Source organism: Puntigrus tetrazona, chromosome 6 (assembly GCF_018831695.1).
Source record: "Puntigrus tetrazona isolate hp1 chromosome 6, ASM1883169v1, whole genome shotgun sequence".
Classification (NCBI taxonomy): Eukaryota; Metazoa; Chordata; class Actinopteri; order Cypriniformes; family Cyprinidae; genus Puntigrus; species Puntigrus tetrazona.
Genome location: NC_056704.1, coordinates 22,315,343 through 22,459,521, shown reverse-complemented (window position 1 = coordinate 22,459,521; position 144,179 = coordinate 22,315,343). Strand labels below are relative to the sequence as shown.

General features: G+C 36.3%; 1 protein-coding gene across 10 annotated transcripts; it reads right to left on the bottom strand.

The window, feature by feature from the left end:
• Positions 1-48,069: 48,069 nt before the first annotated feature.
• On the bottom strand, positions 48,070-124,414 carry chl1b (cell adhesion molecule L1-like b). Of its 10 annotated transcripts, XM_043242518.1 has the most exons (32): positions 89,292-89,541; positions 78,476-78,670; positions 77,241-77,258; positions 76,301-76,409; positions 74,910-75,100; positions 74,265-74,387; positions 72,941-73,111; positions 72,590-72,634; positions 72,100-72,211; positions 71,587-71,771; positions 70,911-71,042; positions 70,456-70,599; positions 69,491-69,602; positions 68,493-68,659; positions 68,213-68,372; positions 68,005-68,132; positions 67,486-67,587; positions 66,536-66,733; positions 66,248-66,318; positions 64,682-64,904; positions 62,971-63,086; positions 62,593-62,797; positions 61,234-61,356; positions 57,442-57,618; positions 56,124-56,153; positions 55,571-55,645; positions 52,991-53,098; positions 52,494-52,655; positions 52,023-52,154; positions 51,053-51,125; positions 50,890-50,946; positions 49,176-49,309 (listed from the first exon to the last, which is right to left on the bottom strand). In XM_043242518.1, the coding sequence occupies exons 2-31, from the start codon at positions 78,567-78,569 to the stop codon at positions 50,904-50,906; spliced, it is 3,729 nt and encodes a 1,242-aa protein (XP_043098453.1). In that variant the 5' UTR covers positions 78,570-78,670; positions 89,292-89,541; the 3' UTR covers positions 49,176-49,309; positions 50,890-50,903. The 10 variants fall into 10 exon arrangements, with proteins under 10 accessions (XP_043098447.1, XP_043098448.1, XP_043098446.1 ...); XM_043242512.1 differs by lacking the exons at positions 50,890-50,946; positions 89,292-89,541 and adding an exon at positions 124,189-124,414 and having other exon boundaries at positions 48,070-49,309; XM_043242513.1 differs by lacking the exons at positions 50,890-50,946; positions 89,292-89,541 and adding an exon at positions 103,032-103,170 and having other exon boundaries at positions 48,070-49,309.
• Positions 124,415-144,179: the final 19,765 nt, after the last annotated feature.

Genomic DNA, 144,179 nt, shown 5'->3' with positions numbered 1-144,179 from the left:
TTTTTTTTTTTGGTTTTCAACAAAGGCACTCAAGGTATAAAAGCGCATTAAAGTAATATTAACATAACAGATTATAACCTGAAGGGACATGTATGCAAAGAACTGTCCTCTGGAGGGTATCACTTGAGCTCTGACTGTTCGCATATCAATACTCCAAGTTCCCTAGCGAAAAACCACCAACGGAAATAGAAAGGATATGGCAAGGATACCACAAAGCTCGATTTCATTATCTACAGGGAAAGACGAAGAGAAAGAGAGAGAGTGTCAAGAGTTCCAGGAATATAAACTACACCCAGGACAAATATACAGCTATCAGACACGTTCATACAATTAAGATATTCGTTTCATGTAATTACCACAAAATCCGGTGGGACGCCGAGCGTTACAGAATGAACTTCCTGATACTGCTGAAGCCTGCAGATGAGTGACTGAATGGCTCAGGAGTGTTATATGATTCTGAAGGTTGACGGTGAAAGTGACTTTTACACAGACTGCGTTGATTCGGCACATTATTTCATTTCGTTTTGATGTTTACGCCAATCTGGACTTTTCTGAAAACGACTTCTAATGCGGTGTGCTGGAGGCGGGTGGAGATAAATAGGCTTCGGTTACCGATGTTCTACATTTTAATAACCAACCGGGACTCGTTTTACCGTTCGACAGATTTACGGCCACGTACAAAGCGCTTTATGAGTGACAGTGCCTTTTATTTTAAATAGTCAACTCGTAAACGTCTCAAAAGTGATGGAGTGAAACAGATGCATTTTTGTACAAGATACAAATAAACAAACCAGATTTTTAAGGAGTTCGTATTTTGTTAAGAAGGGTACGTTAAGATAATTAAAAGTGACAGGAAAGAAAGACAACTGCGATATCGCACACACACACACAAATCAAATAAAAGTTATTTTACAAAACTTTCTCTTCATCAAAGAGTCATGAAAAAGTATAATGTTTTCGCAGAAACATTAAGCAGCCCAACAGCTTTGCTAATTATATTATTAATTATATTATAAAACGGCTAATTATATAATGTTTCTTGAGGAGGAAATTATATTGGAATGATTTCTGAAGGATCATGTGTCACTGAAGTTTCATGATGATGAAAAATCAGCTTTGCCATCGCATAAATACATTTCATTTTTATAATATATTAAAATAGAATTTTCTCTCTCTATCGTACAGTCGGAACTTTACATTTCAGTCTGTTGTGACTAAAGCTATTGTAGAGCTTTAGAAGACTAGAAGAGTAAATAATTTTTATTTTTATGTGACCTATTCTTTTTTTTTCCCCCACAGGAAGCCACCGTCATGTTTCTTGAATTGCGTTATATGAGGTAATGCTTGGCACACTGAAAAACACTCTGGTTTCTAACGTTTTCTTCATCGTCCGGTCCAGTGTAATGCGGTTAGCTTTTAAAGCGTGCGGCGATCATTATTGCATTGTCCCTCTCTACTCCAATTAGTGCATGAACTTTCAGTGTGCGGCATTACCTTCCCTGTGTGCTCCTGCAGCTCATTTACACTCAGTGCAGCACAGACACATGTGTTCTGTCATCAAATCCCCAATGTGTTGCTTGGCAAACAGATTCTGACACATTCATTCTCTGCTGAGAACAAGGGCCTCAGTTAAAAAGTTTAAAAAAGACTGACCTTTTCTTTGCCTAATGTGACAAGATACATCCTTATATAAATGTCACTGTAAATCATACACCTTCAGATACGACTTTGAACCAGCTTCATACAGATACTTCTTATAAAACCACTATGGCTTAAACCGGACGCTCTCAAACTTTTTTAACTTTAGCGGTAAGACCTAGTGAAATCCGTGATTTTCGTGTTTTTTTTTTTTTTACATGGATCAAACAAAAAATGTTATGAGCAACGTGCTATATTTTGACATATTTAGAAATTCCCTTTTTCCACCTTAATTTGCGGTATGCTATTTTGCCCAAATTTGCATAATTGCCTAATTTTGCCTATTTTTGAGCTGTAAGCCCTATTAAACTTCTCTCATATTTTTAGAAGCAACTGAAACTCGTCTGTCAAGCTGGGTAATTTATCATGATGCTCAAAGCTGCATTCAGCTTTTGAGTCAATAACAGGCCTCTCTAAAAACCTGAAATGAAATTTGGGCATGTATATGCTTAAATACTTTGTGGGTAAACTGACACCGACACTATCAGATGCTTTTGTATGAAATTCTGAAAGAAGCCATTAATGCTCATTAAGTCTGCATTTATTTAATCAAAACATAGTAAATAAAGTAACAATATGAACTATGACAATAACAAAAAATAAGATAAATTTCAGTTTTACTATATATTACATGTAATGTATTCCTGTGATGGCAAAGCTGAATTTTCCGCATCATTAATCCAGTGTCACATGATCTTTCAAAAATCATACTATATGCCAATTTTGCTGCTCAAGAAACATTTATTATTATCAGTATTGAAAATAGTTGTCCTGTCTAATACTGTGGGAAATGATAAACTTTCTTTTCTTGTACTATTAGAAATGTCCTCACAGTCACTTTTGATTACTTTCATGCATACTTAATGCACACTGAATAAAATATTACTTTCATAGATGTTTACTTTGAACGTAAATTAAAAAATGTCAATCACTTTTGTTTTTCTCTGCCGGTTTTTATGAGCATGGGGAAAAAAAAGAACGCATTTTATGCATTAAAGTCTAAGACACGCTAAGTGGTTGTATATAGAGAAAATTGTACATAGATCAGAAATGCATAATAAAATATATTGTAATTTCCCACGTGCCATGTCCAGATTGAGAACCGCTGGCCTTCAGTAACCTGCCATCACATATAAAGTCTGAGCATGGTTAGGATTCACTACTAGAGACACGGCTTTCATCTTACCTGCTGTCAGGGAGATATTGCAAGAGATGCACTGGACTGTGTGGATACCATACAACAATTCACATTCTGAGTTTCTGCCTGTCTTTGTGTTTGAGTGCATGAGCGTATGTGTCTTCCCAGATGAAACAGCCCGAAAGCTTACTGTCTCTGGATCTTTCTTTGATATCATTTGAAAAGGTGAATGCATAGTGAAAGGAATATTCACTTGTCCTGGTCTAAAGAGAACTGAGCATTTTTACAGTCAAAACAATACAATAACAAATATACCGTATAGTGTTGTAGCAAATTCAAACAAACAAATTCAACTTAAAATATAATAATAATGAAAAGTAAAACATTAGAGGACAAACTTTACTTTCCAGTAAATTCATTTGTCATTCCACTTTAAAGTGCAGCTTTCTGTTTCTGTCCAATTCAATTCAAATTCCAAAACATTTATTCTAATATTTCTCAGAAAGATGAATCCTGCCAGCGAATGTTCTTACATTAGGACAATACGGAGTAATTGCACTGTGAAGGAATGAATGCTTCTTAAATAGCACCACAGGATCCCTAGTTAGACATGCTGAAAAAGGACAGATGGGAATCGTTGCATTCAGAGCAATGTCTCTGAACTGTAAAAAAAAAAAAAATATATATATATATAAATAAATAAAAAAATATGGCAAACAACCTTTAGCGTTTCACATCTGGACTTTTCAATCAGAGACTGACCCGTCGCTAATAAGTGACATCCCTGGCGCGCTCAGTAATTGATGAGCTACCACTGCAAATTGCTTCACAGGGGAACACAGCAGTGCCGTTTGGACAAAGTAAATGCCTGCGAGACGGACCCCTGACACATCAAACCAGCTCTATATATGCCACCTCACACAGGAGAGAAGACAGGTTTTTTCCTTTTTCCTAAGGAGCTTAGAGAAGCTCCATTTGCAACGCTACGTGTGAATTGGAAAAAAAAAAAATAGGCATTACTACACTTTTCCCAAATGATCAGTCTCAGTACACCAAAATTCTTGTTTTGTATTTCTAACAGTTTCGGAAATGTTATGTCAAAATATGCTATTTTTGGTCAATCAAATATGCACTAATTTGCATACTTTTCCAGAACAGAATCGTGAATGTGAAAATCAAGCCAGGTCCAAAATTCTTTGTATTTTAAATATAAATGAAAGATACAGTATGTATTGTAATGCACTGAAATCCACAAATGCAAGGTAATAAACACTTCATGTTTTCTTTCCATTAGTCTGAAAAAACAACATACTATGCCAACATCCCAAAATTGACCAGTGCTTCAAAAAATGTTTTGGCAGTATTCGTTTTGTAGCAAACTTTGCCCTGAAGTTGATGTGAGGGCCAACTGTGCTTGTTAAAGGGACTTTGTGTGGGAACTCTAAAGTGTACGGTACTGTGTATGAGCTAGACGAGAAGAAAAACCCTAAACATTAAAGCTGGTCATTTTAAACTTTGAGTCACATACAAAGCTGCATACGTCCTAACTAACAGCACTTCTTACCCGTGGTAAAATTGCTGTATAATGGCTGTTTATAATGGGCAGGGTGCAGAAACTTCAGCTTAAATGGCTAGTAGTTCAGTCTTTCTATACAGAGTTACTCCTAATTGCTTCTACAGGGAGAAGATTCTCAAGTGAGGAGAAATAACTCATGACCCAGTTTTGGACCTGACCAAGAGAGAACCTTCTGTGACCTGACCCAACCTTTTTAGCTATAATTCCCAGCCCTTGGAAAGACTCGCTGTCCAAAATCCGGTCAAAGCATCACTGTGATGTGCAGGCCCAATTACAACGCTTTTCGAACAACTGTATTTCAGACATTTGGGATCTCTACAGTTCTTCACAGGTCACCTGTTTTAAAACTAACATTTTTTTTCCGAAAGAAATCACGAGAAAGCGATCCGTTAACGTTCTTATAAATGATTTTGCTGCTGCAAGCCTTGGGTGAATGTAACGTTTTTGGTACAAAATGTCATGCGACTGGGCTTTGACAAAGCAGCACAACAAGGGAAAAAAAGCTAATTAGGCGTCTACTTATTTACAGCTCAATACTTCCAATGTATGTTTTCATTTTTAATCAATTAAAACATAAATAAAATGCATTTGATCTAAATAGCGGTTTAACTAAGACTTTTCTCCCTCCCTCTTTGTGTCTGTTGTCTGTTTCTTCAAATCAATTCAAAGGAGGTGAGAAATGTTCCTGTTGACTCAGGAGCGAGAACATCAAGGTGTAAATATTCTCCTCAAACAATGTGTTTTCCGCCCAAATGCAACAGGATATGTTCAGCACTGTTGATAGCAACTTAAGTGTTAAAAAAGGGTGACCTAATTTGTAGGAATCTAATGGATGGGTTCCATCTACTAGATGCACAAATGCACTTTAATTAGCATTATTACAATATACAGTGCTTTATTTTATTATTATATGGCGCCTTGCAAAAATTCTTTTGCAGAGTTGCACTGCTGTGTAGCTGATGCAAACAATTATTCATAAAGCACGCGCTTTAAATCAGAAGTCTGTGTGACTTTTAACAAACAAACTAAATCAATAACTTCAAGGTCCACTAAGTAATTACATATTCATGGTTCGCTGCAAGGAGGTCTGGAATACCTGGAGAAAGCTATATGTTAGTGTTCCCATTCATCACAATAGCAGTTGTTCCGCCGATGCACACAGGCACAGAAGTACAGACCATTTTAAACCTACTTCGTTCCCAATCTCTAATATATGAACATGAATGAGGACATTTGTGAGATTTGGTCAATTGGTTTCCTCGAACTTCAGTGGTTTTGAGGTTAATTACTTTAATTTGGTATCTCTGGAAAAGTCATCTGTGGAATTAGATCGAATATCACTTTTTTTTGTTTTTTTGCTCTGCTTGCTAATGATGGATTTGTAAACACATTAACATTTTAGATTTAGATTTAAGTGAAAAAAAGTGAAAGTAGATCTCCCCTATAACTGGAACGATAGGCCCTAAGTGCATGCTGGTGCTATCATTATTATTTTTAAATGTAATAATTATTGTAACTGATGGGTTATCATTTAATATTTCATAATGTAGCTGTAGATGCTTTTCATTAAAATGTATAGGCTAACAGTCAAATGTTTAAGTTTTGCTGTTATGACAAAACAGTTCATTTAGTATTTTATATTAATCACACTTTGTACTTATATATATTAATAGGAATTATTAAGAAAATTAATCAGTTAGGGGAACATATTATCGCAATACTTTTACATTTTGTGCTATATACTAATTTAGTCAATGTTATTATTCTATAACAACACATTGGCTGATGTATAATCATCCTGCACATGTTAAATATTGAAATATGCACAACATATTCCCCCATTTTACCCTAAATGATTTACATGTTTGATTCGCATTTTACTTATTAAACGTATCTGTGCCTATAAAAAGATAAACATACAGTAAATGAAAATGCATCAAGCACGTCAAAGAAAAAGCAAGGTTTGAATCCTCACAACAACAATAAGAAAAAAGCACGAGACTCACACTGCGGCGGCTAGTGGCAGCTCAAATGAGTCTCATTATTTTCGTTCCACTCTGCATACATGAAATAGAAAGAAATTGCCCTGAGTGTCAGTAGGACAACTACAGGATCTCTCCTTAATGTAGGGAACATGTCAAGGTTGCCCTACTTTTTAAAAAGCAAATGAATGATGCGCCACATTCTGGCGAAAACTTTTGTTTTTTTTTTTCACTCATGCAACTGACGCTAACGGTAGATGGATGCGTGTGTGCTATATCCAGCGTAGAGGTTTGCCCTATGAGTGTCGTATCTATCTGTGCATCTCACTTACTCAAGGTTGCAGTGAGATGATAAACTCTACTTCCAGGCCCATTATGATTTTCATTCCCCTGCTGGTAATGGGGCTTGAAAAGAGAATCTGGCTGTAAGTAATTAAGAGGGCTGTGCAGTGCCCCTAATCTGAATATGAAAAGAATGTTCCTGAATTTCAAACATGAACATGATTTGCTCCACTTTCGTTCATCGTTTAATGATTTTCTAAGCCGTTTTGTGCTTTGTGGTTGTTTCTTTGTCGCCATGGGCTGAAATAAATGTTATTAAGTGTACCTTCTGCTTTTATTGACATGCACTATCAGCAGTTGCAACTCTCTGAACTGAAGCCGCTTTCTCGGAGGATTGAGAAGACTCTCAACTGGATGGTGATGAAGATAAAAAGCACAGCAGATATTACAAAATACCACAGAAGATGTGTGTTTTCCGGTAATGTTTCTAAAGCAACACATGTCCTCTATCATTATGGAGAGCAGTAAACTGGGCCACTCAGCACCCCGGGACCACCCCACTCTTCATCCGGCTGCCCACTGCGCAAACATGTTCAATGATAAATGTTCAAGATCTTCCGGAATATCAGATCATTTCCTCAAGAGAAAATACTATTCATTAAAATGTCCAATGCAGTGGGATGAGATGACTTTTTTTTTTTTTTTTACTTTTAATGCCAAGGACCTGCAAACATAATGATCCCCTTGCAACATCCCCCTTCTTAAATATAAACGAAGCTACTGCATAGGATTTCATGTACAAAGACCCATTCGTATTTATCAAATTCATAGAAAGTCTAAAGCAAAAATGATGGGATTTATGTAATTGATGACTGTGATGGCAAAGCTGAATCCTCAGTGTCACATGATGGTACAGAAATCCTTCTGATATGCTGATTTTCTGCTCAAGAAATATTTTCATCAACTTTATCATAGTGTTAAAAACAACAGTTCTGCTTAATATTGTGGTGAAAACCATGGTGTGTGTGTATATATATATATATATATATATATATATATATATATATATATATTATCACTGTAATTTGATGCATCATTGTTGAACAATATATGAATATGAATTTATTAAACTTAATGGATAAGAGATTTTTGTTCAACTAATGTGTTCTTCTAAAGTCTAGAGGAAAACCCAGTTAAGTATCTCTTTACAATTTCCTTTGTCCCTGTCAGATGTCTCGAGTGAGTTGACAAGAGTGATAACTTGCTAATGGAAGTTAAAAGTGGTCGTACAGCAATCAGGGATATCTTCCTTGAGCAAGTAATGTGACATGATTTTCTTGAGGTGCGAATCATAAATTATCCTGTCAGAGAAGCTGGTATATTCCACTCAAATGTTTGTACTCCTTCTTACAGGTTTTGATCTGTCTTGCAACACAGACGAGGCAGGCAAATGAACAGAGATGCGCACATTTAATGAGTCAAACCAAAAACACTGTTTAAACCGAATATTATGAGACCGAGAGACGGTGGTTATAAAATCTCCACCTTCATTTTGAACGCAAGGCTGGTGTAGCTCAGCATTACTTGTTGCAGCCATGTGGCACCTCTAGGTTCAAAGTAATTATATCCAAGCCAATTTCCCATCCTTTACTGCCTTTTATGTCTTTTTAAAAGTACAGACCTCGTTCAAAGCATTTCACTACCTTATGGCACGGTCCAATATGGCAGCCGCCTTGATGATGGGACCCATTGACCAGAAAGAAATTGCTCTGGGTAACAGGCATGTCAGGTGGCCATATAATCAATCTTTCAGCACCACGGACAGCAGCGATGTGTAAAAAATTTAGCGCCGCCATTGTGGAAAACCATTGACTTCGTGCTGCCAGGAACAAGCTGCTCACAGACGGATGGTTGAACATGCAGCGAAACGTACCTGAAGATCTCACGTGCGACCAACAGATACAAAAGAGACCTTTCTTAAATCCCACTGGCAAGTCAGTGGGCGACAGTTTCCACAGCCTTTGATCTTCTTATCTGCAAAATACAAGCACTTCATACTCATTCAGGCTGCCAGAATTTGTCAGAGGAAAGACTGTTAGAGAAAGCTGAAAGCTTCAACAACATCACATGCACACTTATGAGAACTACTTTACATGCATTCCAAAACAATTCCAGTCTAACATGTAATAAGTTAACAGCAGTTTTGTTTTGTTTTTGTAGTTGAAAATTATTTGAAAGATCTTTATTATATATATATATATATATATATATATATATATATATATATATATATATATATATATATATATATATATATCACAAAATTGTTATAAGTATTAAAAATTATATTCATTAAGAAATATGGTGGTTACAAAATCTTCATATTTATTTTATATATTTGTAATTTGGTATTTATGCACTCTGTTAGAGATTTTATTATTAGATAAATAAAAAAGTAAAAAATATAAATGAATAAGACATTGTTATTAGTACTAGTAGTTGTGATAGAATAAAATATAATTAAGATAATATACCATACAAAAATATTAAAGAACCTTGATAGATAGTTGACGAACAGATAGATAGATAGATAGATAGATAGCTTGACAGATTTTCACAGCAACAGCCCTTAAAGTCAAAATCTGCTTTACATACAAGACAGCTTTCATTTTTTAACAATTGCTTATGTTAGCCACAACCTAAAAAAGGAACTGTCGCACATGTTATCACTTCAAAATGCCACTGCTAAATCTAGCCGTGTTTATAACTAATTATCAAGCACGTCACCAGAGACAAGCAGACAGATGGTGATATATCAAGCAAAGTTGATGGAAAACTGCTGATCATTGTCATATAGGTGTTTAACAGAAAGAGGAGGACCACCTATTTTTTTGTTTGTTTTTGCAGGATAAGTGATAAAATGTTTTATAGTTTCACGTTTATTGAAATATTAGTTTCGGAGTTTTTAACTAATTCGTTTTTTCTTCTTATTGTGGTAAACAAACAACACACATATAATTAATAATAATTAATAAATGACAAAGTAATTATAAATTAATAATAATTACACAAAATACAGTTTTAAAAAATTATAATTTTTAAATTATTTTTTAATTAAATTAATACTTTTAATTTAGCAAGGACACATTACATTGATCTAAAGTTAAACACTTTTAAACAGTAGTGTTACAAAGATTTTGTTTTTAAATTTAAAAAAATATATTTTTTAAATTTTTTTAACTCAATTTTAAGCAGCACAACTGTATTTAACATACATAATCACAAAAATATATTCTTGAGCACCAAAGCAGAGAATCAGGATTTCTGTAAGATTATATGACACTGGATTGCCTGTGGATATCTAATTTACTATTTGAATTATTCATATGTGCCTCCAACAAAACTCTGAATATCTTAAAAAATATAATAATAATAAAAAATAGGTCCAACTAACCTGACAAATCTGGTAATTAGGTTTCCCTAAAAATAGCACGTTACATCAGTAACTTGTTTCTGTGGTCAAAAAAACCCAAAAAGAAATAATAAGCCAATAATAAGAAAAAGAATAAGAATAAAAAATTTGAATAAGAATCAGAAATTAGAACTGTCAATTTCAGTCTGCGCTTGCCGTTTTTAAGAGTAATATTCATCAGTCGGTCACAGAACGGGCTGTTAGTGTGCTGTCTGATGTGGAGATTACTGAAATATTGATGTTAGCATTTATAAAAGCACCTTTAAATGAGAACTAACTATTTGCATTGCATTGCTGCCAGTCTCTGACTGCCTCGTTTGATTCCATATCCTGGAGGCACAATTGGGTTAGCGTGTCAACTGCACAGCGAAAACGCATCCGAGAGACTGAGGCCGTTCACTTCGGGGGGCTCGACTCCTACTTTCTCTCTCTGATCCTGTGATGAAACATGGAGAGAGAGCGAGACACACATTACGCACACACGCTGCCAGCAATCTCAGCATGAGCGCAGGGGGAAGACGTGAGCTCATTAGGAGTGTTATCCTGGAATGAGCTCAGCAGTGAGGCATGGGATTATTGCAGCTAGCTCTGGTACCCCGAGCTCAGTTCTACATAATGAGGTATCCTCTGTAGACCACCAGTGGTTGCGCTGTCTCATATCTGAACCTTGTGAGCAGGCGACGCGTGAGTGTATTTGATTATCTGAGCGCATATGCAAAACTGCTGATTTAACCTGTTGCAATAAAGATGACGCATCTAATTAGTACACAGTTCATTCAGAATTACAGTACACTACAGGAGCTTGAGCTCGTATGGTGCTCTACTTTCCAACCACATGAATTATTGCTCTGCTCTTCCTGTGGTCACAAGGTTGACTTTGTGAGCTCAGTGGGTTTTGAACCTTTTCTGACCCAGAGATCTCCCGCTCGCAATCTCAGCAAAACCACGGAGTCTTGACTGTAAAATGCTTGCTTTTCTTAATTAACAACATGAGCGTCATTGTGCATTGTGGTAAATTAATGTTGACTTTTTCATTGACTGTACTGTCCTTTGTCATGTAGCGTAATCATCCAATCGTGGTTAACGAAAGATTGTTTAATAGCGGATTTATGTTCTGAAGCAACACATTAACTGATCGTTTCTTTCTAGAAGCTGTAGAAAAATTTATCACATTAACATTTTAACATTAAACCATAATATACAAACCCTTACTGCATATATATATATATATATATATATATATATATATATATATATATATATATATTAGGATGCACCGATATTCTGCGACCGAAAAGACCATTTAAATTATACTGAACAATGACATAGTGCGATTAAATACAGACGCACACACTAATGTCACAAATACGTCAGCAGTGTATAAGCATTTAAAAGTGTCAGAGAAAGATTCTACAATTATTTCAAGCACCGACAGCGAGAGACCGTTTAGCACTGCATCTCATGTCTCCAATGATTACAGGAAGGGTGGCTGTTGCTGGTTGGTGATTGAATTCACGAAATGAAATGAACTGTGGTTCTAAGTATATTTAAAAAATAATAATTTCTAGTATACATATTATATTTGTTATATACGGTATTTATATGTAATTATATAAAAAGAAGTTAGCAATTAAAAATTACAAAAATTATGTTAATTTATGTTAAAAATTAAATGTTATATAAAACTAAATATAGAAATATATAATTAGCCATTTAAAATGCATTAGAATGTAAAACAATAACAATTAACACATTTTAAAAATAATATATATATATTTATTTATTTTTTTAACCAAAAAAGTTTCAGCGGCCTATGCTTGTCTTTAATAGAAACAGAAACTTATACTACTTTTCATGTTCCTTTTGATTAAAAACAAAACTTCAATTTTGTGGTAGTTGTGATAGTCCAAGTCATCTTAATCTTCTCTGAGAAACAGGTGAAAAGAGAGATAATCAAAAACAGGTCCAACCTTTTCCTGAAATGACAATCCTTTCCAAGAAAAAAATGGGCTGAAATGAAATATTGATGCACTGCAGAAAATAGACCATGCCGGGCCACGGTGAGAGACGAGGAACTGACTGTGAGACAAGTGCGAACACAAGTTAGGCCAACCTAATATACCCCAATCAATTACTCCCATGCTATCAGCACTGGGCCATGCAATTAAGCAGACGAGCCGCTGCGCTTGTTTAGGGATATATCCGTGGTAAAACTATGCTGGAGTGACACAGTGATTGATGGCCCAGGTTTTTCGCTCTCTGTTTACTCCTCACAGTCCCAAAAGAGATTCCTCTATGCCAGCACCGTCTCAGATTGGGGAAAATAAAGTGGAGAACATTGATTACAGATCAGTGGATGAGAACGCTTGTCTTCTGAAATTACCTGGCAAGATAAACCCAACCAGGCTTGTAGAAAATGTATATAAGATAAACAGACACAGTCCGACGTGAGGTCATGATGCACTTCGAGGTGTAACGCGGCGAGACGACTAAGCTGAATGTATTCGATGAGGACTCATGTGTAATGTCCGCAAACTTTGACTAGATGCAATAAACAAAAGCCGAACATGTCTCTGTCGGATTTGTGATCACTATCACAGAGTAATGCAAGAATTCTCCAAACAATACTGAACAAGACAACACCAAAGCAGCCTAGCATGGCATCAGCTAATGATGCAGATGCTCCGATAGCTGGAATCAGTGAAGGGGTTATCAACAACATAACGCTTCCCCTGCACCAGAAATAGATGCAATTGATACGTCTGTCAACGTTTTATGCAAAAAGATCTCCTCAACCGAGAAAAAGCTAGATGAAACCAAAAAAACTATCCTGGATAAAACCATCTCTCTAGCACAACTGGGTGACCGATTAGCCTGAACATAAAGGAGCCTCGAGAGATATTCAGCAAACAAGCTAGACTGAACCCAGAGTTTCTTATTCCAAAGCTTTTATAAGGTTTGTCCCTGTCTATAACATATGCGACCCTTGAGTATTGTAGTACACTATGAAAAATTAATTTGAGTGCAATTTACAATTTTAATTTAAATTATCAAATGGATGCCCGCACAGTACCTACCCTAACACTCAGATAATTTATTTTCATTTATAAATAATCATTTATATTTTTGGGATTATTTAAATTAAATATATGTCTAAATATTATATCAGCTATGACAATAAATAAAAATGCAACACATGAAAGTTTTTTTATTTAATTTTCTTTAAGTTACTTAAGCTTCATTTAGTTACTAATATAGTCATATTGATTGGAAGACATATTCTGGCACAGTTCTGTTAACCAAAAAGGCTGAGAAACCAACATTTTGAGACCTGTACACCCACTTTTCTGCACCAGGATATGAGGGAAAAACAGTCTAATATAATTTATTTTTATCCCATTGCTTACAGTCAAAGTACAACAATTGCATTATCCAGACTCACGTAAAATAAAACACGAAATCAATTTTATAAACTTAAGGAACACGTCTGTATGCACATATTGCATTTGATAAACGGGCACCCTGCCCAGCTAGGTGATCGGAAGCAATCCGCCGCACAGAAACAACCAATCAAAGCAGTAACAGCAGGTGTTTGCATTCTAAACATCCTCCGGTGTCGTCCCACTGCTTATTTACACTGTAAGCACAGCTCATTCATTTTTGAACACACCCTACAGGTCTCGGTGACAGACACAGCCGACACACATAACAGAAAAAAACACAGCTGTTATTTCTCCCCACCTTTGCAATATCAAACGGGATAATGGCTCGCAGGGAAGTGCAGCGTGATAAATAATTGATGGCACGGATAGTAACACATATGATGAAACAATCAGAGGTCAGTGCATTGTCTTGCCTGTTGCTGCCCATAGTTCAGGAGTTAAAGAACATTCGCAAGGGTAATTTATACAATGTTTTGAGAACCAACACTTGTTGCATCTCACCAATGCTGCACCTATTTAATTCAGTTCTGAAAAGCACACAACTATGGAGATGTTTCTGTTGCAGTATTCCATATTGAACAAATGTAAAGAGATTTATACAACTGCATATTTACATATTTACAAACAAATCTGTTCCAAAAATAAATCTTAGAGTTTCACAAGCATGAAAGCAAAAAATATATCAAATTAATTAAAAAAAATTGTTTTTTTCTTCATTTATTTGCGAATCCATTTGTGGATCTGTGGATCTAATTCTGTGGATCTAATTCTATATATTCATGAACGTTTTATTTTTGTTAACTTCTTAACATTTATTTGTGGATCCTAAGAAAACGATATCTGCTGTTTAAATATGTGTAACATACATATAATACACACAGCAACCCACCACTGCCCTACTCACAATATACAGTGAATACCTGCATCATCATATCATATAATACACAAATATGATATATTCATACACAACCCTGGCTTTAACAACGCAAATCTTATTTAAAATAAATAAATGTTCTCCTACAGTTGGTCAATAGTCTATGTATTTTTTTCCCTGTGATGACATGATATGGGTTGTTGACGTATGTATGACATAAAAAAATATTTTGAAAATAATTGTTTGAATTCCTGTGGAATTTTCTTTAACAGTCTAAAAAAATCTGAAAAAAAACTATATATTTAAAAAAAATCTTATTGACTCCCAAAATCTAAACAATAGTGTATATGAATTAAGTATTACAAAAATATTTCCATACAGGTAGTTTCCACACAGGTCTGGAATGAAATGAAGGTGAGTAAATGAACAGAACTGTTCCTTTTCCATGAACTAACCCTCGGGTTTCTGGAGTTATGCACTCCGCATTAAACACTCTTTTTATTCTCAAACAGCTTTTGTGCCATTTCCAAGTCAATTTACAACTAATCTGATCTTTCTGTGGTTCTTCCTGGGGAAACAAGCCACACGGCAGGCTGTGCTTGATATTAACCGCTAGAATGGACGCAGAATATGGTCAGAATGATCCTACAGGACTTCAGGCCACTCTAGTTCTCATGCCGACCGTATGGCACGGGCCCTCAGAGAACCCCAGACAGCTGCGACCAATAGTCTGCCCTGTCACACTCCCAACATACTGCCAGCAGAGAGAGAGAGAAAAAGAGTCTAGCAGATCATCAAATGAGCACAGACACCCGCTGCGAACATACCTCTATGGATTTATCACATATGTGCATAGCCTGCTTTGTTTCCATCTCTGGCTTGGCTATGCATTCCTAAACCGGAGTACCTGGTGATCTTGCTCTTCAGGCCAGCGAGATACGGCTCTGTAATCTCATTACCCATGCATGTCCCATTAATTTTCTTTCATGGTCAAGCAAGTCGTCACTTCTGCCGCGGCTTTCTGGTTCCAGCACCACCCACACCCCCTCTTTTTTCGCTTTCACTGAGCAGATGAAGAGAAGCTAATGATAGCCCATTAAAAGACTGATCTCTCTGCAGAATCCGCAATGAGGCCTGACTGTGGGGGAGGGCAGAAGAGGGAGACACTCCAGCGTAAGTCACCGGAAGTGATTGAGTTGGCTGATTACCTGAGTTGGTCAATATCAGCAATAATTAACCTCTTGAAAGTTTGATTTTATATATATATATATATATATATATATATATATATATATATATATATATATATATATATAAAGAAACTATCATTCTGATGCAACTGTGAAAGATGCACAAAGAAATAACAATTGGGAGAAAAAAGAAGAACTTTCAGTCTCCATAACTTTGGTTCAGTTGGATCAATTTGAATCCACCCACTGCTGGTATCTTTCATCATTGTATTTTTGGGGCTTGCATCATCAGTAGAAGATGCCAGTTTCACTGTTATTGAAGTATTTGTCCCTTTGGATTTAGCACCAAAACTTTAAACACACTCGCTTTTGTTGGGTGCATTGCAAGAGATGCAAAGAATATGAGCTGCTCTCTGAGGACATTTGATTTAGGGACAAGCAGCAGTGAGAAATGTATCATATTACTGTGTAATAATTATACTGTATAATCAATACTGGTGCATTCCTACAAGTTAGGACGGATTGCTTTCATAATTACCAACTGTTTCCAGATTTTGGATTATCAGTCTTTCACTAACCAAACAAACTTAAAAGGTTAGTTCACCCTAAAATAAAAATGAAACCCGTTTCAAACCCATAAGACCTTTGTTCATCTTCAGAATACAAAATAACATGAAATCTGATCTGATCCAATACATTTGAGGTCTAGAAACCTTCATAAAAGGACATAAAAGTAAGAACATTGTTAAAATAGTCCATGTGATATCAGGGGATCAAGAATCCCGCAGGCTAAGGTTTGTAACAAAAAATCTAGTGCAAAAAAGTTCCTTATTGCTCAAGAAACTTTCTTTTTATAATCAATATTGAAAACGGTTTGTGGCTTAATAAACTATATAAGTATTCGCTCACCCATCCAAATAATCAGAATCAGGTGTTTCAATCACTTCCATGGCCACAGGTGTATAAAATCCAGCGTGGAACTGTGATAGGTTGCCACCTGTGCAACAAGTCCAGTCGTGAAATTTCCTCGCTTTTAAATAACTGTCAGCTTTATCTAAAAACGTGGAAGTGTTCGGAATGACAGCAACTCAGCCACAAAGTTGTAGGTCACGTAAACTGACGTATAAACAGCGAATGCTGACGCACATAGTGCAAAGAGGTCGGGCAACTTTCTGCAGAGTCAATCACTGCAGACCTCCAAACTTCATGTGGCCTTCAGATTAGCTCAAGAACAGCGCACAGAGAGCTTCATGGAATGGGTTTCCATGGCGGAGCAGCTGCATCCAAGCCATGCAAAGCGTCGGATGCAATGGTGTAAAGCATGCCATCACTGGACTCTAGAGCAGTGGAGACGCATTCTCTACAGTTCTCTAGATGTAATCTGATGGACGAGTCTGGGTTTGGCGGTTTCCAGGAGAATGCTGTTTGACTACATTGTGCCAAGTGTAAAGTTTGGTGGAGGATTACGGTGTGGGGTTGTTTTTCAGGAGCTGGGCTTGGCCCCTTAGTTCCAATGAAAGGAACTTTGAATACTTCAGCATACCAAGACATTTTAGACAATTCCATGCTCCCAACTTTGTGGGAACAGTTTGAGCTGGCCCCTTCCTCTTCTAACATGACTGTGCACCGGTGCACAAAGCAAAGTCCATAAAGACATGGATGACAGAGTCTGGCTGACTCACCTGCACAGAGTCCTGACCTCAACCTGATAAAACACCTTTGTGATGAATTAGAGCGGAGACTGAGAGCCAGGCTTTCTCGTCCAACATCAGTGTGTGGCACAAATGCGCTTCTGGAAGAATGGTCAAAAATTCTCATAAACACACTCCTAAACCTTGTGGACAGCCTTCCCAGAAGAGTTGAAGGTGTTATAGCCGCAAAAGGTGGACCGATGTCCTGTTGAACCCTATGGATTAGGAATGGGATATCACTTAAGTTGTAGTGTATGCGAGTCATACTTTTGGCAATATAGTGTATTTTGATGCTAATAGTTTCCGCCGTTAGAGGTCACATGTTCAAAACAATAGCAAAGACGAAGCCTGATGACCTTGTTAAGAGGGCGGAACCATAAGAGACATCGATTTCACTTTTTTCCCAGTACTTTAATAATTAATTTAAAATTTTATTGTTTTTACATAATATTATTTCCAACTATGTCTGCCCATGTTAATGCTTATTTTGTATGTAAACGTGTTCAGTAGTATGGAATAGTATGGAAATCACAAACGGTGTTCACCAATGAGGTAATGAACTGCCTTGCACAGTAATTCAAAAAGTGAATAAATTGTACAGAGAGAATGAGCTAAGAACATTTAACATGTTCTTATAAAAAAAGAAAAGGGAAAAAAAACCCTAATCAGTAAAGCTGGCTATACACTGTTTGAAGAGAATCACTTACTTTTATATATATATTTATATATATTATATCTGCACTTGTTTATAATATAATTCGCGAGCTGAATTCAGTGAGTCTGTCAGCACGTGCACGCACTCAACAACAATGCTGCACTCTTTTGATAACTCATCTGAACGCCTCTTATTGGCCATTGCGTTCATAAGCTCAACAGACTCGTGTTTGATTGGTTACAATGTGCAATACCATAAAAGCGCGGAGAAGGAGCCGTGATGTCAATTTTAGTCATAATGGATGTGCTTTAACCGTGCAGCGGCATTTTTGTCCACGATAGCGCAGACATTACGTCATTGATAGCCAACCGTGACCACGGAGAAACAGGGACAACAGTTTATAAAAGTAGAATTTAAAACTCCTTAACAGGAACTTTTGGAATAACTTAAGTACACAACTGCATGAAGTATATAACACAGCGCAAGCTTTGGATATTTTATTGCAAAAATCTTACATTTTGCGCCTTTAACAGAAAGTTCAAAATAGCAACATTTATTTAAATGATACATTTTTGCTAACTATGTAAAAGTCTTTACCTCTGAGTTTCATAACTTTCATCTTGAGAAACATCAGTGACTGTTGTATTTGTCATACTTGGTCATCTTGCAAATTATAGCCTTGCATATAAATGCTTTTTATTCATTTACATTATAACCCAGGTGCTGATATGTTCCTTGATGGCTTTTAGCATGTGGACTATATAAGATGCCCTTGCCTCAGGCTTGAGCATAAAAAAACTGCATACTCTTTACTTTATTGTTTGGGAGGTGCTTGTTTATCTTTAATTATTCTATTTTTTAACACCTAATGACTTCAAAAGAATTATGAGGCTGTCATATACAAAGTAATAAATTAGCAATTTTGTTATACAACGCATATAAATTTAGTCATTAACCTCGAACCTACCATAGCAAATAGTCTTTAAGTTGAATTCTTGGGATGTTCCAGTTAAACAAAAGCCATATGACTTATTTTGCATTTTCAGGAAATCATTTCCATTTACAAAATGTCTTAACGGACATAGTTCATACAAAATCCACCACTTTTCAGAAAAGTACAAGTGAAGATGTCAAGGTAAAAAATCCATTAAGATTGAAATGATTGGAAACCAGCTGAAAGAAGACCAAAACTTTATTTTATTTTAAACCGGGCTTGCGGTAACAATCATGTATTGCTTTTTCAAGGTTGTATTTGATTTGAGTCAAATCAGAGGTTGTCAAATGCAGATCAAGTGTCACCAAGGGACATTAATGCATTACATATTGGTTTTGACCTCAAACCTTAGCTGAAAAATGATGGACCGCGGCTGACCCCCGTAACCTATAAAATATTGCCATTGTGAGTTTATTTAGAAACAACCTCAGGTCAAATAATACAGCAATACAACATAAAAAGCTATAACCCACCAGTTATACGCTTAAAATCATATATTGCTTAAAGGAAATATGCAGATGCCAGACGTTTGTGTCTGGTATTATCTGACTTACTCTAATGCAGTCAACACTGATATTTGAGTGTTCAAGTGTACTCCAGACTGGGGCGCCCTGAGGTGGGGAAGGTTAGAACGATTCCAAGGGCCCGGGAGGCAAGAGAGAGTGGAACCAGATCACGATTTTTACAGAGGGGGAAGGCAGTCGCAGCGGGACCCTGAGTCAATGTGATGTTCAGGGGTCGCCGCTGACTCTAGAGTCTTTAGCTATTGAAACTAAAATAATGAATGGAAGCTAATTCGAGTTTGGTATTATTCATACACAAAGTCTTTTTTTTTCTTTTACAATTATTGTTTGTTATCTCTCCTGACTCCTAACTGTTGATAAAGTTAATCAATATGATTGTTAACAGTCCTTCATTATCAGAAACTCAAGGGTATGTTATGGTTTTGTTTATTAGCGTCCCTTATTTTTCACATTAAAAAAGCAATTCAGTTCATTTCTCACCTGAGTGATTTAATGATTAAGCAGTGCCACCAATATCTACGTACTCAAGCACAGAAGTTTTTAGTATTATAAGATGTAAACAGTTTAATTTAGGCACGGCTGCCTCGGAAGCTCTCATGCAGTCTGGGGGCTCATACAAATTTTCTTTTGTGAATGAGCTCTCACACGCTTCAGGATATTGAAATGAAACCCGGTGGGTGTCACAGACCTCATGCACTAAGGGCATAAAGCAGGCTTGGCGGCAGCGCCATCTAAAGGCAGATGAATCTGAATAAACATTGTTGTTTACTATTTTTAATCGTTTTTGAAATTAGTCCCTTATGACACCAAGGCTGCATTTAATCGAGACAAATTTTTTGATCAAAAATAAAAACAGTAATAATAATAAAAATGTGTTATCTTTGATTAAAATGTATATATACATATTTAACAATGTTAATATTTTTTTTTATTCTATCTGTTTAAAGATAAAATATGATCAGGTATGGGAGGAGCATATAGACAAAGACAGTCAAAACAGTTGTTTACGCGCAATATTTTTCTAGACTATTTAATACTCTATTTTCTAAAAATGGCAGACAGCATTCACTGAACCCTTGCTAATCTTTGCTTAATATTTCAGATGTGGTTATTCCTAGAACTCCGAAGGCCCAAGAATACAGAATATTTGATGAACTACTGGTTTAAAGGCCTAATTTGCATTATAATATTTAATTCATTCCCTGATGCTCGTGGGATCATTTGTGTGTGTGTGCGTGCAATAAAAGATCTATCTCTAGACACTTCTTCAGTCACTCACCATGCATTGCCTTAAACCACAAATGCACTCTAAGTGAACTTCAAAATGCCATTTGAAAGTCTTGTTGATAAATTCAAAACGCTCAATTTCATAGCTCGCCTCATTTCAACTAGATGTTGAAAAAACCTTTTGCTCTTGAAGTGTATGTCTGTTTGGTTAGGGCGGTTTATTAAGTTAAACTTAACATATTTTGATAGCCCTTCGTATAAAGACGTTGTCTCTGTTCACAATGGAATACTAGTGTGCTGCATTCTGTACATTCTGAACAGCCAAAATAAATACATAGACAAAATGTATATATTTTTTAATATATCTAATCAAATAATTCGACAAACCACATTCAATTTCATACAAAGTACATGCAGTACGATAATATGCAACTTATGATGCCCCCTCCTTAGTACACTTATGTCACCTAGATTTAAGTTTTTGATTCAGAATCTGTAGCTTTAGATAAACAAGTTCTTTTTCTTCTCAAAGTTACAAAGTTAGAGAAAGAGTGGGAAATTACAATCATACAAGAAGAGCGTAATTAAGAGGCAATTATAAACAACAAACAAGCTAACATTATAACTATCAAGGCTGTCACTGATTTGATTGGAAGACAATGTTCCCAGTAATGAAACACTACAAAGTAAGCAATTAAGTTACAACAATAAAGGTACAGTGAGGAGAATCGCTACCAGCCCAAATCATGGGCTATAATTTTCATACTTTAAAAAAGAATGCATACATACATATCTTGCTATGAAAAAACAGTATTTTTTGGATCATGTTTGTTAATTGTCATAACCACAAAATTGGATAATTGGGTAAAACAGAAATGTAAAATAATAAAAAAAGTAATGTCTTTATTGTATCTATAGTGAGTCAAACAGTATTTAACTTAAATAGGTCTGAATTACATATTTATTTAGCTTAATTGTTATTTCTTTTCTTCTTTCTTATGCAAAATTGAAGTGTGGCATGAGATTTGAAGTATATGATTTCTAAAGGTGACCTTAAAGACTGGAGAAATGGTTGATGAATATTCAGCTTTGCAAGGAATAAATTACATTTTAAAGTGTTTTGTGCTGTATTTTTAATCAGCTAATGCAGCTTTAATGAGTATAAAATACTTTAATCATAAAACATAAAACAAATGTAATTGTTTCAAACTGTTGATTTTAATTTGCATGTGTACACACATATAGGCCCTACACACACCCAAAATACGTATATGTTATTACACATCATTTATATACATTTAAAATACTTATATAATTGAATGTATATTGCCATTCTGGATGCATTTGTTTACAAATCATACTCCAGACTATACTTAAAACATTTTGTGCATCTTTTCCCTCCTTTTTAATTGAAAAAGTGATAAGAGGACACTTTCAGAAACCTTAAATTCATCAAGGCTGATTATGATTGATAATTATACCCATGAGCCGCTGTCCCCCCAGAGTCATTCATTATATTTAGCGCTTTTTCCCGCAGATGCATCATCACAATCCATACATTCTCTTTCCCATGCAATGCAGGTTCCGTAACAGGATAAATGGGATCTCTCAGCAAGCTCGAATAAGAGAGGAAAAGCCTGTTAAAGTTGAGCTAAAGTGCTGCAATTTTCTACCCTCTTGACATCCCCTAGGAAAGCAATTCACGGGCATCACAGAGCACACTTACAACGTCACAATGCACCGACATCCAGTCAGAGTTTGGAGGGTAGAGTGTTACTCTTTTCATCTGAAACCCAGCTCTCAAATGAGTCTGATAGGAAAGGCCTAGCTGTAGATGAAATTCAAAAGCGCCGCGACTCAATACCAGCGCCGGGTCCTTCACCTCAGGAGACTTCTCCGATCCATGCTGAACAACAGAGGCGCAGCGCTCACCACTGTGACAGCCTTCAAGGTGCACAGATAAGAAAAATGAGAAATGCCACCTCTGGGAACACGGCCGCTATTGTTCTGAAAATGAAGTTGCAGAGTGGCTTTTTCAAACGCATTGTTTGCTCCGTTTGCCCAATTTAAAAACCTGCGAGGATCCTTTCACGTAGCCTTTGACGAGCTGCCAAGTGTAACTTTGTGCCCTAACTAACACTTTTCTTCTTCAAGTGACGGAGAGAATTCATAATTAATGTTGGAGAGTGCAAGGTTAATAGCTTATTCTGAGAAGAACAAAACGGTCTTTGAATTTTACCACTTGGCAGTTGTTTATCTCTTTGCTCCTGCAATAAGAACGGCGCTTCAACCCTGGACCATCTGAAGGCTATTTTGGCCGCTGTTTTTTTTAGCGAAGCAATTACCGCGCTATATTTACAAGACAAATCGTGCTAGTGAGAGATGGCCCTTGATACTTAGCAAATAACAGAGTTTTACTTTTCGCAAAGTTTTGTCACCTTGTATACGGTCTGAGTCTGGATGCCGCTTACTGTATATGCATGAACCAAATAAAAAAAGATGAATAAAGCAAAAGAACATCACATTTATGGCTCTTCTGTTGTACTTCTGTTAAACATCCAAGTTACATTATGACCTGAATATGTTTCAAATCCTGTTAAATTTGTCCACAATAGGCTGGCTTGCTTTTTAATCTCTGATTATGCACAATAATGAAGGATATTCATACTGTAAACTAAAATACATATTAGATTTTCAGAATAGAATAGAAATTTCAGAAGAACATTCATTTGGCATCTTTAGTAACATTTTACATTTCTTCATCATTAAAATTTGATTAATTTAAAAAAATAATTAAAGCATTAATTTCTATAATTTCTTTATTATATGGCTGAATCATCACAATGTATAGATGCTGATCTATGAATATTTTTATTCATCAAAGACACATGATTTTTACTGTTTTAAATATTAATAAAACTAAATTAACTATATTTTAAAAATATATATTAAAAAATCTTACTGTTCTGAAAGGTTTGACTGATTTGAGTCTTTTTGTCATTTTTTTTTTAATCGCTAAAACAAAGTTCTCAGTTGCCTGACCTCATTTAGCTTTTTATGTAGTCTGTTGTCCATACCTTAAAACATTTTTACACGGCAAAACACAACTTGCAGATCTCACTTCGAATTTTCAGCAAAACTCCAAACACATTCTCCTTCTCAAAACACGTTCAGCACTCTAATGCACATCATCCATACTGGTAAACCCAAGTGGAAACAATCAAATACAAATAGAGAACACATGTAATTGAACAATGTCGAGCTACTATGATAGTACATGCTTTCGTTCATCAAAAGACAATGACAGAAAAAATATTACATTTGATTTCATTTTCTCCCTGAGAACTATATGTTTTGAACAACGTGTTTTCTATTTTTTGGTGTATTGTTTACTGACTGCTTGATAGTGCATTTTGATCACTTTGTTTATGAATTGAGAGCAGTGCTTGATTTTGATCACAGGTAAAACTGCTATGAGGCGAAAGTTTCATTTTGTGCTTGAAGATGAGGTTTTGTGTTTAATGGTTTCAGAAAATGGAACGAGGTTTCAGAAATTGTGTTTTAGCAAGTGAGAAAAACTGTAACAAGCACCAACGGCTTTAGTGCCCTCTTTTTTTTTTTTGTTTGGGCCACTGCTCCTCAAAGTGTCTGTGCACGGCCATCTTCATAAACCCATAGTTTTGTAGAAGTTTATGTCGGTATCGTCCCACGAGAGGCTTAAAAAGCACTTCTAATGCTAATAATGAAATGAATGACTGAAATGAATGATAATAATCAATCATTTGCTTATAATGTTTAAAAGGCAGTGACACTGTAAACCTGGTTGTCTGCCCCTAATAACTCTATCCATAAATGAATACAAGATTCTCAGAGGACATGAATTGAAACATACTTTAAGTTAAAGAAAAATATGAAACATAAAATAATTTATACCTTGGAACCACACTTCTGGGTATAAACTTTAGGCCTTTAGGTACAGAAAAACAATGTTACTTTTAAAACTTCTCGAAAACAATGTTACTTTTAAAACTGCTCAAAAGCGTACCGTAATGATGTGTTCTTTCACCTAAAATATGAACCCAAAGGTCTTAAAGGTCTAAATTTTACTCGAAAGCAGCTCATTATGGTAGTTTATAGTGGACTGCAAAGGGCTACACGAGGTCTCAGGAAAAAAGTGAGGTGTTTCATAAAACTTCAGCAAGAGATGCGATGAATGCTTAATCTAGCTGAGGCTGTGATTGCAGCAGTGCTGATAAGTGGCATGAGGCAAATCAGCTGCGAACAGCAGGAGGGTGATAACTCTCCGCCAGATCCAAGATGGCTCCCACGCTAATGCGGAACGAACAGCCAAATCTAAGACGGGCTCCCTGGGAACTGCATGTGTGCATCATTTCTGGCAACGAGCACACAGGTTTTCATTTTGCCTTTGTTTTGGAGATGAAGAGCTTCAAAGTTTCACTTAAACATTAAAGTTATTATTAATATATATTACTATATTATATATTATTGACATAAAAACAATAATAATAATAATAAAGGCATTTTTAATTTTATTATCACAATGAATTAATGCAGAACATTTCTAATGTAACATCAATACAAAACAATCCTATCCATATTATGTTTTGGTATTATAATCTATTATGGTAGCACTCAGTATTAATTTCCACTGCTTATTAATTTCCAGATTTCTAAGCTAACCAAAGTTTGAGAGAAAAAAATGTTACAATGTTGAAACACAATGTGTTACAACATTTCCTGGTCTCCCCTACCACTGAAGGCGAAACATCGATTTGTACATCTGTGTTTTTTGACAGCTCTACATGGGTTTCACACCACAGCGCAAAAACGTAGTGGTTCAGATTCCAGTTTGAGCTCTTTCCGCTGCTGTTGTGCCCTAGAGCAAAGCACTTCTGCTCGTAGTGTGCAATAAAATGACTTACCCCTTACGCCGTCTTCTTCCTTAATCTTTGTATCAGACAAGAGCAGGGCATGAGAGAAAAAGGACTCCTAGAGTCTTTCTGTGTAAGCCAAAATCCAAAAATATATACCATACCTCAGTAAATTTGAGCCACAGCTCTCCTATTCCTGTCGAACGCCTCTGCTCCACCTCCTTACCAGCAAGAACACACATCAAACATCATCTGACAAGCATGCAGCATATACGATTTGGCCAGGTGAAAAAATGTTGCTTTTTTCATCTTCTCAAAAGAGGAAAGTGACAAGCCCAGCATGTTTCAATATCAACTCTCAAAGAGAGGTGAGGTAAATTAACGTCAACTTTTTGACAGCACACAGGAAAAGTGCGGATATCTGCTGCAGAACCTGCAGTTTCCAAAAACCTTGGTAGTTCCAAATTCTCTCAAACGTAAACACATTTTTACAACAGAAAATAGGCTAATTATTACCAAAAACAAAAAATATGTACCTCTGTGCACTTTCCGTGCCTCACTGCACGTTTCACAGCGGTTTCAAAAAGAAATTTCCACTGAGTGGAACACTAAAACACAATACGTGAACCCTGGCACATTTTTATTATGTTGATATAGGTATGCGACGGTTCAAGATTGAAATATCCGTGGACTGTTGCTAAAAGCTAATGCTATGGTGATGTAAACATGCCCTACACCAAATCCAACTCTAAACCTACATGATAGTGTTAACAAATGCAAAACTGACAAAAAAACGCATTTGTTAACTTCTTTTTATGCAGATTTGAGCTGTGAGCTACCGAAACAAACCTACCGTCTATGAGGCACTCGTTTTCAAATCTCCCAGCATATTAATATTGTGAGTCATAACACACTATTCTTTAAGAAATTGTATGAAAATTTCGCTTTATTAACTGAAAAAAAATTTGTGTGAAAAGGAATAAAAGGTGTCAGAGTTGTACTGCCTGTAGTGTTCATTTCTTTTGGAAACAGCAGTGTACTTGTTGGTACGTATTCTGTGTCTCACTTAAAAGAACACCAAGGCACGTTTATGCCATGAGAAACTTTGAATTTGTGGAAAATAATGTACTAGGCTTGTGTGCTATTCTGAATTTGAAGGCAACAATCAATATGCAGTTAAATCTAAATGTAAAGAAATAGAAATGTAAGTATAAACATAACTATTCATATTGTAATGTCTCTATAACACATACATACATATTGCTTTTGTTCCATGTTCGTTTAATGGCCAATGCTTTGACAGTACTGTCCTGTATTGAACTGGGAATCGAACAGAACTGGACTGAACCGAGTTTAATTGAATTTACTTGAACTGAATTGAAAGCAAGACAGCAAAGCAGATGGAGATATACAAGCAGTAACAAAGATCAACACTTTTCAACTTCAAAAGAGCAACCTGCTATCAACTGTCTAACTTCTGGGATGTCAAATAGGATTACTGTAATCTCAGTTTTAAGATAATTGTCATCATGTTATGCTTTAATAAGTAGGTGTTGATTGAAAAAGTATGGCTTTAGGTTCTCCCTTTGTTTTTGCAAGACTGAATACACAGGATCACTATGAACAGCATACAGTATAGAATGCATTATATGGACCTTGATTTCTGAATACAGCAGTCTCTAAAAGGCCCCCATAGAAATAATACCTCTTCACAAACGGTAACTAAGGAAACTTGAAAAACCACCTGCTAAAGAACACAATGGTCGTTAATGAAAGGATTATAATGAGCATCTCTCAGGGAGAAAAGGGCTGTACATTTCACAAAGCCAGAACATTACATTTTGGAAACAGTTCACTGTAACCTTGTGTTTTGTCACCAATGAAAGAAACATCACCACGACTCAACTCACAATAGTTACATCCTCACATAAAGTGAAAATTGTGATTTACAGTGAATTTAAACCAGTCCTGCCTGTGTTTGCGCCTCGGAGGGGAATTGAGGAATGTGTTTACATTTTGTGATAGTTTAATTAGGAGAATAGATGCCTTTAGCAAGATTATGAAGCTGTGTATCCCAATCACTGCACTTGTTCAGACTATAGGAGCAACAACAGCTATTAAAAATAACTAGTTAAATGAACACAGTAAAAATAATTACTAATTAGTCTTGTACATATCTCTGGGCAACTATTCAATTATCTGTATAATCGTGTAACATGTAACAGATAATGTAAAGTAAGCCGGTCATTATCCGCCTTTTGTCTGGGTCCTGATTACCCTCTTTGAGTTTATTTTGCAATAATGACTTCTTCCATTGCCATCCACCCGAATAACTAGATACATATATGGGCATAAATTTAGATTTTATATACTTGTCTTACTTGTAGACAAGCATGAAAATAATTAATTACAATATGCAAACTATATATATATATATATATATATATATATATATATATATATATATATATTACTGGTTGTATAATTTACCTACATGGAGTAGGTTTAGGTTTAGTGGGTAGGTTCGGGTTAAGTAACTAGTTTTTACCTAGAAATTGTAATTACTATATTAAGAACATAATGTTTTTAGGAGTAACGGGACTGTAAGATAAAGTGCTACCCTGAAGACACAGGAGCTGACCTCATAAACTATATTTACATTGTAATACCCATGCCATACACATCTGTGTCCACATGCACAAAAAAATCACGACAAAATGTAGCATAGATTTAAAACAGGCAATGAATGAGAAAAATAGAACAGATACCAGCATCTGTCTCTCCTGAAACCGACTTTTAAAAAATTTGTTGCCACCGAGGAGGCCTATAATAACTGAACTATTCCCATTCATCTCATTGGCAGTTTTTCTGCTCTGTTTGTTAATGTGGTCAAAAACATATCTTATTCTGTGTAGCAGTATAACGTTAATAAACATTACTTTGGGAAGGAGGGCTTTTTTTTTTGCACACTACAAATGCACACTGCTTTATTTTCCTTACTTGTGCCAGCAAATCAAATAAATTCAAGCAATTTTTAATACAGTGTCTATTAAACATAAAAAAACAACAGAACCCAGTATCAGAAAAAGAAATACAAAATAAAAGGCATACAACAGATTTAGAATTTTGTTCTTAAAAACATGATGATTCTTGATGCAACACCTGAGACCAATTTCAACACTGATCCCATTGATCCATTCATGAGCTGCTACCTCTCTAATGTGATTTTATACAGCCTAATGAGCCTGAAAATGACAAAAAAGTCATATTTCAATTTTATTGATTGTCTGTGAAGTTTGGTTATTCCCAAGCCTTTACAGGAAATTGCAGCTCTATCAAAGGTGGCGAGCCAGTTGCATGTATTTTCTAAGTGTGAAATAATGGTAAATTCTCACTCATCAGTTCTCATTGCGTTAGATTTAGGGGAGAAAATGGCTTTTTGTTTTCCATTTCAGGTTCAGGGCTTCAGAGTGTTGATTGTGGTCCTCTGCTAGAAGACAGTTAGAGAACAAATGGGCTGTCCACTTGGCAGCCTCTGCCCATATGAGCTATACCACAATATATCCCTTATGTTTTCAACAGTTTCATCATTGCATGAATAAGATGAATGGGCGTTGACCGAGGGATGGGCCATCTGGATAAAGCTATGGCAGCAGCAGCACTATCGACTGTGCTTTCCAATCACCAGCCCGAGGCTCATTCGTCACAGTTTCTGATGTGGCGACGAGCAGAACCCGGGCGGCTCTATCATACATCATAACACTAAGCTTGTTTTTCAGATCTAGAGGTCTAGTGAACGGGAACATTGAGTTGTCTAAGAAATTCCTTTACTCACTGAAATTCTGTGTTTAAGCAACTTACGCTGCAGGTAGTGAGACGAATTGCATTCAAAGCTGCTGTTGTGCATTACATTGACTGTATTGTCCCAACACAACAAACATGGCTCACAAATTAAAAAAACAAACACAAAGCAGCCCAGAAACTAAACTCAAGGAAGGCAAGATTATTTACAGTGTGGACATAATCAATGGAACGTACACAGCATTTTGCAACCACTGGGTTTATTGCCTCATTATTGCCTCTGCATCAGTATGCAACCAGAAACTAGCGTTAAAGAATGACTCAAATATGTCCTTATTGAATTATGACCTTATCCTGGCTAACAACCAAAACATATATATCTATGTATACATACATAGATATATACATATGTATATATAAATACATACATACATATATACTAAAAAAATTTATTTTTAAATTTAGTTGAGAAGTTTCTTTTGCTGTCAAATTGTATAAATGTAGTAAATGGGTGCCGTCAGAATGACGGTTCAATTAGAGTTCAACAAGGCTTGCGTAGCGAAAAGCTACATGTTCGTTGTCAATGTTTTTAACTTCAAACTGCTGCTTCCAGCTAAAATGAGTCCTCTCTCCATAATATTGCTTTCTCGTGTGAAGTTGTCTCATCTGAAATGAAGAGACATATTCACATAAGCAGTGGAAAACAGTCCAAAGCAGTTAAAGAACTATGTCATTGGGTTTTGATGTGAAAGGACCACAGGGGATAAGATTTTTTTACTGGAGGAAGTTAAAACGCCTTAATATTGTATTTTCTTACTTCACAAGACAATAATTGATGGACTGGAGTGATGTGGATTATTTTGTGGATTTTTGTGATGTTTTTAGTCAGCTGTTTGGACTCATTCTGACGGCACCCATTCAACGGATGCAATTAATCAACTGGTAAACAAATGATTTAAAGTTAAATTTCTCAAAACCTTTTCTGATTAAGAAACAAACTTATCATGAATGACCTTTCCTTTTGGGTCACGTAGGATGCATTTGATCGAAGTAATTAACTGCAAAAGCAACTTACTTGAATCAGCAACGATTACTAGAACAACATCAACAAAACTAATTCAAGGAACATTATAATCAGTAATGAAATGAACACTTATATGAGCGAGAAAAAAAGTGTTTGCTTCAATCTCAGAGGAATGAAGTCAATAAAGTATCCAATTCAGAAGGTCCAAAGTCCAACATTACAAACTGTTACTTCGACCAGTGCTATATGATATTCATCTCATCCCTGGAGTGAGCCCATAGCAATAAAAGAACAAACATTTCTCTGTTTGCCCTTTTATAGCAGTAGTTTTTTTGGTTAGACTTCCGATGGGGCAGATTGGAGGTTTTATGAGAAGTACTACAATTTAAGTCACATGGCATATTTGGAAAACAAAAGTGTGCACAGTGGATTGACAGCCATCTGCTGTTTGTTTCTTTCTATAGTTATTTGCTCACCGATTTCCAAAGCTCCTTAGTTTTTTTCCAAGGTCAACGTGCTACGGTGCGGTTGAGCGTTGCGGTATTCCCTCAGTCTTTGCTCATTCCCCAAAATGTCCCATGTCACTGCTGGGTTGTAAAACAAATTAAATCCCTGTTCACACTTCTAATCTGCTTACTGCCATAGAGAGAGGCCAATACGGAATCCTTCATACAAGTTATGTCTCTGCAAATTTGACATTTGACACAGCTGGTGCTTCAATAGGCTTTACACTGGAGAGCAGACAGAGCGATAGAGCAGGTGTAGGCACAGGACTAATGGCTAGGGAGAGAAAGCAACAAAACACTACATGCTATATTAAACGTGCTATCATTTTTCTTCAATTTCTTTGAATTTAGCTGAATTTTTTTTTTTGCACATTTCAGTTTCAAAGTAACCAATAATAAATGTGTTTTTAAGCTATGGAATGAATATTTGGGTCTACTTATATTATGTTATCGAAAGAGTGCGCAACAATGGTTTAGCGTGGATATATACTAAATAATATTACATATAAGACTGTTAAGAAACTAATTATTCACTGCTGTAGAAGTTGCGAAAGAAGAAAAGTTTTTGTGCAATGTGAAATATAATGAAGGTCAAAGAAATTGTAGTGTGTTTTCTCAAATTATTATAATGTATGAAGAAAAGCATTCTTATCATCCATCATGACTGGCCACGTAACACTAATTATCTCTAAGGTGTGCTTCAGCTGATGAGTGATCAAGAATGTTTTCATCCAAGGAATTACCATTGTTCCCTAAAATGATGGTGTCATTTATCATGGCTTTCACATTCAATCATTCAGCCTGGAGCCATTTATATATTTTCATTCATTTCATTACCATCCCAGGACTACAAAACATCATTCGCACACAAACTCAGTGTAATTCCTGCACAAACATTTGTGGAAGGGATTACATCAGAAAAGAGGCAGTAGGATGTTCTTGACAACTATCAGCTCAGTAAATTATTTTCAGAGGAGATTCCTCCGAGTTTATTATCTCTGATATGGATGCAGAATCACATGGTGAATGAAAGCTGACGGCAACGAGGGAGGAAAAAAGAGATCTTGCTCACTCTCTAAATGTTTGCATCACCCTATAAACACCTGCAGGCCAAAGTCTGTGACAGGCATTAGTATAAAAAAGGTGACTTTTATAATGCGAATTCATTAAAGCAATAGCTCACCCGGAAATGACAGTTCTGTCGTTATTCACTCACGTTGTTCCAATTCCTGTATGAATTTTGTTCTTCTGTGGAACTCAATTTAAGTCTATCTTGGCTGCTATTTTCAACATAAACAAAAAGTGAATTAGTAGAGAAGCTGTCAAACTGTGAAATGACACACACACATAATAAAATTAAAAGTTGTCCACATCACTCCCGCATTATATTCAAAATAACTATTTGAGAACTAGAGGCTGAAATGTAGTTGTTATTAATGGAAAACCTTGACATCAGTGCCTTAGCTCTTTTTTGAACATATACGGAAGTTACAATTTCTGTTTCATGTACGAAACATTCTTTTGTATGTTCATGAATATGCTCATACGCACAAATTCTATATACTTGATAAACTGCTACTTTTATGATGGTTTGATGGATTTAGTTTGAATTTAAAGGCTTGCTTTTCATTCATTGTGTCAACTACAGTAGATTTCTCTTTTTCCACGGAAGAAACAAAATCATATAGATTTGTAATGGCATGAACGTGAGCGAACATTGACAGAAGTTTCATTTTTGCATAAACTATTCCTTTGATCTCTTGACTTTTGAACTTAAAATAATGTGAGGGCAATTTTAGTTTCACTAAATAATGTTTGAAATGCTGTTCTTGCTGTAAGATCACACGATTTGGGGCAGCGCTGTGATTCCTGACTTGATCTTTTAACTAGCCAGATTAAAGTCAAGGCCAAACTTGTAAAGCTCAAGGGCAAGCTCTCTTGTCAGGATCCGGTGAGCTCCTCTTTACCACAGAGAAAGCAATTTTACACAGGATAAAGAACTAATCCCAGACAATGTGAGGATTAGTGCAGCAAATGACCTTTATCTCGCCACGGAGCAATGAAAGGCCTGCACAGAAATAGTTTAGGTCTTGATCTGAAACCCATCACTAAACTTATCTTGGAACTGGAATATATCGCACCGTTTAAACCTAAATCAATTTAAAGGAATAGTTCACCCAAAAACATGGCCGTTGTGAGGAAGGAATGATTCCGCAAACCCTCCACCCTAAAAAAAACCCATTCTTAATTAGTCAAATCATAATTGCATATCTGGATTGTGAATGCAGAAGCACAGAGTTCATTTCCTTCAAGGTCTTAAGGAGTCTCAAGGCATAAAAATGAATACCTTCAATAAATCCAATGTTATGGCTGAGGAACGCTAAAAAGGAGAAACAAGACGCAAACGACTGATGTTAATCTAAAGAAGGAGCTCACAGGATGCTCAGATTTGCGTAATATCCTTCAGCTAGTCTTTCTTTTCTTTTCTTTGTGCTATTGAAACATTATCGGAAACTATTGGAATTTAAACAGGTAAATACTCATTTTTCCACATCCACAAGGACCCTTAGAAAAACAAGTGCCAGGTGAACAAGACAGGATAAATCTTTGACATTTTAGAGAAAGCTTTTGAGAACGGGCTTTGAAGGACCTTCAGTCTCAAGGGAATCTTTAATGAATACCTTTTGATGGCACAACTGCCCTCAAAAGAAAATGACTATCCTTGGTTTAAGGAAAACTAATATCTATCATATAACCAAGTATTGTAGACATAATTAAGATGTACTTGTTTTGGAACATATTCATTCTGTGTGTTTTAGGACTTACAATATCTTTTCAAGTGACCTTGCTCTATATGAGCCTACTGAGAGTATTGGACAAAAAAAAAAAGTTTTTTTGATTGCTAATAAGCATTATTTAATACTGAAGCCGCGTTCATACAGTCTGAATTACTGACATGAATCTTGACCAAACAGTTCATCTCACCTACAAAACATACTCAGACCAACAAAACACTTCATATAGGTCTCAAAATAAACTTGTTTCATCATAAAACTGGGAGCAATTCTCATTTAGAAAACATACATTTTGTTCATAACACACTGATTTAAAAAAACCCAACTAAAAACAGGACTACTATTGTTCAACCTCCACATCATATATATCATGGTTGATCTAGTTGAAACTACCAAAGGTATTTGGTATTTGTAAATTTGCCATGAATTGCGCAAGCGAATCTTGACATTCACTAATGAAAAGAATATAGATCAATCAATCATTGTTTTCTGGAATAGGGGGTGCATCTCATGAATCTCCTGTCTGGAAAGCATAAACAGACAGAGGACAACACAAGTTTATACATTCTGACGGTGTATGAACAATCGGGGTCAACAGCCGAGAGGAAGATGAGGAGTATGGATGCATGGTGGAAGTCTACAGAGCAGAGAGGCCAAGGACAGAGGCTCTTATCTGAAGAAATGCAGCAAGTATGTTGTCAAATATGTTGTCAATCACGGCCTTACAATGACTAAAGGATGCAGCTAAGTATTTGGGAGATCGACCATATCCTCGATACTGCAATTCAAACATTTTGAAATGGGCTCTTTCAATCGATATCCCACGTACTGTAATGTGTAAAGACCTCTAAAGTAAGTGTGGATTTTGCTTGTTCTCTCTGTGTTGATGTTGGTTTCCTCTGGGATTCTCCCACAGTCTAGAGACATACAGGACAGGTGAACTGGAGACTGTAAGTGAGTGTGTGTGATGGGACAAGCGCTGGGGAAAATGTATGGATGTTCAGCACTGTGATGATTATGCTCCTCTATCTCTGACACACTTTCACCCACCGGTGTGTCTTCCCCCGATCCGTGTTTCCAAACAAAATCATTTCAAAGACATCCATTTATTAAAAGATAACAAAAAAAAAGAAAGCGATAAAGAAAGAAGTGAAGACTAAATGGAATTGGCTGTCAGCTGAAACTGCATTTAGCCGTGTTTAAAAATAATTATTATGCAATTTCGTAAGAAATATTCTGCTCAGATTTTATATTTCAATACAATTCCTGCAGAAATGGATGGTTTGCCATTGTTCTGAGCCGAATGTGCTTTCATCAGTTTTGAAAGCAGTTTGTTAACATCTGAAAAATGTGCTGAAAATGTATAGTGTTTTTTTAGGTTGTAGAGTCTGAATGACTAAAGTGTTTGCGGATTTTGAAAAATGTGGTCATTGCATGCATTTTGTTTGAAAGCGATGAAAAAAGATTCACAGTCTGGTTTGTATAGACTTCTGTATCGCTGAGTGTGTACAATTTTTTAGTAACTGAACAAAAAACCTGTAACTTACAAGTTCTGGCTTATGTTTAATATATATTGTCACATATAAAATGCATCATACGGCAAAAGCTAAATTAATAACGTAAATCAAGAATAACAGAATTGTGTATCAGATTCCTTAAAAATACTACTGAACATTTAAATGTGCCATTACAGGACATTTTGGTTGAATAATGTTCTGAGCTGACTAAAGATCACAAATGTATTGTTGAAAGCCTGACTTTATTGGAAGCTTTTACCATGATCTTTTCACACTGCTTTTGAAGGCAATGTCAGGATCCAATTTTCCCTAGAATGTCATATTTCAGTAGAGCAACTGAGAAGACCATATCTATACGTTTCTTTATTCTCCCAAAAAGAAAGACAGCTCCTGTCTGTACCAATTAGGGCTATCTGGGCAAGGCCATCTCATCTTTGAGATGCAAATATGAAAAGAATACCAGAGAGAAGTGATGTCTATTGCTGCAGCACTTTAAAATGTATAATAAGGGTGAGCATAGGTCTCACTTTGAACAGAAAAAAATATAAAAAATTCAGCCTCCCAGACACAGTTATGAAAAATGTTCCTTTTTTCACTCATGGTCATGCATTTAATTGTTTGTTGGGAATCAATAACCAAGTTGTAGGTGTTGTAGAAAATCAATAATGGTGAAAGCTGTAGTTAAAGGAAAGCTTCAAGACAAGTTAAAATCTATCAACAACAATGTGATGCATTAAAATAATAATAGCATCATATATATAAAAAAAAATATATATTTAAGATGCTCTTCTGCAGTGAATGGGTGCCGTCAGAAAGAGAATGCAAACTGCTAAAAACATTGTATTTTGGGCAGAAGAGACCTTAATAGACAGATAGACTATGAATCATGTAGACTATTTGTGTTTTATTGTGATGCTTTTGTCAGCTGTTTGGACTCTCGTTCTAACGGCACCCATTTATTGCAGAGGATCCATTGCAGAGCAAATGATGTAATGCTATATTTCTCTGAATCTGTTTCAATGAGATCGCGAACTCATTTACATCCCGGTTGGCCTGAGGGTGACTACATTTTTTGGGTGAACTATTCCTTTAATGTAGCACGCTTAGAATAGAACGTGCACTGTCACAATGATGTTGTATTTCGAAAGTGAACCTTTAAGTGCTTATGCCATTGCATCAAGCATAAACCAGGACTGAACATAAGGCTAATATGAATGATTTGCCTAAATGCCACAGATGCTGTCTACAGAGATTAACCTAAATTGAACTCATTTAAAAAGAATAGAAAAGTCCTTTAAAATAAGCAACAGCTAAACACAGCTTAAACAAGTCGACTTCAATGCAGCTGGGAAAACGGATGACAAAACAAACAAGAAAAACCATTTCCATTAAAACCAGTGTCAATATGCTAAAGTTACTTTCCATTTACTACTTGATCTGTGCTTTCTATGCAGACGTTTGCTCCCTGTAATCTTAATCAGAAGTCAAGCCATTTACACAGTAAACAGGTGTGAGAGGTAGAAATGTGGCGGGGTGCCATGGAGTCACATCTCGCGTAATCAAATCTCATTAGAGACGTGTATGGAATCCTACTGCGAGTCATGCAAATAAGGATGATTAATATTTAGCTATTTGTTGAGGAAATAATAAGGATGGTAAACACAATCATTCTAGAGTCAAGCATCAAACCACACACAAAATGAGCTTTGGCTGAGTGTCTTATGCGCGTAGAGAGCGAGCTCGTGATTGAAATCAGGAGCTGCCTGCTATGTTTTTCATCAGCTTGTTTATAGAAGACCTTGGTTTTAAAGGCTTTACATTTTGAGACAACATAATTATTTACTAAATGAAATATAGCTATGCTATGAAATATTAAAGAAGCGGCCGAGCTCATTTATGTAATTTTTTTTTATTTGCAGTGGTAATGGCTATAAGCTGATCTCTCTGTTAGCAGTTTGGAAGATGATGACCAATTTTTCTGCTTTACACGGCTCACACTGTAGAGTCTGCACAGTGATTTCATACAGAATACTTTGGGGCAGAAAGAAGTGTAAAGTGCCTAAAACAATATTATACTGTAATTCTGCGTTCATGCCGATATTGTGTTTAGTATCGCGATAACGGGTCATATCTGGAGATTCTCCAAAAAAAAAAAAACGCCTGTGTATTGTAAAAAAAAAAGGAAATAAATAAAAACTGTCAGAAAAAATGTAAACAATAAATTGTTACTTTTAAAAATATTTATTTAAATAATATTTCATTATTAAATATATTTTATTTAATTTTTATATAATTTTTTCTTGGTTTGTCAAATGTTATTAAGGTCAGGTGTGTTTATATGTGAGATCTGTGAAATATGAAGGTTATTTTCAAAATTTAAATGGAATAGCTCTAAGAAAACTTATATATCCAATATATTCAAATAGTAATTGCAAACTGTTTACAAAATAAATAAATAAATAGAAACAAAGATGACATCTCCAAGAAACTGGCACACTTTAAAGACTTCTCTTTTTGTCATTGACAGTAAAACATTTAAAACCGTTTCCTCCCCAATGCAAAGCGGGGCATGAGACTGAAGAAGCAGATCAAAGTCATCCATAATCCACTGGCTGATCTTACAGCCTGTAATAATAATAATAAAAAATAAAACATGAAATCAATAAGAAAACCAATGTCCCTAGAATTTATCATTTATACTTTGTACTGGCCTCCTCATACCCTGGATTATATATATCATTGCAAATATAAACAAATTCAATACTCTATCAGTTGTTACTCTGTTTAGAGTCACAATTCATCACTGCTTTTGACGTTATTACCTAGCCTCCCAGCCATATCCTCCGCATTGTCCCTCACGGAGCATCTCTGCCATGGCAATTAAATCCGTCTTGCTGCTGTGGCAGAATCTGCGTTCGAGCAAAGATGCCTGATGTACATTTGATAGTGAAGGCTCAGCAGTAAAGAGAGGATAAAGGGACTCCAGATCAAGCGTAAAATTACAGATGGTGGCCCTGAAATACATCAAGAGATGGTAAATGACTGTCTTTCTGCACTCGACCTGCGTCATACTTCATTACCTTATCAATGAAATGTGCCTCAAACATTGGAAGATGGCAATATTTCTCATTTGATTCTTATAGCAAGCAAGCTGAACGAACAAGCTTTTTCCGCTTTTGTTTACTAATTAACTTTAATCTTGATCAGGTCTATAGTGGAATCCAAATAAATAAAGGTTCTTTATTGGATTCTAGTTGCATTAAGAACCTTTATCCCCCATGGAAACTTTCCATTGCACAAAAGGTTCTTTAAAGTGGAAAATGGTTCTTTAAGCCATTCAAAAGGTTCTTCAGAAAAAAACCAAAAGGTCAAACCAAAATGGAAACCAGAAATAATACTTCTACGCTTTGCTGAGAGTAACCATTTTTTAAACTTCAGTTTGTAAAAACAGACAAGATGTAACACTTTTACAATAAAAGTTCAAGAGACCAGCATTTCACCAGACTAAAAAGTTCAAATGCACCAAAATTGTGGTCAAAAACGTGAACATTGAAATACATGTATAGGTAGCATCTTAGAGCGTTCACATTTTAGCCTGAATATTTTCATGATATGAAATTACTTAAACACATTGCTCGAAACACTGTGTTGATTTTAAAATAAATAAATAAATAATTAAAATGTTTTACACACTAAGGAAAAGAAAGGAGAAAAATTAACACCCTTTTACTACAAGATTCAATTCAGGAACCCAAAATGCTTCTACGACACATCAAGAGTACACTGAAAAAGAAGTAGAAACAAATTTCAGTCAGAAATTGCTACTAATTGCAATAGAAATTGCTTCACAAATGAGAACAAAATGGCAAGTTACACATCACTACAGACTCTCTTTTAAATGCATTTTATTTTTGTGTGTGTTAAAACTGAACTATGATCTGTCTCCCACTTACACTTAGTTCTATAGAATCAAACACACGTGTACACCTGCGTTTAACAAAAGTGACATAAGCCTTCTTGTTCACTGTGTCAGACATGAAAGCTTTGAAAGTCCCTGTTTCCCTATTAAGACGCCATTCATGAACGTTGCTATAGCTGCAGGTCATGAACGTGAAACATTTGACTTAATTTGCCAAATTACGTTTAGCTCCTGAGACTACGCAGAGCAATGTGTTCACTTAGAGCCTTGTATGAAAAATGAAAAATGTCACCCAGCTAATGCACCCGGACGTGAAGCTAAAGCTCAGTCAGTTAACTTTTACACCTTGCCTTTGAAATCTGTTGGTAGAGGAACAGCAGCTTACGAGATCTGTCCATCATAAAGAGGGATCAAAGAGAGCCCAATGTGATACACAGTAAGGAATTTCGATAGCTCTTGTGCTGAGGATCCTGGGAAAATAAAACGAGTGGATCAGCGGTGCGGCTTGTAAGTGTATGTTTAAACGGTTAAGCACTGTTTTCTACTCAGACAGGTAATACTTTTGTCATTGTCGTTTCGACATTGACATTTTTGCCTCGAGCTGACAGGTGACGTGGAAGGATTTTTTGTCAGTGATTGTCCCATGCTGACTGTTTAGCTAATGCCGCAATGCAGATCTATATAAACACGCTTTAGGCTTTGGCAGGATCTTGACAGCACTAGGCTATAGTGACATTACCCTCAGGATTCCCTCAGGAGTTTGGTATGTGGAAGTACATAGACTACATTTTGTGCTTATAATGGGAAGTTTTAATAACCGACACAAAAGTTGTTCGCAGTTACTTCTTTTGAATAATAATTTATGTAAGAATAAAATATGAAGAATAATAACCACGGGCTACATTCGCTTAGTCTCTATATACCAAACAAAAAAAAAAGTGGAGAAACAAAGTTTTCTATTTTCACAATAACAGTGAATAACATCTGTAACCATCAGTCACAGATTTAAAATAGTATCAGAAATGTCACGACTGACAAGTTGGGTCTCATTCACTAATAATGTTGTGGATTCTTCATATTTAAACACATTGGAGAGAACGTTTCACTAAAAATTAACCTATGTTTAATGTATATATATATATATATATATATATATATATATATATATATATATATATATATATATATGTTATATTTTGTGTGTTCATGTACATTATGTAAATTGTACGTGGGCTAATTTTTAGTGTAAAGTTCTCCAATGTTGAACTTATTATATACTTTACAGTCGTCATTAATAAAAAAACGTGCTTCCATAACGGTGCAGTTACAGCACCTGCCAGCAGGGGATAACTGTCAAATCTAACCAGTCAAACCCTAACCCCCGATGCTCACAGCGCATTCTTAAATGTTCCTTGTCGGAGGTGCGGTGGGCCGACAGTGTGTGAAGGCATCCAGTTAGATAATCTGCGGTGATTACATTCCATTTTCCCAGCAATTTTCTCTACAATGGCTTTGTCGCATCTAACGGCGTCATTTCACTGTGAAGGTCAGATGTGGGATTTCCAACCTGTGAAACATTGTGCCAGACATAATGAAGCTGACATGTACGTCTCCGTGACACTGTGTTGCCGCCTTCATGTTGTAAATACATATAGTAAATAGAATCTCTGTAGTGACAGGCTTGTACCCTATACCTTATTGCATATACTGCAGTATAAAACATAGTTAGTTAAAGATAAATAGGTAACATGATACACTGCACTGCAACGCAAGTCACATGCAAAACTCTGTGCTTAAATTTGTACACAAACACTGCACACTTTTTATAAGATTTAAGGGCAGGATAGGTGATTTGGTTCGAAAACATGTTATGCTGGTTGGTCTACACATCCCGATAGCGATCACTAAAGCAATGACTGTGCCAGATTACACGATTTACAATTCTAAAACCTTAAAGTCTTGTTGTGTCGTGAACAATACACGTTTCTCCCTGAACATTCTTCACTTGCAAACTGGAGCGCACGAAGAGGACTGTCAGTCAGAGAACTCAGGTAAAACCGTTTTCTGTGCTTGTGTGCTGCTATTGGCCTGTGTCATAGCTGAGACGGAACTTGTCGTAGATGACTGAAAAAATTAAATACGCTATACTTGCCGTGCTGACATCAAGAAACATTGCAGACATGGCTTAGGTTGCCATGCACTTCGACACGCTACAATGAATGCTGCATTTACGAACCATCAACCTACGTCAAGCTAATCGGGCCTGAACCAAGCTAAATTTGTGTAGTCTGAACGGAGCTTAAGGTAAGTGGTCTAATTTTTTTTAGATATGCTAATCCTTGGAAAGCATAGGACCACAAAATGGCTTCGAATATTACGTTAGGCTGTCCTGTCTGCCTGTCAAATGTATTTGTTCCTGTTTGTGTAGACATGAGACGTCATCAGTGAGTTCCAGCGAAAATGAAAGGCGCCATTATAGTAACATAATGCACTCTGTAGTGTAATGTTTTCTCAACGGTGAATAAAACATGATGATGTCTGCCTGAGCGCGTTCATCGTGTGTTTTAGAGTGATTACGTGGGAAGGGCGGAGATCTTGTTTACAAAGCTAGCTTGCAATCGCTAACCTTCCCGAAAAAGCCTACCATACCTTTAAAGACTTAAAGAAAACAATCCACTAATATAATTCAGGCTCAACATCAAAAGCCCGCATTGACATTAAAGTTTGTAAAGTGCAGAATCATAAAACAAACCAAAAAATATCCTCAGCATTTTCAGTGTGATCAGATGGAATACTACTCTATTACATCTGTCTCATTGATTCCAAATGCTGATTTTAGCAAAGATTAGGCTCAACAGTCAACGCACATTGCAATGCGCACCGGCCAAAATTGGAATGCTAACGCTGCAGTGTGGTCATTAGCAACCTGTCATAGGTTATCAAGATAATCATTAATTATTAAAATTTTAATGTTTTCCCTTATTTTCAGAATATCAAAAACAAGGTATCGTAGTTATTAATTATCTTTAAAATAACACTTTTAATATAAGTACCAATGATGCACTAGAATTAATTTGGTTATACTCACTATTTGAAAAGATATACATACAAGAGATATTGTGTTCTTTGCTTTTCCTCATTTGGCTGCATGTGACATGAATTGTTATGCTACGCCCCTAATAAAAATATCGGTTTAAAGTGGCTGAGCTACTTATATATGAGTGGGGACACCATCTCTGCATAAACTCATTGCTCACAGATCATAAGTAACTGCAGTGGAGGAAATATATATAAGCTACTGTATAATATAAAGAGGTCTAAAATTCCTGGTGAGAACAATTTATATCAATGGCAGTTGCTCGCCTGGCACACTGCTTGAAGCATGTGGCCTTATGTCTTCCATCTTTGCTTCAAGGGTGCTTGATTCTGAATACAATTTGTCTAGGGTAAATCACCTGAGCTGTTAATTCCATGTGACTGATTATTCTATATCACAACTGCTTGCAGCAGACAGGGGAAAACAAAAGTCTATTTCACGCTGTTATAAGAGCCCCCAAAAACCGGTCACTGGTGAAACATCTTCTGTAATATAATGATTTTCTGATTTATATGCTTGCAAATATATATTTCCAAAATACTGTATGCTGTGAAATGAGACTTTTTTTTGCCACTGTGAGGCTATTCTCACAGAATGCTTTTTTCCCCATTCCAATATGCTACTTTTTCGATAGTTTTTCGATCGTTTTAAGATCTAAACATGCAGTAGATGGACATCTTTGACCGTTGCACTCACCTCAAAGATCTTTTGAAGTGTCTCACGCTTAAAACAGCATTCTAAAATGCAACGTCATGAACAAGATGCTGCAAAAGACCAAAGAAGCACAAAAAAGAACTTGAGGCCTTGCATTCTTTTCCCCATTCACTTCCTCCGTCTAGTATTTTTTTAAAGCGAAAATGCATTCTGTGTGAATTGGGCCCAAATGTTGTAGCCATGGCCCAATGGTTTTCTAAATCTTACTTTACTGTTATAAAAATAAACCCCAAATAGACCAACCATACATTACATTACCGTTACTTGGGCATTCTGTGTTTGCTGGGTAGAAGTACATCTGTAATTGCTGAGTATGTGTACAGTATGTCAGTGTGGCAGCACTGAGACCTTCAAAAAAGTCTTTATACCACAGACCCTCTTTATTTCAGTTAGCAAGTGATCTATATTAATTCATTGATTCCAATAGAGTTTAATTTTTGCATAAAAATAAATTGGTTGAATATATCTCCTGCTAACAAATTGCATGTCACACAAATTAATTTAAAATAATGAATGTGTAATTTGACAGAACATCTCAGCGTTGTATTGAGAAACATTCATGAAGGTATTTTTTTTTTCCAGTGAGCACACCTGCTTTAGAATTAGTTAAATACTTTCCTACATTTCTGATGCCTTAAAATACAGCCTTCGTAAGCAGCTCACTAAATTTTAGAGCAGAGCAATAGATTTCTGGTGCTAAGGAATCGAATTTCTGATAGCTTGTTTCTACAAAGCATAATAATACATTAAAACACCCCGTTGAAAACACACTCACTTGGGTGTTTCTATTTATGACCGTGACTCATATATTCTGATTGTCTCTCCATAGAACATTCATAAACCCTTAATACTTTGACCGGGCACACGCGTTAATTGCAGGAATTAAGTAGTGTTGTCGCAGGCAGTAGTGGTCTCTAAATTCCTCCTTGGCTTCTTAGAAGTGTGTGGGTTTGTGGGGTGGGGGCACCTGATTTATTGTTCAATAAAGCCAGGACCTGTTTTGCTCAATTAACTCTATTTATCTGAGTAATGGTATTTTACTGAGTCTGCCCTTCCCACTAAATCGAGGCAGCGACGTATGCATATGGCATCAGAGTCTGACTGCATTTCATTCAATTTCCTCTGTGAATCAACAAAGGGAAAATGACTTGGCTATATAAAGCTATATATGCTCTCTGTGTTTTGAAGGCAGTATAATGGAATAATTTGCTAGTCTTGTTGTCAAGTCATTTGTCAAATAAACACAGGTGTTTATTCGTATGCTGAGGCAGAAACCGATTCATCATTAGGCACTGGTTGGATTAATCAAGTATACATATACAACCAAAGTCATCTTCCATAACCTGAGGACTTTTAATCAGCTGCCTATCAACATAATAATTAATAATAATTACATTCAGGTAGCATGGAAAATTGTTTATGTCAACACATAATCAGAAATAATCATAATAACACTGATCGGCCTTATAAGAGACTTTAATGAACCTGTTTCTAAAGAAAATAGGGAGAACATCTGGTGTCCTCGCGCACATGAAGTTTGTGGAGATGATCACACACTTCAGATCACCAAAACCGTCACCAAGGTCTAGAATTTAAGGTTCCTTGGAGGCATCATTACTAAACACCTCAAATGGAAAAGCAACATTGTCTTCAGAACTAAAAAGCTTGTATTCCCTGTGACTTCTCAAGAAGTTCAACCTGCCTCAGGCGGTTCTAAAGTTCTTTTTAGTCTTACACTGTTATTGTTGAATCAATTCTCACCTCACCAAAAGCGCTTGGTATGTGTCAGCCACGCCATGTGTTTTAAACAAATCGTGGGTTGCAACCCTGCCCCTTTTTCCAGAATGTATACTATCAAGGCCTTGGATTGAAGCAACATCCTACTTGTATCTTAATGTGCAGTCACACTTAAAATGCCCGTTTTAAGTAGTTGCCTGTTATCAATAGTGTAGCAATGCACCTCACACAAAAGTAACAGAAGACGTTTGCTATTGGCCAACATGGCAAATGTGCACGAGCAGCTTCAACAAGTGGTAACCTATTTTATACTAAAACAAATTAACCTATAGTATAATTCCTATTGAAATGACTGGATTTTGTCCACAAAAAATAATGGTGGTTGTTCCTGCAAGAATGGAATGTCATGCAATGCAGTAGCTCCCAGCTCAGATTTCACTGGTGTTCTAGTTGGACAAAAAAACTGCTGGTTTGAAAGCAACTTTTGTGAGGTCATTAGTTCACCCACAAATGAAATCTAGCCTGTGTTTTACTCACCCTTGAGTCATCTGAGGTGTATATTACTTTCTTCTTTCAGACAAGTAGTCTCCTCGAAAAAATAATGTCTTTACAATTCCTTGTACTTCTAATTCATGACTGGTGTTTTATTTTGTTCTCTCTACACGTTTATCACTAATCTTGCCATGCTGACTTCCTATGCCAGAACTGTTTCCGATGGCGGAAGGCGGAAGTCAAAGAAAAGTATTTATTACATTTGAAATATGGATATTTTCCTTACAAAAACGTACAGATTCGCTTCAGGAGGCCTTTATTTACCCTCTCGGAGCCATATGAGCTATGTTTTATTACCTGCCCACTGCAATAATAGACCTTAGAAGAGCCAGAACAATTTTTACTACTCCGATTGGATTTGTCTGAAAGATGTAAGTCATATATACCTAGGATGGCTTAAGGGGGAGTAAATAACAAGCTAATTTTCTTTCTTTTTTTCTTGTCATCTAACCCTAGTCTCGATATTCTGACATGAAGGTGCAGTGACATTAGAGAAATTTTGTAAACAAAGAGGCAACTCTATTGTTGACTAACTTTTCTTATAGGATTATTTAACTTTCTTTAAATTTCTGTATTTATTTTGTGTAAATTCAGTATATAAGTTTAACTTTCTTGGCCAATAAACCTTTTGATTTATGAATTCGTAGATTTTAATATGTACTTAATGTCAACTGAAAATGCATCCATATAAATACTATTATGCCAGCTAAACATGCCTCAGTGCTATCGTAAATAATACCGAATTTTCAGCCGTATTCATCATTAATTTGAAGCTTACACTTTCATTTTAGGTATCACATTTTAAAGCAAAAGAAAATATGCACTGCTAAGCTCCAGCAAGTAATGAAGACAGAGACTGCAGAAAATCCAATCAATACACTGTCTCTGTGAGCACTGCGCTCGGCCCCATCTTCACTTGAGGTCTGTCTCTAGCTACATGCGAGAAAAAGAAATTAATTAAATACACAAATATTTCACATCTTCTCTGGGTCAGGCTGGTGTCTAGACTCCTAATTGTAAAAATGAGACGGCTCTTGATTGGGTGCTGCGGAAGTTTCATCTAACGTCTCTCTGTGAAATGCAAACCCTCATTATAGAAAATGTAGGCATTGCACCAGTACAGTATACGTTTCAGTTTCCAAAAGCGAAATAAACGCTAACAGGGGACGGAGCAATTATAATTCTGTTTACATATTTGAAAGATAGCAGTAATGGAATTCAGCTCACATAGAAAATGTGAGAACTTGGGGAGCGCGGAATGTGAAGTTGTGAATTATAGAGATACTGTATAAAGAGATTGCGAGGATATCTTGTGTACTGTTAAGCCAATCCATAAGTCTCAAGCTGAGGGTTAGATAAAGAAAGTAAAATGCTGATACTTTTCCAGAGTTTTTACAGTTGACTGTTTGAAAGAAGTTCTTAGCAGAGATCCGACAAAATTGCTTTTCATAAAAAAAAAAAAAGTTCAGATATTTCTGCAACAGTAAGGAAGTGATTGGTTGATGGTCCAGCAAGAGTGAGCATGGTCTCAGCAGGGGCAAACTGGGTTATGCTAACCAGCCAATCCTTGACCGAAACACTGAAGCACTAAATGCATTATTGAGTTAATCTTCAGTTGAATCAGTAGCCAAATAAAAGCTACTGTGTTCTCCATGGAGAGGGTCAGCTCAGGTAACTGATATGCTGAGATCAAGTTACCAATCACTTTATTTCAGAAACAAAAAAGAGAGTGCACTTAAAATTCCTATAAAAACTCCTCTCTTCTTTACTTTGCTGAAGTTGCTTTACATAGAAGAAAAATGATGGTGAATGAAGCTTTCATCTGAAGTGAATAGCTAACGGCCCTTTTGGCTTAGGGACCAATTCATTTGCTGCCAAGTTGCAATACGGTAAAATTATTCTTTCACATGTTCAGGGAGAAAGTCAGTCAGTCAGTCAGCCAGCCAGCCAGTCAGTCAGTCTGTCTGTCTGTCTGTCTGTCTATCTATCTATCTATCGGCCTGTCTTTCTGACTGTCTGTACATCCGTCCATCTGTCTTGTCTCTATCCATATTACCTTAATTGAAGTTGCAGATATCTTCATTTTATTGTGCTGCTCCATGGAGGCTGATCTTTGGGCTTTCTAATACAATATCAGCTTTTTATTTAGTGGATTTCATCTATTGTATCCTCAGGCTGCCCACTCAGTAAAAATGTTGCATTATTGATATCTCTGTGTTGCTGCGAGATGCCGTATCTGTATATGCTGAACACATCATAAGAGCGGCTGACCCCTCCGTTCTTCTTCTCATTGTCTCATTTCCAACTGCTCCACCACTTTCACCGAGGTTATTTCCCTGACAGAGCACATCCGTGTTCTTACAGCCAAATACATAGATTTCCTCTGGGATGAAAGCTTATTGAGCACAATGTCTGATATGCTTGGTAAAACCATATTCCAGGAATATAGCAGAATCTACGGTGCGTAGCTCTCAGACAGATGTACTATTTTATAGATCTTTACTTACGATATATCTTTTCACAGACTCTGCCTGCAGTATCCAATACTTTTTGCTGTGTTAACTCCAGTGTTTTTTAAAGTTCTTGTCATCCTCAGTCTGCTTTTACCTTAATGTGTTCAGCAGTGGGCCTGGAGTATGAAAGCCAAGTAAAATGTTTTCCGCACTTTTATAAAAGCCCAGCAATAGGATGCATGCATTTAGGCATTAATCAGCACAGAAATGTTCAAGAAGCAAAAAGGCTGTGATGCTGCATTCAGCAAGCCCAGAGTGAAGAAAAATGATACAATTTAATGTCAAATCTGCACACAAACCTCATTCAACATCCTTAAACATGCAAACGGAATGTACAGAAACATTGTACAGAATCTGGGTTTGACTCTATGCGGAGCCATTCCAAAAGCATACATAAATGAACAAAACTGCATTTCCTGGAGGACTTATGGGATTTAATGCCAATGTGGAATTTTGGAATTCCAACCCTGTGTCACGGAATCCATAAAAAATCTGTTTTGTCATACTTACCAGAGCATCAAGGTCATTCTAAGGCAAAAAAGGTGTTTTTTTGTTTTTTTAAACATATGAACATTGAGAATGTGCCTATTTTGATGATATACTGTATTATGGTTAATGGGTTAAGAGCAGCAGACTCACTGTAGAGTTTATGTGGTATATGTGAATATGGCTATGCAGCTTGTTAGTATAGCCCGAACCGTTAATTAGAATAATTTCAATGCAAACACTTTCAAACAAGGATGTGAGTAATTGTGAGTCAACCCTTATGTTGCCTTACGCTTTTTTGGATTTCAACAGAAATTATGATTATTTAAGCAACAACTCCTTTGTACACATAATAACCCACATTTAATGAATGCACAGTATACAGTGTCTGAAATATAAAATGTCAATAATATTTGCTTCGAACGAAAAATAAAAATACAAAGTTCATACCCTGACATAAAACTTGCTTGGCTACATGATGACACGAAGAAAGCAAAAACGGTGCACAGAGTTTGCATTTACAAAAAAAAACAAACTTTCTGGCAGCTCCAAAGTCACCAATGATTTGCAAAGATTTAATACAAAAACACCCCACAAAAGTATACACAACTGACATGATTGATCAGTTACAGCACGCGAAACAAACTAAGCTTCGTAAAATGGTGTGAGTATGACTGAGAGTTTGACAATAACACATTAATTGCAAAAATGTCCTTCGGGTGCCGTTATGCCGAGCTTTTTTCCTTCCGTTTCCTTTTGACTGACCTTTTGTGAGAGCTTGTCCAACAAATAAATTGTCCGTGGTCCATTATGCTGTGCTCTGATTGTTTCCCTTGATTTCCATGGAGACCCTCTCCTTGCGTCCAGAGTATTCTCCGATAAAAGAGCCGTCCTCGTTGAAGTGAGCGTCCTCGTCGCCGTAGTCCACCATGCTGTCTCCGCTGTCCCCTCCTTTCAAGTCACCATTCAACGAATGCTGGCTGCTTTTCAATGGTTTCTCATCATTATCGCTGTGTAAGACATGGGAAACAAAACTGAGTTTGGCTGTCTCGTCCTTGTTATGTTCGGGTGGTTGAACGCTAAACCAGTACCTTCCTCTAGTAGATATAGAGGACCTGGGTAAAGTATAATTTATGAAAAATCTTAATTCAGCTAATTCAAGTAATTTATCAATTTTTTTAAACAAAAAAGTATAATAAAATATAACATTAGCCCGTATGACATAGATAGTCCATATGTGCATTATTTTCCTATTATTTACACTATCATTTAAAAGTTTGGGGTCAGTTATAAAAAAAAAAAAAAATAAAATAAAAAAATTAAATACATAAATTAATAGTTTTATTTATAAGTTACAGAACATTTTATTTCAAAATTAAATGCTGAAAAAAATATATTATTATCGATTTATGAATGATCATGTGACACTAAAGACTACAATAATCACTGCTGAATTGCAATATTATTTTTATAATATTACTGTGTCACTGTATTTAAAAATACCCTTGGTGTGCATAAGAGAGATCTTTTAAAAAACATAAAAAAAAACTAATAAATAAATATATCTTACTGACCCCAAACTTTTGCATAGTAAGTCTTCTGAAGCCATATGCAAACTTTGCGTAAGGAAAAAAAATAAAAAAATAAGTTCACTTATAATATAACTAGGAGACAGTTTGGCCCTTGGTTGTGCCCAAAATTAATCATCAAAAGGTGTTTAACAAACAACAAATGCTGATTCACAGTCAAATATATTATTAATTTTGAGAAAAGGAATAATTCATGATTTATAATGGCTAAAGTCTGTTCCTTATACAAATCTGCTGCTTGTATTCAGAAGGCCTGAAATATAACAAACAAAAATACCCATACAGGATCGTAACAACATGAGGGTGAGTAAATAACAATAATATCGCCAGTATTGTGTGAACAACTCCTTAAAAAGAGCAATAGCACTCCACACTCCAGCATGACAACTCATTCCTTTTTCTAACACACAGTACATGTGCCTATGAATCCACCAGCCCCAAACCCAATGGAATGGCTAATATGACAGAAATATTAAAAATTCTGAAGGTGGATGGGTGCATCTGAGCATGCATTATCTTCACTCAAACCGTGAAGCTCATGCATTCACACTGTTTGACGTCTGCATAAAACAAGCCTTGTGTTTTAAATAGTAAAACACAAGACACTGAGCACATCTAGAGTTCAGCCTTCATCGTGAACAATATAGCTCAACAGTAGCTCAAAAAACTTCAAGTTAATAATTATCGCTAGACACTGTTCTTGAAAAGATTGGTTTTGGATCACCGAATGATTAAAAAAAAACAAGCAACACGTTTATTGCTGGCCTCAAGATAAGTGTTTTTCCTCTAAACCGGATTGTTTACCATCATCCTACCGGGAAATCTTTTGTTCGCTCGATCTCAATACAACATCAGTTTCATTTTTTTACAGCAAAGCCATTGTTTCTAAAGTGCTACGTGTTTTCTAGCTACTCACAAAGCACCACGTGAAACAGGAACACATCAGCGGCACTGATGTGTGAACAACATTGGTTTTGTTGTTATTGTTTAGCAGCACATACGTGTGGTGGTTACTTTAGCTTGCTGCACGTCCAGAGCTCAGGCTGGTTTGGTGCTGGCTTTCGAACCAAAGAAAAAATGCACAAATTACAAGGAAACAGTGTCAGAGGTTGCAGTCATTCTGCCGCTATATTCGCAGTAAATCTTGGTGGAGGTTTGAAATACCTGTATTCACAGAAGGTATCATCATTTATGCCCTGGGACTCCAAATCAGGGTGCAGGTCCTCCTTTTCTTTCACTAAATCAACACAAGAGAAGATTGTAAGTTGAGAGAGGCTAAAAATATTCTTTATATGTTGTACAAATATCCTAATATAAAATATTATTATTATCGTTTTTTTAAGACAGTAAAGGTATTGACATTTAAAAACATCCTTTCTGATTTAAAAATGAATATATACTATTGTACATACACATATATACATTATATATATATATATATATATATATATATATATATATATATATATATATATATATATATATATATATATATATATATATATTTGTATGATCAAGACACGTTGTAAATATGCTAACCTTAAATTACCTTTATTCTTCATACATAAAAGTAATTTAAGGTTAGCCTGTATTAATTACATTTCATACCAGCTGTTCCATTACCTTTTTCCAATTCATTAAGATTATTATTATTAAAACTGTACTGCATCAGCAAGCACATTGGCAAATTCACATTAACACATGTAAATGAACAGATCTGGTGCATGCTGTTTCTGTACAGTAATTAGAAAACTTTCACAGTTGTAAAGGTTGCAGAGGTTTAGAACATCTAGTTAAAAATACAATGTTATTGGGTAGAACCTTGATTCATACCCAATTTGCAGCCCCCAACGAAGATGTGCAAAATGTTCTAAATATAAAAGCATTAACACATTCCATGTGCTGCTGTGATGATCGAGCTGTGAATTTTATAAACAATGTTCTTCCATCTTAATTTCAGTGTGTGTTTCTTACTTTTAGATAAACCCTTTTGGATTTTTTTATGCTTAAAAGAAAATCTCCGCACAGTTTGTTAGGGTTCTCTGAGTGCCGTTTAGCAGATTCGGTTCACATTCACAAAAGAACTCCGTAATTTTCCCCAGCAACTGATTTGTTTCATTGTGCGAGAGAATACCTGAGTACTTTCCGCCTTTATTTCGGTTCACGAAGCAAGCTATGAGCACTATGAGGGTGAGCAGAGCTATGGCGCACATGAGCCCGATGAACCAGCCCTGGTTGGAAATGCCTCCGTGAATACTGGCCAGACCTGCGAGAGACAAAACAATCTCTTAGTTTGACACTTCACCGAATGTTGACATCTACCGAGAACGCCTTATACTAAATGAGAGACACCAAGCAAACTCTAGAATGGAAATGTGCAGATATTAACAGTAAACCGCCAGACCGCAAGTCCAATTAATCGACGGCAGAGGCCGATAAAACATAATTTCTTTTAATCAAGTCCACAGAACACATGCTCTGGGATGGACATGAGGCACACCACGCATGATAATTTTATCACAGGATGTCGCTGAGATGGGAAAAGAGGAGACAAAGGCGATTTTGCTTTGCATTTCTGTCATCTCGGAGACTACGTTCCCCTCACCTTTGGCACTGGTCCTGATAACGTCTTCAAAAATACTAGAATTATCAACCCAGCTTTTAGTCATAAGACGCACTGTGTATTCAGTCCCAGGTTCGAGCCCTTCAATGATGTGGAAAGTCTTAGAAGAATTTAGCGCATCGGAAATCTTCCAGTTACCTTCACCTACAGAATGTACATAGTGGGCGAAGTGGTGTTAGAATACTAAGAATGTTCTACTCTATGTACACATAATTATACTGTATATGGGGGGATGAACAATTATTATCGCTGCCAAATTAACATTGCGTAATTTGCTAAAAAAAATGACTATATAGTAAATATCTAATCTATAAAATAATTAGATACAAAGATTGTAAATTTACAATGCTCTAAAGGCTACACAAATAGCTAATAAACTATTTTATTTTTTGATTCAGTTTACCATGACTTTATAAACTACAACAACCTCAAGGTTTCATTTACAAGAACAAGCATGGAGAACAGTAAGAAAAGCTTACGGTTGTTCATAAAGGCAACAAATAACTCTGACTCCGTCTGTTCTGTGCCTGGAATCCAGCTGATATTTGCAAAGTTGTGACTAACTGAGGTGCTAATATTCAACAAAGCTGAGAAAAGAGAGAAATGACACAGAGGGTTAGTACTGTAAATGACACGAGGAAGGACTGCTTGTTAGATGACTTGGAGGAGAAAGAGCGCTTTCTTTATATTCACTGTATTACATGAACTTTAATACACTGTAATGCATAAAGCCAAATATCAGTTCAGTGTAATGCTGCTTATTGGCCTTGCCATATTTTTCAGTTTCTAATGCGTTTTCAAGTTGCAAAGCACTGCAAAAAAAATTATAAAATAAATATCAAATATGCATTGCAGTAAAGGCCAATTCACACCAAGGATGGTTACCAATAAGTTTTAAAAATCATTCAAAATCTTTAAAATATAGCATACCGCATCTACAGATTTAACGGAACAGAGAGAAAAACAATTGTTGGAATCATGTTGAACTTGAAAATTAAATATATCGGAATCCAAAGCGCTCAAGCGTTAGAAATAGTAGCACATGCTTATAATTAACATGATGATATTGTGCAATGGTGTGGATGCTAATATAGTCATCGTTTTAGTTATCTTTACTTTCTTGGTCATTGTCTTTGGTGTGAACGGTCCTCAAAACTGTCCTAACCAGGCGTGAAACCAGAGATAAAAAAGATAATTTTCTATGTTTATCTAGATTTTAGGTAGGTAGCCCCACCCACAAGAAAACCTAAATGGTCTAAAGTACAGCTCCGCAAAATATTTTAACTTCATGGCAACTTGGAATTATCACAGTCATGTTAAAAACAAATAAATAGATAACAACTTGGAGTTGTTTACAATTTCGGAAAAAAATAATGTGTTTCAATGGACACCCTCATAACAACTAATTCATTTTTGAATGAATTTTATTAGCATATGACATCACCTGGTGAATTAAGAAACACTGGAGCGTTCAAACTAATTCTAAGTAATTACCAGTTTGCCAAAAAAATTTTTGGCTACTTAGGAGCTCCTAATTACTGTAATTTTGTCATGTGAACACTAAATGTGTTTTGATTGGCTGGTAGTTGTTACGTTGCAGAGCATTTTTACATTCACTGTGGTCAGGCTAATTACTTGTCACTGGAAGCCCGAGTGTCACGGCTGGTTAGGACACAGCGTAAAGAAATGAACGTGACGGGACGGCACAAACAAAACGGCGGATCTTTAGATGATAGAATGGAATGCGGTTTAATTTCAATCAGAAACGTAGCTGCGAGTCTCGTGTAATTAAATGACTAATTAACGACCTGAAATAATGATGTGCTCGTTACACAGGGTGAAATAAGAGGAAATGGGAGATAATTTTAGACAGAGTCGCAGAGTAATAATTACGCAGTCACCAAATACTGGGAGCTGCAGAAAGACCTGAACACAGCGTACGCCGTTTCTATTCAGGAAGCTACAAGTATTCGACTTGGACAATTGCTACCTACACAGCGTGCCACCAGAGCTATATCAATCACAGATAACTTGTGTTTTCATCACCTTCAGGTGTAGCAATTAGGCAGACTGTTGTCTGCTGTCAAAACTCATTACCACACATCTCAATCACACAACACCTCTCCCTTTGGGCAAAACATGCAAATGGAACACATTTATTCTCAGGCTCTTTTCTGGATATCGTATGCACCGAAGGACCGAAACTATCCTGCCCGTCCCATCGCCCCATGCTTGAATGACATCCTCTAATCGTAATGCGTTTCCATCCACCCTGTTATTGTAGAAATTGCGTTAATCATCGGTGCGGTGTGACACCTTTGCTTGACACAGAAATGGCGCTATAAATATTGAGCGAGATAGCTGGAGGTTTGTCAGTCCGCATCTGCCTCCACAGCGGGAGGGAGAAAAGCTCACACCACACGTATCCTGTGAGACTGCTCCCCGAAAGCCACTTTTGAGGGGAAATTTTGCAGCGAAATTTAAATGGCTTCCTCTTATCCATTGAAAAGCCGAAGTGGGTTACATCAGCACAGCCAACAAATCAGACCTTGCCATATCCATAAATACACTAATGTTTGGGGTCAGCAAGTTTTTTTATTATTATTATTATTATTTACTTATTTTAAAGTAATTAATGCTTTATTCAGCATTCCGACAGTAAAGACTTGAACTTTTTGGTTTTTGAAAACGGTTTTCACAAATATATTAATCACTGTTTCCTACTGTGACAAATACAGGAATTGTTTCTTGAGCAGCAAATCAACATATAAGAATGATTTCCGAAGGAACGTGTGAAACTAGACTGGAGTAATGATTCAGCTTTGTGAATTAAATTTGGATAAAATAGAAAACAGCTATAATTGCATTTCACAATATTACTGTTTTAGCTTAGCCTAGCTTAGGGGATCATACTGTAAAAAAAGTTATTTTAGAAATTAACCAACCCCAAACTTTTGAGTGCGTTTGTTAATACGTAACTGAATATTTCCTGGCATAAAAAGCCCAATTGGTTTCTCATTTGTTCTTCTGAGACTTGTTTATTTTGTGTGGTTTAGTACCTATAGAAGAAAGAGTAGCGTTAGCCACAGGAGAAACTGTGGTTTTTCTTGGAGGAAATCGTGAGCCGGATTTTCCTGGAAAGAAAGACAGTATTTTAAACGGTTTGAACTATTCTAAGGGGGTAATGTGGCTAAGAAATAAGCAGCTACGTGATGTACTAAACAAGCGGATGCTAAATGAAATACAAAAACTGTCTATGTTAGCTGAACCATAGCATTATGCAAGAAATATTTTGAACGGATCAAACAGGATTAAATGGAATAAATCAATTAGTTTCTGCTACCAACAAAAAGGAGATGACAGGTTAATAGTGAGGTTTATCTAATTTAGCAACCATCAAGACCTGCACTGTCAGCTAGACTCACACAAAGACAGAGCAAAAAAAAAAAAAAAAAAAAAGATTATGCTTCTACGGTATATGAAAATGAAATGATTAGCCTATTATAAACGCATGCACTTTCAAGATAGAGTTCTACAATACAGCAACAATTTTATCTTCTAGTCTAGCGTGTTAGCTATTTCTAGCGCTAAAGAAAACTGAAGACTTCATACTGATGTTGAAAGAGGCCACATCTGTTGAAGCTGGCAAAACAAAAGCAATAAAGCAATGAAAAAGACATATTGCAAGGACGACAGAAAGACACTGAAATCACAACTTTAGTTCATAAGACAGCTTGTTTATAAGACAGCAGTGCCTGTTACTGAAGCATTAAAGCGAGAAAGCAATAGCAAGAAGCTTGGAAAATTCCATTCCAAAGTATTTAAAAATATGATGTCATATTTTTAAATGTCGCACCAGAAATATGGTTTTGAAATGCATTTTGTATGTATCGGATGGAACCATGGTACGTGATATATATATAGTAGGGGAAAACTTGTTTGTGTGGAAGACAAAACTGGAAATTGCCATTGTCAATAAACAAAAAAAATCAAAGTTCCATGTTGTATTTTCTTGGCAGCATTGTTGCATAATATTATATACTAGACATATTAATTTACATGCAATTTGTATTTACAAGGCACGACAAAATACTCAAAAAACATGGTATTGCTATGGCAACATGTCCAGAAACAAATGAATTAAACATGATGCTTTTCAAAATAAGGCAGTATCTATCATACGCTCCCAGTTGTACAAAAATGAAACATTTTTTATTTGAAATCAGCTGATTTTCTTGATGTATACTGGTCATGTTCAGGCGGTTGTTTCCCATTGACACATAAAGATATCTCCCCTCACATCAGAGCAGTCATTTGTTTTCTTGACTGTTTTCTATTACTCTGCCGAATATTGGAATTACGCTTTGGGATTTTCATCTCGATCATATTTCTTCCATAAACACAACTTCCTTACGAACCCTCTGCGAAGCGGAAATAAACAGCACTTTATCAACAATCTGCTAACTGCTGATGATAAGTACGGCAGCGTGAACCATTAATCATGATAAATGTGCTGTGAATTCACAGTTGTGTGGCTTTTTCTTTTAATATATTTTTTGATGTTGATTACCAACTTATTCCTACGTCTGTATTAATAACAATCCAGCATTTCCATCCCCAAAGGCAACATATCATTTCTTCTTCCTTTTTGCTGGCGAGCTTTTACCCTCAAATCAATAAGCGCTTGGTCTTCCAAGACAGTGATGAATGCAGCCCAGTCTCACACTGTTATGATATTGTTTAGCTATAAAGAAATGCTTAGATGGGCATATGAAAAGCTTGGTGAGAAGGGAGGTCGAAATAATGTCCCCTGCATTCGTCGGGTCGATGCCCATAACAACGGCAACTTGGTCATCCATGTCCTTTGGAATGCCACAGGCTGACTCCCCCGAGACACCCCCACCCCTGAGCAGCTGCTGCCCGTACTCACTCGCTTCGGGGACAGTGGTGCGCTCCTCGCTGACAGCTGGTCCGCAGCCCACCCGCGTGCAGCACCGTAGGTAAAACTTGTATTTGCTCAGTGCTTCCAGCTCCTGGAGGGGCAGCTTATTGCTGTCAGCAGAGATGTTGAGGGTCATCAGAGAACCTAGTTCCTCCGTGTTATTTACTAAACAGGAAGAGAAAAAAAAAAAAAGAGCACACACCGTCAATGGCGCTTGGTATCCATCAATGATCACACAGGTTGTAAAGTAAAAAATAAAGCTGTGCAGCAAAGCGGCACGTGTTCATCATGTGTTATGATTGGTCGCTCAGCTGGACTGGTAGCAGGAAGGCCATGTCATTGAAATGTCAGATGTGTTTAGTCAGCCAGAGGTCAAATTCTGTGTTTTTTTCTTTTTTTCTTTTTCCTGACACAGACACAGACTGACAGATTGCACTAGGATTGTCACAATAGCCACAATTTGATAGTGGACGACAATAAGGTCCACGGTGCTACTGCATGTCTTACAATATGATGCAAAGTATCAAAATGTCATTGTGCGGACCGCATGTTGTGGCTATTTTTTGACTAAATAAAATATAAATGACTATTTAAACTTTTATTTTATTACATAGATTAATTTGTTATTTATTTTAAAAAATAATAATATTAAAAGGAAAATAAGCTGCAAATGAATTGTTATTTATATTAGATTTGTTATAATTTTTTTTTTTTATGTATTTTCAAGGCTACCCACCACAGGTGATTACTAACTAGATATTGTCACACTTAAAACTTTTAGTCTTGCATTGCAAATTTAATGAAACATTACGTTTAAATAAATGTGCTTATTTGCATACGGTACACTTCCACAGCTGTAAAATACCAGGCTCAAAATACATTTTCACCATATTTTTAGAGTAAACAAAAAAACTGGAAAATGATTTATTTACCTTATGTAACAGCTTTCAAAATATAGACAATAATAAAAATGCAAAGTTCAGTGATTGTAAGCGCTACTGAAGTGGAGATTTCTGGCTCAGTGCATGAGAAAAACTCTTATTTTGAGAAAACAGCCTTTAAAGATAAGTGCTGTAATTGAAATAGACGAAGTGTAATAAAATAAACACTTAAAGGCGTAATTTGGGTGGTTTCTTTCCACTAGTCTGAAGACATGCTATAGTAGCAAAATAACCCAAAATCTCTTAATTGAGTATAGCATGTAGACACAATTTTAAATATTTTGACACGAACCAGCTTTTCCCTCTCTCTTTTTTGCATTCACTCGTGACAAACCACTTGTGTTTGCATTAATAACCCTGGCAAGAACTGCAGTTGACCTTTCACGCATCACAGCAAGGGACGAGCGTTATTTGCAGATGATGCACACACATAAGCATGTGTGCATTTGAAAGCAGCCGTCGGTCAGTCAGGCAGGCAGCATTTGCGTACCGAACTGGGTGATTCCAATTAAAACATCATTTCTTATGCATGTGCTGATGATGTGCTATTGAGCTATTATGCTTATGTTGCGTAAACACGTTGGGGTCTGCGCTGCAATGTGTTCTGCAGTCCCCCATTCCTTCAAATACGTCTAAATCAAACACAAATAAATAAATAAACACTATTTCTGAATCCTCTATAAGTAATTCACAGTGTGTGAATTGTTAACTCTGTGCGATTTCAGCGTAGTTGGATCTGGCTGCGGGCCATCTGTGCAGTGGCTCTTTAATCCCAGTTGCTATTTTCCATTCGACGGGTACAGCTGTGCGCTCTCTCGCCAGCATTTTACACACCACTTTCTTCAAGGGGACTTCAATGAGCCCACTTCAAAGGGAGCACAATGGTTCTAGCAAGCTCTCCTGATGAAAACGTCGCTTCTTTTAATACGCAACCTGACACTTGGCCTCAATGATCAGCCGCGGCATCAAACACAATTAGCTGATGAGGCCTCCCAGACTGTATGCATCATAATCAGCTTCGTCATCACTCCTGCTGGGATCCGGTTGCGTGTTGAGCGGTGCACGTGCCCAGCCTGGTGTTGTAATACTATGCATGTAGAACAACGTAGGGTCAGCTAAAAAAAAAAAGGGGGTCTGGAATACCAGGTCACGAATGTCTTTGACACGAGCCACGAGCCTATGTGCCGGGATCGTGCAGACCAAGGTTTCCCAGACTGGGAAGTTTGTGAAGGTTTCTGAGGGCACTGCAGGGATTTCGGAAAGCGAACAATTCATTAAACAGTGAAATTTAAAAAATTAAAAGCATACATTTAAAATAAAATGCTTGTTATGTGAACACTAAGTGACATCATTTAAAGAGAGCATCATTTAAACATTAATTTAAAATCTCAGGGGGTACTGCAAGTAAATATTTTAGGTGAAAGAGGTGACAAAAACTTTGGCAATTCCTTGTCCAGACAACGAGAAGACCTTTTCTTTGAAAAATAATGGGAAACCAATTTGTCAAAAACATTGTTCCTTGGGGGTATAAAAGCAATCTGGAAAGTTAGCTTGGTGCATAAATATTAATTTCATGTGGTTGTTCACCCAGTGGTCTAACTGATTTGACTAAGTAGGAGCATACTGCAATACTGCAAAAAAATTAAAAAATTAAAAATAAGAAAATATCTATCTATCTATCTATCTATATATATATATATATATATATATATATATATATATATATATATATATATATATATATATATATATATATATATATATATATAGTTTTGTTTTTAAAACAATATTTTATTTTTATGATAAATAAAGTTGTTTTCTTGTTTCAAGAATTTGATTTTAGCTAAATAAAATAAATAATTAAAAATACTAAATAAAACTCACTGCGGTGTAGTAGTTATAGTATTAACAAGACGTGAGTGCTGATGATGCTTGCATTCTACTGGTTTACAGTGGCTTCTGACTGGTCTAAAAGATGTTTTATGTGGTTGGCTGTACTTACTCTTAATCTTTCCATTACACTTTAAATATCAGAATCTATATCTCATCTATATAAAAATTCCCTGATATTTACATATTTGCTTTACAACGTGTTGCTTTTCCCCACAGTTCATCACTTACCTCTTAATACGATGTGCATTGTTATCCCACTATGTTTATGTAATCAGCAGTGTTTTTCACTGTAAATCCTAATTAAAACCAAAGCATACTCTAATGACATGCAGTAAATAGCTGTTTAATTCACTAGTGTGCATTCAGTTCGATGTAACAGGACCTGTATAATAAAAAAATAAGCAAATTGAGTGAGGCAACTTTAACAAGTCAAAGTAATTGTTTTCCATAAATCATTTAGCAAATATACAACTGTGTCTTATTGAGGTCCTGTGCGGTTATTTTCGTAATACTGTAGTCTCTGCTGAATTTAAGATGCAGCTGCCAACCCTAAGGTAGGTGGCACAACAATATCTCCTAGTGGTGAGACATAGGCATCACTCGATGTAATGAGACATAAACCATCAAAGAGCACTTTGCTGTTTTCGTATGTCCAAATCCGCATCTGCATCACTGGGAACATCTTAAAACAGGGCAATGGCTTTTTTATGTTCTGTAGTCGGGCCCTTTAAGAGTCCTAAAAACCTTCAATGCAAATCCAGTGGTTTGTGGTTTCACTGTAGAATTGCTGTAATGACCGGTAATGCCGCTGTGTCACGGGCCACATCAGAAATTAATATCAGTTATAAAAGCTGTTTACTCGAACCCTAGCACATAACTCTCACAGCAAGATGCAGACACTTATAGTTAGGGTTATGAACAAATTGAAAATGCAATGTTCACATACTTAGCTGATATTGGAGGATGTAGCCAATTATGACTCCATTTGCGTCAACCGGAGGAGACCAGGTCAAGGTGACCTTGTGTTTCTGGATGTTTGTAACACTGAAAGCAGCTACTTGTCCAGGAACTAAAGGTAGGGAAAGAAACAAAGAGCTGACAGTTATATTAATAATTTAAAGTGACATTTTACCCAAAAATTGCCTTTATTATTCATTTGTTCATTCCCAAAATGTGTGACTTTTTTTCTCCTGTGAAAAACATCCTCCACTATAACAAAGGTCTCACATCTCATTTGCATTTCCAAATATTCAAACTTGCTGTCACTAAAATAGTCACCTCCAAATTCATCAACTTATACTTTGAGCTGAAAATATGCTCTCTTTTGTGAAGAAAAAGTAACCTACATTTGCGTGTATATACAAGTGTGTAGCAGAAGAGCACTTAACCTTTGCGACATACTGCATAATAATTGACCGTCATTTAGTTACATGTATCCTGTCACCATTTAAACTGCCCTCTCAATCATCATGTAACAGTCAACGTCCACATTTTTAATTGCATTTAATTTCATACCATATTGGAGAAAAATTAAGTAGCATGTTTATCTGGCAGTCAGTAACAAGTGCATGACGCAAGTTAATGACCAAATGTGTCTTTATAAATATTCAAAATGTTGTTGTGGATGCAGATGAACTGAATAAATATATTTTTCATTAATCAACCCCTTTTATTTAAATCTCTCTACTTAACAGTAGGTCTCGCACATATGCCATTATGGTAGTTTTTTATTTCTCATTTGCCGTTATAGTTGTGTGCAGTTATAACTTGTGCACAGATTTGCAACATACTACAATTTAGGACACAACTATCATAATTTTGAATACCATTTAGCAAATCGGGACGTAGCACACGTCTTTTTAAGTTAACCGAGGGCTGAAACACTACGCAAATTTTACCATAACATTAGGCGTCATGCACTTGTCGACTTGAGACATGATTACATAGTACAACTCGGCATTATACTGTATAATGACTCTGGATTACATGCTACTAGAATTTTCAAAAACAATAAACTCACAGAAACATAACAAACGGAAAGAACGTGTCGCCTCAAAAAAAACGAATGTGTTTAATATCCTCTGACAGGACAGATAGTCCGAAGCTAAAAAAAAATCAGAGTCTGCGCCCGAAGTACATGATGCGATTTTCTATGAAACCTGTCAAGTCCGACTGCCCAAAACCTGCAGACTGGTTCCGACTTTCATCAACTAGCATCTAATCATCCTGACTGCAAATCAGGGGAAAGCTGTGCAAAAGCCTTAACCTCACAGAACTAAATTTCTCATGTCCTCTCCTCACTCACCTCCCTCAGGTGTTTTGAAGCTGACCGGATGACTGCCAGGCCCGTTTCCTCTGCTGTTAAAGGCCATCACAATGAGGCTGTATTCAGAGAACGGCCTAAGCCCTGTGACCACCGCATGGTTCCTCTCCCCCGAAAATGTCAATGTGTGTTTGTCACCATGTGTTTTCTTTGAGTCCATCAGACTTCGAAGCCTCCAATAGCTTATCTATAAGTACAAGAGATTAGATCAGTCCATAGGTAGTGAAATACAGCTGATGGGTAAAATAACACCAAAGATTAAAGCTTTGACAGCTTGCTGGGAAACAAGAGGAGCTTCAAGGTCAGAAAAGGCCTTTAAACCGTGGCTAAAAAGCAAAACACATGTTGGTACAGAATTACCCTGTAGCCCCCCAGATGTCCATTGAGTTTGTCCTTGTGAACATGGTCCCATCTGACCTTCACCATAGTGTTGTTCATCACATCTACGGCTACATCATCTGGAGCAGCCGAGGGGACTATGGACAAATCACATACAAATGAAATATTACAAATAGCTCCATAGCCGCTTTAAAATTACACTGTTCCTACATCAAAATAATGCCGCTGAATTAGATTCAGCTATATCCATGAAATAAGGACCAAGAAATGTGGTGTAATTTTGTGGGGAATTATTTGAAAAACTGAGGCGGGGATAATAGTTATGGACTTTTTATGCTTTGTAACTACATTTCATTATCAAACACTTGGCAAATTGACTACACAACAACGTCTATAGACAATCTAGTCTATATAAACACATTTACAATCGCACAGACACCATATATGACACAAAGAGATTTGATTATAATGGAATAAAACCTAGTTAACATCAGTGTTGGAGAAGCAACACGATCTACCTTGCCAAGCTAAGCTACCTATAAGTGAAACATAATTACATTAAGCTGTTCTTTTGAAAAATTAGCTAGCTTTATGATGGAAATTTAATTTAATTATATTTTATTTTTCCATAAACAACTGTAGAGTAATATTTATGTTGTTTTGTTTTAAAAATGAGCATGTTATGATTCATTAATTTGACCTTTTTTGTATCATACCAATAGACTGGATTGCTGCATTCAATTAAAAAAAAAAAAAAAAGTAATAATTGTGGTGACACTTTATTTTAAGGACCGATTCTTGTTATAAACTAAAGCACATAATAATGCCTTATTCTGCATGGCCATATTTTAGCTCCCTTAAAACTCTTAATTAATAGTGAATGTGTTCCCTATTCTAAAGTGTTTAGACCAAAACTGAACCAGAACCAGAACTGTATAGGTGATAGGTGATAACTCTGCAATACAGAGATTCAGATAGGTGACTGATTTTTCGAATGTGGTCATTTACTGTACGTTAACTGTTCAAATGAAAGCTTTAAAGCAGCGTGTGCAAAACAGCAATTTACCATTAATTTGCTAGTTTTAGCTAGTCACTCCCCAACACTGTGCTAAGATAAGACAGAAATAAAAAAAGAGTGGGAGACCGAGAGAGAAAGGGAGACTAAACTAATCATACTGCACAGAGACGTAGTGACCTGAGATAACATCGGGAGGGCAACTCCAAAAGAAAACTGAAGGCAAGAGAATAATTATAGCCACAAATGTAAATAGCTCATAGCCATGATAACATTTCATTTGTTAGTCTACAAAGACTCTGAGTGAGGAAATCGTTCCCCCTCGTGCAATTTAATATCCTCAATAAGGCAAAACAAATCGGCATATCAGCGCAACTGTTTGGATATTGTGTAAAGGCAAGATGGTATTTCATCAGCGTTTTCTGCCCTCTAGGTTTGTTGATATTCTCGTCACACATATACTGCATTTTCGCTAGAGGGGGTGGGTGTTTCCGTTTACAGGCAATGCTTATTTGCAATGTAACAAGAGCCTTACAGACAAAGAAAAGGTTAGGGGAAAAAAAAAATGCGTCTTTCAAAATCTCCACCTGCTTTGTATGCTCTCAAAGGTAAACATGCACAGTGCGTTGACAGTGAGTGAAATGTCAATGGTATCGGCTTATTTGAATGCATGCTCATCTCCACAGCTCAGACACAATAGAGGTTCTTCCTACTTACAATCCTCTCCTGAGTACGCTGTTATTATTTTAGGGTCCGGACCCCAGCCCGCGTGGTTCTTGGCCTGAATTTTGATCTCGTAAAGGACGAACGTTGGGGTGTTTTTAACAAGAAATGAGTGTCTCTTCACCATGTGCTCCATCCAGTCATCTCCAGTGCCTTGTCTTCTGTAGCTTACTTTGTACTCCAGACCAGGCCCGTTGTGTTCAATAGGTGACAGCGGCTGTGACAGGAGAACAAAAGAGCTCAGTAAGTTGACAGGAAACAGTAAATCAGGAAATAGCATTTAGTTCTCAAACACTTGGTGTTTTTATTGTCTCAGCCTCAGAGGGCATGCTCATTGACCATTTGTTGCTAACCGTATGATTAATATTGCACACAAAAAATGGCAAACACTGGCAGAAATCAACACTTATAATTAGATTATGTGGCTTTACACAGTTTACAGCAGTAAGAGTGCAAGGTAATCGGTTTACTTTTATGTACTGAGCACTTCAGAGGAAGATTACAGTTTTGTTAAACATAGTTATCATGGAACTGTATGTTCATGCTTTGTTTTCTTCGATATGTCTGAAACAATAAATGATCCTTCAAAAGTATGAGGTTGGTAAGATTTTTTTTTAAATCTTAGAAGTCTCTCATTTGATCAAAATAGAGTAGAAACTGTATGTATTAAAAATTCTCTCTATAAACATCTTTAAGATAACTCTAATGCATTTTAAAATATAATTTATTCCAGTGATGGCCAGTCCAGCCATTACCCTATTTGTTTAGAATTAGACTAACTTTTAAAAATCATATTCAATATGCTTTTGCTGAAGCATTTCCTATGTTAATGTTTGCTTAATATTCCCCAAACCTTTGATTCTTCGCTTTTTTTCATTTTATAATTGATAGATTTTATAATTCTTTTTTGTCTATGCGGATCTATTAAAGTGGAAACTTGCGCGGGAGTGTTCAGCGCTGATATACCTGGTTAACTGTCAGCGATATTTCATGATGTCAAACACTGTAACAATTGACATTTATTAGCAAAGCCCTAACAGCTAGCTTTTACAATCATCTTGCAGCACAAGACTGAACGAAATGCAATTATTCATTAACATCCCCCATTAACAATGAGCTTCCTCGTAATTCTAGAAAGCAGGAGTATTAGCATGAAAAGGTGGTCAAGCAATAGCTCAGAAACTGTAAAAGAGTTTCACCTTTACGTGAAAATCTAAATTTATGTATCCCATTCCTTTTACTTTTCAATCAAAGACTCACTCTGAGCTCCTTTTGATGTCAACCTGTGTCTACAAAGATCCATTTCAGCAGGGCTTTGTAACTTTCCCAACAGCATGGCGATAGAGATAGCCGTGTTTTTCTATGCAAAAACTTCTATCTTGGGGAAAAAGCTTATCGATAATTGGTACCTAACAACTGGCACTGTTAGTTTTTTCTCCCCCTCTGAGAACTAAATGAAATTCGGTATTTGAGAGCACTTCTTTATCTGTGCGGCCCTTCCAGTGCTTTGAACATTAGATATTCCCGAAGACTATTGGAATTGAACATTTAGCATCGTACCTCCCAGTTGATATCCATTTCATGTGGCAAATGACCTTCGATCTTGATATTTTCTGGGTTCTTGTCGGGTGCTTTGGAAAGAGCAGAAATATGGATTTTGTTGGAGGCGAAATTGTTAGTGGAAGAAAGAAAAATGGCCTGTGAAATATGCACTTTATAGACTGGAGCTTAAACGACAGGGAAAATCAATTATCTCACAAGTTTGAATGTTTTAAAGTTCAGTAGGTGATGAAGTTGGCCTCACTGCTATCTGTAAAGGTAAAGTGGTTGGGAGAAACAGTAGGATACCTGATGCTGGAGTTCTGTATCTTTCGGTGTACACGCTTGGCCGACCTCTTCCCACGTCATTGATGGCATATACTCTAAATCGGTAGTCTATGTGTCCGTGAAGCTTAAGCAGAGTGTAATGATGGTTTCCCGGTTCTCTCGTCATCTCCCTCCAGCTGCCCGGCTCATGTTGGCTTTCCTCAAACTCTATAACAAACTCTGCACAAAGTTTGAAATTTGATCTGGAGTCAACACACGCACGACATTTGAATAAACGGGCTTTTTTCAGGAAATATTCTTTCAATTGATTGACTGAAGCCAACTACATTAGGATGACAATTGCTGTTGAAAGGTATATCAGACCAGCAGCAAAACAACAACAGCTATGCATTTCCAATCTGTGTGAGCAAAATTAATCTGTCCATAAACCGCATCCCAGTGTAGCTGTTTGTTATAATACTGTATATGATTTTAATTACATTTTACACTACCTATTAAAAACTGGGGTCAGTTTTAATTTAAAATAGAATAATAAATAAAATATATTCTCTCTGTTCATCAAATAATTGTGGGAGAAAAAACAAACACCACAAATGTTTTTATCATTGAAATGATTGTTTCTCGAGCATCAAATCAACATATCAGAATGATTTCTAATAGATCATGTGACACTGAAGATTAAAGTAATGACTGATGAAATAAATGACAAGTTAAAAAAAATATGAAACAGAAAAGAGTTATTTTAAACTGTAATAATATATCACTTTAGTATTGATTTTACAGTGATAAAAAATGCATCATTGGTGATGAGCATTAGAGACCTCACAAACCTTTATGTTGACTCATTTATATATTAAATAATTTATACATTTATATATGAGATTGCTCAAGACCTTATCTATAACCCATATAAAGTGTATCCAAATTTAGCTATACAGTACAATACAATGTGAGTTTTATGCCTATGTTACCAGTAATGGAGCTATTATGGTCATCTCCTGGAATCCACTGCAGTTTCACACTTCTGCCATTATGTTCGGAAAGGATCACATCCTCTGGTGGATCAGGAACATCTAAGGAAACAACTAATTTTATTTAGGGCTGTCAATCGATCAAGCATCTCGAGTTCAATCAGATTCATTACATGATATTATTGCTTTTTTTGTTTTTTGTTGCCATTTTATAGATATTTTGGAGACAGCGAGAGAAAAAAAGGAAATGATAGAGAGAAGAGGGAGGTTGGGTCTGGGAAATGACTCCAGCTGGTTTCAAACATGTCAAAGCTCATGCACTACCTGCCAGGCCACGTCTCCAGCTAGTTCATTTGTACAAATACTACATGGTGCTGTCTTATTAAGGGTATAATTCCAGCCGTGCTGCAGCAGGTAGCAGAATCCCGCCTGTGTTGTGCGCTGAAGTCATTTCAGCCCTCAAAACTCCTGACCATCTTTACTTCTCTAAACCATGAAGACTGAAAGCGCGTAACTCACCCACAACTGAAAGCTGTGCAACCGCCACGTCCTGATCGACCGGTGTTCTGGCCACACAGACATAAAAGCCCTGGTCTCCAAAGCTTACATTGATGATTTCAAGTATATATCTATCATCCAGGACATATCTACAGACATCAGAAAAGACATAGATTAGAGAGCTCTGATATTCGTTGCCATAAAAGTATGACATCCTGTTGTATTTTACCGTGCGTCCTCGCTGCCGTTGAGGGCCATGCCATCTTTTTCCCAGAGGATCTCAAAGTCATCACCAATGGAGAGATCGAACTCTGCCTGGCATGAAAACTGGATAGTGGTTCCGGCCAACACTCGCAAATCTCGTGGAGGATCGACTATTCTGGTGGGATCTGAGAGGGAAAGCAAAACTCATTTCGGATTTTATGGATTGACTTAATTTGATAGATTTTTTTAAATCTAGCGAACCCTTGAACTTGACTGATTTACAAAAGAGTATATGTCTCTTTTACCTTTGACTTCAAGTGTTGCGGAAATGGCAACTTTGCCCTCAGTGTTTTGAGCAAAACAAGAGTACTCCCCCATGTCCTCTTTCATAACGTTGTGGATCTCCAGCGAACCATTCTTATGAACAGAAAATCTTTCTCCTTCCACTGCATTGGCACTGTCAGAATTACTCCTGCGCAATCAAAAACCAACTGGGTCATTTTCAGAAAACACCACCAACTGTGTGCATAATAATGTTCCCCTAAAATCTTAGAAGAAAAAAAAACTGTTGAAATTAAATAAAATGTAATTAAAAAATCGTTGTTAACATGTTGTTAATGCTTTGTTTTCGCTTTTATTGTTGTCTTTTTTCATCTTGACCTGCAGGTAATTTTTTTGCAACTTTGTACGGAAACATAGATTTCGCTCTCTTTAGTATACAGAACAGAACTTTTTAAATAAAACATTAATTCCATTTTTTTTTACAACTGCTGTTCAAATGTTTAAGCTCCATAAGAGCAAATAAATTAGTAATACTTTTAAATGAATGGTGAATTTGGACTAAAAAAAGAAAAACAAAAAATGGTTTCAACTAAATCAGAACTGATGAACATTCAGCATGGCCTTCGCAGGAATAAATTACATTCAAATAGAAAACTTATTTTAATTGTAAAATATTCATGCTTTAATGACCACAAGAGCTCTTTCACAAACATTAAAAAATATTGCCAACCCCAAACCTTTAAACGATATTTTACATTTTATGAATTCAATAAAATGCTCAGTTTGTTTTCTCTAACGTGCCACCGCAGTCAACGCTTCTGTTCTTACTGCTTTAACTTAAAAGTAGCACACTTACAGATCCACATGAGTAGTTTACCTCATTACCACAGTGCCGAACACAGCCTGGGGGCCCACCCTTGAGTAAACTGCTTCACTAGCTCTAAACCACTCTATCGCTGCAGCACTAACACGTCTAGAGCTGTGCTGCCCTCTGCTGGCCCCAGGCAAATACACTACTCACCATGTGATGCTAGATGCTGGCGAGCTGAAGACCTTACAGTGCATGACCACACCTTTCCCCTCCACTGCCATATATTGCAGATTGTTTTCTGTTAAGATCAGGGGCTGGATGTCTGGGGAGAGAGTTATCAGCATTGCACCATTAAACACGACAAAACACGATTGGATTAGTCTCTTTATCTCTTTTCTTGTGATGCACGTTGTTATCAGTTTAGTAAAAAAAAGTCCTTGTCCTTGGAAAACCAGCTTCCTGCTCCGTCGGGGGAGGTAAGCGGGTTTGCAGGGTTATACGGAGAGAGCTGAGATATGTTTTTTCTGCCTCTTCATTATTTAATTTCATTTTTCCTTTTCATTTTTTTTTTAAAAGTGAGGATCCTTAGCAGCTTATTTTATCTCCCAGATGAAAGCAACACATGCTTTGGTTCTAGCAACTGAATATGAATGGAGGAAGGCGAAATTGTTCGCACATAAAAGCGTCTGGCTGCCTGAGGGAGAGTGTGTCTGGAGATCGGAACTGACAGAAGCGCTCCACCCGGAAGCCTGTGTGCTATCATGGGGACCTCACGCTCTCTGAACAAACCCAAGGGCCGTCCACTGTCCATATCACACCTCAGCTTATGGCTCTGTCCACACTAACAAAAAAACAGATGCTTGTTCACTGCTAGGCAACACTGTGGTGTTTTTAAGTGATTTATTTTTCTCTTTTTTTTGGCCTAGAGTGAAGGAAACCATGAATAAGGAGGCAGGGAATAATGCAACGGGTCACTGTTAGATGGATGGAGGCTGAGTTTAAAAATATTTTGACGTACATTGAACTGCTTTTAAACATGGAATAAGACATCTCTACAAGCAAATGTTTACTTCCCTGCATTTCATGAATAAACCGTAATACGTTTTTCTTACTCATTTTAGGATGCTGCATTTCATTTGAATGCAAATCGTTAAAGCCATGTACATTTCACTTACTCATAATCATGATGTTGGCGTTGGATAGGATGGAGCCGTGTCTGTTTGTGGCCTCACACTGATAAACGGCGCTGTTTTCGGGCTTTGCATTGTGGATGGAAATGGTGCCGTCTTTTAAGACTTTCCTATTAAATGATTGGACGTCTGAAAACGTGGGGTTAAATGATTAGTTAAAGTACAGTATACAGTAAAGTACTAAACTCTAACTCTAAAATGATGCCTTATATAAATGCAGTTATACATATTTTCTGTACATACACAAAACAAAAAGTGGTGACAATCACAGTTTTCATAAACAAACATTGATATATAATGCAATGGTTGCCGGGCCAGTTAGAAAGCCATTTTTGAAGTTAGTTGCCACAGTAATTTGAAATAAATATAATCAGTATTTCATATCATTGAAGGTTGAGTAATTTGAAACAGGTACTGTAATGTTTGTACTGTACTTTTACCTTTCAGTGGCTGGCCATTTACCCTCCACGTAACAATAGGTTGAGGATTTCCTTTCACAACACACTTAATAACCACATCAGCTCCAATCGTCACCAATTGGCTTTGAGGTTCAATCTCAAACTCAGGAGGCTCTGTTCACGAAGGAGATTCACATGACATGATTCTGATTAGTGGCATTCAGTGATGTTTGACCACAAACATTTGTTAAAGGTCAAGATGTTGTGCGTGGAATTCATATGGCCTGACCTTTCTTGTTGCTTAAAAATATATCCCTATTCTCCATGTTTTTTTTTCTGTGTTTAATTAAATATGGCATTACTCTAACTAAGGTCTATATTGGAAAAGATACAGACACTATATGTGATGAAAACACAGAAACATAATGTTATCAACCGTGAACAGCAATCTATTATATGCAAGCATAACTGTTCTCTTAATAACTTGAAAGTGATCATTTATCATCTCTAAAATGTTCACTGTGTCCATGTATTATGTTAGCACACTATTTGTAGTTGTCCTAATCATGCATAAGTTGTATTTGGACAGAAGATGGCGCTCTTTTACCACAAAGAGAGCTTTTAATGCAGACGTGCTATTGAAACCATTTATAAAGCAACACTGGCACATTTACTGCGGTTATATTATGAGATTAATGTGATCAATAATGTGACTCACCCTCTACTGTAACATGAAAATAATGCACAACCTCTCCATGGGGGTTTTTGGCTCTGCACATATATTTCCCTTCATCCTCTTCATTCACCATTTCTATAGTGAGCAACTTCCCATGGCTCTCCACCACAACTCTTTCTGGAAGCTTGTGAAAGCCTATTTTAACCCACTCAACCTTTGGTGTAGGGCTGAAAGATATAAGGTGTAAGGCTTAAAGTCTAATAATAATGTTTTTTGATGCATCCATTGAAAATGCTCTTAATAATGATAATAATAATAATAACAATAATGCCATTAACAACAACAACAACAATAATAATAATAATAATAGTGTAATTAAATGTAGTTATTATTATTAATCTTATTTTCTAATTAATTCATTTTTATTTATTTTACAAAATTTAAACATTCCTACTAGATTTCATGTGGATTGAAATAATGATTGAAAGAGATCACCAAGCTCTTAATTAGATGAAAATTAATTTAATTAATAAAATGAATTAGACAATGACTTACAAGCCCTCTGCAATACATTCCAACTGAAGATCTTCGCCTTTCACCAGATATGTATGTGACTCCTTTCCTGTGGGCATCAGTAGACTGGGCTTCCTCTCCAAGAGGGAGTTTGCTTTATAACAGTTAAAAGATTACATATATAAGTATGCATGAAAAATAATATAATAGTAATAGTTGTCATGCTCAGTTGCGTCAAGATGCCTCAGTTGTGTTGATTTAAATGCTTTAATTACTGTGCCGCTAACATCACCAAAAAGAACTGCAAAAATACCGCTTTAACATACAACAAACAAAATCAAGCATAGCGAATGAGTCATGGATGAACCTATGAGTTATTTCCGATGATTACAGAAAACCTTTGAGATTTTCAAATCTACGCTGAAGAGTAGGAAAGTATGATGTGACATGGAATGAGATAATTAATCAAAACTAATTAAAAACAAAGAAGCTGCTCTACGCCCATGTAGCATCCCTAATGAATGTCACTCACCGTAACCTCGTCCGCTACCAGAGTCTGAGTCCTTCATTAACTTGTCTTGGATGAAGAAATGGAGACAAATAAAATATGTGTGGCAAATGCAAAAACAGCTAAAACGATACATAACATGGACATGAAATACACAAACATGTCTTCACAGGAAGCATTATGAATAAACAGGAAGCATCAATATCTTCCAAGCGGATATGCTGAAGTCCAGCAAGTGCTTGGAGATTGAGTATGTGAGAAACTGAGGGGATGTATCAGATGCACTTGACCGACATGTTTGAAACTGATGCTGGTCATGTAAAGAAATGATCGTGTTTTGCAATCAAACTCTTTAAGAGGAGTATTTTAACGTACTGCTTTTGACCACGACAGACATGGCGTTTTTCTGGACGATGGTCCGTATGCGTGGGAAGGCAGCAAAGCAGCAGTAATCTCTGCGACTGTCCGTCTCGATGGCGTTTGAGAAGTACAGGTTCCCGTTCAGACCTACTGATACTCTCTCGTCCTGCTCGATGTGTTGTAAACCTGGGATGTTTCACAGAAATTCAGAGAAAAGCTCAATATGCTTTTAGCTTAATAACAAGGACATTAGTGTATATGAGCATTAATAGATGTGGACAATTTAAGGAATAGTTCGTATGGAAAATTTTGATTTGCTAACCCCTGTGTAGGCCATCCAAAATGCAGATGCACAGATTTAGAGAAATTTAGCATTACATCACTTGTTTACAAATGGATCCTCTGCAGTGATTGGGTGCCGTCAGACTGAAAGTCTATCAATTGATAGCATCATGCACATGACTCCAGTTAATATCTTAAACAATGGTATCATATGGATTATTATCCAGTGTTTGGGCTCTAATTCTGACGGTATCCATTCATTTCAGAGAGTTCATAGGTAAACAAGTGATGTAATGCTTAATTTCTCTAAATCTGTTCAGATGAAGAAACAAGCTCATTTGCATTGCCTGGTGGTGAGTACATTTTTAGACAGTTTTGGGTGAACTGTTTCTTTAAATAAGTAATATAACTGATAACATGATTAAAGTATCCTTAGTGTCACATAGCTGGGTCTATCACTGTTTCACAGTTTTATATTCAAAAGTAATAAATCATTAAGGTGGCCTTACCAATTATGTGCTTATGCTTAAATTAATAATTTGGTACAATGCACATGTTTTTACATTGTACTTATATTGGTAAAAATACCTTTATGTAATTACATTTGTAATACATTTTTGTACTTATATTTTTAATTACACTACTGACCCATCAATTGCACCTTAACCCACCCTTAAACCTACCCATACCACCAAACCTGACCCGTATCCCACCTCGATAGCAGCAAAAGTGTTTTGCAATACAATATGAACACAGCAATTACATTGTACTTATTTTTTGGTGTAACAGTTAACGCCACCTAATATAAAGTGTGACCAAATATTATATGATTAAATCATTTAATTCTATAAACAATTTATTTACATATTTTAATTAAGAAATAAATTAATAATATAAAAACATACACAATTGTTTCCATGTAGGTTATTAAAAACCTGCACATCCATCTCTGTAGAAGTACTGTAGAAGCCAGTCAATCATTTGAACAGTGCAGTATTGATCAGATGATCACTGAATGCATTCAGGTGTGCCTTAGACTAATTTAACTTGAACTTACTTATGGTCATCCAGTAGATTTGCAGCGGGGGGATTCCTTTAGGTGGGTTGCACTCCAGAATGACTGACTGACCTTCCATGACCTCAATCGGATCGATGATCTCTTTAGGGAACTTCGGAACATCTGCAGAAATGAAAAAGCAAAATGAATCAATACCATTAAATAACGTTTTACAGACTGAATCACCATTAGATGGCAGTGTAACACAGATTTTGTCTCGTAAAGGCATTCCCGGAAAGATTATTTGTTCCAATTTCCCAAATACAGCCCAAAAATCTGCCAATATCACATCACTCTGCTGCAGAAACTGCACGTGTCAGCTGAGTGATTGAAAACCGGTCTTGTTTGGTAACTGATGACTCTTTGCTCTGGATACATCTGGGGAGATTTATGTGGTGTATTTCAGAACACAATGAGAAATGTGACGTCGAAAAATGATGGAGAGAGAGGAGAAATTTCATTTTTCATCAGCCCTCTCCTCACGGTCCATACACACTGTGAAAGGAAAGCTCCAGGGTTTGTAGCGGGCAAGGAAAATGGATATCCCACTAAGGAGCAGAGCGGTTGTTTTATTGGACACTGCTCTCTAAATCATTCCGAAAGAGTTGTTAAGGAGCATACAGCACAAAGTTATACATTACTTACTCGGAACAATGAATTCGATCTCCTCCGACATGGCCGTGCCTAACTTGTTGGTGGCAAAACAGCGATAATTGCCCTGGAATTCTGTCAGATTCCCATTGTTGGGAATGATGAACGTTCCGGAGTCATCTAACGTCATCAATCTGGCGTCCTGATAAGGATCAAAGTCTTGACCATTCTTTGTCCACCTGAATCTAAAAAAAGAACAAAAAGGAGATGATCAGTAATTAAATGACATTAAACCACTCAGCGCGCGTCCTTTGAAATATGATGAAAACAACACAAGCATGCAAAAAGGATTTCCACGTTCTGGTTTTCACATTTAAAATGACATCAAATACTCAGACAAGGCTTTGAAATGCGCTTTGAAATGTCAGTGGGGTGTTTCTGATGTTTTTTTTTCATATATTATGAGCTGTCCTACTCATGATCTAGCTACCCTGACGAATTTCTATGCTGATTTGGTGCTGATCTAGCACAGCTGCGCTGTTTACCCACTAAAATAGCTGGTGATGCTGATCAACCAGCATGGAAGCACTATGATGATGCTCTTGCGGTCATTTTTGAAGGTCGTTCCCTCCATCTCTGATCTAGTTTTCATTGCAAAATTGGTACAGGCAATTGATTAATTAAGGAAGACAACTTTAACCTGAAGATGCATTTATTACGATTATATACTATATGATGATATATATATATATATAATTATCTCGTGACTGAATCTGATCCAAATTGATCAGTTTGGAACAAATCAATGAAGTTTTATGATGGGATTGAGGCTGGAAAAATAAAAAACTGTTTAAAGAAATTCTAAATTGAAATAAATGAAAACTATAAATTCTATTCATTAAAGAATCACTAAAAAATTCTGAAATAAATCATGGTTTCCACCAAAATATTAAACAGCACTATAATAACACTGATAATAATAAAATGCTTATAGAGTATCATATCATGTGAGACTGAAGGCTATGGAAGAAATATGGCTGCTAAAAATCAAATAAACATTTTAAAATATATAAAAGGAAAAATCATGGTCACACTTTATATTAGGTGACCTTAACTACTTTGTACTCGCATTAAAAAATAAGTACAATGTACTTATTGTGTTCATATTATATTAAAAAACACTTTTGATGCTATTGAGGTGGGGATACACTTAAGGTTAGCGACTGGTTTGGTGGTTTGGGTAGGTTTAAGATCTGTTAATGTGTAAGAAAAGGGTTAAGAGTGTAAATATAAATGTAATTACAGAAATATATATTATTTTATTTTTTAATGTATTTTTTATCAAATTAATGTAGCCTTAGAGAGACTTTCAAATGCATAAAAAATAAACTGCACTAAACATTTGAATGGTTTTATATTTGTGTGTGTGTGTATATATTGCTTACTCTGGTCCAGGGTTTCCTGTTGCCTCACACTTCATAGGAAAGCTCTCTTCGAAAGGGAAGGCGACCAGAGAGGCAGGTGAGTGCTCTGTAATTGTGGGCAGCTGCTCCACTAGATAAAGAAACAGCCAGAGAGGAAGAGCTCAGTAAACTGAAGAGGAAAAATGGCAGCATGCAAACTGCATGCAGCAAATGTGAAATGGCTTTGGTTCAATCGTAACGATTTACCACAATCAGGTCAACTGTTTTGATCAATGCATACAAGACTAAAGGTAAACAAAATGTTTGTTGGATAACATAATTAGATATTGAATCATTGATTGTGTGGTTGGCCAGAGAGTGAGTTGTTATCAGGCAATGGCAAATGATCCGGTCAAATAATGTCAATGGGAGTTTGTTTGGGGTTTAGAACAGGAAACTAAGAAACTAATGGCGAACAGAGCTTCATTGTAAAATTCATGATGGATTGATGGTATTTAGTTACAATTAGAAAAATTGCTGGCTATGATGTTTTTTTTGTAGAAATGATGATCTAAAATCATCTAAATGCTTTGATTTGAGGGAGCACATTTGAATTAGACTGTGTTTATAAAAAGTACACAGTTATTAATGATAATATATATTATTTATACATGATTTCATAATAATAATCAAAAAATAGATTCCAGGATGTACCATAGCGGTAACACAGTATCCAAATACCATCAAGGAACATGGATATGATAATTATGAAGTACAAAAGTATCCCCATATGATAGCATAGTATCAGTATCCCCATATGATAGCAAGTCAGTATACTACTTCATTGTAAATGTCCCCGACCAAAAAAAGAGCAAATCTCTGCATTTATGATTTTCAAAGGAAATCTGATGGTTGGTGGATGATAATGGACTCTATGGATGAAGCTACTAGCTCTATAAATGGCTTGGCATTACAAACTTACTGTTCATGCGTGCTAAAGCTAACAAATCCACCGCAGCAGGAAGAACACAGAGAAACAAACGTGCAGGGATTTGTTAGAGCCATATAGATGTGACTTTGAACTGCTAAAAAATAATTTATTGTTATCAAACAATTCAATTCAGGTCCACGATCGTTGAAATAAAAGCAGAACAGAAAAAAGAGCAATGCTGTATTCCCGCAAGATATCTTTCAGACCCTAAAGATATATGGTGAATAATTTAACAGCAATAAAATACACTTTTATCTGGTTTCCATGGAAACGGTGAAATACACAGCCCGAGCAATAAATTATACCTGCTCTCAGCTTGAGTAAACCTGCATGCAAACAGCCAGTTTCAAACAGATTAGTTGTAAGAACAGTGTGCTCAATATGAAAACAATCAACTATGTGACAGGCGGAAATAGTAATAATATCATATTGGGATAGAAAAAGTCGTAATTACAAGATAAACTTAAAATTCTGAAAAACAGAGCTGCTATTGTGAGATATAATGTGAGATATTAAGTCATAATATCTCTGATATTGTGTTATCAATTTGAGATTGCAATATGAACTTGCAATTCTGAGATATAAAGTCACAGTTGTGGTATATGAAGTTCAAATTGTGATACACCTGTACCTTCATTGTTGAGATGAATTTGACATGTAAATGCACTTTTGAGATATTAAGGAATATTTCTGATATAGAGAAAATGATATAAGTTCTTAATTGTATTCACGTGAAATGGCAAATAAATATGAATTCTCAATTGTGTTATGAAGATGTTTGTGAGATGTGCAGTCTTAACTGACATGATATCCCATTTGTCATGTAAAGCTGTAGTTGTGAAATACAAAAATATTGAAGAGTGTGATAAAGTAATATATATAGTAATAGTTGTAACTGTGAATTATAAAGTTGCATTTGTGAGATAAGTCTCGATAGTGAGATATAAAGTAGGATTTGTAAGAAATAATGTGCGATTGTGTAATATGAAGGCGCAATAAAAAAAAATTGCATTTCTGGGAAGCCACGATTTCCTTTTTATTTTTAAATAATGAGGTAGGAAAAAGCTTCCAGCTCTTTTTTTCTCCAAGAGGGCAAGAAAAGCAGGCCACATTGTGCCAAAACAGTGCTGAAAATCCGATCAAGTAAAAACCAGTATGAAACTACAGAAAAGGAAAAAACACTACAGAAATAGTACATAGAACAGAAAGTCATTTATTCAACTTACCTTCAAGTGGAATGTCCAAGGCATTACTCTGATACCTGCAGCTCATATTAAGGCAAGCGCCCAAAAAGAGGAGGATTTTCCGTAGCAAACGCATGACTGGCCAAAGCCTCGGAGGAGAGCGGAGGATGACGGGGAACGCTGCAGTTCGCCAGGAGTCAGTGCATCTCACTCCAACACAGTCTGGGGTCTCTCTACCTGCGCAAAACACAACACAGATCTTACTGCCATCCGGACGTCGGCTGCAAACAAGAAATCACTGCCACACACACGCACACCCACGTACATATAAACAATACACAGACTTCCGAGCAACCATATGCTTACGGTCGGCCCACAAGAATACCTATAAAAACAACCCTGTCACCTGCGCAGACACAAAGACTTGCACATTCTGCACGTCTCCTGCTGAGTTAACTTGCGTCAATGTCTACCCCAACTTGTATTTACTTGAAATGCATCCGTGAGAGGAATCTCCATATTAAAGCTCTCTATCACCGGGTCCCTGGAGACACGAATTGTATTTCTGCAAATTGTTTGCCTGTGTATGTGTGGCAGGCGCATTTCTTCCTTCCGTTTCTCCTTCGTAACGCTGAATGCGAGAAATGAAACCTTAAAAAAATAAAATAAATGGTGCCCCCCTGCAGATATGGTAATGCGCAGCAGCTGTTGCAGAAATTATTCTGAATTATGAATTCATGGCACTATAACAGTGACAGATTTTGATTAGCTGGATGCAGTAGAGAGAGCAGAACCACACGGCTGTTAAATCGCAAAGCTTGCAGATGTGCTTAAATACGCAGTAAGAAATATGCCGCTTTGTTATACCAAAGTGGATGATCTTTGAGTTAAATGTCATGTTTGCTGCCATTAAAGTCGTCTTGAGCAGTCTCTCGTGATGTCATGTGTGGTAAGGGATCAGTAGTTGCTTTAACCTTTTGGAATCTGGCGCCAGCGAGACATCTGGCTGGAGACAAATACAATTCACGCCCATTTTCCCTTCAGATTCATAACAGCACTGACTATAAAAGGCTGCAGTTGATCGGAGCAACTTTAATGGAGGTCACCTTACATGGTGTACTGAGAATACGTCTTGTACTTCCAAAACTACAATACAATGTCTGGTGCCGGTTGGTCTGGACCCTCTATAATTAGGGTCAGACAGAATCTGTAAAAAGTGAATTTGGTGGAATAACCTACGGGACTTAAACATGTTAAACCGAGCAAAGACCACTTATTAGTTGCTGAACGTAGATAAATATGTTGTCATATTGTTTACTGAACTCACAGAGCAGGGAATGGGTGATGAATGATGGATAGTAGGCATAGTGGATTATGCATAATATATACAGTATATAGTGTCATTTGTATGCAAGGCAAAAACACAGAGCAAGGTGTGATGAATAACAAAAAAAATGAGCATGCCAGTTGCTGATTATGTGTGAAAATATAACAAAAAAAACCAAAAACAATAATATGCATAATAGGCATACAAGTAGCAGATCATGTAAAAAAAACAAAACAAAAATGAAAAATGCGATTCTTCTCAAACTATTATACGCAAGACAAACATGCTGACAAGGGATCGGAGGTAAATGACAAATAACGGGCAATCCAGTTGCTGATGCCTGTACAAAAAAAAATATTGACAAATAAAACACAGCAATAAATCTAGTTTCTACTTTATAGAAATGAAATCTTCTCAATGTATTATCTACTTATTCCATATTTTAAAATATTATGTCACAATGTCAGCATTGAAATATTGTATGTGATGCACTGTGTCTTATTATTGTGATATAGTATATATTACTGTGCCTGTTAGTCTGAGGCCCCTATGAACAAAACCTCGATCTACCACCATTGTGCTCTTAGTACTGGGGGAGTTTGCTTCAGGGGATTGTCCCAATACTGGAAGTCAATTTAAATATAATCGTCTGTTAATGACTACTACTCACACAGGAAGCTTTATCTCAATGGCTGTATTTCTATACAAATTTTGCAGCAGTCTCACTGGTACTCAATAGCCGTTCTCATGTAGGTTGTAGCCCCGGGCTCATTATATCACTTCCTTTTCTACTTTAATTACTTAAACACACAATAAAATAGATCCGTGCTTAACTCTGAGAACAAAAGAGTACCAGGGAAGCAGGCAAAAGAGTAAAAGGTAAGCTCAAAACTTGCAAAAATACAAACTTTATCACTCATTCCCATCCCTTCAGGAGTTACATTTTCACAGAAACCCATTGATGGTGACTTTTTGTAACCATATATGGTCATTTATGCAAGGATTTGGTTGGTGCAGGACAGTTCTCTTTATTTCAGTGTTCAGGGCCAGTCATAGATAACCACACTTCACCGCCCCGTCATTTTAACCCCACCAGCTGCTTCAATCACCACCTTTTCCAGCCAGACTTCTGAAGCCCATCCTCCCCTTAATCTTCTCCTCTGCTTAACAAATCCGATAGGAAACACAGAGGTCAAACACCAGTAAGCGGAGAAGTAATTGAATAATTGACCACTGTGTGAATGAGTCGATTCGCTTCATTCCTCAGTGGGGGCTCTTGTTTTCTGATGGGCTTGAACTCTGCTCCACATGCCTGCATTTCTTCATAATGGTATTAACTCTGCCGGGGAGAGCTTTTGTGATTTAGTGCTGGTTATGGTGACCCCTGGGATGACCTGTGTGATGTCACTAGAAGGGATGGGTTTCTGCACCCCTTGACTGTCATACTGAAAGGCTTGTGGCTACGGTCTGTCAGACTTGGATGGGTTTCTTGGAGCCAAAGACAATGCCTGAGGCTTTACCGCTTGCCCCGAGACTGCTCTATCTCCCACAGATGGTGTCTAGCTTTAGAGGCCAGATTAAAATCAAAAGGTAAAGCGCTAAGCTAATTGGATTGTGGTTTAATGGCCAGTGTGGTGTATTACTGGTGGCATATGTTTATCATCTTGATCCAATACAATGCACACAGGATTTTCACCACTGCACTAGTTACAATGAAACCGGTAGTATATTTTGACAATGTTTTTGTTGATATGCTCATATGCTTATATGAACCACCTGATCAACAACAATTCACTACAGTGACTTTACATCACAAAATATAATAGAGCCCTTTATAATGAATCAATTCACCAGAATGAATCAGACATTCCATTGCAATATGTGTGAAAGAGTCGTTTAGTAACAACTGTGACAACCGTTTTCCACGTCAAAATATATAAGAAAAAGAGTCACTTAATATGATTTAATCTCAAAAATGAATGAGAAAGAGTTGCTTAGTATTAACTCATTCCCTAGAATTACTTTAAAATCACTAAAATCCATTCGCTTTTAAACACAGTAGTAATGTACATGTATGTAAGAGAGTAATTTAGTATGAACTGATACAAAAAAATAGCAAAATAAAGTCTTTTCATAGTAAAATATGTAAAAAATTTTGTATGAACCTTTTCACAAGAATGCACTTTGCATTGTGACAAAGTATATATGAGACGGAATCATTTATTATCAATCAACTGACAAGAATGAATCAGATTTTCCTTTCATTATGTGAAAGAGAGAGTCGTTTATTGCAAGAGTGTACAGTGTAAGAGTTATGTTGTACAGACTGATTCACTTGAATGAATCAGACTACTTTGCTACTTACTTTCAAAAAGTGATACTTTCTTACTTTAAAAACAACAAAACAGTCACACTACTTACAAAATTACAATGCAAACTCATTAGCTTTGCTGCTCCGCTCACTTCCTAACATTGTAAATCACAAGTCTCTCGTCATAAAATGTCTTTATAGGAATATTCAAGCCAGACTGCCTGAAGGCCTATGATAGAGCATTCAAGTTATAAATAAATCATACAAATCACACAAGTCACTTACAAATAGATCAGATCAACTTTATCCACTTGTAAGTGGATTTGTAAGGAAATGTTAGTAAGACAACATTGTAACCAAAGAGAGCTCCTCTAAACGTTTCAGTCAGCAACATTCAAACTAACAAAGCTCATCCCCATGCAGCCTATATAAGAAATACCCTGTAAACAACAAAGTGGGACTTTCTTAACACCTACAGCCTGCTCTTAATCCCCACATCTCAGTCTAATGATACTGGCAAGGGGTAAAAGCTGCCCAGCGTGGGAAGGTCTGCGTGAACTCTGACCTGGCATTGCTTGGGCAAAGCGGTCTAAAGTAAGAGCCAGAGGAGGAGGAGAAGGTAGAATACGGGCCGAGAGAAATCAAAAGCAAGCTTTTCTCCCCAATTGACTGATGGCGTCCTGCCCCTCACGCACTCGCCTCGCCCACTGTGAAGACTCATTTACCATGGAGGATAAGCGTAAATCAGGACAGTGAAAAAATAGGAAGCAAACTGGCAGTGGAAGGGAAGCAGTTGGCTGTTCAACTCTATGAGGAAAAAACAATCACATCTATTGCTCACATAACATCCGACACAGCTAAAGCGGTGCCATTTATCTGATTATTACCAGATTATAACCAGAAAAAATGCATCTAATACTTACATGTAGCAATACCCAATTCATCTGCTGGTTATGAACAAATATTAGTGTTTTTTAATGAATTTATCAGTATCGGTATTGCATATTTTTAGCCTCTAATACAGTAGTAGAGATAGATATTGGAAAAGATTATTATTCTATAAAAATATTTTCAAATTAAAGAGATGGATTTTAATACTTGCATGATTTTATAAATTCTGTAAAACAAAAACATTTTCGACGAAAGTTGGGTAGCACTTTATTTCACAGTCCTGTTCCTAATGTACTGTACAGACTGTTTCCAGAATAACAATTACAATAACTGGGTAATAACTAGGTACTAACCCTGAACCTACCCCTAAACCTACCATTAACCCATGTAATTACATTGTACGTCCCACTACTCTCTTGGGTTAAAGGGTTATGCCATCCCAAAAAGATTTCTTTTCACATACCCTCACATTGTTTCAAACCTGTAAAAGCTTTGTTAGTCTTCTGAACACAATTTAAGATATTTTGGTTGAAAACCTTGTGACTGCCCCATTAACCGCCAAGTAAGCAGCATTATCAAGACCCAGAAAAGTATGAAAGGTATGGTCAAAAATTGTCCATCTGCCATTTCTGGTTCAATCTGTATCTGTTCAATCAAGCAACAAGAATACTTTTTTTTTACGCAAAGAAAATAAAATTAACAACATATTTACAAATTTGTCTCATCTGTGTCACCGTAGAACCATTTTGGAGAATATCTTGCACTGGGTGCAAGTAGTGTACGCTGTTCTGTGTCATCTGTGAAACAGCTTAGTGATTAATTTTTCTTTGTGGGACAGAGTAACCCTTTAAGTACACTTTAAATACACTGTAAAATAAATTATGTGAGTTTTTTTACTGTGCTGTAAAATAAAGTAAGCGAGTCTGAACAACAAGTGGTTTCCTAACTAATCTATTTTGTGTTCCAATACAAATGCAGGTTTAAAACGACATGAAGTTGAGTAAATTATATTAGAATGTCCATTTTGTGTGATCTATCCCTTTAGGAGTGTATGATGGTGCTTTTAACAACTGGCAAGGAAAGAGTCAATGCAAGCAAAGCTGCCTGTTTACAGTAATTCTGCTTCAAATGGTCTCAGTACCACTGCATTGTCAATACGTAGACAGATATCTGCTATTCAGCACACGCTCAGCATTTAAGTGCCTTTTAGTATGAAAACTTTGTGTGCACACTGTGAAGGCCACTAATGGGATTAGCTCCATCCCTGTCTTGTCAAACTGGATTAATATATTCTGCTGCCTGAAGAGTCTTGATGGCTGTATATCCTCCTCAAACCTTTGGAAAAGACCCCTGATTCTGATTTAATCTCTCCAGCACATTTATAAAAAATTGGTGAGATTATTCACACTGAAGAACAATTAGAAAATTCACCTCATTTTGTGCTCTAATTAGAATGTTTCATCCATTTAGTCACTTTAATCTTCTGCTTAGCTTGATTACAGTGAGAACAAAACACAAAATGGATACAAATGTTACATTTAGACTACATATTTTCAGCAGCAACGACATGTTGAATATGAATGAGCATAGTAAATGTATACCTTTTAATTTAACATTTTAAAATGGCATTTATTTCAGAATTTTGTAATGTATTTCTGATTTGGTGCTTTAGAAACAGATTGTCACATGAAAAAAGAAAGAAAGAAAAAGAAAGATGTTGCAATGTTCTTTAATCGCATAACTCTTTTGGAGAAACAAAAATATTATTATGAAAGAGATTTCTGATTTTTTTGTTTTTTATGAACACCTGTCTTCCCTTTCTACAGTACAACATCTGTTTATCTTAAAACATCTGAAGCTATCAAGGTTATTGCACACTGTGTCCAAAATTTTAAAACGTAAAAAAATAAATACAACCCCACATTGTGTTTTTTGCCTCTGTAACAAGCCTTTTGATATATAAAAGGATGATGAATTTGAGAAAACTGAAAAACCCTAACCCTAAGGGCACTATTTTAATGATCTAAATACAAAGTCTAAAGCGTGCAACGCAGGTGCAGTCAGGTGCACTCAGGGTGTGTCCAAATCTACTTTTGCTATTTTATCACTTGGAACACAGTCTGTGTGCCCGGTTGCATAGTCAAAATGGGTTATTCATACTTTCTTAATACGTAATGGATGTTTTTAGGAGTAACATGCAATAAACCAATCAGAGTCTCATCTCCCATTCCCTTTAAAAGTGAGTTGCACTCGCTCCACGGCGGATTGCTATTTACATGGTGGAATTTGTTGGCAGAAAAGCTGAAAGCTCCTCAAGCGTAAAAACCGATCTGCGAAGTTAATGAGTGCACTTTAAATAAAAAAACACGACTTTAGGTATTTAAACCAAACACACTTGTGCCTTGCGCCTGCGTGAATGATATGATGCTGCTAAACTGCTAAAATCAACATAAATAATACATAACAACTACCTTCAACAGGCATCAGCTACACAACATATACGTTATTAAAACTTCTGTTTAGGCAAAGCAGAGACATGAGTCCAAAAGAGATTAAAACATGTAAGCAAAATTAAAAAATAACTATAGCTAACTCCGCTTCAGTCTCCTTTAACATGCATGCCAGAGACTAAATGGTTCAATTACAAGCCCATCAATAATACAGTAGACTGAACGAGGCTGTGAGGGGGGAATGGGAAGGGACAGGGGGGCAATAAAGGAATGCAGGGAAGCTTTGCACTCAGAAGCAGAAAGCGTGCATTTGGGCACGAACAGAAAAAGATGTGGGCAGGTGGAAGACAGCTTTGGAATAGGATAGTGGGAAGCAGAAGTCATAAACCGTCTCTGTCGTTGACAGGGGATGGGAGAAGATGTGGGAGTGAATGAAGGAGACAGAACGTAGATTGATGGGGGCGAGAGTTGGTGTGGGCGTGGATCATGAACTTGCCATACAGGGAGTGGAGAGATTGTTTTTTGATGGAGTGGGAGAGCGGATGAGCAAAACGTAGAATTACGTGAAGATGTATTGACTGAGACGTACAGATGGATTATGAAGCAGCTAGAGAAGAAGCAGCGTAAAAAAAGATGAGAAAAGAGCACGAGAGAACTATAATCAATAAGAGGAGCTCCTAACCTCAAGTCCCCTTTGGAGAGATGGCGGATGACCTTGTGACCCCTGTGAACTGCTATGACAGAGATTAACATGCCCCTGGTCAACAGTGCAATTTATTTTAAAACTGCCATCAAAACAAGACCAGTTCCTGAACATCAACCTGTTACATACTGTTTTTGATTTTATGGAGTGGGTCCCTAGTGGAAAAGGTCTCACTTCCTCTCATAAATGTTCTTGTCAGGGCAAAAATACACACCAGGTGAATAACCAAAGGACAGATGAATTACAGTCCATATTGTTTTCATTATTCCCCGCGTTTTAAAATTAACATTCTAAATATCCATCTAATAATGTTTGCTAATAAATTGATAGTCTACTAAACAACCTTTTGAAGAAGCGAACAAATGAACGTTGCCTGAAGTCTCTCAATTCTGATACATGTGACTGCTTTCGTGCCTTTAAAGACTATAAAGTGAGCAAACAGTTTAAATGTGGGTTGTGAAAGATCTTTTGATTGGTTGCGAACAATCAAACAAACAGAGCCCTTCACTAAACAAGTCACTGAATTGTTCACAAACATAAATCTTGTTTGTGAACAAACTAAATGAGGGATCTTTAGGGCATGGTGTTCGTGAAAGATCAAGCATGAGTCGATTTTCCCTAAATGATTCATTGACATCACTCATAATATCAAAAAGACTAACTGAAATAATGCCTTAACCTGTAGAAGTCATGAACAAATCTTTTTGTAAACAGATTCAAAAGAGTCACTTAAAGGAATCAACGTCCTCGGCATCACTCCGCAGATCAGATTCTACCTCTTCTGTCTCTGTAATATCCAAATTAGGATAATTTTACGACATCAAATCAAGTCTAACTGCCAACTGATTATAGCTGTAAATATATAATGACTCAGGAGAATGTACAAGCTTCACTGTTTTATTCATGTTCATCCTTTTTTTTTTTTTTTTACTGCTAAACCACAATATACAGATTGGCACTGACTTCTGTCTGCTGCAAAACAAATGAAAAATAAACAAATAAACGGCAATGCAATATAATCATTAGGGATTCACTCGATTGCATTTCTACCTACCAAATGAACTGAACTGTGATGTGTTAGATCCACACAAAAAGCGGTAAAGTTCAAGTACCCGAAAATACAGCAGGCATCTTGCATTGCTGGTCAGCATTTCACAATTTCAGCTATTTAAAAACAAGTTCATGACCAGAATTCAATGTTCTACTGATGTGCTTTTGGGCCCAAATGCGTAGAGCCCAATCTGAACGCGAGAAAGAAACAAATTGTCCGCACAGCTAAGGTCACAGAAGACGGCTGTGAAGAATGAAAGAGATCGTTCAAATGCTCGGCAATCACAGATGTGATGTCAAGTACGGAGGAGGGGGAGGGATAGAGAGAGAGAACGAGATAGAGAGAGCGTAAAACTGTCCCTATATGTGCCACTTCAAGTACACGTGAGATGGAACTGGCTGAGTGAGAAATTCCCTTTTGTGTCTCAGCTTTTATAATATTTTTTTTTTCATTACCCGCTTTCTTTGAAGTCTTTGAGATGAGAGGAAGCCTATGTGCCCTGGACAGTGATCATATTAGGCTGTTATCCGTGTTGAGTGGCCTGAAGTAGAGGGGATTGGAAACAGGCACACCAGGGGGACAGGAGTGTTATTTTGTGGGAACTGACACAGCAAGAGCCCTGGCTACGTTCATTCAGATCTGACGGATGTTGGCAATCTCCCAGGATAAAACTTGGCTGTAGCCAGAGAAGATAAATGGAACTTGTGCCCAAGATTATCTTCTTCCCCTGACAAATCTAAAGCTAATTTACTTTTTTCCTCTTGTAGGCAGAATTTTTTATTCCTAAGGCAAAGAAATATCTGGTGTTTGTCAAAGTAAATACCGCACTAATTCCCCTCTGTATATTTTCCAAACAATGGCACACCTGTGTCTATTGACTTTTGCGGTGTGTAGAAGGTGATTCATATGATCTATTAATGTAAAACATGTTACAACTTGTTCCTTAACATCTGGATAATCTTGTTTTAAATAAGCTATTTGACAGTTCTGTCGGAAGCACTGAAACAGTCTGGATTTCTTTAGCATTTCAATGTTTAGATAAATCATTGGCCTTTTATTAGAATGTTATGAAACGGAACAAAACTATAAAATCCAAAAAAACACTTTCATGACTCCATGGAGATACTTAAACCAGCAAAGGTCATTTTTAGAATTAAACTGATGAAAAACCTAATTTTTCAGAGCACCATGAAAACATACTGTGACATTAAGGACCCAAACCTTCCTAGTCCAAAAAATATGTTGCAACTAAGCTGCAAAATTGAGCAATGCCTATAAGATGATCAGAAAATCTCAAAGATCAAAGAATGAAGTTCTTTGAGAGCAAATAAAAGAACTCTTCTTCTCAAACCAAATAGCGAATACTATAATAGATATATGCATAAAAGTATTCAAGAAAAACAGGTTGAACATTCATGTACTGTTAAGACATGTCTCAGAGACCCTAATGAATGTTTACAAATAAGCATACTTATTTATTAAAAGTATTGATTTAGAATTAAACACTTAATTTTCCTCAAATTCAAAACTCTAAAACGTTTAACCCTTTGTTGTACCACAAAGTTGACAAGCACTTGTTTAGAAATGTAACATTCTTTCTGCTGAAATTTGGGAAATTTGGGATCAAAATCAGCAGACTATCTATACAGAAGCATTTGAAAAATAAGAGTATTTATTTATTTCAAGCACGTCACAGTTATAACATGTTAGCAGTTAAAATGTTGTTTTTAATCAATTCTCATAACTTAAAAAAAGTCATTAACAGTCTACCTTATTATAAAATAGATAACAGAACATGAGAGCTAATAAGTCGAAACATTATTATAAGCATGAAATAAAAAGTAAAATTCATCTGATCTGAGGGAAACATCACAGTAAACATGGAAGAAACATGCAATAAAAAAGGGTAGAATAAAATAAAAAAATATAAAAGGTTGCATTTAAAATTAAATCCAAAAAGAAAATCATTTTGCATATCACACACAGCTTCACAGTGTCTCCAAAGGCTTTCTCTAACACACGTGTGGGGGTCACTGCACGCACTACTACAGTAGTAATTCCCTCTACCAGCACGCTTTTATACCAAGCTCAGACAAACCCATCAAACACAAGCCTAAATACTCACAGGAATCTGCTTCATTCTTGTCCACTCGTCCTCAAAAAGACAGACGAACCTTCCTCTTCTGCACAGTCTAATCCCACAGGCGTGAAACACAGAGAGTGCTGAGGAAATCCAGAGAAACGTCTACCACAGCAGACGCGGGAGAGAAGCCCCGCCACTAGCGCAAGGAACGGTGCAGAGCGAGAGAGGCACTGGGGAGACATATGCTGCCAAAGCCTCTCGCCTGGCAAAGAAGCTCATTAAACGAGTGACAATCACTCCCACAAAGCCAGATCTGAGCGCTTTTCAAATGGAGTGTACAAAGAAGGAGAGATACAGAGAGAGAGAGAGAGAGAGAGAGAGAGAGAGAGAGAGAGAGAGAGAGAGAGAGAGAGAGAGAGAATGAATGAATGAGAGAGAATGAAAGAGAGTGAAGGAATTCTGGATGGAAGAAGTTGCATTTAAAGCTCTCATGCATGGGAAGACTTGACTGTTTTGTGCCACGGATGTCAAGATCCATGTTTTGCCTTTTGTAACACTGTCAGTTTGGTTAAATAGGGATAATCTGAAGTTTATCTGAGTATTCTTTTATATTAAAAAGAAAGGTAAATACACACTATATATATATATATATATATATAAGCTATTAATTTAGTCTTTTACATTTTATGAAGGCAATGTGAGCAGCACTTGCTGGTACAAGAGTAGCCATTATGATGTTCTGGGTGATTGCAAGGGCGTTGCTATGCAGTTGCTAAGGTGATAAATTTGATTTTTAGTTGCTATGCGGTTGCTAGCTTGTACTGGGTGATCAAAAAGGGCCCACCCCTAAGTCTGGTCTACAGACATGGGTTGGGTCACTGCTTCATTTAAGTGAATTTCGCTCCTTTTTTCATCAGCCGGGGTATGCAGCAAAGAATATCTGTTGGAAAAGACCTCAAATTTTTAATAACAAAACCCTTATCATGAACAACAGCAACAGTGATGCTATTCTTTACAAAAACTACAATACACTTCAAAATACTATGAATGATTCAATCTGAGAATAGTAGTTTAGGTATTTTTAGATATGTTTTTTACATACAAAGGAATCTTTACCGTAATTAGTTGTATTAGTTAAAATTATCCATACAACAAAAGTAGAATTGCCCAATGTTATTTTGAGAGAGAGAGAGAGAGAGAGAGAGAGAGAGATGTGAGAACAACATGAGGGTAGGTAAATTATAGGTTCACAACCTTTGGGGTCATGAAAGAGATGCATCATGTTTATTGCATGTATTATATTTTTATTCAAATTACGTAGTTTCTAGATCACTGTCAAATGTGCACTGCAAAATGGACTGAATATCTGAAATGAAATTTCAATATTAAATAATAAACAGCAATAATATGTTATTCTTAACATTAAAATTAAATTTGCAGCCTGTGAGAACACCATACACTGCAGCAAAAAAAAAATTCTGCATTAGGAAGATGAAAGATTTTTGAAACTTAATAATGGGTTATCATGGACCAAAAATGATGCTGACCTCTGTGTCAAATCAACTTGATTGACACAAGCCAGTGGGCAGCAACAGTTCATTTGTACCTCACAAATAGGACTGGATCTCTGGGGATCATGTGATTTGCCGACAGAGTAAATAGCACAGGGCAGGACATGGTCACACAATCTAAACACAAAAGCCCCACCCCATCCTGCAGTGCTGAGGTGGAACAGGCTCGCCGTCATGTGTGATCTGGAATTGGGTGAATGGGTGTGGGGAGGGCTTGAAATCAGAAAGGCTTGACATGTTTGCTTCAATTATGCTGATGTAGGTGCCGCTGACGTGTCTGTCAAATGGAAGAGTGCCCATATAGGTAAAGGTATAATTAGTCTTTCGGGTTTCCAGAAAATGATGCTCTCCATGTGTCAAGTGCTCTCCGTGTGAGGTGAGATCACACGATGTGCCATCAATTACTGGAAACATCATTAAACGTACAGGCGCCATAAACATTCCTAATTAAATTTCAATTGAAATGGATTATTTTATGCCCTCGCTGTTTAAATGTGCCATTAATTTCATTATCTGAGAGTCTTACTCACTACAGGGCATAAGATCATCTGAAATGCATGAAGCACTTTTAAATATTTTCCCATGTTTTGATATGCTTCTGATTAGGATAATTAATCACTTAAGTGTGTTTTTGTTAGGACAAACCATTTCCCCTTTCCTATTTAACATGCTCAGAATATTAATTGAATAACTAAGAAATTATTATTTAGGGTTTTATAATGCAAAAATCTAAGTTTTTATTCATATTTGTATATTTTTAATGGTACAACTAATATTAATTGGATTTTTAAATAATCATGGTGAACTGTGAGATGCCACTACTAAAAACTACATTACCCATGATTCTGTAAACTAGATACCAATAGATTAAAATGGTCCGGTTCCTGTTTTTCTTGACAATATAATTGACAATTATATTATTTTGTATGTTTTAACTGAAGCCATTTGTTTTTATTATGTTAACTTTTTTTAATAATTGTTTGGATTCGGGGTAAAAACTGCATTACCCACGATGCTGTATAGAGAACATTGGACCAATAAGGAAAAGGAGCACCCACTCCTATGTAACACTGCAAATTGTTTTATATTTCACCGCTGTTTTAATCAGATCAATTGCAATGCTTTGTGAGAAAGTTTTTCTTTTCCTAATTAAATCCATGAAGTACAAAGTCTTGTACCTTTGTCTATTTTTTTTTTTCTTGCAAATTGAAGTTTAATATTGTGAGCTGGTTGGTTTGGTTCATGGCTTATAACTCTTTAAATCTAGAACTTTAAGGAGAAGGCCCTGTAGGATACTTTCATATTCAAGGTTGCTAAAAAAGTGGCTGGGTACTATTGCTAAGTTGTTTGGAGTAGTTTTATAATGTTGCTATGTGGATGCTGTACTGTTATGAAGGTTAATAGAGTGCTATGAGTGGCTATCAATCATCAAAATGATCATTCAAACAATCACAGCACAAACAAGGAAGAGATAAGTACTGAGTTAAATGATTTAGATACTAAGTAGGCGCAATAACAGTTATGTTTGTCTTAATAAGCGCAGTGAACAAATATAACATCTCTTATTGATGCTAAGTTGTTCTGCAAAGAGCCCATTCATCCGAACTTGGGCGGTAATGTGAACAAGACCCTTTAAATGTCCCCCTTTTCTGGTTGAAGGAGGGACAGAGGCAGGTTTTGGCAGGAAGAGAGTGTTGTTTGATAGCGTGAGCAGATTGCCAGACAGAGAGAACACTCAAAGCGCCACTGTGCCGATGCTGAACTGACGGGGCCCTTCCAGTCCCCAGCGTGTCCTTTTTAAGTGCTCGGAGGATGAAGCTGCCATTATGGCCGCACAAACAGAAAGACGGCTGATGAACTTCATAGGAATGCTTCTTCCTGAAAGCAACAGGGTTAGAATAGAGTGGCGGGAGGGAGTATAGAGAGCGAATGGGAGGGCGAGCTGCCAGTTCCACCAAGCTTAGTCTTCACGCAACCAGGCCGAACAAACCTGACATTGTTTTGGGCGCTGCCTAGGGGATCACATCCATTCTTTCTTTTTCTTTTCCTCCGCTCCTCAATTTCATTCACTGTTCACAGTCAGAAACCTCTCTCGCTTTTCCGCTTTGGAGGATTCGGTTGAGGTTGTTTGATCTGTCATTATCATGTTCTACGCCCACTTATGTTGTTTGTTTTGTTGCTTGGTAATTGAATAAACTATATATGACTGAATAACCTCACTTATGAAAAGGAGTCAAAAAAAAACAGCATTGTGTGGTACGGTTAACATGTCTGAACTACGAGTAACAACCGCTATTTAAAAATGTTTTTACTTGATACAAGACCATTTGGAAGCAAATAGGATTACATAGCATAATGCTAAAAAAAACCCCAAAAAGCATGAATGCATATCATCATACTTTGGCACTCAGACACAAAATGTCTTCTAAAAGGCTGCTGCTGCTGCTTTTAGAGTTTTAGAAGCATACGTGTAAAAATAGTCCACATGATTGGGTGTGCTATTGCAGGTTTGAATGTTTAAAATGAAAAATTAATTATGTAAATAATTCACTGATTGAATTAAGCGCCAACTTCCGGCTTCTTGGTTGACTTTTGACTTGATGTACAATGCATGGCATAAGTTGGCTCATAGGTCATAGGTCAGCCAAGAAGCCGGAACTGAGTCAGTAATTTATGTTACAATTTTAAAACCAGAAATATTTTTGCTTCGAAATCCGTAGCTATATAAGGTTAGTTTTACGCAGATATACTTGCAGTACTTGCAGATATATCCAATTTACAGCGCTTCAAAATAATGGCCACTATCCACAAGCATTACCAAGCTTAGAAGCTCTGACTGTGTTCATCTGAAAGAAGAAATTCATAAACACCTAGGATGGCTTCGGGGTGAGTAAAATATGCAAGCATGAACCGATGTCTGTTCAAACGAATCAACTCAATTCATTTGCATGATCAATTTAAAATGTAACTGAAGTGGCTTTTGTCATCTATTAGTGTAGAAAACATTCTCCCTATAAACAGTAATATATACACATATATATATATATATATATATATATATATATATATATATATACACACACAATAATATATACGTAGTAACATGCATATGTTAAAAAAATATACTTTATCTGAGGATAGTCCATTTAACATTTCCACATACTGTAACCGTAATTGTACATACAGACAGGGTTAAATGCACAACCTGCAAAAACCACAAAACAGTGAAGGGCACAGAAGAGTGAAGCACAGGTGCATTTCTCTATAGGAAATAACCCCCCTGTAACCTTCAGGCGATGCTGACAACCTACACAATGAGCTCACCTGGGCCCTGATCAATGCCCTCCAGCATGTCAAAATGATATATGCACCAGCATTTAGAGTGTGTCTCAGAGCTGGTGATATAGGCTGAGGCATAAAGACCGTTGTACGGCATGTGCTAGGTCAGGGGCAGGACGAACCCAGCTCACCAGACCGAATAAGGACGGTCTCCTGCTGACTGAACGCTAATCCAGCGTGCAATGATTACTGAACTGAACTCTTTCCAGATCTACAGAACAGCCAAATTATACTACGGTTATAATCTAAACAAACAGTTATGAGACATATTCACTGCTTTTGACAATGCTTTATGCATATGTCCGGACAGGCATATTTAACCTTATGGGTTCCGAGGAGGGGTTTCGGGTCCTAGAAAAGTTTTGACATGCCCTGACATTTGTGCTTTTTAGTTCTTTACATATTTTTTATGTTACGTCTGATTTAGCTCAAACTGTGCTGCAATAACACGTAAGCAGCATGTATGTACAAGTTTTTGAGAAAATAATATTTATTTAAAAAAAAGTATTTAAGTTACTAAAATAAAGTCTTCACCTTTTTGCAGTTTAATTCATTTAATTTGTAACTGTTACATTTAAAGAATCACATATAACGTCATTTAATAGTGCAAATAATCCTTTAAGATAACAATGAATAATATATTGACTTTTCAGTATCATTTACAGTACTCATCACAGTAATGTGATGCATTTGAGTAATCTTCACACACATGTTGTTACACATGTTCATGCACTTCCTGTTTTGAGTGCTTCCCTGATCTTTTTTCAATTCTCAAGCTAGTTTTTAGAGTAAAACAGCTGCTGATACAAAAGAAAGTTAGCACAAATTACCTTGTTTGCCATGCTCTAGTTACCATTGATCGTGTCACTGAAATCAAACAACACTGATCAATGGTCTCCTGTGGAGTGGTAGAAAATGCTTTCCTAAGTATTTATTTTAAGTAAGGTCAATTTACTCAAATAATTTATCAGGTTGATTCGCACCAGAGCCCCAGAAGTTCATTTGGTTAGCCGCCAAGCACCTCCTTTTGAACTCCTTTGGTCATGTCATAATTATCATTTATCTGATGTGTAGCGCTCCGTGAACTCTAACACCATATGCCATTCTAATAAAATACCGATTGTCTTGATTGCCTGTTTATATGCAATTCCCCATTAGCCTTGACACTTTGATGGCATCTAAATTGTTTCCAGACACAAGTTTATAGAAGCAGCAACATGCAGGACAGGATTTACTGTAGGCATTCATTTTACAATCTACAAGTGTGCCGAGATGAAAATATAGCATGTTCAACACAGCTGCTGAGAAAGCCATCGACTCAAAGCCATCTTCAAAATGGAATTAACAAAGCTAAGTGTATTTAAGTGCTCGGTAAGGTTTGGGTGAGGCTTAGTGTGCCATATGGTTAGCATAACTCAACCTGAGAGAGAGAGAGAGAGGTTGAGAGAGCTCAGACTCTTTCTGGCCGTCTTATTCACAGATGGCACTCTCTGCAATCACTGGCATCAGTGAGCATGTGATCATTCTTCCTGATTAGCTGCCCCACCAAAGATCTTGTGCAAACATATGCCAATTCAACGAACGTCTTTCGCTGAGATATCCTGGTTGGGGTGTCAAAACAGGCAAGTTAACTTCAAAAACTGTCTTCGATTAAGACTTAAAGGTATATGTTTTGCTAGCTTTATACTGGACAGTGACTCAAAACCTAAACTAAACTAAATTTATTGGAGTATTTTACACAAGAAAATGTTATTTTAATTTCTACTTTGAATTCATTTCAATTTCATTTAATACGATGGGTTACTTGCAATATATATGTATGTATAAGTGTGAAAATTGTATGTGAATGATTATTATTATTATTATTGTGTGTGTGTGTGTATGTGTGTGTGTAGTCTTTTTTTCCATCAGCCATTTAATAGTTAAAATCTAAATTAAAATCTAAATAAATCAGTGCTGTCAAATAATTAATCACAAATAAAAGTAATTGGTTACATAATATAAATAATTTTTGTGTACTGTGTATTAATCATTAGTTACATATAAATACACACATGCATGTATTTCAGAGAAATATGTTTGTATATAATATAAACATATACATGTAAATATTAAAATATGTTCAAAATAAGTACTGTACAGTATGTATATTTATATATACATAATAAATATACACAGTATACACACATAGAATAAATATAAGCTTAATATTACAAACCAGATTTATATATATATATATATATATATATATATATATATATATATATATATATATATACACACACACGTTTTACAAAGCATTTTAAAATATAAAGGGAAAAAAATGGTCAATATTGTCCTAGCTGATAGGCAACTACTCTGCTGCTCTCTTTATTGCCCCAAGTCTCTCATCTAGTTGACAAGTCGGGGTCTTCCTGAAACCCATTTTAATCATGTTACCCCAGAAATCAATAAACTATTTCCCCCTAGGTCAACCTCAACAATAAAGAGGGTCTGCCATCCTGAAGTGCTCTGAATGTGTACACAAGCCGTCTGAGTGCAATACAAACACAAAGCTGCGAAGACAAATTCATTAAAATAACCACCATGTCTCTTCCAAACGAATGGGTGTACATGGCAACCTATCCCCGCTTAAACCGCCTGTGCATGTACAAAAAGCTTCAAGGGCTAGTTTTCAAGTTTCCTACAAAAAAAAAAAAGAAGCTGGTCGATAGTAATTTAATGGCGTGATTCTGCAGGCCAAGTGCTTCACTGACTATCATCACAGAAAAATTCTATCATAAAGCACTCCAGGTGGAATCCATACCATTCCTACAGACACCTCAGTTCCTGTTAAATCAGATTCGCGAGTGAGATGCGTCTTTCTGGGAGGCCTCCATATCAATACTTCTCTTCCTCTTCCCTTAATAAGATAAAACACAGCGGTTAGTAAGCCCATGATAAGGCCAAGCATCTAGCTAATGCCTTTTAAGGAGAGGGTAAGCAGCGGTCTGTCTTTGGAGGCCGGGGGGTTGTGGTAGGGAATGGAAGGGCATGTTGTAATACTCTCTCTAATCCTGCGGCGGATAATGTATCAAGGATCGGCTTCGCATGAGCAAGCTTCTTCTGATGAGGTGGAGGTCTCCAGAATCAGAAGGAAAGCATGGTGTTGCATTGACATGCGGGTCACAGTCGCGTATGCCTCTGGAATGCACAAAGTTCTTCTGTCAGACTGTAGAGGAACAGTGTGGAGAAGATGGAAAACTTCCCTCAGAGCATTTTGCTTGTTCGGTCTATAGAAAGAACGCTTGAGAAAATTCAAGATATTGGAAATGCAGCTGAAATATTACATAAACACCCACTTTTTGTTGTGAGAACAGTGTGGGCATCTTGGTAACATTAAATAATTTTCCCCTTAAAGCCTGACATATAAAATCATTTTCAGAAAACCTCACACATCGTAAACTAATTATATAAATATACTTCAATTACATTAAAACATATAATATTAAAGAATAATTTGTATATATATTAATGAAAATGAAATGATAGGATGCAAACTGTGCAGGATAAAGGAAGCAGCAAATTAAATTATAAAAATATTATTGTAAAAATATAATTAGGAATCCTGCAAAAGTGCTGGAAGGAAGAATAAAATAAAAATTCTAGCAGTTCTTAGCCTTAGGTGCAATTTAATCGTGAGAAAGATACAGTCTCGACTTTCTCAACAAGGTGTACATTTTTTTTTCTCCCAAAGCCAATTAACAAATAGCGAATGAAGAAAGCCACAGGCTAAGTTTATAAGATGCTTTGGAAAACTGCATTACTATGCAAATGTACCTACTGACATCCCAAGATTCATTAAATCGATCAATTACTCCGTAAGCAACAGAATCTAAACCGCACACTCGTGTTTAAGAAAAAAGAAAAAATAACAGGAAATTTGAAAAATGAATGGTATTTTAATAGTCAAGAAAACAATAATAGTGCATGGTAAAGTTAAGTGCTTCTGTATGTCATGTTTACATACACAGCGATTTTATACTGCTGGTGTCTCTGCACTGTAATTGACATGAACTGAAATGGCGTCTGGTCACTGCAGATCATGGTATATGGTATCTGACTGGCCCTTTAAGATAACATCCTTTGTCTTAAACCCTCCCTCACATTTTTTTATAAAAAAAAAAACTAATTCCATAATGCTTTAAAACATGAGATTCCCTTGAGATTCGCCCATAATCCAAATCTACATTTGAACACTCATAACAGCCTTCCCAACACTTCAGACATGCTCAAATGCTTTCTTTAAGCGAGCCATTCTATGTTTTACACCGCAGCTACATTTGAGAAGTCATGATTGAAAATATAGCAGCACCTGCAGTGCACATCTGGTATTTGTGAACCCCCTGGGCTAAAAGTGCAGGTTTCCTTACAAGCACTATGGGACATGGACATATAACTTTGTAATTGTCCACTTAAGCCATTTCAGAGGGTAAGGTATCACGTAGCTTTATGGTCCACATGCTGGGTTCCTCCTACTCCCCAAAAAAAAAAAAAAAAAAAAAAATTGGTTTATTGCATGACCCTAAAACAGCCTGAGTGTGAAATTCTACACCTTATCTTCTCCACACTGTGTGATAAAAAAGAGATTGCGTTTTTATGCAGCTTATTCCGCAAATCTCAACAGTCTCCACCACCCTGATGATTTCAAATAATGTAAAGTAATCTCTAAGCTCAACATATGTAAGAGGCTTTAGAGTCTCTCATTGGCGGCCTGCGGGGCGTCTCACAGATGACACATGTGCCTGTTTCACTCAAGAACATTGAAAGTTATCTTTCGGGATGCTTGAAAGGAGAGCCACGGCATTAAAGAGCCCAGTGAAAAGAGGGCTTTTACAGAGGCGTCTTTGTCAAACTCATATCAAAGGCTGCGTCTGGAAAGTGAATAGTTTAGCTTTGTGTTTGGCAGTGCATGGGTGGGAGTTTGTTGTGGTGTCGAGATATCCATGTGTACACGCAGAGCTAACCCTATTGAAAGAGCTATTGGGATATCTCCAACATTTTAATGGCTCTTTAACCAAGACTGTTCCTCGCTGCATGATATCATGGTTTGACATCTTTAAAGAACCTTGAATGCAAGTGTACAGCACTATTTGGACAGGATTACTTCTTTCAGCTAGAACTGTTAACATATTACAAAAGATTTTTCTATATTTTACATATAATAACAATACATTTATACACGCATACAGTACCAAATTTAATATGCATAAAAATATTTTCTAATGGATGCTTGAATTTTATATTAATGAATAGAAGTATTTGGAATATTACAATGAGTTTATGAAAGATTAAATAATAATAAAAAAAATTGCCATTATTGAAAACATGGATGATTTGGGTAAGGATTAAAATTACAACCTTTTTATGAAATATTGTCTTGATCTACATTTTTTATTTAATAGACTTCAGACTGATATTTCGTCCACTTTACATGTATTTTTCATTAAATGTCTATTATTAATATACATGCGGTTATTCTTAATACTACATGTCATTTTATTAATCAATGCTAAACTCACAATTAATAACACTTCAAATCACAAGCTTAAACCTGTCTTATAGTGGAAAAACATTGCCCACTGTATAATTCATGTATATTACCCACCAAAATGAGGACAATATCACATGGGGGTTCTTCAACTGGCACCCCTACAAAATGTTCTGTCATGGTTCAGCCTAAGGCTATAGCTTTCTGCCAACACATTGAGTTCAACCCATATCCTCTCTTCATTATTAACACGAGACCTCCAGTTCTCATATACAATGACATTTGGAAAGCAGATGTTAAAACACTGATAGCGAAGCGTAAATATATTACCCTTCTTTATGACGTCAGCATCCTCAACCAAAGTGTGGATTGAATTAAGGAGTGCTGAATGGATTCGATGAACGCTGGTCAGAAGGTTAAAGAGCAAGGAAGGGTTATCTTGGCTGCAATTAGCATGTGCTCTGAATGGATGCTAATGAATGGCATTCTCAAGAGTGTTTGTATTACTGGTTTAAAGGACATTGTGTCCTTGCAACAAGTCCAACAAGACATGGGTTTGGTTAATCAGATTTGAAATCTGATCCGAAGACTATATACGCACCCATTTACTAATTCACTTTTACTTGATTAGGAAATGAATGATAGCGTAGGAGGTTACACTTACATGTCATTAACATGGAACTGACATTTGTGCAAATGGCTTCCTTTGGCAAAACAGTCTGTGAATTATGTCCCAAATGACCGGAAAGAAACTATAAAATATACTAAATGACAACCAATAAGTATTAAAAGAAGGTTCAGGGTTCAGTACAAGTTATTTTTTTATATTACCAAAGGAAATACCTTTATTTTGTTAAAACAATCAAAAAAATTATGTTTACAGTAATGCATGACAGTTATGGAATAGAGGGGATAGACACTGGATTAAACACAAGATTTTAAGGAGGCCTTATGGGATAAGCTTACTGAACAGTTGTGGCACTTGTGAGAGGTGTTTCTGCAAAAAAAAGCCTAACCACCCACAATTCCATTTAACTGCTCCTAAATGCATTTAAATTACACTAAGCTGCATATAAAATGTAATTTCCATTCTTTTTATTGCAAAACACACCTCCTTTATGCAAATTAGATTCATTATAGATTGTTCCCAGAACTAAGCGCTATTTGCCTGGTTGAATTAAAGCTGTGGAAAATGGGAAGTATGCTGAGTTTTCTTTAAGCGAGACATTTTGTGGTGATCAAGGCGGCGGTAATTGAAATGATTTTCAAACAATGGAGAGCACGGCTCCAAATACATCAAGCAGTCCATTCAGCCAATACGCATTTACTCATTGATTTAAAAGCAATTATTTTATCCTTTTTTTTCCTCAAATGTTTTCTGCAATATCATGAAGACCTCTTCATGCACACTTCCCTTCTTTCATAATGTGTCAGGAAATGAAAGGATAGATTGCACTGCTTTGAAAATGGCTATCGGTGACTTTAAGGGCAGCTTTTGGACTGTACAGCTGAGCAATCATCTACCCAGTATTCTGTAAAGTGCTCATTGTGTACCCTCCAACAAAGACTTCAAAGATGAAAGCCGTACAACAAAATAAATGTAATAGTGACAGCAACGAAACAGATGCTGCAAGACACGAGTAACATGCATGTTCGACTATGGAGGGGAACAGAAAAATGCTTATTGTCGCCAGCTGTTAATAAAGTCTGCACTCAGAATTGTTTGCTTGATGTAAGATTCTTTAAAACCGTCAGACAGTCTAATGCTTGGCTAGACAAACCCTGCAACCATGTTTAACTTTCTAAGTACTCCATCTTCAAACAATGCAAAATATCCCAAAAATGTATGTTTGCCCTCTTGAGTAAAACGGGGTACATTGAAAAGAAAAAAATAGGTTAGATCCCTTGTTGACACACATTAAAATTCATATATGCTGAAAGAAAAAGCTTTTGAGTACTTCAGTTCATTGAATAAAAGACATTTGAATGGATGAAAAAAAGAAAGGAAAAACCCTGCTTAGAATATTTATGTATTCATATTCTACAACTGACTGGAAAAGGTTTTGCGTATGCCAGATGAAAGGCACATGAGTGTTTGCCAGAGATGTCAGATTTTTATTGTTGTTGTTTCAGAAGAATCATTTCACGTAAACGGAGCTTAATAGCACAATGAAAAGGATAAAGGTACAAAGGGAAAAAAATGTCGGTACACATCAGTTGCTTTAGGTGGTTCACGTAAATCAAATTTTGTGAAAACCGGCCTAAATGATTCACTAAAATGATTCACTCATTGGCTCTACATGGAAGTCTGCGTGATGGATTTAATTTTAATTAATATAAAAACGTACAAAATTAAATCTATAAAAAAGTAGACTATTGTACAGTGCTGGTTTAAAAATAGATTTTATAATTGAATACGCAAAGAGGTTGCAAAATTCATTATACTTAGTTAGCATGACTTCAAATCTCAGGGGAACTTCAAGTAAATTTATCGAGATCAGAGGAGTTCAGCTGACATAAAAGGTCGGGAAACCCTGATCTAGAGTGTGGGAATGCACACTCATATATTAAAATAATGTAGTCATGTTCTCCGGAGGGCAACCAGAGGCCACAGAACTGCCAGACGGATAGCTTTGAAGTCTACTATCAGGCTTCCAACCTTTTATAATATAGGAAATTAGATTTCGCTCTTGCATTTAGCACTTAGAATATCAAGTTATGTAAAAACTTACTAAGCTCATTTCAATGAAGAGCTGGAAGGGGCAAAAGTGAATCTGGAGCAGCAAAAATGAGCAGAGTCAGGCTGTGATGCTAAAGTCACATCTGCCTTTCAATGAAGAGGACGTCTTGGTTTGAAGAGTCCCAGATAAGAACATAATTACTTTAACTTTCCATTTCGTGACTGAATGTACTCTCATCAAGCGTGCAAAGCACTTCTCTCAACAAGTCGGAGACAATGAACTAAGAGGCTACCTGAGCGTGACTGAGCCACCAGGTATTGTTCAGATCCACACTGAAGTTTCTGTTTCACTTGTTTCACCGATTTTGGTTTCAATTCTTAGAATTATTATTCCGAAACTTGCTCCCCTATATCACTCAAACTATGCACTGCCACATTAACAAACAGTAAAGTTAGATGAAATAGACAGAAATCATAGAATACAGATCAATTTTTCACTTATTTAAACTGATTTTTGAACCAGCGCATAAGAGTCACTCAAATCTGTCTACATGTTGCATTTTTATTACTGCATTTATACTTGAGATTTTAATAATGAAAAAAAGGAATTCTATTTAACTTCCAAAAAAGTCAAATCATAACGCATAACGACAAAAAGTTACCTTTATCTGCTGTAGCATGAATAAAAGTTCAGCTCTGTCCAAGTGAAGAATGTCACCAGACCTCTCACCACCACAGGAAACCAACAATCTTGTTTTCACCCTGAAAACACATTCATGTTTACCACAGGACTGAGGCACCACACGCAAGACCCACTGAGGCCATATTGTGACATGGGAACCCCAATAAAAAAAAAAGAAAAGATGTTAAGAGCCAGGGGAATTTGCATTTTGGAAGGCGCTGAATGAAAGTATTTGTTCTTCCTGCGCCTCAGTGAAAGACTCCGTTAAGTCTAAGATGGTTTATAGATTCTTGCTCATATACAGAAGTCAGGATTATGAGGATGATAAGTCTGACAATTGATGTGCATTTGCCTCTGTGATACTTTTAAAGTCAGGCAGTATATCAGGCACTGTTGTTTTTTCCCCTGCTTTTCCCCCTATTAGTTCATCAGTCAATTACGTTCTCTGGCAGGTCGCTTGACGTGTCCTAGAAACGGGGGCTTTATCTTAAAATTATAAGGGGAAAATCGCAAGCGAAAAGGACAAACACTTCCTGGCTGTTTATGTGAATGCAAATGTCAGGTCTTTTCATCTTGCCCTTCATAGAAATAGCTTCGAGGTTCACAAGGTGGCAGTAGTTTGAAATCCACTTTAATGCTAGTTAAAGCGCTTGTTAGTGCAGAAATTCTTTGACGTGTTTAGGAAAAGGTTAAAAATAATAATTATTATTTTACCTTTCCATTAGCATACTTCATCAAGAATCAGTAGACAGAACCAGCTACATAAAACATTTATTTTTGAATCAAATAGTATATAATAAAAATAAATAAATAATAGTAATAATAATTATTATTATTATTACAGTTCTATATGGCTACTGCGCTAACTATAAAAATAATAATAAGAAGACATAGCAAGTGAAACATTAAATTTAATACGACAATTTAAAAAAAAAAAAAAGACAGTATTTTCTTGTAAAACATGCTCAAAAAATTAAAAAGAGTAAGCAACTGCCTAAAGCTGTGCAACACACTAAAATACTCAGAACAGCTTAGTAACCGCATAAAAGTAAGTAGTAAACACCCTGGCACAACACACATGAATTGAAAAACATTAAAAAATAAAAAGTTTAATTTTTAAAGTGATTAAAGAAGCATTTTTTTTACACATATATATAAAAATTAAGTGTACAGACTAGTACACTCTTCCTTAAAATAATAGAATATTCTTAACACTGAACTGAAACACACATGGAATAAATACACAAAGTAATTGATTAAATTAACAAGACACACCTGAAGACAATGATACAATTAACAGGAATGGAAGGTAGGGCACACAGAGCACATGGCACAAGACAAAAACAACAACAAAGGAGTCCACATGTGTGACAATTCTGTCTGGTCTCATAGCATTAACATACCTTTTTAGCAAGCCTAGAAATACGTACCAATAAATCAATGTAATTTAAAAAAATAAATAACACTAGAGGTAGTAAAATTCCAACATCTTTTATTCCTTTTCACACAAATTAATGAAGTTTCGATTAATAAAGTGTACTTTATTACTATACTATATGTATATCATGTTATGACTTTAAAACAATATTAATATGATGGGAGATTTAAAAAAAACATTAGCATCACACATATCCAGCTTCATATCTATGGGTTTAAAAAATGCCTTTTTATATCAGTTTTGCATTTGTTAACACTATTGGGTAGGTTTAGGGTTGGATTTGGTGTAGGACATTAACTTTTACGATTAATTCTGAACCTTTGCAATATGTAACTAAAGCAATGTAATAAAAACACAGCAATGCTTATCTATGTCAACGTAAAAAAAATGAGTCACGTATCGAACCTGTGTTTTAGCACCACTCAGTGGACATTTTTCTTTGAAACTGCGGCAAAATGCCAAGTAAGCAACATAACACGGTGTTGCACAAAAAGTGCACAGAGGTACATATTTTGTCATGAGACCAGGGTGGAAGTATTTCATAACAAACAAAAGATTCTTCATAAAAACCAGTAGGCAACTACTTTGCAACACATCAAAACACACACACACGTCTTTCATGTTTTTATATAAAACATAAAAATCTAGCTGTTTTTGTTGCATGTATAATTGAACCCGAAAAAAAAAAAAAAAAAAAAATGAACAAATCTCAATTTCACATTTTACGATAAGGCTAACATTTACAACCCACAGTGTTTTCAGTACATCAAGCTTGAAAAGGCAGACAGAAAGTCACACATGATTTCGTTTCCATGCTGATGAATATACTCATCCACTCAGATGACATGGTACACTTCCCCATTATATTCCACTTTCACACCGAATAAAACATGCCCCACCACAGTGTAGTTTTTAATGGATCTGGTCACAATATCTTTTAGAGGCCCTGAAAGAGACAAGGCCGACATCCCGTCTGACTGCTTTTGGCACTAATGATGGTAGCTATTGACCTGGGATGCAAACCCAAGCTGTGTAACACAGCGGGACAGTTTGTTCAGTTGAGCGGTGCGTCACACCCTATATCAACCACAGCTTTCATCCGGCAACACTCAAAAGTTCAAGTCAGCAAATCTGCTTTGTTGTTTTTATCCCCAAAACATGCATAATGTATGTCTAGGTACTCGTAACGAAAGTCAAAATGGCATGAAAGGTTAGAGATCCACCTGAATTTACATTTGTGAGGATGCTTTGATTCGCATCGTGATCTCAGATCTAAAATGAGGTTAGTGGGAGAGACACGATTGATTGGTTGCAGACTAGTTATTGACTCATCCAAAAACCTGCGAGAGGAGCCGCGTGATTCTGGAAATAGTCCATCTTTTACTGCTGACAGGGTAGGGCCCCTGCCCTTTAGATAAGAAGATTACAGAGTGATACAGAGGTCTAGCAGATTTATTGTGCCAGAGCTGAGCCATTTAAAGGATAGACGGGAACTCTTTCTTTGGAGGATGCTGCATTCAGGTTTTAATATCTCCAAAACCCAGCTGTTCACCCATCAAATGTGACAGGTGTATGAAATAAAAGAAAATAGGGATTTACCCTTAAGGTGACATCTTTTTTGTGCACAGTTTGCTCTGTTTTAGTCAGCATGTCGGTAAAGTACAAGATGGCCAAATTCGTGTTGCATTTTAAAGAGAAATTTAATACAAACATTCATCTATCTACTACACTTTTAAACAAGACTTGAAACTTTGATGTCTTAACCTATTTTTGACTTTACAATGAGTATGAATTTATTATTTGAAATTATTATTATTTAACATGAAACAACAATAAGCTTCTTAAAAATGTATTCATCTTAGTAAATGTTTGTTTTAACAGTTACCGATACATCTGTCAGTGTTATTTAGTGGACCTGAGCTGACTAATAATGAACGTTTGTATTTTATTAATATTTACAAACATGAATAAATACTGTAATAAATGTATTATTCATTATTAGATAATAATTGGCTAGTTAACTAATTAGACAACTAATGGAACCTTATGTCTACAGTTATTTTATTTTATCCTTATAGTTATTGTTCTTGACGTAACCATGGCTTGAGGGTTTGTCTTGGAATTATGGAATTATGCATAACGTACATTTAAAATGTGCAACAAGGACACCTTAAAATAAATGGTTACCTAAATTCACTTCAAGTTCAATTAATTATACTAACTTACATTGAACTTCCAACTTGAATTCAAGTTCTACAAAAATTAAGTAATTGATCTGAATTTTAAATGCATTATCAATTCAATTTTGAATGGTGCACTAACTTGAAAAAAATAGCTGCGTAACATATGTTTAAAAATGTATGCTTTTTTTCTTTCAAAGACAAAAATATTTTACAGCATGAGGGCATGAATATAAATTTTAATTTGGGGTTAAACTATTCCTTTAAAACGTCCAGATAGACATTGCGTCCATCTGTATATTCTCTATACTGCTTCTCATCTGTAGGCTCACAAGATTCCTGGATCCTATCCTAGAATGTCGGCCAAAGGCAGGGAAGCACCCTGGACAGGTGGTCAGTCCATCACAGGGTTACGCATTTTCCAACCAAACACATGTCCTGAAGGAGAACGATATGAGAAATGAGAGACAACACAGAGAAAGGACAGAGACAAATGAGCAAAGACACTTTGTTGGTACAAGACAGAAGCACCAATGAAGCGAAACCACAGAAAGTCATTATGTCTCTGATACTGTGACACAAAACGAGGGGTCACGAATCAAAGGAGCGAATGCCATTACTGGCACACTGTCAGGCCTCTTTCTGCATGGCAAAAAAAAAAATTGATTAGTGACAATGAACAGCCACGGGCTAATCATAATTGATGCTTCATAGCTTCAGTTAACCATTTCAGGCACAGACACAGACTTACTTTTCAAGCATTAGAGTATACTGCAATGTATACATCATTTTGGGGTGGTTTTGACCACTACTTTTAAGTGGCTCTAAAAGTATTGGTTTGATTGATGCAAATCATCACAGTGCACTTAGCGTGCATTTATTTGGTGCACTGATTAGCATAAAATTTTAATCTCGAAAGTAGTGGGAAACTATCAGTCAAACTGTGTTGTATAAAGTAAAGATCTTAACTTATTAAACTCATTTGTCAATATGATATATATCACCACATTTTGTGTACTGCAAAGAAGTGTTCTCCTTTTTAATAAAGCATACTTTTTTCTACTTGCTTTGCAGTATACATATCTAAAAATCCATAAACGACATGCATTTACTTCAGAGGCTAAACCTGAATAATTATTAAGATGTGTTCATTTATTGTATATTAAATATTATGTATGTTTTTTTGTTTGTTTGTTTGTTTGTTTTAATGCTCTATGATGGCAGATTCTCTACTTTGTCCTTGTTTATACATACAGTCTGCCAGTACAGTGAGAGAAAACACTCTTATAAGATGCTTGAAGATAATATCTTATTATAAGTAATAAGTAAATAAGTCTAATATCTTATGTATTCAATTCAAGTTGCTTCAAAGATTTTTAAACAATTTAAGTTAAAAATCAGACTTGTTCTTTTGCATTGTTTGCCATCACCTCATGTGCACTTTACTTAACAAATCAAAAGTTTCCTCAAATAAACTGTTTCAAACTGTTTTACTTAACCTGAAAGGGTTTTAAAGGAACATGGGTCCTTCTAGGCAATGATATACAGTTTATCGATTACAAGCCAAGACAGGAAATAGCCAAAGAAATGGGTGCAAGTGGAACTGTTCGCTTGAACTCTGCAATGTCTCCTATCTAAGCATTTGATGAGGAATCCATGGTCTGATCGAAGTGGGCTGAAAAAAGAGTTACTTTAATACTTCTAATGCTAAGCAAGTAATCCATATGAGCACATTTAATTTGTTTAAGAGTCTGCCTCAGCTTGAAATACACTCTCGATATCTGACACACTCTGTGCTCGAATCGATCAGCCGTACTAGACAGCAGCAGCTCAACTAAGAGTAACAATCAATGGCATTGGTAAGCACGGGACAGGCCAAAGCTCCCTCATGGCATCTGGAGCTGCAAGTGTTAAATCAAACTCTCATTGATTGCGTGGGGTTCAGTTGAATGGGGGAGGGTAGACCTGGGGACCAATGAACTATTGGTTTGTGGTCAAATAAAAACAATACAAACTTTGGTAGGATCCTTGAGACTACGGTTTGCAATAAGACTGCAAATATTATACAGATATATATATATATATATATATATATATATATATATATATATATATATATATATATATAGTTGGTAAATGGAGTTGATTAATGTATTGTCATCTTATAGCACTGACTCCATTTTCAACTCCATTTTCAATAGGGTTGTCGACAGCATGATGAATGCACATAGCATTGTTGTATCTACATGTTAATACCATTTGTGGGCATCCAGGATCTTTAATTCTGAACCGTTGTCAGCACTGACTATGAGACGATGGAAGAATGTTTCAAAGTAATTAGGAGTCTGGGGGAAAAGCGAGTCTAGGAGTCTCTCGAAAGCGCCCTTCCCCCCAATCAAACACAGCCTACATTGGCCACCCCTCCTCCCTTGTCCAAACGCGTAATATTTCGAACAGTAAACAAAACCATCCCCTCTCCCCACCTTAAATGAAGATAAATGAAGACTAAAACCCCTATTAGATGGCTGATGGGTGGTAGAGTGGAAAAGAAAGGGCAAAAAACTGCTGCGGTAGGATGGCACGTTTCCTTCTTGCGGTTGTTTCTGGATACCACCAAGAGCTAACGGGAAGGAGCATCCCATAGCCGATAATTCATAGTGCTATGGTCTCCTCGGTCTCAAATGAGCCAGATAAAACTGCAGAGCTTGCAGAAAGGACGCATTATGGTCTCTGGGCCTTTGGTGGCGCTTTAATGATGATGGCTGTAGAGTTTCTACTTCGTGGTAGCCCTGGGATTGCATCCCCCACTCTGGGCGAGCAAGGTTGCTGATTGTGCTGCCTGTCTTAATTCAAGCTTTAAGCATGCAGGGAAGCAGGAAACTGTCCCTGAATGTCTGTGATGCCGCACGCATTGGACACATTCTCGCTGCCTGTCTTTTGGTTTTTGCGTGTTCAGCTAGTATTGATTGGCCTGTAGTTTTTGTGCCACATGAGACAGATTTCATGCCTTTGGTCATCGGTGCACTTCACATGATTGAGTATTCTTCTCATTTTGTGAAAGAGAGAATTGATCAGACGAGTTAATTGTTCACTCATTCAATGTTTAACCAATTAGCTGACACACAAAGATCTACTGAATATGGCTTTTTTTGCGTAATGACCATGGATCGATGGATCAAAGATCAAGATGAGTCATTATATCAAACAGTTTCCGTTTGGTGAGGTGGTTTTTAAATACAATTTTGTAATATTGTAATATTGTATTTATGAGTAAAAATATATTTACACAAAAAGACAAAAAAAATAAAAATATTTTATTTTCACATATAAGGTGATCAAAATGTAAATACTGGCACAAGGTTTTAAGATTAAAGAAAAAATATGGATTTTATCAAATATACTAAATAAAATAAAGAAATTATATTGGTAATATAAATTGACAGAAGCGCTTTAAAATAACCTGTTTTGTAGTATTGCACGACTCAAGTATTGCAATTTTGTTATGAACATCTGTTCTCAGAATTAGTAATTTTCCCCATTTTCCCTAAAGATATGATTGTTTTTCTGAAATCACACAGGATCTTGCAGCTGCGTTCTCAAATTCTATTTCCTTTACAGATCCCTTAATACATGTCTATATAAAATAATACAAGGAGGATGGGTTTCATTTCAGGCAGTGTGGAGGGCAGTCATCTTGCCAAGCTTGAGACCTTTATGAATTCCCAGCGTATCTCCTCACACCAGCTGTCTTCCATTGATAACGGCAGGTAGACATGGCTCTTTCAAACCGTTATCATTCCCACTCACATTCTGTGCAGGGTGGACAAGACCAAGTGGACAAATATGTACGTTCACTAAATAAAAACATGAAAAAATCATATCTTGCCCTTTTTGACACACTCCTTTTTACCTTGTTCTGAACAGCTAGTAGATTTGAGACAAATCCATTTGCAATGCATATCTCCTTAAGCTTTAGTACCAAAGAAACTGTGTATGTGATAAAATGTGAAGTGAGGGTTAAAATGCTAGTAAAAAAATCATGCTAGTAATGCATTAAGCGATAACCCTTAGCCTAAGGTCTTTACACTGATGTGCTAGGTGTCGCTATGCTAATCTGCTAAAGCTGTTGTATCCCAAAAAAATGTGGTTTATTTCTAAAATGGATGATATTTGTGTTCAATGGTCTAGTGAAGGTGAAGTCTGTTGTTAGCATTCACTGCTAGGTTTGGTTAAGCTCACTGTATGTCATCCACACTTCACAGCACAAAAGCAATTTGGTGACGTGACTCCACTGCTAATGCTAAATTACTCACAGCAGCGTACGGCGACAAGACCATTTTCTATTATTTATACGGCAGTCACAAAAGAGGTCATTCTGACTACAACAGCACATACAATAACTATGTTTAAATCAATGCATAATTTATCATTATAGAGCACTTTCTACATTATTAATAGACTGATACTGTAGTTATGAATAGAATATCATAAACACAACACATACTCTGTGATTTCACACTTGACAAACAGGTTGCTAATCATACCGCAGCACTTATTGTGCAAAATTAATATCACTATAATCAATATCTTCTTTGAGTGAATTATTTAGTCACATTACCTTTCTGATACACATCTAGAAATGTATTCATAAATGTGATTCCATCATGGTTTATGCATGTCTGCTGACTAATTCTACCTTTTTTTTTCAAGTTTACATAAAAACGTAGCAATATTATGTGCATATTACTTTTTCCATTCAGCCTTTTTATCCAGCACTTCCAAAATGACAGCGTTATTTGAATGGAAATCTTGTTATCATTACAGTTTTTAAAAAATGTACTTTATTGACTTTATCTGCCTCTAAAATGATTGCCCTTTCTGGTTATTTATCTTTCTTTCTTTCTTTCTTTCTTTCTTTCTTTCTTTCTTTTCGTGTCACATTGCTGCAGTAAAACGGGTTGCAAATATCTACTAACATTAATTTTAATGGATTTTTTTGGTTGCTAATTTGGAATACTCAAATAATGGAATACTCTAAATATTTTAAGAAAATTGAAGTTCTTCGGAATGCCTTTGATGGAAAGCAAGTAGAAGTGCATCTATTCCAAATTAGGCTGGTTGAGAAAGTTACTAACAAGACCAAAACAGTGTAGCTTCTGTTTGAAGACACAATTCAAATAAAAGGCCGCTTGGGTCCAGCAAAGGATGTTCATGTCAAGTGAGAGGAATGCTGAGTACTTGGGAGTGAATGGAGAAGAGCTTGCCCGAGTGCCCTTTATAGGGTGGCATAAAAGACTTAGTGGAATGTGAGTTTTAATGGATAAGCTGGCACACCGGAGCTTAAAGCCCCCCATGCCACAGGTGGAGGGAGGAGGACATGAGAGCAGGATTGTTTTTCTATCTTTGTCTAAACAAAAAGTGACATTATATATGGTGCCGTTATATAACGGTAATGAGATTAGATACAGATCAGCAGGAGATGAACATGAGTATGTGCCCTTACTCTCCTTACGTCTTCCACTTTCAATCTCTCTTTTTTTACTTCTTTGTTTTTAGTTGATAACCATTCTGGGTGACTGCATGGGGGCATGTTGTTAAAAGTCCTAAATTATAAAATTATTTAATCAACCTATATCTACCAAATGCATGGACTTTCTTCTCTGTAGAATGCAAGAAGTAACTCTTTCCACGCAATTAAAATGGACTACACTATTCAAACTTAAAAAAAGCTGCACAGATTCATCTACATTCAAAATCTTTCAAAGCCATGAGATTAAAAGAGGAAAGAAAAAAATCGCAAGATAATATCGATCAGTCTTATTTCTTCTATAGGTATGTTCATGAGAGAGGTAACAATGTGTAAATTGTGAATTTTTTGAGTCCTTGAACAAAGTTCCTGAGTTCCTAAACAATTAAATTAAATTCACAAAATGATGCATAACTCTTTGAGGAAACCTGACTAATCTGGTAAGGAGTTCTGAATCACTCAATGATCCGATTACAGTGGTTAACAGCTGGAAGGGGAGATTATCAGTGAATAAGGATGCAAATTTAAGTCAGTATATCACTCAAATTTAGCATATTACTTCAAAAGAAAAAAAAATAGCAATTTTAGGCAATTTGTATGGAGATTTTGCATCCTTTTGATAAGATGAAAAGCTCCAGTTCCAATTGTACACAACGGGAAAAGAGTGAGCGGCTCAGCCCTTATTATGGCTAATTAAAGGTTCATAGTTTGTATTTGAGAGTCCCAAACAAAAGGCTGACATGCATTCAAAGTAAAAAAAAACATTTAGATTTTCTTATATGCATATTTGAACTGATTTGCTCAACTCCCAAATGAGTGATGCTAATCTGCGGTATTCCATTTTCATGTCATCGTGATGGAGAAACCGCTATTATTACCACGGCACCTAGTGGCAAATAATGAATTTACAGTTTCGTTCAGACCAACAAGTGGGTGGGGGTATACTAATGTTTCATGTTGACCTCAACAGGGGCACTTTAATTAAACATTACATTTATAGTAATAATCTTTTTTTTTTTATTACTTTGAAAAATCCTTTTTTGTAGAATTCTTTTCCTGTTGGATTACAATGTGGATTAGAAGCAACATGAGGGTGAATGAAAGATGAAAGAATTATAATTTTTGCTCCAAAACAGCACTAAATTGCCAAAACCGGTTTGAAAATTAAAAGCAGCTCTTATCAACACACAATACTTCTGCACTGCATGAATTCTCTCTCACTTTACCAGCCGGATGAAATAGTGTCTCTCTTCTTTCTGTTGCATGCACGTGTGGAGAAAGCGGTGTATTTACGCCACAGGCACCTCACACGTTAGTAGTTCTATCAAGGGTCCCAAGTGACACAGGTTGCCCATAGTAACCGGCTTAGCTGCAGTCAATGGAAAATAATACATTAAAGAGTAGTGAAAACAACTTCAAACACAGCAGTCTTGAAAGATTCAGTTAGTGGATGTAATGAATCAGATACAAACCGCTCGGGGCTGTTATTGCACAGCAGAGCTCAACGTGTCAATCACAGCTGATGGCCTGTGAAAACGTAGCCAGGTCTTTTTTTGATTCTCGACCCCATTTGTATGATGGACAGCCCCGTCGTCCAATTACCACCGCACGCTGCCAGATCACCACAAGGGTCACATTTAACAGACCTCGGGTGCAGGAAGAACACCTGCATCGTGCAATTTACCACTGGGTTTGTTGACAGTTCTGGATCTGTGACATTTCTAAACGAGGGGGGTTCGGATAACCTTTGCTGCACGTTTGAAACGTACTCTATACGACAGGCTTACGTTTATGGAAAAATAGAACAGGAAAGGAAAACTATTTTGTAAACATATTAATAATCGAAATAGAAATTGTCGATTACGACGATGCTTGTCAGTGACACAAAAGACCTTTTTTGATCTGAACAATCTATGCAAATGATGTTGACGAAATGCCTAACGGTTATTGTTATGCTGTCATACGCATTTAGCCCAACACAAAGCCTCTCTATGCATGCAGACACACGAGCATATAGAAAAAGACTGTGTTGAAAGCTAACATAACCGTTCTCCTCAAACATCGTTAGTGGGAGAGAAGTGTGCAAAACTGCTTTGTTAGTGTCTCTTCTCATCCATGTCAGCTGGTACAATGACTGACAAAGAAGTGAAACCACTTTGGCAGCCATATTTGAGGTGAGTCATATAACAGCAGGTCTCTGAGGGGCTTCGGTGCTGACAGTAACGCAGCCGCTTGCTTTCCCAGCTAGATGCTAATTAGGAGAGCACAGAAACCTTCTCAAGACACAGGTAATGTGTAGACAGCTACAGCTTAGGAGAAAAGAGAAGATGAATTGCAGAATGGCAAAAAAGGATCAGTATGCACTAATTAGGGTTAATTGCGAGATGCTTTGCTTGAAATTCTTTTGTCAAGGGCAACCCATAATGAAAACCAATAATAGCTCTCTATTTTTTGTAATCGTCTTTGAGTAGGAGTGATAAAGAACCAGATTAGTGTCCCATACGTTTCTTAAAAATACCCTTACATTTAAACATTTTTTAACATTTAAATCTAACTGCTAAGGGGTCTTCACACATATAGCAACTTAAGGTTGAATGCATACTACTAAACTACTAGTAAAGGGCACAACCACAAACAAGACTTGGCGCTCAACACGTGAAGACCGTAGATTCTGCTTTGAAGTAACTTATTTCATTGCCACTGGGTCTGATAACAGTTAAAATATATCCTCATTCTAAAGTAGGACAATAGTTTCCCAGGATACATAACATTAAATGTAACTTTGAACTGTTTTTAACGTCTCTTGAGCCAAAGCAGTCTTAATTATCTCGAGATTTTCACCTTCCGCAACATGTGCAATTTAAATTTAATCAGTGTTTCTGTAGCCTTCAAAATTTTCACATTTGCAGCACAACATTATGCCATAAGAACATAAAATAGAAGCCCATTTCTGCCAAAAAATCATGCTACGCTAAATCATTATGACGTACTAAGTCATAATTATTAAATTAAGTGATTGTGATTGCTTCAAATTTCAAAATGATGATATTTTCCCTTAGACAATGGAAACATGCCTCCACTGCTTACATCATTCTGTCTCTTTTTGTATCCTGTGAAAGCACAACTGTGCAGTTTATGTAAAACGTGAACATTTTCCATCCAATTCTGCTGTGTACCTGCATGTCTGTAATTAGCTAAAACAATTAAGCTGAAATTACCATCACTTATGCTCTGTTTTCTGGTACTTTATGCACCTAAATCCGCCATGTAGCAATCGCTGCTAAGCATAGTGATTACATTTCTTCAAATAAAGTCTAAATCAAACGCTATCCCCTCCTGAGTTTAATAATGACATTTGCAATCACGTAACTGCAGCATGGATCAAGATTTTGAGAGGCATATTTACATGCTTTTGTTGTGCATAAAATAGATATTTTATCATTTATGTATTGAAATCAAGCAAGCACCAGTCGAGCTACAGAAATGGGATGCAGGAAGCAACAGCAACATTTTTCATCACAATTAACTGCAAGCAAAAGCTTGTTACCCAAGTAACTCAAGAACCCAGTTTTCATTATTTCCCAAGGCTTCCCAAATTAGTGACCAATCGCCCATATGGGAACTAACAGCACATCTGTATTCCCTCTTAATACAAAGTTAAATTGAACAAATTGGAATCTGTCTTGAATTTAAGGGATTTCACTGGGACCCGCAGAAGAAACTGTAATGAGGTCACGGGGCTGTGGGCTCTCAGCGGGGTCAGTAAGGGACATGGGCTTTTGGTCCCAGAATGCAGTGTTGAATTATAGGTTTGGCAGCGTTCTTGCACAACAGTTGCTGTTCCTGCAGGATGTGAACATTGAGATCTTGAATATCGCTGTGCTTCTGGCCCTAAGCACGATTAGGTGTGCACAGTGCCAAGGACAGACACAAAGATTGTCTTATTCTTCCGCAAACTCTTTGTTAGAGATTAAACGTGTCCTAACATGGAGGAACACAGTAAATTTCACATAAAGGATGGCTTTTAAATTACGATTCCTTTGAATGAATGAATTATGAAATCATTTCAAACTGCATGTTGAATTGCAATTCAAATTAAAATTTTAAAAGAAATTCTTAGACCTGCTTTTATTAAGAAAAAGTAGTTTATTTATTTATTTGTTAGGTTTTTTTTTTACAAAATAAGCCTTTTTTGAAGGTTGTTTTCTTTTAGATTTTTTTTTCTCTGTTTTAAAAGCTTTCAGAGCTGGATGTTTGATTAAAAACACAAATTTATATTCAAGATAATGCTTTTATGGCTCTATTGGGATGCGGTTTCATCATGTTTTGAAGACTGATGCAAGATCTTCTCACATTAACAATGAGTGTTTGCCGAATGACTGAAATGTAATTATTTAGATAATTTAACTAGCTAATTTGATTAGCGTTGGGTTAAATCCAATTACATTTCCACACAAACTTTGGCCATATGTTGAGATTTCTGCAACACTTCCCGTATAAAGGCTAAATCTAATTACCTTAAGACGCTTTTCTTTGCAACAGTGTCTTTAAGGTTTAAGTGCACATTGAGAGACTGACAGAGACTGAAGTTCATTTTGCGAGCCATTTATTATGCCTTCCATGTTTCTTTCTAATCAATGCTCATCAACCCTCTGATGCCCGGCTAATAGCGTTTAACTGCTCCTAGCCAGTAAACATCTTCTCTTTATGCAGGACACACACATATTTTAGCAGTATGTGCGTTGTGGATTTTTTCTTTTTATTTGCACCTCTCTTTGTAACACCTTCAATGTAATGGGTCCCAATGGGAGTGTTATATATGGGTCTCACACTCTGTCATTCTGATAGACATGGTTTACGAATTGGGTATACTGTATAGAGAGGCTTGTTAAGACCATAGCGCATGCTAAACACATTGAAGTGGGCATTAGAGAAGGCAGAAATGGCTTCATTCACATGGGGACTGCACCTGCTGGTCTTGTTTTTGTTTGTGTGTGCACATATGGAGTTCATACCCATTAGAACTGATTTACAATGTGATGCAAGACAAGCCGAAGTCCTTAGCTGTGGCATGAAGGTTGACCTCAGACAATAAAACAAGTTAATGACCCACAAGCCCTCTCTAAATTATTTAGTTTAGATGTGTGTGTTCTATCGAATTAAACCTAGGGATAATTAAAAAAAAAAAAAAGATTTGTTTTTTTCAGAATTTACTCACCCTTTTGTAAAAAAAGAAAAAGTTGTGTGTGTATATATATATATATATATATATATATATATATATATATATATATATATATATATATATAAATTAATTACATTTTATTTATTCGAAAATATACATAAACCTATCAAAAAAATATCAATAAACCTTTTTTCTATAACCTTTAAAAATAATTACATTGTATTTTTTTCATCCAGGTCAAACACACTTTATTTTAACTCACTAACGTAATCCACAATGGCACTAGATGTAAACACAAGTTCTCATCTGGTGTCATTATGGGAAAAGAACAGCATGAACATTCTTCAAAACATCTCTATATGAATTCCACAGAGGAAACAACACCATACAGGTTTGGAAAAAGATGAGGTGAACTGTCCATTTAAATTTAGAAAGGAGCTTGTTAACGCAAGTGCTAAATGTTTCTTTATTAAAGGTCTTCTTGAGGGTCCTGTGACTGGTACATCCTTGTTTACATAGCGAGAGGGACAAACTGGCGCAAAAGCAAACCTCTGCATGTTTCATATCACGTCCCCGGACACAATGAGCCTTTTCACTGCCATGAACTTTTAGGTCCCCATGGCTGTCACATCTATCCTCCTTCATCCTTTCTTTCTAGCATCTTTTCTTTCCATCCACTCCATCTTTGCAGTGCCTTTCCAGGCTTGCCCATACCCTGAAACACAACCTTCTTTATGAGAACCCCAGGAACAAAGATGTCGCTATTCCATAAGCGGTCAAAGCCCATTCATCATTTTATTATTTTTTTTTGTCTTTATTTATATAATCCGCTCCCTTCACAGTTTGGATCTTGCTGATTTGAATAATGGCTCGTATAAATTCCATCAGTGTCACGTGCTTTGGGTTTCATATCTCTATCACAGGGAACATTATATTGCAGACCTGCAGCATGCTATATTTCACACCATGTTATGGGACATATACCAGCATGATTTTTTAATGTGGCACCCTGCTGTGCAGCATGAGATCTGTCTCGAAAAGTTCAGAATCATATCTCCTGTTGTTTAACTGATACGTGGTGCCTCATGAATAAGATTTAAAGTGCATCTGTGGAAGTGGAGATTTGTGAAAGAGATAGGACCATTAATCAGACTCTGACCACAGGCATGCTGGGGGATGGGCACCTGCAGGAAATGTTGCCGCTGGCTTCATTTTGCCTCACAGCCCTGTGCAACAATGTGATGTTTTATTTTTAAAAAGATGCTGATCTTTCAACTTCCTATATCCAGGAAAACCTGATAAGGTTACACATGAATAAGGATGCAAAGGCATGACATTAAAGAAGATATTGCCTTTTTCGTTACCTTTTTTCATGCTTGGCAGAGCTCTTTTTTGTTGTTTGTTTGTTTGTTTGTTTTTTGTTATTTTTTATTTTTGACTCAAGTAGTTATGAAAAGTTGAAATGACAAGAAACATACTTGTGACATATTCTGAAAAAAAAAAAATTAAATATAAATATAAAATAAATTTTGCTACATGATTCTTTGAAATTTTCACTTGGGTTTTTAATTCATGAGTAAAATAATTTTTGTGGTAAACAATATTTGGATGCTTTTTATATAATATGTATTATATATATTATATTATATTATTATAGGAAAAATAAATAATCATAACTGCTTCAATATTTAAATTCTTAGTATAGGTTTGTGTAATTTTCAAAACGTATTGTTCGTTTGTATCCATATACTATCCATATTCGTTTATATTTCCAAATACTTTGTTTACTCTTAAATAAAAAAAAGACCATTTTAAAAACTGATAAGAAAACCTATGGTTATCGGCTGCAGCACTCTATTTGGATTTTTTCTAGCATTAAAGTAAAAAAAGAAAATAGTATTTGTTCGAAAATTATGATTATAGGCTTTTATGACTAATAAAAGATGATTATGTTAAATTATGATTAAATGTGCACAGTAAGAAAAGGAAAGTGCATTTTTATCATTCTGAAAAGAATGGTGTTTCTCTAAAATACAGTCTGTGCGCAGCAGATATATATTACCTCAAATACACAAACAGCCAAAGGGCACTTTCTCACAATCAAAAAAAAAATACTGTTCATTCCAATAGTTAATGATCCAGTGCTTCAAGATCCGAAAAAATACTGAATACTGAATGATCAAACAACATCTAACGCTGGATGAATCATAAAGAAACTGTGCTTTCCTACTGCCTTAGGCATGTGCAAAATGTAAAGCCCTGGTGTTCTCCCTGCTTTCTGTTTGCCTCCTGGGAAAGGATGGAAAAAGGGAACCCTGAACATGCCTGAAAAGTCTGACCTCCTTTTTAGGTTCGTCCTTCAGTGTTAGCTCATCATAGTAATTCTCCTTTTGGTGTAACCGGTGACGGTGACCGAGCAACTCAAATGACAACCAGCCTGTTAAATAAGGTATGGGGGAGAATCTCCATCACTATAATCACAGCATCTTTACTACGGCTGCTCGTTACTCCCCTTCCCCAATGCTGAACAGACAGAATCGATCTATTTCACACCCACATTCAAAACCACAAAATACACAGGCTACACACAAACACACAGGCGCTGCCCTCTCCTTCAGAGAAAATTTTTTAATTTAAAAAATATGTGGCTTTAAGATAGAAAATGAGAGGCTTTAAGATAGAAATCATGAAAAAATAGTTTCCAGGTGCTGCCACTGTGAGGAGCATCTTCAGAATTGACAACTGAAGCTTATTTTAAGTAATAGAAAACCTTTAGCAAAGGCTTAAATATACCATAGTTCACAGGGACAGTTCACAAAAACAAAAAAAGCAATTCTGTCACAATCTATGACAACTCATGTTGTTTTAAACCTCTATGACTTTCTCTTTCCTGCTTCTAAAGTACAAACTGAAGCACTATAATTAAATATATAGAATATATATACAGAATATAGAATATTACAACATCATTGTACAATATCGTAAATGAAATACGTAATGGATGGTAATAGGCTGTATCAGTGGAAGAACATCCAACTCATTTTTAATATTAAATATTTCTAAATTATTTCATATAAAACATTCAGAATATGTTGCAACGCCATTATAAAATGAAACAAATCAAATATTATTTATAGTATTAATACATTTATATTCAGTTTTTACTGTTATTGTTTTTTTTTTTACACTTTTAAACATGGTTTTAAAAAGTACTTTATAAATAAACCTTTTTTTACTTTTTACTTTATTCATGCCTTAAGATATGAATGTCAAAATGATGCACTGCAGCCAAAATACTGAATAAATGTTTAAATTTGGGCCTGATTCCTCACAAACAGCTATCAATTTAAAACAGTTTCCAAGTCATTTGGAGTACTTTTAGAGTTGTTTTGTACTTTTCTGAATGCTCAAAGTCATACAGGTTTATTCTCGAGGATAAATAAAACAGAACTATCCTTTCGAAGTAGTTTGTATGCTTCGTTCGACAACAATACTCTCTAACTTGGAGAAAAATGATTTAGAACTGATGCTGTTTGTAAGCAAATCCAGTTTGAACGATTTGCAAATGTCAACTCTGTGACATTTCCAGTAATTTCACGTTTTGCCAACCAGACTAAAAAGCTCATTCTGAATAACTTTTCCTCCCTCTCACATTCCCTTTCACACAAATTCACATCATATCTGCGCTTCCTTTCAGGCATGCCAGCCTCGTTCATTTATTTATTTATTTAGTGTCGTTCTGCTTTAGAAAACTTTGGTGCCTGCATTAAGCTCGCTTGAAAATGAAAAGCGAGATGCAGCATATTTTTTAGCTTAGGGCGCAGGTGTTCCTCAAATGAATTTGTATAACTGAGTGAATATGGCATCACACATGGAGATGAGAGGCCTCTCTGTAGGTTTCATCTCTGCCTGCGATGGTTCGAATCCACAGTGAAAATCATTTATCCTAGATTGTGCTTTGCCACAAAGGTTATCTACCACACGAAATGAAATCTGGATTGTTTTGGCAACCTTTGAATAAGATAAATATATATCATGAATAAGAAAAAGGTCTTATCGGGCATCGATTTACAGTGATACTCGAAGAGTATAAAGAACTAGATTGCTGGAGATTGACCGCAAGACCTCCTAGAATGGAACTGCGGTTCCTATGCGGTTGCTAAGGTGTTCCAGTCCCTAGAAACGCTTAGGTGCTTTGTTCTCTAATCAATTTATCACCTGGCAGGTTAAATCATAAATCTGAATGTTTAGAAAACAGCACGTCTGTCCTCAACAAGCGTCACTATTTGATCTTCGCATAAACTGTACGCATAAAAATTCATTTAATTTGGACGGCAGGCATCTGATAGGCGCAGAATAATGGTGGTGTCCTGCATTGTTCTATTTGTGGACTGTTGGTGAGAGGAATTTGCCCTAGTTTCCTCACAGTGGCCTCATTTGGCAGAATTTGGCAAATAAATGGCCATTATGCCATGAAAGAAATCCAGTTTAAGCTTAGATAAGACGTGTGAATATAAAAAGTAACGACAGTTGATCTTTAATCTATTTTCCATTCAGCTGAATTAAATTGGTATTTCAGTTTTTGGTCATAAAATCCAAAAAGAAACATCACACATTGGTTCGAAAGGTTGATAATGTTCGTTAGAACTTTTTATGAGCTCTGAAACCTTGAACTTTGCTACTATAAAGTGCATTGAACTTTGCTGTTGTAAAATACCATTTCATATAACAAATAATAATGCTTTCAAACTGCGCAGGCATAATGATTAATAATTTTGCAGTTAAATCGCCCAGTAAATAAACACACAAATGTGTGACCCAACCCAATTTATCAGGTTAACTGTTGCATAATAATGATAATCGGCCTTACTGGATATCATATATAAGCAAGATTTAAATTTGAAATAAATGAGGCCTAGTGTTCCTGGAAGTGGGATTTTAAAAACGTTTAATAGAAAACCAGCAATCTATGATGTTCTCACAAGCTCAGATGAGCACAATGTTCATTCCTCTGCCACCACTCATTAGTAGCAAATTACACCTACTGTCTCGGTGGAAGAACTCATTTCTTATCTGGCTTTTCCACACTCTTTACTCTGGACCGCAGAAGAAACCAATCATTGTGCTAATTCATCCTCCCAAATTCACTCGTCAAATCTCAAAGCACACGAGGCTGCCTTCTGTCTCTAATGCGACTTTAATTGTTTTCATTACAGTAGAGTAACTTATCTTGCTGTCATGACACAGATTTAGAAAGAATCTGATTTTTATAATAGGCAAAAAGGCTTCATAATCAAATCACAATTCAACTCCGAGGGCTGCATTCAATATGTTTTACATTAAAGAGCCTACTTGAGGAGTTCACAAAGCCTACATGTTATGTAAATGGGTTCCGTATAACTAAACTCTAACAATTAAAGATTCTTCAGAGGTTTTTGATGTTACATCAGACTGTAAGTTCTTTTAATCAACATATTAGTTTCTGTGTTCTTGAAAACGCCATTACATCAGGGTTTTCTTGAAGGAAGAAATCCTTACTCTAAAAGAATCTGATAGGAATGGATAACGAATGAATAACGTTTAGGGATACAAGTGAAAATTTATGAAAAAGGATTGGTTATTAATCACAATGTCAGCTTAAAAATACCTGCCTACGATGTTTAAAAAAGCAAGACAAAGAAAAAGCTTCACTATCTTCACTGGGGTCACATCTGAATCCAAATTTACCTGAAATTACTTAATATATAAATGACATCCACCAGTGGGTGCTTTCTGTTTTTTAAAAGACTCACTGTTTTGTAATATAATGTAATATAAATGTTGTTTCATTAACATGGAAACCAATTCGAATGAAAACATCAAATGCAACATGAATTTAAAAATCCTCATCCAATGCAAGAATGGGATTTGTGTCCTCGTTTCAAAAGCTCACCGTGTGCCGCTGAAATAGATGATTTTCTCATCTGGAGAATAGAAAATACACTGTGAAACTTCACCAGCTTGCTCTAAAACCCTTTTTCTTTTTAACTGAAACATTTATTTTAAGACCACATAGCCTGGGGATCAGTGAGGAAACCAAGAGCAAGCCAAGCACTCCAAAAACACAAGAGATCAATTCTGTAGAGAAAAAATTAGCATCTATTCAAGATCTAATGTTAGTGGTAAGAATGTCAAGGGCTACCAAGGGCATGTTTTCAAAAGCATGATATACTTAAACCGCCAAAAGTGCAATGAAAGTACCGCATCTTCTGCTGAGAAAGAACTGCAAGACAGCATCGATTTTAGATTCACAGATTGTACTACATTCTTAAATCTCATGAGAAAAATTCTGCCACTGATACGCTATTACGGTACAAACCAAGAGAAAAAGAATTGCAAATCTAACCGCTTCATTTCTATACATCTATATAGCTCAATCAAAAAGCAATGCAGCATAATGTGCCTTTGGCCACCTAAATCCATCTTTAATACTACATATGATGCAGTTCTTACTACAATAGCCAAACGATGCAAGAAACATCAAACAGTCCTGTCACCATATCATCTGAGCATCCTTAATATCCGCGAAAGCACACATTAACCTCTAAAAAAGACCAAGAGAAGGGTTTCCTATCACAGCTGGACTCCAGAGCAAACACTCTACTCATAGGAATAGGAAATAACCGGGTTTGGTTTCACCTGTCAGACGCGCTTTACTAGAACTCTCATACATAACACAACAGGCTTTCAAAGTGCTAAAACACGCGTGTCGAATGACATATCGAGGGAAAAAATGATCTCCTCGCTAAAAAATAAAGTAACGCTTACCTCTCGCAGTAGTTTGTGTGCGAAGTGCGCGGAGCTCGAGCTGTTAGTCAGCGCGCGACAGCGGAATGTCTCGAACGATGATGCTTTCCCTTCAGTGGTGCGTTTCTCTTACAAATACGTTCAGTGAAAGGCTGAACGCAGTCAATAGCTTTTACAAATCCATGGCAACCGAGAAAACGCTCCACAACTTCGCTACATTGTGACCGGGGTTAACACACCCCCTTCCTCAATGACAGTGACTCTACTCACCGACAATATGCCAATGACTATGAATTTCTCAGAAGACTTAAGGGTATTAATAGGGCAATAAATCACTGTATAATGCTCCTCTTTCCTCACTGCTGTATTAAACGTGGATTTCTAATATATATATATATATATATATATATATATATATATATATATATATATATATATATATATATATATATATATATATATATATATATATATATATAATTAAATACAATTTCCATAAAACATAACTTTAAATGTTGTTTATTAAAAAAAAAAAAAGAAAAAAAAGAAACTCAACTGAAGTCTTATAGTAGCTGGCTGGCTGGTTTTAGAGGTGCTTTTCAGACCAGGAGTGCCTGAAGACCAGCTTGACCGGGTTGGGAGACCCGTTTAAACCAGCTAAGGCTAGCAGAGGAAAATACTTTTATGTTAATGGAAAGGACTAAGGAAAACTATTTGGCCCCTGTTGTGTTTTCAGCACCTTAGACAGCAGCACAATTGGCGGCTCCTGGATTATGTCTAGTGTGCCTAACATTTACATTGTCATGGTAATATGCACTTTAGTGACCATGGGTTTAAGGTTATATACAGTTAAGAAAGTCTCAAAAAGAACAATTAAAATGCTAAATTTAATTTGCATTACATAAAATATCGAAGTCTCATTTTTAAAGAAAGACACCACAAGAACGCTTATTGCATCTACCAGAATTTACTTCAACAGCAAATTGGAGCAGAAGCATAATTTTATAAGTCAGTATATATATAAGTATAGTATATATATATATATATATATATACACACACACAATCGATATTTAATATGAGCTATGGCCTATACCCTTAAAGTTTACCCATCACTGGTGTTGACAGCTTTTGTCAGTTATATCCCTATTTGAACCCATTTAGCTGAGTTTATTTATTATAGCCAACACATCAGAATTAACAGAGGAAATTCATACCTGCTAAACTGGTAAACAAGTGCCTAACTCATTCTAGTGGATCCCCTCAAAGACAGCAAATGACCAGCGAAAATCTAAACTAATCTAATTTGGGCCGATCTAATCTAATTGAGAGGCTTACAAGATCATAGATTCACCCGGCACAAAATGTAATTGGATCGTTTTATGAGGCCCACTGCTCCTCAGTAGGTGCTCTCTTAAATCCAAATTGATTTATTGTCAGCCGGCGGACACCTGTCACATCTAAGCGTCTACTGCAGAGGCAGGAAAGTGCTTGCACTACACCAATCTATAGTGATGAGTATCAGACATGTGACGACTAAAAGGTTAAACTCACGGCCAGTGTAGCAGAACATGTTGCTCAGCTGGAAGCAGATTGGTAACGGTATCTCAGTAGGATTTTTGTTAGTCAAGCTTATTTGCAGTGTGAATATTGCTGTGGATTCAGAGGGTGTGTAAAGTAAAACAGACAACCTGAAATACTGCTATACAGTATGTATGAGACAAACATTGAAATGGTACTATTGACATATCTGTTTTCTTCTATTACAGTGCTAACTGCCAAAAAAAAAAACATTGTTTTTCTTCAGATATTTTTGTTTTAGAGGTTTTTCCAGTGATGAATGGCGAAATGAACAATCATCGTTGGGCTAGCAAATAGTTGCAACTTCTTTGAAAAGTGTCAGAGTTCACCAGTTCAACCTGAACACAATAACACCTTTTATCTCGCCCCTCTCTCTCTCCCTGCCTCTCTCACGCACTGGCGTATCAATGGAGCAGAAATGGCTCCATTGACATCCTGAGGACTGTGTAATGAGAATAAATGATGTGGAAATAAATATGCAGCCTGTTTGCGGTCTGCTGCCCGTACGCTAGGTCTGAATATGCATTTCCATCCGAGTTAAAGAAAATGCTGGACTTTAAAGATGGTTATGTGTGACCCTATAGCTCCACACGCTCTGGAGTTAAATCCACACTTTTAAAATAGTTAAATATTTAACACTATGCCAGAGTTCCTAATTTCCCTTCAAAAACAGAGTTAATATAAAGTGTATGTGCAGTGTTCCACGGCACAAATATTGTACGTTTTACTGTTGACTTAGCACCAAATTACAAATGCTTAAGTATTATTTATTGTAACTTACTTTTTAAACCCACTCGAAATAATGGCGTCTTCATGGACTTACGGAGTTGTTTTAACACTGATAATTAACTCCAACACCAAACGCCATTTTACTCTGAACGTGTTAAAATGACTCTTTCGGTGTTAAAATCAACTCGGAAATGTTTAACACCGAAATTTCAACTCTCCGATGTTTGCTGTGTGGAGGTAGACTGCAAATCTTTGCATTTGTGAAGCCCTAAATCAAACAAATTTAAACTAATTTTCATATGATAGTTACAATCATTTGAACTTAAACAAAAATGCTACATTAATTTGATTTAAGATATTATAAATTATTGATCATTTGTGATAGTACACACAAAAAAATAAATCTTATAGTGATAATTTTAAGGAATTATGTCATCATAAACCACCTTCAAATTGTAATACCTCTGTCATGCAATAACATTAAACAAATCTTTGTCCCTGTAAACCACAAAAAAACAGTACACACACACAACATGTCTTCTATTTTATATACATTTCACATTTACAATAGCTTGTTCTGTATAAATCCAGTAATCCAAAAACACAACACTTAATTTTTGAGTCTTTAACACATAATTAACAAATAATCACGTATCTTTGGCTCTTAACTGACAGAACATGCAATTCTGGCCTGCAAAAGGGATTACTCTATTGTTTTCATCTGCCATTAAGACGCTTTGAAGGGCTTAGACCTATGGTCTCTTCCTCTCATTCCCACTGAGTATGTGGCAGATCAAGGATTTTTGATTCATCAGGTTAAAAGCATGTTGGTTCCCTGGGTGGATGTCAAATCCTCTATTACCTGGAGACACAAAAAGATAAAAACAAAAAAAGACATACTGTGAAACATTTCGCTTCAGGATATTTGGATGTGTCCATGTTTACCGAATAAATGAAAGATTGCAAACCAATATAACCGTTTTTCATACCACGTAATCATCTCACATCATCTTCCTGCTGAAACACCATGTAATGTTCTTTGGCTCTAGCGTACTCATCTGATTACAACCAGATTATGAGATTCTCATATGGCAGGCTACTGACTAGAGGTTCTCTTAATAACAACATAATACCTTTATCACCATTTCATATGCTCCTTCCTGTAATCCTCCCCCCTCCGAAAGCCAAGCAAGTGTCACTGGAAGATGTGGATTTTTCCACATCTTCTATTGGACGACCTCATCATTGAGCTGAAGCAGGGGCCATAACTGGTGGTGAGCTTGTAATTAAAATGTGTGGATAGCAACGTGGAAAGGCATTTTCCAATTCCACAGTGGACAAAAGATGTGCAGACCCTGGAGAGATCTGTGGTGTTGATGAAGAACTTAATTATATGCTTTCAAAGAATCATTAAATGGTAATGAAGCAATGAAGAGCAGAAGACGGGCAGCTTGAGAGATGGAAAACATCTTTGATAAGTCTTATAAAATACTCGTGATGTAACTGTACAATGCAAAGAATTTTTCTGTAAAGCTCATGCAGGCATAACATTTGAAGTTGTCTCCCGAGCTCCGCAGCCGCTCTCTGAGAGAATTAAATGTGGCATAATTACATTTCTCAGTGGATGATTGCTGCACAATGACAGTGTGTTCATGCAAATAATGACTTTCATTTCTTACCCTGGTGCGCCGAAGAGAGGCTTGCATCTTCATATCTGATGTCGGCGGAGCACAAAAGAGGCTTCGCTCTTCCAAAAGGAAAACCTCCAAGACTGATCTCGTACATCTGAACATATTGTTGGGTGAATGTAGCCACAGCAAACGAACACTCTCAGATGCTGTTGCTATTCTTCAAAAGAGGCCTCACGTCATCAAAAATTCAACACGGCCCCTCGGGCATTTTATTGACATGTTTGCTCGATTCCCCTGATAAAATTCAGAGATGAGAAAACACAACAGTTTTGCTGTTTGGCCCTCAAATCCCACTGGTGGCTCAAAACATGGTAATAGATTTTCTTTCCCGAGGGATGGGATTTTGCCACGTCTCAGCCCATCAGACAAAAGCATAACAGTTAGCACGCCAAACCGCAAGGGCTTAGGACAGGGGAAAAAAAGGTACGATTACGTTGGATGTTTGTTTTAGGGGAAAGTACAGGCAATCAATACAGTTAGGCCAGGGGGCAGATGAAATCACAATTTAAGCTGCACAGCTAATTAAAGAAAAGAGACAAAAATCAATAAGAATGCTCCCCAGTATATTGTCTCTACATTTATGCCCACGCAGTGATTTGTAATTGGATATTAAAGGTGAGACAGATGGTTTAGGGCTTCACTTTGGGGGTAGGGATCGCCAGTGGGTGGAAAACATGGAAGAGATAGGCAAAAACTCTGCCTTTTTTTAAATAGAAGTTCTTGATACTTGGTTGTGCAAAACACAAAACACGCAAGGCTGTTGTGAATGGTTGTTAGGTTGTTGCTATGTGGGTTTTTTTTTTGTATGCTGCTATTTTGACTTGGCCCAAATCTATCCACCTTTTTCCTGATGCAAAAATGGGCGGAGAAAAAATGGGTCTCACTTCCGGTCTCATCACCATCCAGCTATTTTTAGCTGTACAGTTAGTTTTGCTGCTTGATTTTGAAAATTGGTGTGTCCTCTCCTGTTTTTTTTATGTATTACATAATGCATGTTGTGATTTTCCTCATTATATCACTATAACGTCTAATGATTATTGGAGGTATATCTTACTTCCGCGTTCAGGAAAAAGGTGGATATGATGTTATGGCTCACGCCTTCCCCTCTAAATTAACGTTTTGTCCATCAGATGAAAACTGTACTGCAAGTCACACAAATTACACAATTATATGGCCAAAATATTTCTGGACAAATTAAAGGAAATGCATGTGATGCATCTAGAGACTAGAATTTTTTTTTTTTTTTTTTTTTTTCAAAAGGAAAAAAAATCAAAGGGATCTATAGAGAATCAATAAATTCTGAATCATTTGCTACAATTGTGTGAATACTATGTAATCATGGAATCCACGGAAAAGTAACTGTGATCTAATAATGAGTATTTTTAATATACACTCTTAATATACAAGTACTAAAATTATTTTGTAGGAATTTGAGGGAAAATGGCAGTGGTATTTAGTTAAAAAGCACATTAAAAACCTATACAATTTATACTATACAATATATATTTATAGTATAGAATACATATATACAAATACTAAAAATGACACTGTTAAGCGACAGACATTCCAGGTAGTATTGACAATGACATACAGATGAAAAAGACAGAGAAGGTTTTCACCTCCTATTATGTTCTGTCTTTCATAGCGCACAGAAAAATAAAACAGAGCATAGAGCTTCTCAGCTGAGTGACAAGAACTGAAGTCTGACCTGGTGTTTTCACCCCATTTCCTGTCGCCCGCAGTCAGCAGCCGTCTTGCTCTCTGTATTCTGCACCTGAGTCATTTACACTGCCTGACAGACAGCCATCAAATATAGCCCTTGGCGCATGCAGTAGCATCTCATAAGACTTTCCTGACATTTATAAAGTGACATGCAAGTAGTTCCTTTAATGGGTTTTAAGTGATATGGCAGGTCTTATCAGCAAGTTCTAGGACGTGCAATCCCAGAATGCTGTGCAAAGTGAGTGGAAGGATAAGGCGCTGTAGAAGTGCCTAGGAATACTACTCTGATGTAAGGAAAAAGCGAAACATGAATGATCGGTTCTTATAAAGACAAGACAGCTATGTGAAGAATAAAACCCACAGATCAGTGTGCGATTCAGTGAATGGTCATCCTTACGGGAAACAGGACTGGTCAGACATGACTGAATGGTTATAGAATGACATTTGTTTCTGACAGAAACATACGACACCCACATGTCGGAGTCAATGGACTCACGCATCCCCCCTTTTCTCTTTCTCCCTTCCGCTTTTTTTCTTTCTTTTTTTCCTTCATACAATGGCCGCCACTGTTTCTCAATCCAGACATAAGATCTGATAGGTCTGTCTCTTTGTGTGCCTCTATGGAAACCGTGAAGCCAAAAAAATTAAAATATACAATTTTACCAAGGCTGCATTTACATTTGATCAAATTTGCAGTGTAATATTGTTAAAGACGATTACATCAGATTTCTAATTCAATACGTTAAAGGCGTAATTTTTTCCTGTAATGACAAAGCTGAATTTTCTGCAGCCATCACTCTGGTCTTCAGATAGTCCTTTAGAAATCTTTCTGATTGTGTGCTCAACAATACTGGTAAATAAAAAAAAATACTAATGGCTACCAGCAACTGTACTAACACTCTTCAATATATATAATTTTGTGTTCATCAGTAGAAAGAAACTCATACAGGTTTGGGATACGTTTATGAGTAAATGATGACACTTTTTTATTTTCAAGTCATTTTTCACCTATTTTATTCATCCATCTGAAAGGACAAAATGCTAAATCCAAAAATCCAGTCACTCTAAAACACTAACAGCAGACCTGTCCTCAAAAATTCACATGATTTGAGGTATCCAACTGTGCAGTTACGCACTTAAGCTCGATACTTAGTGTTAGGGGTCCTTTCAAAATCCCATGATCAAAAGTAATAGTGCTACTTGCATTAGCACGGCCATGAATAATAAGCATTACCGCTCCACTTTTGCCAGTTCTCAAGGCTAACGTTTAGCCTGTTGCCTGTGGATAAATGGAAGATTAGTATACAAGACTACATCAAAGAAAATGAAACACAAAGTTGGGTAAAAGGAAAACTTAATCTTCCTTTAGAGGTCTTGGAGTAGGGGATGCAAAGTTCTTCATCTTCTTCCACTTCCTCTTTTTTTATATTCTCCTCCCCCAGCTACTGCCGCAACTGCTTTAAAAGCACACAGCGGTTGCTATGGAAATTCAATCTAGGTGGCACGCAGGAAGTTCATTAGCTATCCAAATGCATATCATTAGAGCTTGCGTAGCTTACGGCTGTGAGGGTGATGAATATAGGATTTATTTTGCTTTTACCACATTCATCAGTTGCTTTGTTTTTATAGTGCATTCCCATTTTAATCACATGCAAACCATATGCATCTGCACCATGCCACTCTGAAGGGGTCTTTAGATTCAGGGGTCCTTTAAAGCTCTTATATATTGCTTTTGTACATCTCCGCCAAGGGATAATCTTGATGGACCTTATGTGTTTATTTCAGGTTTCAGAGTGAGGATTCACAGCGGAGTAAAACAAGCACACAAAAGGGCGACTGATAAATCTGTCAGGGTGGAGAAAGTGCCCTGCCCCTTGCGCTCAAAGACGTCTGCTGCCGCACACAAAGCCAGGCAGTGTTGCGTGAAATTTGCATGTGCCTCTTCGCAATAAGCCTGGCAGCGGCATGGAAGCCAGACGCTTCGTCTCGCAACTACTTTCAAATCAAAACAGCACAGCATGGGATACATTAAACAACATCCTAATCGTAGACCCATTATGCACAAACACTGAGGAAAAATAGAAGATGGATGTTAAAAATTATGTTACATTATGTTGTGTAAAAGTTCTGAATTATTTAAAAATAATCCTATTAAAATGGAAAAGTTTGTTTTAAACTGTAAGAATAATTTATAAAAAAAATCTATACTATATATGTATGTAAAAAAGTATGTTTCTTCACCAAAAATCTAGAATTTGTAGACTGAAATGGCTGCTGAAAATTCAGCATTTTTAAAAATATAAAATATCTACTAAAATAAAAGTTATTTTAAACTGTAATAACTATATATATATTATATATATAGTATATATATATATATATATATATATATATATATATATATATATATATATATATATATATATATATATATATATTGCCAACCCCAACATTTTTTAAAATAGTGTATATATTTTTCCCAGCATCTTTAACATATGATTTTTAGTATTATTAAGGCACTGTATAGATGCTTGATTTAGCAAGCACCACTAGTAAATGCAGTTGTTTTGCTAGGAATGTAATATAAATAAAAAATATAAAATTTAAGCTATTTAGCTTTAAATAAAAAATATATGTATGGGTTTAAATCATGAACAGTAAATTAAACAGACATGGAACAAATTGACATGATGTGAGATTGCGCTGTGGCTCCTGGCAGCTGCAGAGATAGGCAACTGTTTCCGTTGCCACTCTGATGACATCAGCGCGCCCCCCGGAGCAGAGGAGACATGGCATTTCCTCCTCATCAAGACAAATAAAGCAGCACTTTGATGGTATCATCCAGAGACGAGACCCTCGCTCTCTGACACTGTCAGTCACACCAAACAGCCGAATTGCATTTCCCACTAATCAGGTTCCTGTCTGTGCAGTCTGCATGTGTATGTGTGTGTGTGTGTGTGTGTGTGTGTGTGTGTGTGTGTGTGTGTGTGTGTGTGTGTGTGTGAATGCATCTGTTTGTATGAGACAGACATGGAGGTCTAGACTGACTAATGAATAAACTATGCTCTAGAGGATCTTCTTTCAAACGAAAGAGTGTTTTTGTCTGTGTTTTGTCTGCATGTGTACAATACTGTGGAATTTCAGTAGTGTTCAGAAGTGCAGAACCGTTATGTAAGTTCATGCTCGTTTAATTTCCATCTCTGCATTGTTCATTGCAACAGCAACAAGTCAGTAATGTGGTGGAAGTGCATGTGAACAGATGTTTGCTTCTGAGCAGATGTCACAGGAATTAGTTTACTTTTTTTGCAATGCAACAATAAAAATCATTATTATTAAATAGCAGCATGCCATTTTACCATCTTTTATTCTGTTAGCTGGGATATATATATATATATATATATATATATATATATATATATATATATATATATATATATATATATATATATATATATATATACACACACACACACACACACACACACACACACACACACACACACACACATATATATACGTATAATCATAACTGTGTTTATTTGTGTTGTGTGTGTGTGTGGCATTTTGTTAAGTTGCATATTTTAATATATATTGAAAATATTTTAATGAATAAAAATATATTTCTGTTTTAAAAGTGGGCATGTGCTGCCCTCCTCTGTCTGGCAATAACAATGCTATTTTTTTATTTCATTATCACAACCTTAAAAGCATTTTTAAGCATAGGATGTCCCCTATTGGTGGAAAAGTGAATTGCCATGAGTCTAACAATTTTCACAAATTGACATCATAGAGGCCATATGGGCTAATTATTTGCAAGATGCACCACTAGCCCAAAGACATTCAGATTTAATCACGCACCCGTACACTAATAACTATTTTACCACGCACACAGACTCTATAGTTTTCTCTATAGATTCAGTACAATTTCAATACATAATAAAACTGGTTTATATGGGTGATATCACAAAACCGAATAAACAAGAAGTCACGAAATGAGTGAACAGTTAATAATTCAACATGCCTATGATCAATCACAAATGACTACAGTCACACATTACATCTCCATTGACTTTCAATGTCCCTTTGCTAATAGGGTCTCCCCATGCACATTTCCCCTTTTCTTTCTCAAATTTATAATTAAGACCTGATTCTGTGCATGTCAGCAAGGGGTTCTCCAGAGAAGCAATGGCCTGCTGCCTTAATGGTGGTGTATTTGGTCTCTAGAGAACTGTTTATTGTGCCCTTCAGCAAAGACCCTGTCCTTAATTAATTCAGCATGGGTTCTGTCACACCAATGAGACCCAGCATGGGTTTTCTCTGTGTAATACATTGCTTTGGCTGCGACTGGTTTTAAATAGAGCTCCTCACCAACGAAAAACGTAATTACTCATTCAGGTGCTTTCAGAATAGACGTGTTGACTCTCTAGTCACAGCTCTTTAGCATTATCAAGGGGCTGTTTGGATAAATATGAGCTTTTCTACAATTAATTTCTCTGTTATTGCTTTTGAATTACAGCACAATAAACATTTTCTATAAATGTTTTGCTGTTGCTCTCTAGAGGCCTCGTGCCACGTTTACATGGATCTTTAATAAGCTCTGTTAAGGATACCTCTTCTTAATCTTGGAACGGTTTACACTGATTATGTATCTATAAAATGAACTTTGGAGCTAAAAATATGCAAAAACATACCACATGTCACACACATACATAAAAACCGGCCATTTGGTGCACTGACCACTGAAGCACTTTTACACAGCATGTGGCCTAATTTTCGCCCTTCATGGTTAGACAACTTCCACAACCCCCCTTATCTGAACATTTGTGGCAAGCACGGTGTTAGATCCAGTAACACATTGGATGTCGCTGGTAATCTAGAAAAAGTAGGGAATATAGAAAAGGCCATATCCCTATCAAATATCAATGACGCCACCTGTCAGTGTTTGGGTAGTCTCATGCCAAGCACCATCTGCTAACAATTTGCCAAATTTAGAAGCTATTGTTCTTGAGGGAAATTATTTAAATATGCAGAGTTCATTAAGCACACAGAGAATTGTACTGTCTACTTCTAAACAGCACAAATTCTTATTCTTAATGATTTTTTATATCTAATATTACAGTTCAAACATCCAAAAATCCTTGAAACAAAAGTAAATGTACTCCAAAAGGAAATGTACTTTTTTGGTATAGCATTTTTACATAAATCAATTAAAATGGCTATAAACAACAGTATCTCATGAACAATTGATGCATATTTTACACAGTGGATAATTTGTATTTGACCACACTTGTGTGATTTTGTAGGTAAGTGTAGGGGTGGAGTATGTGTGATGCTAATGTTCAAAAGCATTAGTTTTCAAATCTCCCAGCATATTAATATCGTTTTGAAGCCACGATATTCTTCATGCAGTTGTGAGAAAATTACACTTTATTAATCAAAATGCTGTAAATTTGTTTGAAAAGGAACAAAAGGTGTCAGAATTTTACTGCCTCTAGTGTTCATTTCTTTTGCAAACTGCAGTGGTATGTTGTTTGTATGTATTTCATGTCTCGCTGAAAAGTGCACCAAGGTATTTTTATGCCAGGCAGACCAGGCAAAATAAAATGATGTCATTCAGACCCTCAAGCTGTTAAAAATCTGTATTCCCTTCTATCTTCTGTGGAAAACAAAAGTAGAAAGAAAAAGAAAGGTTACTTATGAACCACTTCCTTCAGGGGAAATTAGCCCAACATAGATTCATGCTATATTTGATGTTTACACTAATTCACCAAGCAACCAGTCCCATATTTTTTTTTATTCAGGTTGATTTTCAGAGTGATTTTGAAAAACCACAGGTGGGCACTATCATCCTAACGCAGTAGATTAAGTAATATGCCTCACACAGTCTATTTCAAACTACAGGACCTCTATGAAAACAGAGGAAACTTTATCCATTCATGTTGGACAGTGATACTTTAGAAAAATAAAGGGTTTACACACTATTTGATCTCTTGTGTTGTAATATTAATTTTCCTCCTCATGGAAAACAGCCATGCCGAGAATACATATTGGCCCACTTTAGCACTCCTAACCAAACCATCGATGTAGCCGGCGTGTTGGTAATGGGTCCAGAATTTAACAGGATGAAAATGAGAGTGCATTTCAGGGCACTTCATAGGGCATTTGATTAATCTGTGAAGTCAGTGTGAATGGCAGAAAAAGCCTATGGGGAAACGGGATCCCGTGGGGAGTGAGAGGGAGACGGAAAGAGAGCGACTAAGGAAGCGAAGCTTGGCTAGGGAGCAAGAGAAGCGACTGTTGACAGTCCCTCTCCTCATTAGAGGGGCAGTGGCAGGGCTTGGCGGTGCATTCTGCTGGAATATGTCTCTTCTGCAGCCCTTGAAGCTCTCTGAAGCCTGCTGGCGCACTGCGACCATGTCAAGCTCAAAATGAAGCCACTGCTGCCCCATACCACTGCACTGTTTTGACATTAATTATCAACACGGCCCAGCAGTGACAAAAGTTTGCGTACAACTTTGTTATTTCCGTCGCTCGATCCTCCTCTCTATGCTCCCCCCTAGAGTCTTAGTTTATTGACTGCAGCGAGGACAAAAAGATAAAAGTGGAAGCGAGTGTCGGGAGTCGACGACAGCAACTGTGGGATTAAGGGCGAGGCATCAAAAGTCAAAACGAGTGGAAAAACAAAAAGTGTCCAAGTAAGAGGTTGTGAATGTCCAGTGGGGTCTAACAAAAGAGGATGCTGTTGTTTTGTGACCCTACAAGGCAACAGTTTTTCCAGCTCGCTCTCTGGGAGCTTAGCGGAAGGCTTGTGCAGGGGATTGTGGGATTGATGGTGGAGTAGAGTAAATGGTGAGACTGTCAAAAAGTTGAGAAATGCTGAACTTTATGCAAACGAGAGGCAAAAATGCCGGAAGGCAGCCAATCGCTATGAGGTGAGCGCAAGCCAAGGTCGACATAAGCGACCTTGTCAGTCATAAGCATTTCCAAATCTGTTGCTTTAAGTATGCCAAAGAAACTTGCCTTTTACACTGTAATTAAGCATATATGATGACTTTCTCGGCCATGTATTGAAATTAATTAAAACTAAACACTAATACATTTCACAAACACCCCACCAAAACAGACCTGTTGTAATATTAATAGTAATATTAGCATTATTCACCCTACTGTCATTCCAAACCAACTGATTTTCTTCTGTGGAACATAAAAGAAGTTATTTTGAAAGATTTCTCAATGGTTTTTCTGTTTATACAGTAAAAGTCAATGGGATCCAGTGTTGTTTTGTTAAAATCATCTTTTGTGTTTCACAGAAGAAAGTCAATCATGCAGGTTTGATTTGAAGTTAAATTTTTAGATGAACTATGCCTTTAACAGAGGACTATGTTGATCTGATATGGACTTTGAGGACATATTGTACTTGCACACAAGGGACCCGGTTCACTGTGACAACACTGATGCAATAAAGACCAGATACATCTCCAATTTCCTATAATTTCTTTTGACCACGCGCTCCTGACCACAGGACTAGAGTGCTGCTGATTGAATAGAAAATAGAGAGAGAAAGGATGTCTAATAGTAGAAAGAGGGCATGTGAGAGAGAATGAAAGAAGCAAAAATGGAAAAACAAATATTACTGAAGTATATATGGGTTCCAAACCAGCCTGTGGATACATCTTAAAAAAAGCAAACAAAAAAAACTTGCTACTGCATATCGATAAATATATTTTAGAATCGAGGCGTCTTGTTGCATTTTATTTAGTTATTTCACTGGAATGCTGAAACAGAGAGCAGAAGTGTATGACCCCATCTCAAGCCAATGGTAATGTTCAAATTTAAAGTATGTGAAGAAATGTACAAGGTCCCATCTCTGTAACATATATTTAAATGATTAAACAGTGCTGATAAACTAGAAATATTCTAATAACTGTCTCTATGCTGACCCTAAGAAGATAGTTGATGGACTTGCCAAAATACATGGCTTCACCAATAAATTATTATTTTTTTTTTAATCAAAAAGTTGATGCTAGTGACTGACTTGCATAGATTTTTATTAAAAACATTTTTTTCAGGATATGGCTACTGTCAAATGTTTGGTTACCAGCATTTCTCTAAATATCTTGTCTGATATTTTCTTTGGCTCAATATAGAACACAAACAGAAAAAAAACAAACAACAACAACAACAACAAAAAAACGCTTAGACAACTCAGTTTTGTGAGAGCTTTTATTTTTGTGTCGCAATGCATAAGTACTCTATATATTCACCACAAATATAGGTCTTCTAATGTCCTACAGAACATTGAGTTTTGGCAGATGTCAAGCGCCTCCGAATCAAATCCAGCCATGTTTTGTTGTAATTTTATCATTTGAAAGTCTCTTGAAGCAGACTACCCTGTTAATTGGCTTTAGCAGTACAGTCATGCTGCACCTGCGTCCTGTTACACAGGGAGCAGTGCGGGTTTGAAGGGTGCTTCACTGGCTGGTTGAGAGCTTTAAATAGTCTGATGTTCCTCCTTAGAGCTGAGTGAAGAGACCGGTGCCGGCTCATAGATCTGGGGTGCGATGCTGCAGTTTCAGCCATTATTGAAAATGAAAACAGCCACATAAGAGTCACTCGCACAGCTCCATACAAGCTGTGCTCAGAGCAGATGTTCTTCAAGTAGTCATCAATCTTAATACAGACATGTAACATCAGAATACTAGTGATTAAAGACTTTTTTATTGAAAAATATCAAAGGTTTACATCTTTCTGGTTGGTGATTAACACTGCATTAACACTTTTTTCTTATTCAGTTGTAAATGAGAATCATTTCGGTGCCTTCGTTTGGTTTTAGATAACACTTTACAACAAAACAATTCATAGTTAATACTTAATGCTTTATACAGTGCACTATTAAAATGTGCTGGGTAAAATATGAACACAATCAGCAATTAGGTTGTTTTAACCCTGCAATTTAGGTTAAACTTTCTGAATACAGTAACCCAACCGCCGGGTCAAAACATACCGGTTCTGTCCATACTTTACCCAGCACTGGGTTGTATTTAACCCAGCATTTTTTAGAGTGTATATAATATCTCATCATTTTCTATTATGTAATATGTTTTACAGATGTCTCTGCTCACCAAGTATGCATTTATTTGCTAAAGAAAACTGTTATTTTGAAATATTTAAAATAATTGTTTTGTATTTGAATACACTTTAAAATGTGTGATTGCAAAGATTAATTTTCAGCCATTACTCAGTTCATTTATTATTATTATTATTATTATTATTATTATTATTATTATTATTATAAGCAATATTGAAAACAGTTATACAGCTATTTTTGCAACTATTTTTTTTTCTGGATTCTTTAATGACAAAAAAATTTAAAAAGAAAATAATTTTAAATAAATGTAGTTACTCTCACTTTGACTTATTTTATTATATTCTTGCTGAATAAAAGTATTAAATTATGCCACATAAAATATCTTAAGTCTAATCAAAATGAGTTATTTAAAAAGATTTAAACAACAACGAAACAGTAAACAATAGTGTTCCATATGATCATTCTTTGTGAACCTTAAATTTCCAAAAAATAGCTCAACACCGTTTATGCACACTGTATAACGCATGAATAAATATGTTTGTCATGTTTAATATGTTAGTTCATAAAGTGTTCTTTTGACTGCCCCCGGCAAATTTCCTAATTCAATCAATAGAGTAGCTTTCTATTGTACTCCGGTTTCAGCACTAGACAGATCCTACAGCAGGTGCAAGCTCGCTTTTTTGATTTGGGCAGCTCAGGTGAAGCCACTGATGTCCGTTTCCCAGGTTCAGTCTCAAGCTACTGCAGCTGCAGTCTAAAAACACAAAGAGAATATGGAAGCAGAAGCAAGGTCTTACAGGTGAGCAGTAGTGCTTACTGATGCTGAGGAGTGTTTGAAGATTTTGCTAGGCTCAGGCAGAGCACACTAAAGGTGTTTAAAAGACGCTAAGAGTCATATTCTGACTGCCCTGAACTTGTTGTAATGAGGACATTTTGCAAGCAACATCATTAAATTGAAAGACACGTGACATAACATGACACGTGCACGGTAGATCATCTGCAGGGCTTTGAACTATTCAAGAAGATGTCTGGAAACTAGGGACTAAAACTTTGCCAGAGCTGCACACCTGCAGACATGAAAGTTATCACTGTCACAGTCACCATGGCAACTACGAGCAAAACAATGCTGAGTGCTGAAATCCACAAGAAAGAGAAAAATCACAGCTAAGATCTCTTTTAATATCTCAAGTGTTTCTCCTTGAAAATAATAATGTCTGCTGCTCCTTAGATTTACCTTCTGAGGAGGTTTTCAACTGTGATCAGTAAGCAACATCTTATGGGCATCAGAAGGACAAAACTAAAACAAAACAAAACCAAAAAAATTTATATATTTAGGCTACGTAATAATAATACATTTGATAACTGAATGCATGAAAAAAATAACATATTCCAAAAAAACAGTAACAAAGATGCATTTAGAATGATGCTATAAAATTACAAAAAAATAATAATGTCTCAAAATACAGTGTGGAAATTACCGAGAATGAATTTCACCCATGATAGTGTTGTTTGTTTGCTTGCACTGAGATGTGTTTGATGCAAATCAGGAAATGGTGCAACCACAGCCAAAATGTGTACTGAATGCAATTTTGTAGAGAACAATTTTCCAATAATTAAATGTGAATGCTCACAGCATAACACTTTTCCAGCACGTTTAGTGCCTGGTTAAACTGGATTGCAGGTGGTTAGTAAATAAGACAGCAGTTTTTGCACTGTGCAATAGCTGTGCAAACATTTAGTGAAATTACTCAAGAACTTCTCATTAAATCCTTTCGAGAGACCAAATGACCTCTATCCTAATTTATTTTACAACTCTGTAGCCATGGCAGTTATGGTATATTTCGTAAAGAAAACATCTTAGTCGAAACTAATGAAACAAAACTCCATTAATGTTTTTGAGCTGCAGAGAAATAACTTCTAAGCAATAAAATATACTTCTGTGAAGACCAAATCAAATGACAAAACATATTTTCCTACACGAATGGGTTGGCGATGCCATGCGCAGAAGATAAAACAATTGCTGTGTGTGTATCCATCTAATATAAAAATGTAGGAGGCAGTCGCATCCCTTAATATTCTTTTATCACAAGTTTCCTATCACCTCTTGTTATGTTTTTATGACAGAGTTTCCTGTTGCTGTGGTTCCACGATGTTTAGAGACAGGTGTAAGTTGCAGCCTCACTCAATCATATCTGGCATCTTTCCACCCGCAACGCTGAGGAAATGATTTAGCAGCTGTTTCACCACTTCAGTAGAGAATAATAACAGTTTGCCATCAGCCACAGAAGAATAATTTCACTTAAACAAGCCTAGACCTGTGAGAGAAGAAAAACATTACCGTGATTTAAAAGAATGGCGTCGCCTAGATAGATGGATTGCCAGTACATAATGCTTGTGTAAAAGGATTGGTATCACTTTTCAGAGATGTGGATTTTTTTCTTAGAGATATATGAATGAATCTGTGTAGCAATAATTACCCCCAGGACACATTTTTAGCAACTGCATCCAAACCTGTCAAGATATTTGTTGCTATTACAACAGAATTTGAATGATGCTATTTGAATCGAAGTTGCTCATGAAGGACTTCGGAAATAATATTTTTGTACTGTTTAGTCAAAAAGTGACTTTGAATAGTGATAATTAAATAGCAGTTTCTTGTATTGGAACACTGTACTTCAGAAGTATGTACTTCATATATTGGTGCTGTCAAAAGATTAATTCAAATGAAAACTGTTGTTCACACACTGTAAAAAAAAGAAAAGAAAAGTCCTTTCAACTTGAAATAACTTATATTAGTTGTATTTTAGTTGTCACTTGAATCAAGTTTGAGTAACTCAAAATTTTAAGTTGACTTAACTAAAAAGTAAGGAATGTTTATATTTTAAATATATTTACATTTAATATAAACTACATTTAATATAAACTGTATGTGTGTGCTTTCATATGTACATATTATGTAATTAAAACCTTTCTTTTATGTGCTTAATCATTGTTTGAGATCAGTAATATATAGAGAGAGATACTGTATATGTAGCCACAAGAAAATCTGATTATGTATTTTAAAATCGATCAAAAAAAATATTTTAATCTATTGTTATTAAAAGTAACCTACTTTACTTTTTGACCAGATCATAGTTCAAATCAAAACAATCGTATTTTATGATTTGAGTCATGTTTTTTCTTCTTTTTGAATCTGTAGCACTCTGAGATTTTGTTTATTATAAAGATAGAGATTATTATATAAAGATTATTATTAATACTGCTGAGAGGACACTAAAAACAGCTTGCACACAGATTAGCATTACAAAAATGACAAGGCTATATTAAAGGTACAGTATACGGGGTACTGTTGATTATGTTCATCTAAAGCTGCATGCCCCTGTTGAATAAAGCATTACATATCTCATGCATACTCTGCTCACACATGCACGCACTCACCCAGCTGGTTATTTCCCATGATGAATCGTAGAGTTATTTTCAGCTTTTTCTCTTGGCAGAAACACCTGGCACTGATTGAGGATCAGGTCACATTGGCACCCTAGATCAACTCGTGAAGCAGGAGTCTGGGTGAGACCGGGCGCACTGGCACTGGGCAGGCCGCTAAGGGTGCTTGTCTAGGACACCAGATGGAGGGATCTGCATATTCTGAACACAACTGACTGTCTGCAAACTGACAATGAACCAATAGGATGACTCAGCTGTTCACTGATGTGAGAGTGTTCTTGTAAATTATGTAATTTTATTATTATGTACAGTACCAACAAAAAATGTTTTTGTTATTTGATTAAAATACAATAAAATAGCAATACAATGTAATATTATTGCAGTTTAACATAACATAATATTTTAAAAATGTCTGTTCATCAAACAATCTATCACAGGTTTTACAAATAAAATTGTTCATTTTAAAAATACAAAAATATTAATAAATTAATGAAATGAATTAAATGAAATGAAATGAACACCAAGTCAACATTTACTTTCTGATTTAACTTTGAAAGTTCAGCTTTGTTATCGTAGAAATAGATAATCCAAAAATAGTGTAAATGTATGCAGTCTTGTTGAGAATAAGTGACTACTTTCAAAGTCTGTCCTCCAACAAAAAAAGACCATATAGGTCGTTTGTGCAAGTACCTTACATTACAACCTATATTTACATTTTTAAGTTAAGCGCTCTCTAGCAGACTAACAAAAAATAATGACAGTGTCGTGTTGCGTCTGTCGTCATGAAATGACGTATGGCTGTTAGTGCCAATCAAAATACGTGTTTTTACACCATTCTCACTGTGATTAAAATATATTTTACTAGCTGTAATTCGTACGAAGGACCAAACCTAACACAAAAATCATGATTTATAGTGTATATACATTTTATAAGCATGTACATTCTCTGACTTCGAACCCACGATCACGTCTCATCTTACAACAGATGGCTCTACAAACTGAGCTACGCAAACCATGAAGCAGATTAAATGGTAGTATACTGTAGTTTACGCTCTGATGGGTCGTAATTCAGGGATTTGTACAAACGATCTGTACAGGTGTATTGGTTGGAGGACAGGTTGATTTATCTGTGAGAATAAAACACTTACATTTCTTTTAAAATGTAAAAATAAAATCCTGTTATAACTACTGCAGACCAATCACAACCCTGAAATACATATTTCCAGCATTTTTGGATAAGAACTGACCTAACAAGGTTTTTAGGAATTATATAACCTAAGAATAGCAAAACCCTACATGCTTACAACCACACAATCTTTTAGCAGAGGTAAATTCTGCCACCAGCTTATTTGTAGTGTATAATTTACCACCCACCAAAGAGTGTATGCATATGTGTGTGTGTGTGGGCACACATGTGAGCTTGAAGTGTTCCTGACAGTGTGCCCACTTTTAATGAGAAACACCTGGCCCTCATTCATAATGGAGGGCGGATTTCAAATTAATTTGGTGGCACTTCTGTCTGTCCTGGGTGATGTTCAACAGCTGTACAACTCCACTCTCAACTGCATAATGAATCACGCTTCCCTCTCGTTTGAACCCAGAGATGGGCTTTTCATTGTTCATCTTCTCTGGGTATTGAGGGCTGCCACCTCTATAATCCTGAACACTATTGTCAGAAAAGTTGCTAAACTTGGAGTCTGATTTTAGCAATGATATCTGGAATATGTCTGAGAAAATCTGCTGAAACATTGTCTGCCT

What these genes read in the sequence shown, in the direction of transcription:
- chl1b (XM_043242512.1), bottom strand. Translation starts at nt 78,569, where the DNA reads ATGCGTTTGCTACGGAAAATCCTCCTCTTTTTGGGCGCTTGCCTTAAT. An exon ending in CCAGCATCTAGCATCACATG is followed by an intron (nt 68,660 to 69,490) that starts GTGAGTAGTGTA and finishes TTGATTGCGCAG; the next exon opens with GAGTAATTCTGACAGTGCCA. An exon ending in TATCAGGACCAGTGCCAAAG is followed by an intron (nt 52,155 to 52,493) that starts GTGAGGGGAACG and finishes TGTCTCTCGCAG; the next exon opens with GTCTGGCCAGTATTCACGGA.